Below are 144179 nucleotides of genomic sequence, written 5' to 3' on the forward strand. Positions count from 1 at the left end.
TTTTATTTAGGATTTATAGGCTTTTTAATGTATTTTGACACGCCCATTTTATAAATTACCCTATTACAGCCATCCAAATGCAAAAGTTCAACTTTTTTTTGATAATTATTGATCTAGAGAGTCCAGAGAATTGTCATAGACTGGTCTGATTCCGATCGGGCAAAAAACCTAGGACTAGTTCGCAAAAGTAGGTTATTAACATATTAATGAATAATTAATGAACAGTTTGATTGACAGCAATGGTTCTTGAGGCAAAGTTGTTCAGGATGAGGAGATCTATCAAATGATATGCATATTGTGTGGATATTTGTAACACCACGTGATTACAGAGCCGTAAAACTCGTTAGCGCCAACTAGTGGCCGATTTCTTTCAAAATTCTTACAGACCTTTAGGGCCATGAGCCGAACATGCCCATTGAGTTTCGTTCCGATCGGCCTCCGTTAACCTTGTCTAATAGGTGCTCAAACTTCGTTGGCCAATGGCGGCCATGTTTTTTGAGATACGCCAATGTCCTCATAGACATACATGGCACCTTGGACCAAGACACTGCATACCAATTTTCAAGTCAATCGGACTAACGGTCAGGTGGTTATAGCCTGTTTTATGTTTTTTTCATTTTATAGCGCCACCATGAGGCCAATCGTCGCGATTTTTTTACTGTGACCCCAGAGTAAGCTCATACACATGTGTACCAAGTTTGGTGAAGATACCTCATTTACATCGGGAGTTATAGCCATTTTAGTAAAATAGGCCCCTCCCACAACGTACGTTTTGGCGCCCCTTAGCGACCATGAATCGAAATTTCCACTTTTTTTCGATAATTATTGATAATCAGTCTCCAGAGAACATTTCTGCACTAGTTTGGTTCCAATCGGGCAAAAAACCAGGGACTAGTTCGCAAAAGTAGATTTTTAACAAAATTTAAAATGGCGGAAAATCTATCATGGCGGAAATGAAATCGGAGATATACGTTTTGTTCGTCAGGCGTCCAGCTTTCCAATGATATAAGACACTTGAGTCTACGACATACGGTCTAGGAGTTATGAGCAGTTTCGCGCTTTTGGTTGTTATAGCGCCACCTATGGGCCAATCGGGGTCATAATCTCTGAACCTTTCCTCGATTTTTGTACTACCATCTGTCAAAGTTTCAAAGTTCCAGCTCTTACGGTTTGGGCTGCACGATGCGTTTTACGGCGGAATAATAATAATAATTAAAGCTGCAAGCAGCATTTATCGGGGTTCAAGCATTTAAGGCCTTTAGGCACATAAGCATTTAAGACATTAAGATTTATTTAGAAAGCTTTTAACCACTGAAATAATAGATGGAAAAGTCCATTTACAGCCAATACAGGCAATTTACCATAGGAAATATGTGTTTTTTAAAGCTTTTTAACAGTTATAGCACCATCTATAGTCCGATCTCCATGAAATTTTGCATGCTTGTTAATGATGTTATGGCACATAAGCTCACCAATTTTCGTGAAGTTCTGAGTTTTCGTTTAGGATTTATAGGCTTTTGAGTGCATTTTGCCACGCCCATTTTCTTTATGACCCAATATACCCATGCGAAAAATGCAAAAGTTCAACTTTTTTTTGATAATTATTGATCTTGAGAGTCCATAGAATTGTCCTAGACTCGTTTGGTTCTGATCGGGCGAAAAACCTAGGACTAGTTCGCAAAAGTAGGTTTTTAACATAATTACGAATATTTAATGAACGGTTTGATTGACAGCAATGGTTCTTGAGGCAAAGTTGTTCAACAAGAGGAGATCTATCAAATGGTATGCATTTTGTGACAATAAGTGTAACACCACGTGATTACAGAGCCATAAAACTCGTTAGCGCCAACTAGTGGCCGATTTCTTTTAAAATTCTTACAGACCTCTAGGGCCATGAGTCGAACATGCCCACCGAGTTTCGTTCCGATAGGCCTCCGTTAACCTTGTCTAATAGGTGCTCAAACTTCATTGGCCGATGGCGGCCATGTTTTTTGAGATACACCAATGTCCTCATAGACATACATGGCACCTTGGACCAAGACACTGCATACCAATTTTCAAGTCAATCGGACTAACGGTCAGGTGGTTATAGCCTGTTTTATGTTTTTTTCATGTTATAGCGCCACCATGTGACCAATCGCCGCGATTTTTTTACCGTGACCTCATATTGACGTCTTACACATGTGTACCAGGTTTGGTTAAAATACCTCTTTTACTTCTGGAGTTATAGCCATTTTAGTAAAATAGGCTCCTCCCACAACGTTAATTTTGCACCCCCTAGCGACCGTGAATCGAAATTTCAACTTTTTTTTGATAATTATTGATATTCAGACTCCAGAGAACAATTCTGCACTGGTTTGGTTCCGATCGGGCAAAAAACCAGGGACTAGTTCGCAAAAGTAGATTTTCGACAAAATTCAAAATGGCGGAAAATCTATCATGGCGGAAATAAAATCGGAGATATACGTTTTGTTCGTCAGGCGTCCAGCTTTCCAATGATATAAGACACTTGAGTCTATGACTTACGGTCTAGGAGTTATGAGCAGTTTCGCGCTTTTGGTTGCTATAGCGCCACCTATGGGCCAATCGGGGTCATAATTTGATAACCTCTCCTCGATTTTTGTACTACCATATGGCAAAGTTTCAAAGCTCTAGCCCTTACGGTTTGGGCTGCACGATGCGTTTTACGGCAGAATAATAATAATAATAATAATAATTAAAGCTGCAAGCAGCGTTTATCGGGGTTCAAGCAATTAAGGCCTTTAAGGCCTTTAAGCATAAAAGCATCAAAAGTTATTAAGATTTATTTAGCAAGCATGTAACTACTGACATAATAGATGAAAAAGACCATTTACCATAGGAAATATATGGTTTTAAAGCTTTTAACAGTTATAGCGCCACCTTTGGTCCGATCTCCATAAAATTTGGCATGCTTGTTAATGATGTTATTTCACATATGTTCACCAATTTTTGTGAAGTTCTGAGTTTTTATTTATGATTTATAGGCTTTTTTATTTATTTTGCCCCGCCCATTTTATAAATGACCCTATTACAGCCATCCAAATGCAAAAGTTCAACTTTTTTTGATAATTATTGATCTAGAGAGTCCAGAGAATTGTCCTAGACTGGTTTGGTTCCGATCGGGCGAAAAACCAGGGACTAGTTCGCAAAAGTAGGTTTTTAACATATTCATGAATATTTAATTAACTGTTTGATTGACAGAAATGGTTCTTGAGGCAAAGTTGTTCAGCATGAGCAGATATATCAAATGATATGCTTTTTGTGACGATAAGTGTAACACCACGTGATTACAGAGCCAAAAAACTCGTTAGCGCCAACTAGTGGCCGATTTCTTTCAAAATTCTTACAGACCTCTAGGGCCATGAGTCGAACATGCCCATCGAGTTTCGTTCCGATCGGCCTCCGTTAACCTTGTCTAATAGGTGCTCAACTTCATTGGCCAATGGCGGCCATGTTTTTTGAGATACGCCAATGTCCTCATAGACATACATGGCACCTTGGACCAAGACACTGCATACCAATTTTCAAGTCAATCGGACTAATGGTCAGGTGGTTATAGCCCTTTTCATGTTTTTTTCATGTTATAGCGCCACCTAGTGTTCAATCGTCGCGATTTTTTTACTGTGACCCCAGAATGAACCCATACACATGTGTACCGAGTTTGGTGAAGCTATCTTATTTACTTTTTAAGTTATAGCCATTTTAGTAAAATAGGCTCCTCCCACAACGATTATTTTGCGCCCCCTAGCGTCCATGAATCGAAATTTCAACATTTTTTCGATAATTATTGATCTTCAGACTCCAGAGAACATTTCTGCACTGGTTTGGTTCCGATCGGGCGAAAAACCAGGGACTAGTTCGCAAAAGTAGATTTTCGACAAAATTCAAAATGGCGGAAAATCTATCATGACGGAAATGAAATCGGAGATATACGTTTTGTTCGTCAGGCGTCCAGCTTTCCAATGATATAAGACACTTGAGTCTGCGACATACGGTCTAGGAGTTATGAGCAGTTTCGCGCTTTTGGTTGCTATAGCGCCACCTATGGGCCAATCGGGGTCATAATCTCTGAACCTCTCCTCGATTTTTGTACTACCATCTGGCAAAGTTTCAATGCTCTAGCCCTTACGGTTTGGGCTGCACGATGCGTTTTACGGCAGAATAATAATAATAATAATAATAATAAAAATCAGTACAATTACAATAGGGTTTCAGCACTTCGTGCTTGAACCCCTAATAAAAATCAGCACAATTACAATAGGGTTTCAGCACTTCGTGCTTGAACCCCTAATAATAATAATAATAATAATAAAAATCAGCACAATTACAATAGGGTTTCAGCACTTCGTGCTTGAACCCCTAATAATAATAAAAATCAGCACAATTACAATAGGGTTTCAGCACTTCGTGCTTGAACCCCTAATAATAAAAATCAGCACAATTACAATAGGGTTTCAGCATTTCATGCTTGAACCCCTAATTAAAGCTGCAAGCAGCATTTATCGGGGTTCAAGCAGTTATGCATTTTGTTACGATAAGTGTAACACCACGTGATTACAGAGCCGTAAAACTCGTTAGCGCCAACTAGTGGCCGACTTCTTTCAAAACTCTTACAGACCTCTACGGCCATGAGTTGAACATGCCCATCGAGTTTTGTTCCGATCGGCCTCCATTAACCTTGTCTAATAGGTGCTCAAATTTCATTGGTCGATGGCGGCCATGTTTTTTTGAGATACATGAGATACGTTAATATCTAACGGTCAGGTAGTCATAGCCCTTTTCAAGTTTTTTTCATGTTATAGCGCCACCTAGTGTTCAATCATCGCGATGTCTTTACTGTGACCCCAGACTGAACTCATACACATGTGTACCAAGTTTGGTGAAGATATCTCATTTACTTCTCGAGTTATAGCTATTTTAGTAAAATAGGCTCCTCCCACAACATGAATTTAGCAAACCTCTAGTGACCAGGAACCGAAATTTCAACTTTTTTTTTATAATTATTGACATTCAGACTCCAGGGAACATTTCTGTACTGGTTTGGTTACAATCGGACACAAATCCAGGGACTAGTTCGCAAAAGTAGGTTTTTAATATATTCGTGAATATTTAATGAACTGTTTGATTGACAGCAATTGTTCTTGAGGCAAAGTTGTTCAGAATGAGGAGACCTATCAAATGATATGCATTTTATGACAATAAGTGTAACACCACGTGATTACAGAGCCATAAAACTTGTTAGCGCCAACTAGTGGCCGATTTCTTTCAAAATTCTTACAGACCTCTAGGGCCATGAGTCGAACATGCCCATCGAGTTTCGTTCCGATCGGCCTCCGTTAACCTTGTCTAATAGGTGCTCAAACTTCATTGGCTGACGGCGGCCATGTTTTTTGAGATACGGCAATGTCCTCATAAACATACATGGCACCTTGGACCAAGACACTGCATACCAATTTTCAAGTCAATCGGACTAACGGTCAGGTAGTTATAGCCCTTTTCATGTTTTTTTCATGTTATAGCGCCACCTAGTGTTCAATCGTCGTGACTTTGTTACCGTGACCCCAAATTGAACTCATACACATATGTACCAAGTTTGGTGAAGATATCTAATTTACTTCTCGAGTTATAGCCATTTTAGTAAAATAGGCTCTTTCCACAACGATCAATTAGCGCCCCCTAGAAACCATGAATCGAAATTTCAACTTTTTTTTGATAATTATTGATATTCAGACTCCAGAGAACATTTCTGCACTGGTTTGGGTCCGATCGGACACAAAACCAGGGACTAGTTCGCAAAAGTAGGTTTTTGACATAATTCAAAATGGCGGAAAAATTTACATACTGTAAATGAAATCGGAGATATACGTTTTGACCTTCAGGCGTCCATCTTTCCAATGATATAAGACACTTGAGTCTACGACATAGGGTCTAGGAGTTATGAGCAGTTTCGCGCTTTTGGTTGCTATAGCGCCACCTATGGGCCAATCGGGGTCATACTTTGATAGTTTCTCCCCAAATTGAGGACTACCATTTGGCCAAGTTTCAAGGTTCCAGCTCTTACGGTTTGGTCTGCACGATGCGTTTTAGCGGAAAATAATAATAATAATTAAAGCTGCAAGCAGCATTTATCGGGGTTCAAGCAGTTAAGGCCTTTAAGGCATTTAAGCACAAAAGCATCAAAAGTTATTAAGATTTATTTAGCAAGCATGTAACCACTGACATAATAGATGGAAAAGACCATTTACAGCCAATACAGGCAATTTGCCATGGGATATATATGGTTTTAAAGCTTTTTAACAGTTATAGCGCCACCTATGCTCCGATCTCCATAGAATTGTTTACTGTGACCTCAAATTGAACCCATACACATGTGTACTGAGTTTGGTGAAGATATCTCATTTACTTCTTGAGTTATAGCCATTTGAGTAAAATAGGCTCCTCCCACAACGATTTGCCACATTCTAGAATTATTTAATATGATTCTAGCATGATTTACTATCATATACCATGTTCCAGAATGATTTATTAGGATTCTAGCATGATTTACCTTGATACACCTCATTTCAGTATTATTTACTATGATTTACAATGTTTCTAGCATGATTAACCACATTACTAGCAAATATGTGAAGTGTCAGTGCAAATGAGGTGATGAACACTGACAAAATATTATTGTGTTATAATAGTTAGTTATATACGTGATTTTTAGTGTGTGTCCAAGTATGAATGCAAAAGCACATGTAAAATATTTCATTATTAAGTAGAATGGCCAGCAGAGGGCAGTAGAAGACCACTTATTGGCTCACTTTCACTTTAAACCAGTTTTCTGCACTAAAGCAAACCAGTTTTTCCATGTTAACTCAATGCATGCTTACACACACACACACACACACACACACACACACAAACACACACACACACACACACACACACACACACACACACACACACACACACACACACACACACACACACACACACACACACACATACACACACACACACACACACATACACACACAGCATAGTTAACCATGATTTACCATGATATACCACGTTCTAGTATTATTTACCAGGAGATAAACGACAATCTAGTATTATTTACTTTGATTTACCATGTTTCTAGCCTGATTTATCACATTACTAGCAATTATTTGAAGTGTCAGTGCAAATAAAGTGATTAACACTGACAAAATATGATTGTGTTATAATAGTTATTGCTATATAAGTGATTTTTTTTTGTGTGTATTCAAGTATGAATGCAAGCACATGTTGAAATATTTCATTAATAAGTAGAATGGCCAGCAGAGGGCAGTAGAAGACCACTTATTGGCTCACTTTCACTTTAAACCAGTTTTCTGCACTAAAGCAAACCAGTTTATCCATGTTAACTCAATGCATGCTTACACACACACACACACACACACACACACACACACACACACACACACACACACACACACACACACACACACACACACACAGAGCATAGTTAACCATGATTTACCATGATTTACCACATTACTAGCAATTATTTGAAGTGTCAGTGCAAATAAAGTGATTAACACTGACAAAATATGATTGTGTTATAATAGTTATTGCTATATAAGTGATTTTTAGTGTGTATTCAAGTATAAATGCAAGCACATGTGGAAAAATTTAATTAATAAGTAGAATGGCCAGCAGAGGGCAGTAGAAGACCACTTATTGGCTCACTTTCACTTTAAACCTCATGATTTTGACCAGTTTTCTGCACTAAAGCAAACCAGTGTTTCCATGTTAACTCAATAATGCATAATTGCTACATATGCTACACACAATAATGCTACACACACACACACACACACACACACACACACACACACACACACACACACACACACACACACACACACACACACAATGTTTCAGTGATATTGGTGTCACATTCACCTTCATCACATTCACCTTCTGTCTTCATCACATTCACCATCTGTCGTCATCACCTGCACCTGCTCCTCATCACCCTCCTCATCATCACCTGCTCCTCATCATCATAACCGTCACCTGTTGTCCTTGTCTTGATCTGTGTATTTAAGTTCCCCTCTCATCCATTATCATTGTCGGTTATTGTTTGTGCACTAGCACTCTGTTATGTTTGTTTTCATGTTGGAAAATAAAACCTTTGTTATATTTGTACCACACACACACACACACACACACACACACACACACACACACACACACACACACACACCATCATTTATCATGATTTACCATGGCTGATACCAATACCAATATGAGAAAATGACTATTTTAAACAGCCGGGGGCAGTAAAATACCACTTATTGGCTTAACATGCCATTAAATCATATCATTTTCACCTTTTTAACTGTTATAGAGGCAAATTTTGTCCGATCTGTCTGAAAATTTTCATGCTTGTTCAGGGTGATATTTCACACGTTCTGACTTGTTTTTAAGAAGGTCTGAGCATTGATTAAAGAGATATAGGCTTTCGGGGACACTTGGTAAAGGCCAGATTTTGAAGTGAACCTATTATAGCTATCCAAATGAAGTAGTTCAACTTTTTCTGACAATTATTGATCTAGTGAGTCCAGAGAATTGTATTGCACTAGTTTTGAACATTATGATATGAAAATTACATGATCAGACATGGAAAAGACCATTTACAGCCAATACAGGCAGTTTACCATAGGAAATATATGGTTTTAAAGCTTTTTAACAGTTATAGCGCCAACTATTGTCCAATCTCCATAAAATTTTGCAAGCTTGTTTGTGATGTTATGACACATATGCTCACCAATTTTTGTGAAGTTCTGAGTTTTCATTTAGGATTTATAGGCTTTTGAGTGTATTTTGCCACACCCATTTTATAAATGACCCTATTACAGCCATACAAATACAAAAGTTCAACTTTTTTTTGATAATTATTGATCTAGAGAGTCCATATAATTGTCCTAGACTGGTCTGGTTCCGATCGGGCAAAAAACCAGGGACTAGTTCGCAAAAGTAGGTTTTTAACATATTCATGAATATTTAATGAACGGTTTGATTGACAGCAATGGTTCTAGAGGCAAAGTTGTTCAGCATGAGCAGATCTATCAAATGATATGCATTTTGTGACAATATATCTAACACCACGTGATTACAGAGCCATAAAACTCGTTAGCGCCAACTAGTGGCCGATTTCTTTCAAAATTCTTACAGACCTCTAGGGCCATGAGTCGAACATGCCCACCGAGTTTCGTTCCGATCGGCCTCCGTTAACCTTGTCTAATAGGTGCTCAACTTCATTGGCCAATGGCGGCCATGTTTTTTGAGATACACCAATGTCCTCATAGACATACATGGCACCTTGGACCAAGACACTGCATACCAATTTTCAAGTCAATCGGACTAACGGTCAGGTGGTTATAGCCTGTTTTATGTTTTTTTCATGTTATAGCGCCACCATGTGGCCAATCGCCGCGATTTTTTTACCGTGTCCTCAGATTGACCTCTTACATATGTGTACCAAGTTTGTTGAAAATACCTCATTTACTTCTGGAGTTAAAGCCATTTTAGTAAAATAGGCTCCGCCCACAACGTTAATTTTGCGCCCCCTAGCGACCCTGAATCGAAATTTCAACTTTTTTTCGATAATTATTGATCTTCAGTCTCCAGAGAACAATTCTGCACTGGTTTGGTTCCGATCGAGCAAAAAACCAGGGACTAGTTCGCAAAAGTAGGTTTTCAACAAAATTCAAAATGGCGGAAAATCTATCATGACGGAAATGAAATCGGAGATATACGTTTTGTTCGTCAGACGACCAGCTTTCCAATGATATAAGACACTTGTGTCTACGACATACGGTCCAGGAGTTATGACCACTTTCGCGCTTTTGGTTGTTATAGCGCCACCTATGGGCCAATCGAGGTCATAATTTGATAACCTCTCCTCGATTTTTGTACTACCATCTGGCAAAGTTTCAAAGCTCTAGCCCTTACGGTTTGGGCTGCACGATGCGTTTTACGGCAGAATAATAATAATAATTAAAGCTGCAAGCAGCATTTATCGGGGTTCAAGCAGTTAAGGCCTTTAAGGCATTTAAGCACAAAAGCATCAAAAGTTATTAAGATTTATTTAGCAAGCATGTAACCACGGACATAATAGATGGAAAAGACCATTTACAGCCAATACAGGCAGTTTACCATGGGATATATATGGTTTTAAAGCTTTTTAACAGTTATAGCGCCACCTATGGTCCGATCTCCATAGAATTGTTTACTGTGACCTCAAATTGAACCCATACACATGTGTACTGAGTTTGGTGAAGATATCTCATTTACTTCTTGAGTTATAGCCATTTGAGTAAAATAGGCTCCTCCCACAACGATTTGCCACATTCTAGAATTATTTAATATGATTCTAGCATGATTTACTATCATATACCATGTTCCAGAATGATTTATTAGGATTCTAGCATGATTTACCTTGATACACCTCATTTCAGTATTATTTACTATGATTTACAATGTTTCTAGCATGATTAACCACATTACTAGCAATTATGTGAAGTGTCAGTGCAAATGAGGTGATGAACACTGACAAAATATTATTGTGTTATAATAGTTAGTTATATACGTGATTTTTAGTGTGTGTCCAAGTATGAATGCAAAAGCACATGTAAAATATTTCATTATTAAGTAGAATGGCCAGCAGAGGGCACTAGAAGACCACTTATTGGCTCACTTTCACTTTAAACCAGTTTTCTGCACTAAAGCAAACCAGTTTTTCCATGTTAACTCAATGCATGCTTACACACACACACACACACACACACACACACACACACACACACACACACACACACACACACACACACACACACACACACACACACAGCATAGTTAACCATGATTTACCATGATATACCATGTTCTAGTATTATTTACCAGGAGATAAACGACAATCTAGTATTATTTACTTTGATTTACCATGTTTCTAGCCTGATTTATCACATTACTAGCAATTATTTGAAGTGTCAGTGCAAATAAAGTGATTAACACTGACAAAATATGATTGTGTTATAATAGTTATTGCTATATAAGTGATTTTTTTAGTGTGTATTCAAGTATGAATGCAAGCACATGTTGAAATATTTCATTAATAAGTAGAATGGCCAGCAGAGGGCAGTAGAAGACCACTTATTGGCTCACTTTCACTTTAAACCAGTTTTCTGCACTAAAGCAAACCAGTTTATCCATGTTAACTCAATGCATGCTTACACACACACACACACACACACACACACACACACACACACACACACACACAGGCGCGCTGGAAGCGGTTTCATGCGGGGGGGCTGAGTGCTGGGTTGGAAAATATGTGACGTCATTATGTTGTGGCTGACGACAAGACATGAAATTTCTTTGTACTGTATAGCCTGTGTTGTAGCCATTAAATTAAAACATTTTTAGTTTCATATTTATGTTTAAATATTAATGTTATTTTTTTTATTTAATAAATGTTGATTATGAAAGTGAGCATATGCAGCATGAGAAAGATAATGATGGTCTCCATTGAGTGGGTAAGACATGATTTTGACCACTTAATTGAGTTTAGTTTTGTAGAAAGACTATTTTTAAAAGATTTTCGTTTTGTATAAATTGTATCTTAATTTTGATCAATGTTTTATCAACCAATTGCCTGTATTTAATAATAGGAAACAAATATCAGACAATGTAATAAGACGCCGGCACGATCACTTGCATTGCACGTGAACCAAAGGGCGCCGAAACTCAGCTTGTGCATCACAGATTTGAGAAATATGGGTTATCTATTATAAAAAGCTTGAAATGTCTACTTTTAAACAAACCTATTCAAAACGAAAAAAAAAAAATAGGCTACCCTCTTATTATATAGGCTAATCCATAAGAAATGTGCATTTCACATGCATTTCTCTCTGGCGTTCATGGCGAGTCCACGTTGTCAACATCTTTGCAGCGTCACAGAAAACACCAGTTTATTAATAAACAATTAAATGTCTCCTTGCTATTTTTGACACATTCGTACTTTTGCCAGTTCTTTGCGGCAAGCTTTATGCATGCGGTCGTGCGCTTGAGTGCGGCTATATTATGTAACCACACGCTCATTATCCTGTATAGCCTATTTAAGTTATAAAATTAATATAAAGGGGCGATTTGTCCATCCGGAGGCAGCCCTTGTTCCACATATTTTGGTACCAGCAGGCCATTCTGTGTTGAGCGAGCGACCCTGAGCGGAATGTGCGAGCGGAGCGGAATATTCAGAAATGCGCTCTCCGCTCACGTGCTCTGATCGGAACAAAGCATGACAAATTCAAACTTTATTTCATTTTCTCCGTAGCTTGAACACTCACTACATTAGGCATAAGAGAGTTAGTTAACGCTGTCAATTTATTTATTTTTATTTCACGTTTTTAAAGTACAATGTTATGTTAGTCCACAGCCCCCCATCAGGGGGTGCTGATGCTATGACGAGGGGGCTGTAGCCCCCGCAGCACCCCCCTTCCCGCGCTACTGCACACACACACACACACACACAGCATAGTTAACCATGATTTACCATGATTTACCACATTACTAGCAATTATTTGAAGTGTCAGTGCAAATAAAGTGATTAACACTGACAAAATATGATTGTGTTATAATAGTTATTGCTATATAAGTTATTTTTAGTGTGTATTCAAGTATAAATGCAAGCACATGTGGAAAAATTTAATTAATAAGTAGAATGGCCAGCAGAGGGCAGTAGAAGACCACTTATTGGCTCACTTTCACTTTAAACCTCATGATTTTGACCAGTTTTCTGCACTAAAGCAAACCAGTGTTTCCATGTTAACTCAATAATGCATACTTGCTACATATGCTACACACAATAATGCTACACACACACACACACACACACAAATGTTTCAGTGATATTGGTGTCACATTCACCTTCATCACATTCACCTTCTGTCTTCATCACATTCACCATCTGTCGTCATCACCTGCACCTGCTCCTCATCACCCTCCTCATCATCACCTGCTCCTCATCATCATAACCGTCACCTGTTGTCCTTGTCTTGATCTGTGTATTTAAGTTCCCCTCTCATCCATTATCATTGTCGGTTATTGTTTGTGCACTAGCACTCTGTTATGTTTGTTTTCATGTTGGAAAATAAAACCTTTGTTATATTTGTACCACACACACACACACACACACACACACACACACACACCATCATTTATCATGATTTACCATGGCTGATACCAATACCAATATGAGAAAATGATTATTTTAAACAGCAGGGGGCAGTAAAATACCACTTATTGGCTTAACATGCCATTAATTCATATCATTTTCACCTTTTTAACTGTTATAGAGGCAAATTTTGTCCGATCTGTCTGAAAATTTTCATGCTTGTTCAGGGTGATATTTCACACGTTCTGACTTGTTTTTAAGAAGGTCTGAGCATTGATTAAAGAGATATAGGCTTTCGGGGACACTTGGTAAAGGCCAGATTTTGAAGTGAACCTATTATAGCTATCCAAATGAAGTAGTTCAACTTTTTCTGACAATTATTGATCTAGTGAGTCCAGAGAATTGTATTGCACTAGTTTTGAACATTATGATATGAAAATTATATGATCAGAGATGGAAAAGACCATTTACAGCCAATACAGGCAGTTTACCATAGGAAATATATGATTTTAAAGCTTTTTAACAGTTATAGCGCCACCTATCGTCCGATCTCCATAGAATTTTTCATGCTTGTTAATGATGTTATGTCACATATGCTGACCAATTTTTGTGAAGTTCTGAGTTTTTATTTAGGATTTATAGGCTTTTTAATGTATTTTGACACGCCCATTTTATAAATGACCCTATTACAGCCATCCAAATGCAAAAGTTCAACTTTTTTTTGATAATTATTGATCTAGAGAGTCCAGAGAATTGTCCTAGACTCGTTTGGTTCCGATCGGGCAAAAAACCAGGGACTAGTTCGCAAAAGTAGGTTTTTAACATATTCGTGAATAATTAATAAACTGTTTGATTGACAGCAATGGTTCTAGAGGCAAAGTTGTTCAGCATAAGCAGATCTATCAAATGATATGCATTTTGTGATGATAAGTGTAACACCACGTGATTACAGAGCCATAAAACTCATTAGCGCCAACTAGTGGCCGATTTCTTTCAAAATTCTTACAGACCTCTAGGGCCATGAGCCGAACATGCCCATTGAGTTTCGTTCCGATCGGCCTCCGTTAACCTTGTCTAATAGGTGCTCAAACTTCATTGGCCGATGGCGGCCATGTTTTTTGAGATACGCCAATGTCCTCATACACATACATGGCACCTTGGACCAAGACACTGCATACCAATTTTCAAGTCAATCGGACTAACGGTCAGGTGGTTATAGCCTGTTTTATGTTTTTTTCATTTTATAGCGCCACCATGAGGCCAATCGTCGCGATTTTTTTACTGTGACCCCAGATTGAACTCGTACACATGTGTACCAAGTTTGGTGAAGATACCTCATTTACATCGGGAGTTATAGCCATTGTAGTAAAATAGGCCCCTCCCACAACGTACGTTTTGGCGCCCCTTAGCGACCGTGAATCGAAATTTCCACTTTTTTTCGATAATTATTGATAATCAGACTCCAGAGAACATTTCTGCACTGGTTTGGTTCCAATCGGGCAAAAAACCAGGGACTAGTTCGCAAAAGTAGGTTTTTGACAAAATTCAAAATGGCGGAAAATTTATCATGGCGGAAATGAAATCGGAGATATACGTTTTGTTCGTCAGGCATCCAGCTTTCCTATGATATAAGACACTTGAGTCTACGACATACGGTCTAGGAGTTATGAACAGTTTCGCGCTTTTGGTTGCTATAGCGCCACCTATGGGCCAATCGGGGTCATAATCTCTGAACCTTTCCTCGATTTTTGTACTACCATCTGTCAAAGTTTCAAAGTTCCAGCTCTTACGGTTTGGGCTGCACGATGCGTTTTACGGCGGAATAATAATAATAATAATAATAATTAAAGCTGCAAGCAGCATTTATCGGGGTTCAAGCATTTAAGGCCTTTAAGCACATAAGCATTTAAGACATTAAGATTTATTTAGAAAGCTTTTAACCACTGAAATAATAGATGGAAAAGTCCATTTACAGCCAATACAGGCAAGCTTTTTAACAGTTATAGCGCCACCTATAGTCCGATCTCCATGATATTTTGCATGCTTGTTAATGATGTTGTGGCACATATGCTCACCAATTTTCGTGAAGTTCTGAGTTTTCGTTTAGGATTTATAGGCTTTTGAGTGCATTTTGCCACGCCCATTTTCTTTATGACCCAATATACCCATGCGCAAAATGCAAAAGTTCAACTTTTTTTTGATAATTATTGATCTAGAGTGTCCAGAGAATTGTCCTAGACTGGTCTGGTTTCGATCGGGCGAAAAACCTAGGACTAGTTCGTAAAAGTAGGTTTTTAACATAATTACGAATATTTAATAAACGGTTTAATTGACAGCATTAGTTCTTGAGGCAAAGTTGTTCAGCATGAGCAGATCTATCAGATGATATGCATTTTGTGACAATAAGTGTAACACCACGTGATTACAGAGCCATAAAACTCGTTAGCGCCAACTAGTGGCCGATTTCTTTCAAAACTCTTACAGACCTCTAGGGCCATGAGTCGAACATGCCCATCGAGTTTCGTTCCGATCGGCCTCCGTTAACCTTGTTTAATAGGTGCTCAAACCTCATTGGCCAATGGCGGCCATGTTTTTCGAGATATGCCAATATCCTTTTAGACATACATGGCCCCTTGGGCCAAGACACTGCATACCAAATTTCAAGTCAATCGGACTAACGGTCAGGTGTCTACATGTTTTTTTTGTTTTATAGCGCCACCATGTGGCCAATCGACGCAATTTTTTTACTGTGACCTCAGATTGACCTTCTACACATGTTTACCAAGTTTGGTGAAGTTTACTGAATTACTTCTTGAGTTATAGCCATTTTAGTAAAATAGGCTCCTCCCACAACGTTAATTTTGCACCCCCTAGCGACCGTGAATTGAAATTTCAACTTTTTTTCGATAATTATTGATCTTCAGACTCCAGAGAACAATTCTGCACTGGTTTGGTTCCAATCGGGCGAAAAACCAGGGACTAGTTCGCAAAAGTAGATTTTCGACAAAATTCAAAATGGCGGAAAATCTATCATGGCGGAAATAAAATCGGAGATATACGTTTTGTTCGTCAGGCGTCCAGCTTTCCAATGATATAAGACACTTGAGTCTATGACTTACGGTCTAGGAGTTATGAGCAGTTTCGCGCTTTTGGTTGCTATAGCGCCACCTATGGGCCAATCGGGGTCATAATTTGATAACCTCTCCTCGATTTTTGTACTACCATATGGCAAAGTTTCAAAGCTCTAGCCCTTACGGTTTGGGCTGCACGATGCGTTTTATGGCAGAATAATAATAATAATAATAATAATAAAAATCAGCACAATTACAATAGGGTTTCAGCACTTCGTGCTTGAACCCCTAATTAAAGCTGCAAGCAGCATTTATCGGGGTTCAAGCAGTTAAGGCCTTTAAGGCCTTAAAGCACAAAAGCTTTAAAATCTATTAAGTTTTATTTAGCAAGCATGTAACCACTGACATAATAGATGGAAAAGACCATTTACAGCCAATACAGGCAATGTAACAGGAAATACATGGTTTTAAAGCTGTTTAACATTTATAGGATTTCTATACATTTCTGCACTGGTTTGGGGCGAAAAACCTAGGACTAGTTAGTAAAAGTACGTTGTTGACAAAATTCAAAATGGTGGAAAATTTATCATGGCGGAAATTAACATTATCTAAATCTCGAAGATCGGATCAGATCGGATCGAATAATGATAATCGATTCAAGATCTTGAGAATCGGAATCGAATCGATTCTTGAAATTTGAATCGAAACCCAGCCCTACACAACACTGTGTAGCATGTAGTGCGCAACTTGACTTGATGTGCTACACCTAGATATAGTATTCGGTAGGGCATAATTAAATCAGAAGCAAGGATCATCTACTGGAGGGAGGATATGGTGCAACAGGAGAGCAAATAGTTGACAATTTTGTTCTGATTCAAAGAGAAAATGATATTGATAAATTAAAAAGTTCTCTTTGTAGTTTGTTTCAGAAAGATGAGTGACAAATAAGAACAATAGAGAGTTAGTAAATGAAAACAGACATCACCGACTTGTTTCTTTTTAATGATTCAACAGCCTAAAAGCTTCGATTAAATTAGGTGAAGTTCGAAAGTGGAGCTTAAAGTTAAAAATAATTACCACCTAGTTTCATCACATCTATCTTTTTAACGAATCAGTGTTTTTGAACATGTTTGTACATGTACGGTTTAATGACTCAAAGACAATCCGTTGCTGTAACAATGTGACTGTGCACTGAGTGACAGCCTTTCAATGCGCAGAGACGCTGTTTAGTTTTCGCTACATTCGTTACAAAAAATGTCCTTGATTTTTGTGCATGCTATACACATCGTAACACTTATTTATATAGCAACACATAAATATAAAAAACAAAAACAAACAAAAGAAAATTGTAGTTATCCTACCAGTTGATGGTTTCAAATTACAGTTCAAATGGGAAACAGGTCCATGGGCACTGGTTAGCATTTGTGCATGTAATTGCATCCACTAGGCAGACGATTCACCTTCACAGGATTATTTATGGCACAAAACAGGATACACTTGACGATCACGTTCACATAGGGAAAAAAAATAGAGAACAAGAAAACGCAGCCTTGGAAAACACAAGGCAAACGTACAATAATTAATTTCTGACTCAACATTTCAGTAACAAATGACATGCACAGCTCAAATGACACATTAATCCAAATTTATTTAACACATCGATTCGACACTCATAAAACAGTCACTGTCACAACTCATGATACAAAGATGTTAGCTACACGCGGTAGCTTTAGCCCACGGCTAACTAGTTCAGCTCGCGCTGTGACTGCGGCCTAGTCAACTCAGCTCAAATCAAATCATTTCTGAAATAGATATCTGTCATAAGATAACATATGACAAAAAAAAGTCACTCACCAAAACGAGACTGCATCACATATTCAATTTAAGAAGATTGTTCAATAAAGATTATCACACTATAAATCTTACTCCGATTTCACCTTTTACATCTTTCTCTGACGACAAGTTGATGCATCCAAAGTTTCCAAGTGCACACAATCACAGTTCCCGATAGATTATGATGATCATTTAGTACAAGGAGTTTCTGAAGAAAGTTTCCGTGCTGCTGTCTCATCTGATCTATTCTGTTCTCTCATCATGCTGACAGCGGCAGCGCCTGCGCGAACAGTGGGCGGGCCTTAAGAATATGCCGCTACTGTTGGCTCTCAGGGGTGTCAGTCACTGCAGCACAATCAGTGATTGGACGACTCGCGTGTTTTTGCCCAGTGGTTTTTACCAGTGCATCAAGTAAATAAAAAAAATGGATGTAATTGAAAAAAAAAATTTGTCCAGAACAGAGCGACAGGACTGAATTTAAACTGTTATAGAAGAGCTAATATACTGAGAATGAACTGGTGAAGGATTGTCTCTCTGCTTTATTTTATAAGAAATATTTCTGTGTCTAGAGTTCCTAATGCGCTGTACTCTCAACTTTTGTATAATAGTACTAGTCATATTTTTTTACACCAGGCATGAATAAAAGGAATGTTTTTTATTTCCTGTTTCGAAAACCACTGGAAACCAACGGACTGTAATGTATAGAGGAATGAAAATATGGAATCATTTACCATTGATATCACACATTTTTACAAGAAAAATTAGTTTTAAAAAATATTTAAAGGAATATTTAATGGCAAAATATATTAAATTGTTGATTTTGATATTTGGAATGGATGATGGGTTAGTGCGTTTCATTGACTTGACTTTTTATTGTTGTTGATTAAATGTAGTTTTGTATGATTTACTTTTTGGGACCCCAGGAAGAGTAGCCACTGCCTAGAAAGAGGCTAATGGGGATCCAAATAAACAAATAAACTTATATCATTGATGGAAAATACCATTTACAGCCAATACAGGCAATTTACTGAGGAAAGTTTTTTTGACAGTTATAGCACCACATCTTGCCTGATCTCCACCACTTTTGTTAAGTGTCCTCAAAGTGTGCCCATGCAGGTCTGTCAAATTTGTTGTAAATATCTCATTTTGTTTTGAAGTTTAGACACTTCTGTTTATGAGAGAATAAAAATGATCCATGGGTGACAATGATTTAAAAATTTTATTTGTTTATTTATTTTTGTCAGTTCCTATCTTAATTGTGACATTTGGGCGTTATTGTTTAGCTATTGATCTATGTTTTCAAATTTCACGAAATTTGGACTAACGGTTTCGAAGATAATTGCAAGTTTTTTAAGTGCTTAATGACAATGATACACAAACTATAAGGAGAAACCTGGAATATTTGGTATTGTTGGACTCGGGAAGGATTGAGGATTTCAAAGGACTAACGGTTGGGTGCGTTTATAGCCCTTTTCATAAAGTTTTTTCCATGTTGTAGCGCCACCAAGTGGCCAATCGTCACGATTTTTTTCAAGTAATCTCAGATTGATCTCATAAACACGTTTCCCAAGATTAGCGAAAATATCTCTTTCCGTTCACGAGTTATAATTGTTTTAGTAAAAGTGGCCCTGGTGCCATCAAACTTTTTGATTTCCCTTAGCGACCGTGAATTTAAATTAAGAATTTTTTTGATGATTATTGATAGTATCTGTCCAGAGAATATTTCTGCATTGGTTTGGTTTCGATCGGGCGAAAAATCTTGGAGTAGTTCGCAAAAGTAGGTTTTTGGAAAAACCCCAAATACCCGAAGATTTTCCGGGGTGACGAGCAAATCCGAGGCATGCATCTGGTCTGCCTCGAGCCAAGGATTCCAGCGATATAAGACACTTGAGCCTACGCCTCACGGTTGATGAGTTATGAGCCGTTTCGTACTTTTTCCCGCTGTAGCGCCCCCGTCAGGCCGATCGGGGCGGGCCTTGGTGACGCTGTAGGCGGTGTGAGTACTATCAGCCCCCAAAGTTTCAAGTCTCCACGACTTACGGTTTGGTCTGCCCGATCAGTTTTATGTCTGAATGTTGCATCATGGGAAAATTAACAATTACAATAGGTGTTCAGCACTGAAGTGCTTGAACCCCTAATAAGTGGCTAAAAAAGGGCCACAAAAAGGCCTCTAAAAAAAAAAACTATAGGGTCTAGGCGCTTGCCGTCTGCGCTGCTGCGTTCCAAAAACTTTATCCAGCCTTCTAACATGTGCCTCGGAGAGGAAAAAGAACGTTTGTTGCCCTTTTAGCTCATTTATCATGGAAATGTGGTGCATTTTTTTTTTTACCTTTTAAACTGTGACACCCCCACTGATGGCCCGATCTCCATAAAAGTTTGCACGCTTCTTTAGAATAATATGGCGCATGTGCTCAGCTAATTTGGTGAAGCTCTGCTCTTTTCCCCCCATTTTTCAGTCATTTAAATGTCATTTTGCATAGGGTAATACAGAGGCCTTCTCACCTTTATGACAGTTAAAGCGCCACCAATGGCCCGACGTCCATGAAAGTTTTCAAGCTTCTTCAGGATCACGTGACGCATGCGCATGCCCGATTTTGTGAGCTTGTATGCAAATCAGACAGCAAGATGGCCGCTTTCAGCCATTTCATGTGTTTTTTCCATAGAAATACATCATTTTGACACCCTTTTAACAGTTATAGCGCCACCAAGTGGCCAGTCGCTGCGCCCTTTTTCACGTGACCACAGAATGAGCTCGTACATGCGTGTGCTGAGTTTGGTGCAAAAATCTCGTTCCGTTCACGAGTTATAGCCAATTAAGCAAAATGGGCTCCTCCCACTTCGAACATTTTGGCGGCCCTTAGGGACCGTGAAGCGAAATTTACACTTTTTTTTGATAATTATTGACAATCAGACTCCAGAGAATCTTGCCGCACTGGTTTGGTTCCGGTCGGGCCAAAAACCTAGGACTAGTTCGCGAAAGTAGGTTTTTGGAAAAACCCCAAATACCCTAAAATTTTCCAAGGGTGACGAGCAAATCCGAGGCATGCATCTGGTCCGCCTCGAGCCAAGGATTCCAGCGATATAAGACACTTGAGCCTACGCCTCACGGTTGATGAGTTATGAGCCGTTTCGTACTTTTGCCCGCTGTAGCGCCCCCGTCAGGCCGATCGGGGCGGGCCTTGGTGACGCTGTAGGCGGTGTGAGTACTATCAGCCCCCAAAGTTGCAAGTCTCCACGACTTACGGTTTGGTCTGCCCGATCAGTTTTATGTCTGAATGTTGCATCATGGGAAAATTAACAATTACAATAGGTGTTCAGCACTGAAGTGCTTGAACCCCTAATAAGTGGCTAAAAAAGGGCCACAAAAAGGCCTCTAAAAAAAAAACTATAGGGTCTAGGCGCTTGCCGTCTGCGCTGCTGCGTTCCAAAAACTTTATCCAGCCTTCTAACATGTGCCTCGGAGAGGAAAAAGAACGTTTGTTGCCCTTTTAGCTCATTTATCATGGAAATGTGGTGCATTTTTTTTTTTACCTTTTAAACTGTGACACCCCCACTGATGGCCCGATCTCCATAAAAGTTTGCACGCTTCTTTAGAATAATATGGCGCATGTGCTCAGCTAATTTGGTGAAGCTCTGCTCTTTTCCCCCCATTTTTCAGTCATTTAAATGTCATTTTGCATAGGGTAATACAGAGGCCTTCTCACCTTTATGACAGTTAAAGCGCCACCAATGGCCCGACGTCCATGAAAGTTTTCAAGCTTCTTCAGGATCACGTGACGCATGCGCATGCCCGATTTTGTGAGCTTGTATGCAAATCAGACAGCAAGATGGCCGCTTTCAGCCATTTCATGTGTTTTTTCCATAGAAATACATCATTTTGACACCCTTTTAACAGTTATAGCGCCACCAAGTGGCCAGTCGCTGCGCCCTTTTTCACGTGACCACAGAATGAGCTCGTACATGCGTGTGCTGAGTTTGGTGCAAAAATCTCGTTCCGTTCACGAGTTATAGCCAATTAAGCAAAATGGGCTCCTCCCACTTCGAACATTTTGGCGGCCCTTAGGGACCGTGAAGCGAAATTTACACTTTTTTTTGATAATTATTGACAATCAGACTCCAGAGAATCTTGCCGCACTGGTTTGGTTCCGGTCGGGCCAAAAACCTAGGACTAGTTCGCGAAAGTAGGTTTTTGGAAAAACCCCAAATACCCTAAAATTTTCCCAGGGTGACGAGCAAATCCGAGGCATGCATCTGGTCCGCCTCGAGCCAAGGATTCCAGCGATATAAGACACTTGAGCCTACGCCTCACGGTTGATGAGTTATGAGCCGTTTCGTACTTTTGCCCGCTGTAGCGCCCCCGTCAGGCCGATCGGGGCGGGCCTTGGTGACGCTGTAGGCGGTGTGAGTACTATCAGCCCCCAAAGTTTCAAGTCTCCACGACTTACGGTTTGGTCTGCCCGATCAGTTTTATGTCTGAATGTTGCATCATGGGAAAATTAACAATTACAATAGGTGTTCAGCACTGAAGTGCTTGAACCCCTAATAAGTGGCTAAAAAAGGGCCACAAAAAGGCCTCTAAAAAAAAACAAAAAAAAAAACTATAGGGTCTAGGCACTTGCCGTCTGCGCTGCTGCGTTCCAAAAACTTTATCCAGCCTTCTAACATGTGCCTCGGAGAGGAAAAAGAACGTTTGTTGCCCTTTTAGCTCATTTATCATGGAAATGTGGTGCATTTTTTGTTTTACCTTTTAAACTGTGACACCTCCACTGATGGCCCGATCTCCATAAAAGTTTGCACGCTTCTTTAGAATAATATGGCGCATGTGCTCAGCTAATTTGGTGAAGCTCTGCTCTTTTCCCCCCATTTTTCAGTCATTTAAATGTCATTTTGCATAGGGTAATACAGAGGCCTTCTCACCTTTATGACAGTTAAAGCGCCACCAATGGCCCGACGTCCATGAAAGTTTTCAAGCTTCTTCAGGATCACGTGACGCATGCGCATGCCCGATTTTGTGAGGTTGTATGCAAATCAGACAGCAAGATGGCCGCTTTCAGCCATTTCATGTGTTTTTTCCATAGAAATACATCATTTTGACACCCTTTTAACAGTTATAGCGCCACCAAGTGGCCAGTCGCTGCGCCCTTTTTCACGTGACCACAGAATGAGCTCGTACATGCGTGTGCTGAGTTTGGTGCAAAAATCTCGTTCCGTTCACGAGTTATAGCCAATTAAGCAAAATGGGCTCCTCCCACTTCGAACATTTTGGCGGCCCTTAGGGACCGTGATGCGAAATTTACACTTTTTTTTGATAATTATTGACAGTCAGACTCCAGAGAATCTTGCCGCACTGGTTTGGTTCCGGTCGGGCCAAAAGCCTAGGACTAGTTCGCGAAAGTAGGTTATTGGAAAAACCCCAAATACCCGAAGATTTTCCTGGGTGACGAGCAAATCCGAGGCATGCATCTGGTCCGCCTCGAGCCAAGGATTCCAGCGATATAAGACACTTGAGCCTACGCCTCACGGTTGATGAGTTATGAGCCGTTTCGTACTTTTGCCCGCTGTAGCGCCCCCGTCAGGCCGATCGGGGCGGGCCTTGGTGACGCTGTAGGCGGTGTGAGTACTATCAGCCCCCAAAGTTTCAAGTCTCCACGACTTACGGTTTGGTCTGCCCGATCAGTTTTATGTCTGAATGTTGCATCATGGGAAAATTAACAATTACAATAGGTGTTCAGCACTGAAGTGCTTGAACCCCTAATAAGTGGCTAAAAAAGGGCCACAAAAAGGCCTCTAAAAAAAAAACTATAGGGTCTAGGCACTTGCCGTCTGCGCTGCTGCGTTCCAAAAACTTTATCCAGCCTTCTAACATGTGCCTCGGAGAGGAAAAAGAACGTTTGTTGCCCTTTTAGCTCATTTATCATGGAAATGTGGTGCATTTTTTGTTTTACCTTTTAAACTGTGACACCTCCACTGATGGCCCGATCTCCATAAAAGTTTGCACGCTTCTTTAGAATAATATGGCGCATGTGCTCAGCTAATTTGGTGAAGCTCTGCTCTTTTCCCCCCATTTTTCAGTCATTTAAATGTCATTTTGCATAGGGTAATACAGAGGCCTTCTCACCTTTATGACAGTTAAAGCGCCACCAATGGCCCGACGTCCATGAAAGTTTTCAAGCTTCTTCAGGATCACGTGACGCATGCGCATGCCCGATTTTGTGAGGTTGTATGCAAATCAGACAGCAAGATGGCCGCTTTCAGCCATTTCATGTGTTTTTTCCATAGAAATACATCATTTTGACACCCTTTTAACAGTTATAGCGCCACCAAGTGGCCAGTCGCTGCGCCCTTTTTCACGTGACCACAGAATGAGCTCGTACATGCGTGTGCTGAGTTTGGTGCAAAAATCTCGTTCCGTTCACGAGTTATAGCCAATTAAGCAAAATGGGCTCCTCCCACTTCGAACATTTTGGCGGCCCTTAGGGACCGTGAAGCGAAATTTACACTTTTTTTTGATAATTATTGACAGTCAGACTCCAGAGAATCTTGCCGCACTGGTTTGGTTCCGGTCGGGCCAAAAGCCTAGGACTAGTTCGCGAAAGTAGGTTTTTGGAAAAACCCCAAATACCCGAAGATTTTCCTGGGTGACGAGCAAATCCGAGGCATGCATCTGGTCCGCCTCGAGCCAAGGATTCCAGCGATATAAGACACTTGAGCCTACGCCTCACGGTTGATGAGTTATGAGCCGTTTCGTACTTTTGCCCGCTGTAGCGCCCCCGTCAGGCCGATCGGGGCGGGCCTTGGTGACGCTGTAGGCGGTGTGAGTACTATCAGCCCCCAAAGTTTCAAGTCTCCACGACTTACGGTTTGGTCTGCCCGATCAGTTTTATGTCTGAATGTTGCATCATGGGAAAATTAACAATTACAATAGGTGTTCAGCACTGAAGTGCTTGAACCCCTAATAAGTGGCTAAAAAAGGGCCACAAAAAGGCCTCTAAAAAAAAACTATAGGGTCTAGGCACTTGCCGTCTGCGCTGCTGCGTTCCAAAAACTTTATCCAGCCTTCTAACATGTGCCTCGGAGAGGAAAAAGAACGTTTGTTGCCCTTTTAGCTCATTTATCATGGAAATGTGGTGCATTTTTTGTTTTAACTTTTAAACTGTGACACCTCCACTGATGGCCCGATCTCCATAAAAGTTTGCACGCTTCTTTAGAATAATATATCGCATGTGCTCAGCTAATTTGGTGAAGCTCTGCTCTTTTCCCCCCATTTTTCAGTCATTTAAATGTCAGTTTGCATAGGGTAATACAGAGGCCTTCTCACCTTTATGACAGTTAAAGCGCCACCAATGGCCCGACGTCCATGAAAGTTTTCAAGCTTCTTCAGGATCACGTGACGCATGCGCATGCCCGATTTTGTGAGGTTGTATGCAAATCAGACAGCAAGATGGCCGCTTTCAGCCATTTCATGTGTTTTTTCCATAGAAATACATCATTTTGACACCCTTTTAACAGTTATAGCGCCACCAAGTGGCCAGTCGCTGCGCCCTTTTTCACGTGACCACAGAATGAGCTCGTACATGCGTGTGCTGAGTTTGGTGCAAAAATCTCGTTCCGTTCACGAGTTATAGCCAATTAAGCAAAATGGGCTCCTCCCACTTCGAACATTTTGGCGGCCCTTAGGGACCGTGAAGCGAAATTTACACTTTTTTTTGATAATTATTGACAGTCAGACTCCAGAGAATCTTGCCGCACTGGTTTGGTTCCGGTCGGGCCAAAAGCCTAGGACTAGTTCGCGAAAGTAGGTTTTTGGAAAAACCCCAAATACCCGAAGATTTTCCTGGGTGACGAGCAAATCCGAGGCATGCATCTGGTCCGCCTCGAGCCAAGGATTCCAGCGATATAAGACACTTGAGCCTACGCCTCACGGTTGATGAGTTATGAGCCGTTTCGTACTTTTGCCCGCTGTAGCGCCCCCGTCAGGCCGATCGGGGCGGGCCTTGGTGACGCTGTAGGCGGTGTGAGTACTATCAGCCCCCAAAGTTTCAAGTCTCCACGACTTACGGTTTGGTCTGCCCGATCAGTTTTATGCCTGAATGTTGCATCATGGGAAAATTAACAATTACAATAGGTGTTCAGCACTGAAGTGCTTGAACCCCTAATAAGTGGCTAAAAAAGGGCCACAAAAAGGCCTCTAAAAAAAAAACTATAGGGTCTAGGCACTTGCCGTCTGCGCTGCTGCGTTCCAAAAACTTTATCCAGCCTTCTAACATGTGCCTCGGAGAGGAAAAAGAACGTTTGTTGCCCTTTTAGCTCATTTATCATGGAAATGTGGTGCATTTTTTGTTTTACCTTTTAAACTAGCAGCAGCCATATCACCCTGTAGCCCAAGACTGGTTGCCCACTGAAGCTAAGCAGGGCTGAGCCTGGTCAGTACCTGGATGGGAGACCTCCTGGGAAAAACCAGGTTGCTGCTGGAAGAGGTGTTAGTGAGGCCAGCAGGGGGTGCTCACCCTGTGGTCTGTGTGGGACCTAACGCCCCAGTGTAGTGATCGGGACACTATACTGTCAAAAGAGCACCGTCCTTCGGATGAGACGTTAAACCGAGGTCCTGACTCTCTGTGGTCATTAAAAATCCCAGGATGTCCTTCGAAAAAGAGTAGGGGTGTAACCCCGGCATCCTGGCCAAATTTGCCCCTTGGCCTCTGTCCATCATGGCCTCCTAATCATCCCTATATACTGATTGGCTTCATCACTCTCCTCTCCACCAGTAAGCTGGTGTGAGGTGGGCGTTCTGGCGCAATATGGCTGCCGTCGCATCATCCAGGTGGATGCTGCACATTGGTGGTGGTTGAGGAGATTCCCGCTTCCTTGTAAAGCGCTTTGAGTGCCTAGAAAAGCGCTATATAAATGTAACGAATTATTATTATTATTATTATTAAACTGTGACACCTCCACTGATGGCCCGATCTCCATAAAAGTTTGCACGCTTCTTTAGAATAATATGGCGCATGTGCTCAGCTAATTTGGTGAAGCTCTGCTCTTTTCCCCCCATTTTTCAGTCATTTAAATGTCATTTTGCATAGGGTAATACAGAGGCCTTCTCACCTTTATGACAGTTAAAGCGCCACCAATGACCCGACGTCCATGAAAGTTTTCAAGCTTCTTCAGGATCACGTGACGCATGCGCATGCCCGATTTTGTGAGGTTGTATGCAAATCAGACAGCAAGATGGCCGCTTTCAGCCATTTCATGTGTTTTTTCCATAGAAATACATCATTTTGACACCCTTTTAACAGTTATAGCGCCACCAAGTGGCCAGTCGCTGCGCCCTTTTTCACGTGACCACAGAATGAGCTCGTACATGCGTGTGCTGAGTTTGGTGCAAAAATCTCGTTCCGTTCACGAGTTATAGCCAATTAAGCAAAATGGGCTCCTCCCACTTCGAACATTTTGGCGGCCCTTAGGGACCGTGAAGCGAAATTTACACTTTTTTTTGATAATTATTGACAGTCAGACTCCAGAGAATCTTGCCGCACTGGTTTGGTTCCGGTCGGGCCAAAAGCCTAGGACTAGTTCGCGAAAGTAGGTTTTTGGAAAAACCCCAAATACCCGAAGATTTTCCTGGGTGACGAGCAAATCCGAGGCATGCATCTGGTCCGCCTCGAGCCAAGGATTCCAGCGATATAAGACACTTGAGCCTACGCCTCACGGTTGATGAGTTATGAGCCGTTTCGTACTTTTGCCCGCTGTAGCGCCCCCGTCAGGCCGATCGGGGCGGGCCTTGGTGACGCTGTAGGCGGTGTGAGTACTATCAGCCCCCAAAGTTTCAAGTCTCCACGACTTACGGTTTGGTCTGCCCGATCAGTTTTATGTCTGAATGTTGCATCATGGGAAAATTAACAATTACAATAGGTGTTCAGCACTGAAGTGCTTGAACCCCTAATAAGTGGCTAAAAAAGGGCCACAAAAAGGCCTCTAAAAAAAAACTATAGGGTCTAGGCACTTGCCGTCTGCGCTGCTGCGTTCCAAAAACTTTATCCAGCCTTCTAACATGTGCCTCGGAGAGGAAAAAGAACGTTTGTTGCCCTTTTAGCTCATTTATCATGGAAATGTGGTGCATTTTTTGTTTTAACTTTTAAACTGTGACACCTCCACTGATGGCCCGATCTCCATAAAAGTTTGCACGCTTCTTTAGAATAATATATCGCATGTGCTCAGCTAATTTGGTGAAGCTCTGCTCTTTTCCCCCCATTTTTCAGTCATTTAAATGTCAGTTTGCATAGGGTAATACAGAGGCCTTCTCACCTTTATGACAGTTAAAGCGCCACCAATGGCCCGACGTCCATGAAAGTTTTCAAGCTTCTTCAGGATCACGTGACGCATGCGCATGCCCGATTTTGTGAGGTTGTATGCAAATCAGACAGCAAGATGGCCGCTTTCAGCCATTTCATGTGTTTTTTCCATAGAAATACATCATTTTGACACCCTTTTAACAGTTATAGCGCCACCAAGTGGCCAGTCGCTGCGCCCTTTTTCACGTGACCACAGAATGAGCTCGTACATGCGTGTGCTGAGTTTGGTGCAAAAATCTCGTTCCGTTCACGAGTTATAGCCAATTAAGCAAAATGGGCTCCTCCCACTTCGAACATTTTGGCGGCCCTTAGGGACCGTGAAGCGAAATTTACACTTTTTTTTGATAATTATTGACAGTCAGACTCCAGAGAATCTTGCCGCACTGGTTTGGTTCCGGTCGGGCCAAAAGCCTAGGACTAGTTCGCGAAAGTAGGTTTTTGGAAAAACCCCAAATACCCGAAGATTTTCCTGGGTGACGAGCAAATCCGAGGCATGCATCTGGTCCGCCTCGAGCCAAGGATTCCAGCGATATAAGACACTTGAGCCTACGCCTCACGGTTGATGAGTTATGAGCCGTTTCGTACTTTTGCCCGCTGTAGCGCCCCCGTCAGGCCGATCGGGGCGGGCCTTGGTGACGCTGTAGGCGGTGTGAGTACTATCAGCCCCCAAAGTTTCAAGTCTCCACGACTTACGGTTTGGTCTGCCCGATCAGTTTTATGCTTGAATGTTGCATCATGGGAAAATTAACAATTACAATAGGTGTTCAGCACTGAAGTGCTTGAACCCCTAATAAGTGGCTAAAAAAGGGCCACAAAAAGGCCTCTAAAAAAAAAACTATAGGGTCTAGGCACTTGCCGTCTGCGCTGCTGCGTTCCAAAAACTTTATCCAGCCTTCTAACATGTGCCTCGGAGAGGAAAAAGAACGTTTGTTGCCCTTTTAGCTCATTTATCATGGAAATGTGGTGCATTTTTTGTTTTACCTTTTAAACTAGCAGCAGCCATATCACCCTGTAGCCCAAGACTGGTTGCCCACTGAAGCTAAGCAGGGCTGAGCCTGGTCAGTACCTGGATGGGAGACCTCCTGGGAAAAACCAGGTTGCTGCTGGAAGAGGTGTTAGTGAGGCCAGCAGGGGGTGCTCACCCTGTGGTCTGTGTGGGACCTAACGCCCCAGTGTAGTGATCGGGACACTATACTGTCAAAAGAGCACCGTCCTTCGGATGAGACGTTAAACCGAGGTCCTGACTCTCTGTGGTCATTAAAAATCCCAGGATGTCCTTCGAAAAAGAGTAGGGGTGTAACCCCGGCATCCTGGCCAAATTTGCCCCTTGGCCTCTGTCCATCATGGCCTCCTAATCATCCCTATATACTGATTGGCTTCATCACTCTCCTCTCCACCAGTAAGCTGGTGTGAGGTGGGCGTTCTGGCGCAATATGGCTGCCGTCGCATCATCCAGGTGGATGCTGCACATTGGTGGTGGTTGAGGAGATTCCCGCTTCCTTGTAAAGCGCTTTGAGTGCCTAGAAAAGCGCTATATAAATGTAACGAATTATTATTATTATTATTATTAAACTGTGACACCTCCACTGATGGCCCGATCTCCATAAAAGTTTGCACGCTTCTTTAGAATAATATGGCGCATGTGCTCAGCTAATTTGGTGAAGCTCTGCTCTTTTCCCCCCATTTTTCAGTCATTTAAATGTCATTTTGCATAGGGTAATACAGAGGCCTTCTCACCTTTATGACAGTTAAAGCGCCACCAATGACCCGACGTCCATGAAAGTTTTCAAGCTTCTTCAGGATCACGTGACGCATGCGCATGCCCGATTTTGTGAGGTTGTATGCAAATCAGACAGCAAGATGGCCGCTTTCAGCCATTTCATGTGTTTTTTCCATAGAAATACATCATTTTGACACCCTTTTAACAGTTATAGCGCCACCAAGTGGCCAGTCGCTGCGCCCTTTTTCACGTGACCACAGAATGAGCTCGTACATGCGTGTGCTGAGTTTGGTGCAAAAATCTCGTTCCGTTCACGAGTTATAGCCAATTAAGCAAAATGGGCTCCTCCCACTTCGAACATTTTGGCGGCCCTTAGGGACCGTGAAGCGAAATTTACACTTTTTTTTGATAATTATTGACAGTCAGACTCCAGAGAATCTTGCCGCACTGGTTTGGTTCCGGTCGGGCCAAAAGCCTAGGACTAGTTCGCGAAAGTAGGTTTTTGGAAAAACCCCAAATACCCGAAGATTTTCCTGGGTGACGAGCAAATCCGAGGCATGCATCTGGTCCGCCTCGAGCCAAGGATTCCAGCGATATAAGACACTTGAGCCTACGCCTCACGGTTGATGAGTTATGAGCCGTTTCGTACTTTTGCCCGCTGTAGCGCCCCCGTCAGGCCGATCGGGGCGGGCCTTGGTGACGCTGTAGGCGGTGTGAGTACTATCAGCCCCCAAAGTTTCAAGTCTCCACGACTTACGGTTTGGTCTGCCCGATCAGTTTTATGCCTGAATGTTGCATCATGGGAAAATTAACAATTACAATAGGTGTTCAGCACTGAAGTGCTTGAACCCCTAATAAGTGGCTAAAAAAGGGCCACAAAAAGGCCTCTAAAAAAAAAACTATAGGGTCTAGGCACTTGCCGTCTGCGCTGCTGCGTTCCAAAAACTTTATCCAGCCTTCTAACATGTGCCTCGGAGAGGAAAAAGAACGTTTGTTGCCCTTTTAGCTCATTTATCATGGAAATGTGGTGCATTTTTTGTTTTACCTTTTAAACTAGCAGCAGCCATATCACCCTGTAGCCCAAGACTGGTTGCCCACTGAAGCTAAGCAGGGCTGAGCCTGGTCAGTACCTGGATGGGAGACCTCCTGGGAAAAACCAGGTTGCTGCTGGAAGAGGTGTTAGTGAGGCCAGCAGGGGGTGCTCACCCTGTGGTCTGTGTGGGACCTAACGCCCCAGTGTAGTGATCGGGACACTATACTGTCAAAAGAGCACCGTCCTTCGGATGAGACGTTAAACCGAGGTCCTGACTCTCTGTGGTCATTAAAAATCCCAGGATGTCCTTCGAAAAAGAGTAGGGGTGTAACCCCGGCATCCTGGCCAAATTTGCCCCTTGGCCTCTGTCCATCATGGCCTCCTAATCATCCCTATATACTGATTGGCTTCATCACTCTCCTCTCCACCAGTAAGCTGGTGTGAGGTGGGCGTTCTGGCGCAATATGGCTGCCGTCGCATCATCCAGGTGGATGCTGCACATTGGTGGTGGTTGAGGAGATTCCCGCTTCCTTGTAAAGCGCTTTGAGTGCCTAGAAAAGCGCTATATAAATGTAACGAATTATTATTATTATTATTATTAAACTGTGACACCTCCACTGATGGCCCGATCTCCATAAAAGTTTGCACGCTTCTTTAGAATAATATGGCGCATGTGCTCAGCTAATTTGGTGAAGCTCTGCTCTTTTCCCCCCATTTTTCAGTCATTTAAATGTCATTTTGCATAGGGTAATACAGAGGCCTTCTCACCTTTATGACAGTTAAAGCGCCACCAATGACCCGACGTCCATGAAAGTTTTCAAGCTTCTTCAGGATCACGTGACGCATGCGCATGCCCGATTTTGTGAGGTTGTATGCAAATCAGACAGCAAGATGGCCGCTTTCAGCCATTTCATGTGTTTTTTCCATAGAAATACATCATTTTGACACCCTTTTAACAGTTATAGCGCCACCAAGTGGCCAGTCGCTGCGCCCTTTTTCACGTGACCACAGAATGAGCTCGTACATGCGTGTGCTGAGTTTGGTGCAAAAATCTCGTTCCGTTCACGAGTTATAGCCAATTAAGCAAAATGGGCTCCTCCCACTTCGAACATTTTGGCGGCCCTTAGGGACCGTGAAGCGAAATTTACACTTTTTTTTGATAATTATTGACAGTCAGACTCCAGAGAATCTTGCCGCACTGGTTTGGTTCCGGTCGGGCCAAAAGCCTAGGACTAGTTCGCGAAAGTAGGTTTTTGGAAAAACCCCAAATACCCGAAGATTTTCCTGGGTGACGAGCAAATCCGAGGCATGCATCTGGTCCGCCTCGAGCCAAGGATTCCAGCGATATAAGACACTTGAGCCTACGCCTCACGGTTGATGAGTTATGAGCCGTTTCGTACTTTTGCCCGCTGTAGCGCCCCCGTCAGGCCGATCGGGGCGGGCCTTGGTGACGCTGTAGGCGGTGTGAGTACTATCAGCCCCCAAAGTTTCAAGTCTCCACGACTTACGGTTTGGTCTGCCCGATCAGTTTTATGTCTGAATGTTGCATCATGGGAAAATTAACAATTACAATAGGTGTTCAGCACTGAAGTGCTTGAACCCCTAATAAGTGGCTAAAAAAGGGCCACAAAAAGGCCTCTAAAAAAAAAACTATAGGGTCTAGGCACTTGCCGTCTGCGCTGCTGCGTTCCAAAAACTTTATCCAGCCTTCTAACATGTGCCTCGGAGAGGAAAAAGAACGTTTGTTGCCCTTTTAGCTCATTTATCATGGAAATGTGGTGCATTTTTTGTTTTACCTTTTAAACTGTGACACCTCCACTGATGGCCCGATCTCCATAAAAGTTTGCACGCTTCTTTAGAATAATATGGCGCATGTGCTCAGCTAATTTGGTGAAGCTCTGCTCTTTTCCCCCCATTTTTCAGTCATTTAAATGTCATTTTGCATAGGGTAATACAGAGGCCTTCTCACCTTTATGACAGTTAAAGCGCCACCAATGGCCCGACGTCCATGAAAGTTTTCAAGCTTCTTCAGGATCACGTGACGCATGCGCATGCCCGATTTTGTGAGGTTGTATGCAAATCAGACAGCAAGATGGCCGCTTTCAGCCATTTCATGTGTTTTTTCCATAGAAATACATCATTTTGACACCCTTTTAACAGTTATAGCGCCACCAAGTGGCCAGTCGCTGCGCCCTTTTTCACGTGACCACAGAATGAGCTCGTACATGCGTGTGCTGAGTTTGGTGCAAAAATCTCGTTCCGTTCACGAGTTATAGCCAATTAAGCAAAATGGGCTCCTCCCACTTCGAACATTTTGGCGGCCCTTAGGGACCGTGAAGCGAAATTTACACTTTTTTTTGATAATTATTGACAGTCAGACTCCAGAGAATCTTGCCGCACTGGTTTGGTTCCGGTCGGGCCAAAAGCCTAGGACTAGTTCGCGAAAGTAGGTTTTTGGAAAAACCCCAAATACCCGAAGATTTTCCTGGGTGACGAGCAAATCCGAGGCATGCATCTGGTCCGCCTCGAGCCAAGGATTCCAGCGATATAAGACACTTGAGCCTACGCCTCACGGTTGATGAGTTATGAGCCGTTTCGTACTTTTGCCCGCTGTAGCGCCCCCGTCAGGCCGATCGGGGCGGGCCTTGGTGACGCTGTAGGCGGTGTGAGTAATATCAGCCCCCAAAGTTTCAAGTCTCCACGACTTACGGTTTGGTCTGCCCGATCAGTTTTATGTCTGAATGTTGCATCATGGGAAAATTAACAATTACAATAGGTGTTCAGCACTGAAGTGCTTGAACCCCTAATAAGTGGCTAAAAAAGGGCCACAAAAAGGCCTCTAAAAAAAAAACTATAGGGTCTAGGCACTTGCCGTCTGCGCTGCTGCGTTCCAAAAACTTTATCCAGCCTTCTAACATGTGCCTCGGAGAGGAAAAAGAACGTTTGTTGCCCTTTTAGCTCATTTATCATGGAAATGTGGTGCATTTTTTGTTTTACCTTTTAAACTGTGACACCTCCACTGATGGCCCGATCTCCATAAAAGTTTGCACGCTTCTTTAGAATAATATGGCGCATGTGCTCAGCTAATTTGGTGAAGCTCTGCTCTTTTCCCCCCATTTTTCAGTCATTTAAATGTCATTTTGCATAGGGTAATACAGAGGCCTTCTCACCTTTATGACAGTTAAAGCGCCACCAATGGCCCGACGTCCATGAAAGTTTTCAAGCTTCTTCAGGATCACGTGACGCATGCGCATGCCCGATTTTGTGAGGTTGTATGCAAATCAGAGAGCAAGATGGCCGCTTTCAGCCATTTCATGTGTTTTTTCCATAGAAATACATCATTTTGACACCCTTTTAACAGTTATAGCGCCACCAAGTGGCCAGTCGCTGCGCCCTTTTTCACGTGACCACAGAATGAGCTCGTACATGCGTGTGCTGAGTTTGGTGCAAAAATCTCGTTCCGTTCACGAGTTATAGCCAATTAAGCAAAATGGGCTCCTCCCACTTCGAACATTTTGGCGGCCCTTAGGGACCGTGATGCGAAATTTACACTTTTTTTTGATAATTATTGACAGTCAGACTCCAGAGAATCTTGCCGCACTGGTTTGGTTCCGGTCGGGCCAAAAGCCTAGGACTAGTTCGCGAAAGTAGGTTTTTGGAAAAACCCCAAATACCCGAAGATTTTCCTGGGTGACGAGCAAATCCGAGGCATGCATCTGGTCCGCCTCAAGCCAAGGATTCCAGCGATATAAGACACTTGAGCCTACGCCTCACGGTTGATGAGTTATGAGCCGTTTCGTACTTTTGCCCGCTGTAGCGCCCCCGTCAGGCCGATCGGGGCGGGCCTTGGTGACGCTGTAGGCGGTGTGAGTACTATCAGCCCCCAAAGTTTCAAGTCTCCACGACTTACGGTTTGGTCTGCCCGATCAGTTTTATGTCTGAATGTTGCATCATGGGAAAATTAACAATTACAATAGGTGTTCAGCACTGAAGTGCTTGAACCCCTAAAAATCAGCACAATTACAATAGGGTTTCAGCACTTCGTGCTTGAACCCCTAATTAAAGCTGCAAGCAGCATTATTCGGGGTTCAAGCAGTTAAGGCCTTTAAGGCATTTAAGCACAAAAGCATCAAAAGTTATTAAGATTTATTTAATAAGCATGTAACCACTGACATTATAGATGGAAAAGACCATTTACAGCCAATGCAGGCAATTTACCATGTGATATATATGGTTTTAAAGCTTTTTAACAGTTATAGCGCCACCTATGGTCCGATCTCCATAGAATTGTTTACTGTGACCTCAAATTGAACCCATACACATGTGTACTGAGTTTGGTGAAGATATCTCATTTACTTCTTGAGTTATAGCCCTTTTAGTAAAATAGGCTCCTCCCACAAATATTTAGCACATTCTAGTATTATTTACTATGATTCTAGCATGATTTGCCATATTCTAGCATAATTTACCATGATATACTACATTCTAGTATGATTTACCATTGTTTACTGTGATTCTAGCATGGATTACCATAGTTTATCATGATTTATCATAGTTTACCATGATTTATCATAGTTTACCATGATTTACCCTGATCTAGCATAGTTTACCATGATTTACCATGTTCTAGCATGATTTACCATGATATACCACATTCTAACATGATTTACCATAGTTTATTATGATTTATCATGGCTTACCATGATTTACCCTGTTCTAGCATAGTTTACCATGATTTACCATGTTCTAGCATGATGTACCATGATATACCATGTTCTAGAATGATGTACCAGGATTGTAGTATGATTTACCTTGATACACCACATTCTAGTATTATTTATTATGATTTACCATGTTTTTAGTGTGATTTACCATGATTTACCACATTGCTAGCAATTATGTGAAGTATCAGTAAAAATGAAGTGATAAACTCTGACAAAATATGATTGTGCTACAATAGTAATTGTTATATAAGTGATTTTATAGTGTTTTATTGTTATATAAGTGATTTTTAGTGTCTAATGAATACAAAAGCATATGTGAGTAGACTTCATTAATAAGTAGAATGGCCAGCAGAGGGCAGTAGAAGACCACATATTGGCTCACTTTGACTTTAAACTTCTTGATTTTCACCATTTTTCTGCACTAAAGCAAACCAGTTTTTCCATTTTTACTCCATAATGCATGTTTACACACACACACACACACACACACACACACACACACACAAATGTTTTTATTTTTTCAATGCTATTGGGATATGTCATTATGAAAATATATTTGAATGGTCTATAAACAGTTCACAAAGACTTTGTAAGCTATTAATCAGATGATTCAGAATTTATTTAGAAACCTAAGACTACACACACACATTATGTTGTAGATGCAGACATTTGAAATGTATGATGTGATCAAACTGTCAATACTAATACTTTAACAGATGGATTTTGACTAAATGTAATTGTAAATGTTAAAATAGTGATTTTATAAAGTCTAAATATAAATTATAGAACAATATGACAAAATGACTATTTTAAACAGCAGGGGGCAGTAAAATACCACTTATTGGCTTAACATGCCATTATAATCATATCATTTTCACCTTTTTAACTGTTATAGAGGCAAATTTTGTCTGATCTGTCTGAAAATTTTCATGCATGTTCAGAGTGATATTTCACATGTTCTGACTTGTTTTTAAGAAGGTCTGAGTCATTCATTAAAGAGATATAGGCTTTCGGGGACACTTGGTAAAGGCTACATTTTGAAGTGAACCTATTATAGCTATCCAAATGAAGTAGTTCAACTTTTTCTGACAATTATTGATCTAGTGAGTCCAGAGAATTATATTGTACTAGTTTTTAACATTATGATATGAAAATTATATGATCAGAGATGGAAAAGACCATTTACAGCCAATACAGGCAGTTTACCATAGGAAATATATGGTTTTAAAGCTTTTTAACTGTTATAGCACCACCTTTGGTCCGATCTCCATAAAATTTTGCATGCTTGTTTGTGATGTTATGTCACATATGCTGACCAATTTTTGTGAAGTTCTGAGTTTTCATTTAGGATTTATAGGCTTTTTAGTGTATTTTGCCACACCCATTTTATAAATGACCCTATTACAGCCATACAAATGCAAAAGTTCAACTTTTTTTTGATAATTATTGATCTAGAGAGTCCAGAGAATTGTCCTAGACTGGTCTGGTTCCGATCGGGCAAAAAACCTAGGACTAGTTCGCAAAAGTAGGTTTTTAACATATTAATGAATAATTAATGAACAGTTTGATTGACAGCAATGGTTCTTGAGGCAAAGTTGTTCAGGATGAGGAGATCTATCAAATGATATGCATATTGTGTGGATATTTGTAACACCACGTGATTACAGAGCCGTAAAACTCGTTAGCGCCAACTAGTGGCCGATTTCTTTCAAAATTCTTTCAGACCTTTAGGGCCATGAGCCGAACATGCCCATTGAGTTTCGTTCCGATTGGCCTCCGTTAACCTTGTCTAATAGGTGCTCAAACTTCGTTGGCCGATGGCGGCCATGTTTTTTGAGATACGCCAATGTCCTCATACACATACATGGCACCTTGGACCAAGACACTGCATACCAATTTTCAAGTCAATCGGACTAACGGTCAGGTGGTTATAGCCTGTTTTATGTTTTTTTCATTTTATAGCGCCACCATGAGGCCAATCGTCGCGATTTTTTTACTGTGACCCCAGAGTAAGCTCATACACACGTGTACCAAGTTTGGTGAAGATACCTCATTTACATCGGGAGTTATAGCCATTTTAGTAAAATAGGCCCCTCCCACAACGTACGTTTCGGCGCCCCTTAGCGACCGTGAATCGAAATTTCCACTTTTTTTCGATAATTATTGATATTCAGTCTCCAGAGAACATTTCTGCACTAGTTTGGTTCCAATCGGGCAAAAAACCAGGGACTAGTTCGCAAAAGTAGATTTTTGACAAAATTCAAAATGGCGGAAAATCTATCATGGCGGAAATGAAATCGGAGATATACGTTTTGTTCGTCAGGCGTCCAGCTTTCCAATGATATAAGACACTTGAGTCTACGACATACGGTCTATGAGTTATGAGCAGTTTCGCGCTTTTGGTTGTTATAGCGCCACCTATGGGCCAATCGGGGTCATAATCTCTGAACCTTTCCTCGATTTTTGTACTACCATCTGTCAAAGTTTCAAAGTTCCAGCTCTTACGGTTTGGGCTGCACGATGCGTTTTACGGCGGAATAATAATAATAATAATAATAATAATAATTAAAGCTGCAAGCAGCATTTATCGGGGTTCAAGCAGTTAAGGCCTTTAAGGCATTTAAGCACAAAAGCATCAAAAGTTATTAAGATTTATTTAGCAAGCATGTAACCACTGACATAATAGATGGAAAATACCATTTACAGCCAATACAGGCAATTTGCCATGGGATATATATGGTTTTAAAGCTTTTTAACAGTTATAGCGCCACCTATGGTCCGATCTCCATAAAATTGTTTATTGTGACCTCAAACATACACATGTGTACTGAGTTTGGTGAAGATATCTCATTTACTTCTTGAGTTATAGCCATTTGAGTAAAATAGGCTCCTCCCACAACGATTTGCCACATTCTAGAATTATTTAATATGATTCTAGCATGATTTACTATCATATACCATGTTCCAGAATGATTTATTAGGATTCTAGCATGATTTACCTTGATACACCTCATTTCAGTATTGACTGAACACTGACAAAATATTATTGTGTTATAATAGTTAGTTATATACGTGATTTTTAGTGTGTGTCCAAGTATGAATGCAAAAGCACATGTAAAATATTTCATTATTAAGTAGAATGGCCAGCAGAGGGCAGTAGAAGACCACTTATTGGCTCACTTTCACTTTAAACCAGTTTTCTGCACTAAAGCAAACCAGTTTTTCCATGTTAACTCAATGCATGCTTACACACACACACACACACACACACACACACACACACACACACACAAACACACACACACACACACACACACACACACACACACACACACACACACACACACACACACACACATACACACACAGCATAGTTAACCATGATTTACCATGATATACCACGTTCTAGTATTATTTACCAGGAGATAAACGACAATCTAGTATTATTTACTTTGATTTACCATGTTTCTAGCCTGATTTATCACATTACTAGCAATTATTTGAAGTGTCAGTGCAAATAAAGTGGTTAACACTGACAAAATATGATTGTGTTATAATAGTTATTGCTATATAAGTGATTTTTTTAGTGTGTATTCAAGTATGAATGCAAGCACATGTTGAAATATTTCATTAATAAGTAGAATGGCCAGCAGAGGGCAGTAGAAGACCACTTATTGGCTCACTTTCACTTTAAACCAGTTTTCTGCACTAAAGCAAACCAGTTTATCCATGTTAACTCAATGCATGCTTACACACACACACACACACACACACACACACACACACACACACACACACACACACACACACACACAGCATAGTTAACCATGATTTACCATGATTTACCACATTACTAGCAATTATTTGAAGTGTCAGTGCAAATAAAGTGATTAACACTGACAAAATATGATTATGTTATAATAGTTATTGCTATATAAGTGATTTTTAGTGTGTATTCAAGTATAAATGCAAGCACATGTGGAAAAATTTAATTAATAAGTAGAATGGCCAGCAGAGGGCAGTAGAAGACCACTTATTGGCTCACTTTCACTTTAAACCTCATGATTTTGACCAGTTTTCTGCACTAAAGCAAACCAGTGTTTCCATGTTAACTCAATAATGCATACTTGCTACATATGCTACACACAATAATGCTACACACACACACACACACACACACAAATGTTTCAGTGATATTGGTGTCACATTCACCTTCATCACATTCACCTTCTGTCTTCATCACATTCACCATCTGTCGTCATCACCTGCACCTGCTCCTCCTAAGGGTTTTCCCTTAGGTTGTATAGGCTTTTGAGTGTTTTTTTGTCCCGCCCCTTCCCTAAATGACCCTGTTACAGCCAGGCCAATGCAAAAGTTCAACTTTCTTTCAATAATTATTGATCTAGAGACTCCAGAGAATTGTGCTAGACTGGTCTGGTCTGGATTGGGCCAAAAACCTAGGACTAGTTCGCAAAAGTAGGTTTTGGACAAAATTGCCCATAACAAATTTTTTTTTTGCTCGGATCGGGATTTGGAGATAGCCATTTTGTCCGTCTGGAGCCAGGGATCACAGTGATGCTAAAATTGAGACTCTAGGACAAACTGTCTAGGAGTTATGAGCAATTTAGTAAATTTGGTCATTATAGCGCCACCTATAGGCCAATCGGGGTCATATTTTGATAGGTTCTCCCCAAATTGAGGACTACCATTTGGCCAAGTTTCAAGGTTCCAGCTCTTACGGTTTGGGCTGCACAATGCGTTTTAGGGCGGAATAATAATAATAATAATAATAAAAATCAGCACAATTACAATAGGGTTTCAGCACTTCGTGCTTGAACCCCTAATAAGAAGAGACGTTTTGGACAGTTATAGCGCCACCTATGGTCCGATCTTCACGAAACTTGGCATGCTTCTTCACCATGGTCTGACACACCTGCTCATCGATTTTTGTGAAGTTTGGGGTTTTCCCTTAGGTTGTATAGGCTTTTGAGTGTTTTTTTGTCCCGCCCCTTCCCTAAATGACCCTGTTACAGCCAGGCCAATGCAAAAGTTCAACTTTCTTTCAATAATTATTGATCTAGAGACTCCAGAGAATTGTGCTAGACTGGTCTGGTCTGGATTGGGCCAAAAACCTAGGACTAGTTCGCAAAAGTAGGTTTTGGACAAAATTGCCCATAACAAATTTTTTTTTTGCTCGGATCGGGATTTGGAGATAGCCATTTTGTCCGTCTGGAGCCAGGGATCACAGTGATGCTAAAATTGAGACTCTAGGACAAACTGTCTAGGAGTTATGAGCAATTTAGTAAATTTGGTCATTATAGCGCCACCTATAGGCCAATCGGGGTCATATTTTGATAGGTTCTCCCCAAATTGAGGACTACCATTTGGCCAAGTTTCAAGGTTCCAGCTCTTACGGTTTGGGCTGCACAATGCGTTTTAGGGCGGAATAATAATAATAATAATAATAATTAAAGCTGCAAGCAGCATTTAGCGGGGTTCAAGCATTTAGGGTCTTTAAGCACATAAGGCAGTTTAGTGAGTTGTCTGAGTTTTTGTTTAGGATTTACAGGCTTTTGAGTGTTTTTTGCCATACCCATTTTCTAAATGATCCTGTTATGGCTACCCAATGGGTAAAGTTAAAGTTTTTTATATAATTAATAATCTAGAGCTTCCAGAGAATTGTACTGCACTGGTATATTTCCGATCGGGCGAAAAACCTAGGACTAGTTCGCAAAAGTAGGTTTTTAACATAATAGCAAGTATTTAATGAACAAATTGATTGACAGCAGTAGTTCTTGAGGCAAAGTTGTTCAGTATGAGGAGATCTATCAAATGATATGCATCACGTGATTACATAGCCGTAAAACCTGTTAGCGTCAACTAGTGGCTGATTTTTCAAAATTCTTACAGACCTCTAGGGCCACGAGTCGAACATGCCCATCGAGTTTCGTTCTGATCGGCCTCCGTTAAGAGCAAACTAACAGCTTTGAATTAAAATGGTGAGGTATCCTGTTGTAAACATCAACCATGCCTGTTGACAGTTTTGTGGGAAGGGAATGAAAAGTTCTCAAATCCACAGCACAGCCTCAGACATAACATTTATATCCATGATCTGCCATTTTCACTATTGTCCTTGCTTGCTTCTTCACAATACCTGCAGATCTTCTGATGATTCGGCTGTGCAGGTCCACATTAACACTGCCTGGCCTAGAACATGGACTGGAAAATGCAAATTTGGGGGGTATAAATATTAATGATCCTGACTCCAACGTCACAGTCGGTGTTATGGTGGGATTCAGTCATTTTTCAGCGGTCTTTTGCAAACAGGAGATTTACACAAGAAGGAGGAAACAATGGTGTTTGAGGCTCACGGTATGTCAGTTCCATGTCCAGAACTCTTATCATTCAACTATGCCAAGATAAATACAGTTTTCAATTGTATGGCACCTTTAAAATAGATGATTAGTAATATAATGCTTACTTGGAGTCTGAAATGGCTTTAACAAAAGAAGAAAAATATTCTTAGATTTCTGTTCATTCTAATCATGTACAAATAAAGTAGCACAGTAAGATTACATTTATTTGAATGCATTAGTGAGTGTGTGATTGTGCTGTGTGTGCAGCGTGTCAATACTAAAAGTGAAGGTGTAGTTGATATCTTTGGTGATAATATCTGTAGTAATCATAAAAAAAAACACTTAAGAAATAAAGAATTAAAATTACAAATAATATTCTATTAAGATATGAGTTACAATAACATGATTTGCAATAGTAATAATATCAATAATATATGCACAATACACACAGATTAGACTATCAGGTCTGTGTTTTACAAAAACATTAGTATTGCAGCCAGTGTGAGTCTGTGGGATTTATAAACAGACAAAATATGATTTGAAATGTTATTTTAATGATTTTATTAAGTTTAAACAATATTTCAAATGGAAAAAAAAATTAAAAATAATATTTTAGTGAGCAGAATGAACCAATGAGTGTTCTTCTTCTGGTGGTTAAAATGTAAATGAAAACAATAATACTTAAACAATAATACTTAATACACTAACCATGCTTGAACACACACATGCACACACATTTTGTTGTAGATGGAGATATTTAAAATAAAAGATAGGTAACAAAATGATAATTGCAAATCTCCTCTGTATAACACCATTTTCAGATTTCAAATTAATCACTGAGAGGCAGAATTGTTCAAACTGAGAGCTCAGTAAAAATGAAGTGATAAACTTTGACAAAACATGACTGTGTTATAATAGGTGATTTTCATGCAAGTAATTTGATATAGTCCAAAAACTAATGCAAAAGCACAGATGAAAATATTTTAAGTAGAATGTCCTGCAGAGGGCAGTAGAAGACCACTAATTGACTCACTTTCATTTGAAAGACTTTTTTATCCACCAGTAAAACAAAGCAGTTTCTTCATGTTCTTTCCATTAAGCATGCTTACACACACACACAGACACACACACAAACCCACACACACACACACACACACACACACACACACACACACACACACACACAAAGACAAATATGTTTTCAATGTTTTTAGGATGTGATATTGTGAAAATATCTTCATCTCCTCATCTTGAACAACTTTGCCTCAAGAATCACTAATGTCAATCAAACTGTTCATAATCATAATAAAAAAAATAAAATATATACAAATATCATAATAATAAAAAAAACATCATAATAAAAAAGATTGCTTCTTAAAGCATTTGTTTATTTCCAATACTGAAGCGAATTAAAAGATCATGCGTAATCCTGCTGCTCCCTCTAGTGGACAACAGTGGTATTATAGCTTACATTTTACAGTTGAAGTGTTTGAATGAATGGGAATTTGTTTTTTTACTTATATCTCAGGAACCAAAAGGCGAAAAATTCTGAAACTCAGAGCATAGATAGTGCTTGAGGAGCCCTGTTGAATGAGACCATCAATGTGTTTTTGGGCGATTGGGGCTGGGAGTTATGACTGTTATAAGGCATATCTGTTCGGGCTATTATCTCTGGAATGCCCAGGGCAAATAACACCACGTTTGAATCGAAGCTAGCCAAGGACGCGCCCTTTCCAACGAGCTCTCACACAATGTTCGGGGTGGTCTGGGTCGGGAGTAATGGCCGTTCAAAATCGGGGGTCCCGCGGATTCGCGATGCGCGGGGGGCGCGCTCCCGAGGCCCGCGACGACACGTTTCGATCAAGAGCCCGGAGAGGTCCTCACCATCAAAATTTGAGCGCGCAACGACTTTCCGTTTTCGAGTTATGAATGGATTTGTATTCGGGGGCGTGGCTTAAATGCCGTTATACTTTCGTTTCATTTCATTCATTTACTTTCGTCCATTTCCATATCTCAGTGTAACACAATTGTCAATAGTAATACTCAATAGATGAGTTTTGACAAAATGTGATTGTAAATGTTAAAATAATGATTTTAAAAAGTCTAAATATGAATTTTATAACAATATTAGGGAGTAGTATGATGAAATGACAGCAGGGGGCAGTAAAATACCACTTATTGGCTTAATATGTCATTATATTCATATAAAATCACCTTTTGAAGAAGTTAAACTTTTTTTCTGATAATTATTGATCTAGAGAGTTCAGAGAATTGTGCTGCACTGGTTTTGAACATTATGATATGAACATTATATGATAAAAGATAGAAGACATCATTTACAGCAAATACAGGCAATTTACCATAGGAAATATATGGTTTTAAAGCGTTTTAACAGTTATAGCGCCAACTATCGTCCGATCTCCATAGAATTTTTCATGCTTGTTAATGATGTTATGTCACATATGCTGACCAATTTTTGTGAAGTTCTGAGTTTTTATTTAGGATTTATAGGCTTTTTAATGTATTTTGACACGCCCGTTTTATAAATGACCCTATTACAGCCATCCAAATGCAAAAGTTCAACTTTTTTTTGATAATTATTGATCTAGAGAGTCCAGAGAATTGTCCTACACTGGTCTGGTTCCGATCGGGCAAAAAACCTAGGACTAGTTCGCAAAAGTAGGTTTTTAACATATTAATGAATAATTAATGAACAGTTTGATTGACAGCAATGGTTCTTGAGGCAAAGTTGTTCAGGATGAGGAGATCTATCAAATGATATGCATATTGTGTGGATATTTGTAACACCACGTGATTACAGAGCCGTAAAACTCGTTAGCGCCAACTAGTGGCCGATTTCTTTCAAAATTCTTACAGACCTTTAGGGCCATGAGCCGAACATGCCCATTGAGTTTCGTTCCGATCGGCCTCCGTTAACCTTGTCTAATAGGTGCTCAAACTTCGTTGGCCGATGGCGGCCATGTTTTTTGAGATACGCCAATGTCCTCATACACATACATGGCACCTTGGACCAAGACACTGCATACCAATTTTCAAGTCAATCGGACTAACGGTCAGGTGGTTATAGCCTGTTTTATGTTTTTTTCATTTTATAGCGCCACCATGAGGCCAATCGTCGCGATTTTTTTACTGTGACCCCAGAGTAAGCTCATACACATGTGTACCAAGTTTGGTGAAGATACCTCATTTACATCGGGAGTTATAGCCATTTTAGTAAAATAGGCCCCTCCCACAACGTACGTTTTGGCGCCCCTTAGCGACCGTGAATCGAAATTTCCACTTTTTTTCGATAATTATTGATAATCAGTCTCCAGAGAACATTTCTGCACTAGTTTGGTTCCAATCGGGCAAAAAACCAGGGACTAGTTCGCAAAAGTAGATTTTTGACAAAATTCAAAATGGCGGAAAATCTATCATGGCGGAAATGAAATCGGAGATATACGTTTTGTTCGTCAGGCGTCCAGCTTTCCAATGATATAAGACACTTGAGTCTACGCCATACGGTCTAGGAGTTATGAGCAGTTTCGCGCTTTTGGTTGTTATAGCGCCACCTATGGGCCAATCGGGGTCATAATCTCTGAACCTTTCCTCGATTTTTGTACTACCATCTGTCAAAGTTTCAAAGTTCCAGCTCTTACGGTTTGGGCTGCACGATGCGTTTTACGGCAGAATAATAATAATAATAATAATAATAATAATCAGCACAATTACAATAGGGTTTCAGCACTTCGTGCTTGAACCCCTAAAAATCAGCACAATTACAATAGGGTTTCAGCACTTCGTGCTTGAACCCCTAATAAGAAGAGACGTTTTGGACAGTTATAGCGCCACCTATGGTCCGATCTTCACGAAACTTGGCATGCTTCTTCACCATGGTCTGACACACCTGCTCATCGATTTTTGTGAAGTTTGGGGTTTTCCCTTAGGTTGTATAGGCTTTTGAGTGTTTTTTTGTCCCGCCCCTTCCCTAAATGACCCTGTTACAGCCAGGCCAATGCAAAAGTTCAACTTTCTTTCAATAATTATTGATCTAGAGACTCCAGAGAATTGTGCTAGACTGGTCTGGTCTGGATTGGGCCAAAAACCTAGGACTAGTTCGCAAAAGTAGGTTTTGGACAAAATTGCCCATAACAAATTTTTTTTTTGCTCGGATCGGGATTTGGAGATAGCCATTTTGTCCGTCTGGAGCCAGGGATCACAGTGATGCTAAAATTGAGACTCTAGGACAAACTGTCTAGGAGTTATGAGCAATTTAGTAAATTTGGTCATTATAGCGCCACCTATAGGCCAATCGGGGTCATATTTTGATAGGTTCTCCCCAAATTGAGGACTACCATTTGGCCAAGTTTCAAGGTTCCAGCTCTTACGGTTTGGGCTGCACAATGCGTTTTAGGGCGGAATAATAATAATAATAATAATAATTAAAGCTGCAAGCAGCATTTATCGGGGTTCAAGCAGTTAAAGCCTTTTAGGCATTTAAGCACAAAAGCATCAAAAGTTATTAAGATTTATTTAGCAAGCATGTAATCACGGACATAATAGATGGAAAAGACCATTTACAGCCAATACAGGCAGTTTACATAGGAAATATATGGTTTTAAAGCTTTTTAACAGTTATAGCGCCACCTATCGTCCGATCTCCATAAAATTTTGCATGCTTGTTAATGATGTTATGTCACATATGCTGACCAATTTTTGTGAAGTTCTGCATTTTCATTTATGATTTATAGGCTTTTGACTGTATTTTGCCACGCCCATTTTATAAATGACCCTATTACAGCCATCCAAATGCAAAAGTTCAACTTTTTTTTGATAATTATTGATCTAGAGAGTCCAGAGAATTGTCCTAGACTGGTCTGGTTCCGATCGGGTGAAAAACCTAGGACTAGTTCGCAAAAGTAGGTTTTAGACATATTCGTGAATATTTAATGAACGGTTTGATTGACAGCAATGGTTCTTGAGGCAAAGTTGTTCAGCATGAGCAGATCTATCAAATGATATGCATATTGTGTGGATGAGTGTAACACCACGTGATTACAGAGCCATAAAACTCGTTAGCGCCAACTAGTGGCCGATTTCTTTCAAAATTCTTACAGACCTCTAGGGCCATAAGACGAACATGCCCATCGAGTTTCGTTCTGATCGGCCTCCGTTAACCTTGTCTAATCGGTGCTCAAACTTCATTGGCCGATAGCGGCCATGTTTTTTGAGATACGCCAATGTCCTCATATACATACATAGCACCTTGGACCAAGACACTGCATACCAATTTTCAAGTCAATCGGACTAACGGTCAGGTGGTTATAGCCTGTTTTATGTTTTTTTCATGTTATAGCGCCACCATGTGGCCAATCGCCGCGATTTTTTTACCGTGACCTCAGATTGACCTCTTACACATGTGTACCAAGTTTGGTTAAAATACCTCTTTTACTTCTGGAGTTATAGCCATTTTAGTAAAATAGGCTCCTCCCACAACGTTAATTTTGCATCCCCTAGCGACCATGAATCGAAATTTCAACTTTTTTTCGATAATTATTGATCTTCAGACTCCATAGAACAATTCTGCACTGGTTTGGTTCCGATCGGGCGAAAAACCAGGGACTAGTTTGCAAAAGTAGATTTTAGACAAAATTCAAAATGGCGGAAAATCTATCATGGCGGAAATAAAATCGGAGATATACGTTTTGTTCGTCAGGCGTCCAGCTTTCCAATGATATAAGACACTTGAGTCTATGACTTACGGTCTAGGAGTTATGAGCAGTTTCGCGCTTTTGGTTGCTATAGCGCCACCTATGGGCCAATCGGGGTCATAATTTGATAACCTCTCCTCGATTTTTGTACTACCATATGGCAAAGTTTCAAAGCTCTAGCCCTTACGGTTTGGGCTGCACGATGCGTTTTACGGCAGAATAATAATAATAATAATAATAATAAAAATCAGCACAATTACAATAGGGTTTCAGCACTTCGTGCTTGAACCCCTAAAAATCAGCACAATTACAATAGGGTTTCAGCACTTCGTGCTTGAACCCCTAATAAGAAGAGACGTTTTGGACAGTTATAGCGCCACCTATGGTCCGATCTTCACGAAACTTGGCATGCTTCTTCACCATGGTCTGACACACCTGCTCATCGATTTTTGTGAAGTTTGGGGTTTTCCCTTAGGTTGTATAGGCTTTTGAGTGTTTTTTTGTCCCGCCCCTTCCCTAAATGACCCTGTTACAGCCAGGCCAATGCAAAAGTTCAACTTTCTTTCAATAATTATTGATCTAGAGACTCCAGAGAATTGTGCTAGACTGGTCTGGTCTGGATTGGGCCAAAAACCTAGGACTAGTTCGCAAAAGTAGGTTTTGGACAAAATTGCCCATAACAAATTTTTTTTTGCTCGGATCGGGATTTGGAGATAGCCATTTTGTCCGTCTGGAGCCAGGGATCACAGTGATGCTAAAATTGAGACTCTAGGACAAACTGTCTAGGAGTTATGAGCAATTTAGTAAATTTGGTCATTATAGCGCCACCTATAGGCCAATCGGGGTCATATTTTGATAGGTTCTCCCCAAATTGAGGACTACCATTTGGCCAAGTTTCAAGGTTCCAGCTCTTACGGTTTGGGCTGCACAATGCGTTTTAGGGCGGAATAATAATAATAATAATAATAAAAATCAGCACAATTACAATAGGGTTTCAGCACTTCGTGCTTGAACCCCTAATAAGAAGAGACGTTTTGGACAGTTATAGCGCCACCTATGGTCCGATCTTCACGAAACTTGGCATGCTTCTTCACCATGGTCTGACACACCTGCTCATCGATTTTTGTGAAGTTTGGGGTTTTCCCTTAGGTTGTATAGGCTTTTGAGTGTTTTTTTGTCCCGCCCCTTCCCTAAATGACCCTGTTACAGCCAGGCCAATGCAAAAGTTCAACTTTCTTTCAATAATTATTGATCTAGAGACTCCAGAGAATTGTGCTAGACTGGTCTGGTCTGGATTGGGCCAAAAACCTAGGACTAGTTCGCAAAAGTAGGTTTTGGACAAAATTGCCCATAACAAATTTTTTTTTTGCTCGGATCGGGATTTGGAGATAGCCATTTTGTCCGTCTGGAGCCAGGGATCACAGTGATGCTAAAATTGAGACTCTAGGACAAACTGTCTAGGAGTTATGAGCAATTTAGTAAATTTGGTCATTATAGCGCCACCTATAGGCCAATCGGGGTCATATTTTGATAGGTTCTCCCCAAATTGAGGACTACCATTTGGCCAAGTTTCAAGGTTCCAGCTCTTACGGTTTGGGCTGCACAATGCGTTTTAGGGCGGAATAATAATAATAATAATAATAATTAAAGCTGCAAGCAGCATTTATCGGGGTTCAAGCATTTAAGGCCTTTAAGCACATAAGCATTTAAGACATTAAGATTTATTTAGAAAGCTTTTAACCACTGAAATAATAGATGGAAAAGTCCATTTACAGCCAATACAGGCAATTTACCATAGGAAATATGTGTTTTTTAAAGCTTTTTAACAGTTATAGCACCATCTATAGTCCGATCTCCATGAAATTTTGCATGCTTGTTAATGATGTTATGGCACATAAGCTCACCAATTTTCGTGAAGTTCTGAGTTTTCGTTTAGGATTTATAGGCTTTTGAGTGCATTTTGCCACGCCCATTTTCTTTATGACCCAATATACCCATGCGAAAAATGCAAAAGTTCAACTTTTTTTTGATAATTATTGATCTTGAGAGTCCATAGAATTGTCCTAGACTCGTTTGGTTCTGATCGGGCGAAAAACCTAGGACTAGTTCGCAAAAGTAGGTTTTTAACATAATTACGAATATTTAATGAACGGTTTGATTGACAGCAATGGTTCTTGAGGCAAAGTTGTTCAACAAGAGGAGATCTATCAAATGGTATGCATTTTGTGACAATAAGTGTAACACCACGTGATTACAGAGCCATAAAACTCGTTAGCGCCAACTAGTGGCCGATTTCTTTTAAAATTCTTACAGACCTCTAGGGCCATGAGTCGAACATGCCCACCGAGTTTCGTTCCGATAGGCCTCCGTTAACCTTGTCTAATAGGTGCTCAAACTTCATTGGCCGATGGCGGCCATGTTTTTTGAGATACACCAATGTCCTCATAGACATACATGGCACCTTGGACCAAGACACTGCATACCAATTTTCAAGTCAATCGGACTAACGGTCAGGTGGTTATAGCCTGTTTTATGTTTTTTTCATGTTATAGCGCCACCATGTGGCCAATCGCCGCGATTTTTTTACCGTGACCTCATATTGACGTCTTACACATGTGTACCAGGTTTGGTTAAAATACCTCTTTTACTTCTGGAGTTATAGCCATTTTAGTAAAATAGGCTCCTCCCACAACGTTAATTTTGCACCCCCTAGCGACCGTGAATCGAAATTTCAACTTTTTTTTGATAATTATTGATATTCAGACTCCAGAGAACAATTCTGCACTGGTTTGGTTCCGATCGGGCAAAAAACCAGGGACTAGTTCGCAAAAGTAGATTTTCAACAAAATTCAAAATGGCGGAAAATCTATCATGGCGGAAATAAAATCGGAGATAAACGTTTTGTTCGTCAGGCGTCCAGCTTTCCAATGATATAAGACACTTGAGTCTATGACTTACGGTCTAGGAGTTATGAGCAGTTTCGCGCTTTTGGTTGCTATAGCGCCACCTATGGGCCAATCGGGGTCATAATTTGATAACCTCTCCTCGATTTTTGTACTACCATATGGCAAAGTTTCAAAGCTCTAGCCCTTACGGTTTGGGCTGCACGATGCGTTTTACGGCAGAATAATAATAATAATAATAATTAAAGCTGCAAGCAGCATTTATCGGGGTTCAAGCAGTTAAGGCCTTTAAGGCATTTAAGCACAAAAGCATCAAAAGTCATTAAGATTTATTTAGCAAGCATGTAACCACTGACATAATAGATGGAAAAGACCATTTACAGCCAATACAGGCAAATTGCCATGGGATATATATGGTTTTAAAGCTTTTTAACAGTTATAGCGCCACCTATGGTCCGATCTCCATAAAATTGTTTACTGTGACCTCAAATTGAACCCATACACATGTGTACTGAGTTTGGTGAAGATATCTCATTTACTTCTTGAGTTATAGCCATTTGAGTAAAATAGGCTCCTCCCACAACGATTTGCCACATTCTAGAATTATTTAATATGATTCTAGCATGATTTACTATCATATACCATGTTCCAGAATGATTTATTAGGATTCTAGCATGATTTACCTTGATACACCTCATTTCAGTATTATTTACTATGATTTACAATGTTTCTAGCATGATTAACCACATTACTAGCAATTATGTGAAGTGTCAGTGCAAATGAGGTGATGAACACTGACAAAATATTATTGTGTTATAATAGTTAGTTATATACGTGATTTTTAGTGTGTCCAAGTATGAATGCAAAAGCACATGTAAAATATTTCATTATTAAGTAGAATGGCCAGCAGAGGGCACTAGAAGACCACTTATTGGCTCACTTTCACTTTAAACCAGTTTTCTGCACTAAAGCAAACCAGTTTTTCCATGTTAACTCAATGCATGCTTACACACACACACACACACACACACACACACACACACACACACACACACACACACACACACACACACACACACACAGCATAGTTAACCATGATTTACCATGATATACCACGTTCTAGTATTATTTACCAGGAGATAAACGACAATCTAGTATTATTTACTTTGATTTACCATGTTTCTAGCCTGATTTATCACATTACTAGCAATTATTTGAAGTGTCAGTGCAAATAAAGTGATTAACACTGACAAAATATGATTGTGTTATAATAGTTATTGCTATATAAGTGATTTTTTTAGTGTGTATTCAAGTATGAATGCAAGCACATGTTGAAATATTTCATTAATAAGTAGAATGGCCAGCAGAGGGCAGTAGAAGACCACTTATTGGCTCACTTTCACTTTAAACCAGTTTTCTGCACTAAAGCAAACCAGTTTATCCATGTTAACTCAATGCATGCTTACACACACACACACACACACACACACACACACACACACACACACACACACACAGCATAGTTAACCATGATTTACCATGATATACCACGTTCTAGTATTATTTACCAGGAGATAAACGACAATCTAGTATTATTTACTTTGATTTACCATGTTTCTAGCCTGATTTATCACATTACTAGCAATTATTTGAAGTGTCAGTGCAAATAAAGTGATTAACACTGACAAAATATGATTGTGTTATAATAGTTATTGCTATATAAGTGATTTTTAGTGTGTATTCAAGTATAAATGCAAGCACATGTGGAAAAATTTAATTAATAAGTAGAATGGCCAGCAGAGGGCAGTAGAAGACCACTTATTGGCTCACTTTCACTTTAAACCTCATGATTTTGACCAGTTTTCTGCACTAAAGCAAACCAGTGTTTCCATGTTAACTCAATAATGCATACTTGCTACATATGCTACACACAATAATGCTACACACACACACACACACACACACACACACACACACACACACACACAAATGTTTCAGTGATATTGGTGTCTCATTCACCTTCATCACATTCACCTTCTGTCTTCATCACATTCACCATCTGTCGTCATCACCTGCACCTGCTCCTCATCACCCTCCTCATCATCACCTGCTCCTCATCATCATAACCGTCACCTGTTGTCCTCGTCTTGATCTGTGTATTTAAGTTCCCCTCTCATCCATTATCATTGTCGGTTATTGTTTGTGCACTAGCACTCTGTTATGTTTGTTTTCATGTTGGAAAATAAAACCTTTGTTATATTTGTACCACACACACACACACACACACACACACACACACACACACACACACACACACACACACACACACCATCATTTATCATGATTTACCATGGCTGATACCAATACCAATATGAGACAATGACTATTTTAAACAGCAGGGGGCAGTAAAATACCACTTATTGGCTTAACATGCCATTAATTCATATCATTTTCACCTTTTTAACTGTTATAGAGGCAAATTTTGTCCGATCTGTCTGAAAATTTTCATGCTTGTTCAGGGTGATATTTCACACGTTCTGACTTGTTTTTAAGAAGGTCTGAGCATTGATTAAAGAGATATAGGCTTTCGGGGACACTTGGTAAAGGCCAGATTTTGAAGTGAACCTATTATAGCTATCCAAATGAAGTAGTTCAACTTTTTCTGACAATTATTGATCTAGTGAGTCCAGAGAATTGTATTGCACTAGTTTTGAACATTATGATGTGAAAATTATATGATCAGAGATGGAAAAGACCATTTACAGCCAATACAGGCAGTTTACCATAGGAAATATATGATTTTAAAGCTTTTTAACAGTTATAGCGCCACCTATCGTCCGATCTCCATAGAATTTTTCATGCTTGTTAATGATGTTATGTCACATATGCTGACCAATTTTTGTGAAGTTCTGAGTTTTTATTTAGGATTTATAGGCTTTTTAATGTATTTTGACACGCCCATTTTATAAATTACCCTATTACAGCCATCCAAATGCAAAAGTTCAACTTTTTTTTGATAATTATTGATCTAGAGAGTCCAGAGAATTGTCCTAGACTGGTCTGGTTCCAATCGGGCAAAAAACCTAGGACTAGTTCGCAAAAGTAGGTTTTTAACATATTAATGAATAATTAATGAACAGTTTGATTGACAGCAATGGTTCTTGAGGCAAAGTTGTTCAGGATGAGGAGATCTATCAAATGATATGCATATTGTGTGGATATTTGTAACACCACGTGATTACAGAGCCGTAAAACTCGTTAGCGCCAACTAGTGGCCGATTTCTTTCAAAATTCTTACAGACCTTTAGGGCCATGAGCCGAACATGCCCATTGAGTTTCGTTCCGATCGGCCTCCGTTAACCTTGTCTAATAGGTGCTCAAACTTCGTTGGCCGATGGCGGCCATGTTTTTTGAGATACGCCAATGTCCTCATACACATACATGGCACCTTGGACCAAGACACTGCATACCAATTTTCAAGTCAATCGGACTAACGGTCAGGTGGTTATAGCCTGTTTTATGTTTTTTTCATTTTATAGCGCCACCATGAGGCCAATCGTCGCGATTTTTTTACTGTGACCCCAGATTGAACTCATACACATGTGTACCAAGTTTGGTGAAGATACCTCATTTACATCGGGAGTTATAGCCATTTTAGTAAAATAGGCCCCTCCCACAACGTACGTTTTGGCGCCCCTTAGCGACCGTGAATCGAAATTTCCACTTTTTTTCGATAATTATTGATATTCAGACTCCAGAGAACATTTCTGCACTGGTTTGGTTCCAATCGGGCAAAAAACCAGGGACTAGTTCGCAAAAGTAGGTTTTTGACAAAATTCAAAATGGCGGAAAATCTATCATGGCGGAAATGAAATCGGAGATATACGTTTTGTTCGTCAGACATCCAGCTTTCCAATGATATAAGACACTTGAGTCTACGACATACGGTCTAGGAGTTATGAACAGTTTCGCGCTTTTGGTTGCTATAGCGCCACCTATGGGCCAATCGGGGTCATAATCTCTGAACCTTTCCTCGATTTTTGTACTACCATCTGTCAAAGTTTCAAAGTTCCAGCTCTTACGGTTTGGGCTGCACGATGCGTTTTACGGCGGAATAATAATAATAATAATAATAAAAATCAGCACAATTACAATAGGGTTTCAGCACTTCGTGCTTGAACCCCTAAAAATCAGCACAATTACAATAGGGTTTCAGCACTTCGTGCTTGAACCCCTAATAAGAAGAGACGTTTTGGACAGTTATAGCGCCACCTATGGTCCGATCTTCACGAAACTTGGCATGCTTCTTCACCATGGTCTGACACACCTGCTCATCGATTTTTGTGAAGTTTGGGGTTTTCCCTTAGGTTGTATAGGCTTTTGAGTGTTTTTTTGTCCCGCCCCTTCCCTAAATGACCCTGTTACAGCCAGGCCAATGCAAAAGTTCAACTTTCTTTCAATAATTATTGATCTAGAGACTCCAGAGAATTGTGCTAGACTGGTCTGGTCTGGATTGGGCCAAAAACCTAGGACTAGTTCGCAAAAGTAGGTTTTGGACAAAATTGCCCATAACAAATTTTTTTTTTGCTCGGATCGGGATTTGGAGATAGCCATTTTGTCCGTCTGGAGCCAGGGATCACAGTGATGCTAAAATTGAGACTCTAGGACAAACTGTCTAGGAGTTATGAGCAATTTAGTAAATTTGGTCATTATAGCGCCACCTATAGGCCAATCGGGGTCATATTTTGATAGGTTCTCCCCAAATTGAGGACTACCATTTGGCCAAGTTTCAAGGTTCCAGCTCTTACGGTTTGGGCTGCACAATGCGTTTTAGGGCGGAATAATAATAATAATAATAATTAAAGCTGCAAGCAGCATTTATCGGGGTTCAAGCATTTAAGGCCTTTAGGCACATAAGCATTTAAGACATTAAGATTTATTTAGAAAGCTTTTAACCACTGAAATAATAGATGGAAAAGTCCATTTACAGCCAATACAGGCAATTTACCATAGGAAATATGTGTTTTTTAAAGCTTTTTAACAGTTATAGCACCATCTATAGTCCGATCTCCATGAAATTTTGCATGCTTGTTAATGATGTTATGGCACATAAGCTCACCAATTTTCGTGAAGTTCTGAGTTTTTGTTTAGGATTTATAGGCTTTTGAGTGCATTTTGCCACGCCCATTTTCTTTATGACCCAATATACCCATGCGAAAAATGCAAAAGTTCAACTTTTTTTTGATAATTATTGATCTTGAGAGTCCATAGAATTGTCCTAGACTCGTTTGGTTCTGATCGGGCGAAAAACCTAGGACTAGTTCGCAAAAGTAGGTTTTTAACATAATTACGAATATTTAATGAACGGTTTGATTGACAGCAATGGTTCTTGAGGCAAAGTTGTTCAACAAGAGGAGATCTATCAAATGGTATGCATTTTGTGACAATAAGTGTAACACCACGTGATTACAGAGCCATAAAACTCGTTAGCGCCAACTAGTGGCCGATTTCTTTTAAAATTCTTACAGACCTCTAGGGCCATGAGTCGAACATGCCCACCGAGTTTCGTTCCGATAGGCCTCCGTTAACCTTGTCTAATAGGTGCTCAAACTTCATTGGCCGATGGCGGCCATGTTTTTTGAGATACACCAATGTCCTCATAGACATACATGGCACCTTGGACCAAGACACTGCATACCAATTTTCAAGTCAATCGGACTAACGGTCAGGTGGTTATAGCCTGTTTTATGTTTTTTTCATGTTATAGCGCCACCATGTGACCAATCGCCGCGATTTTTTTACCGTGACCTCATATTGACGTCTTACACATGTGTACCAGGTTTGGTTAAAATACCTCTTTTACTTCTGGAGTTATAGCCATTTTAGTAAAATAGGCTCCTCCCACAACGTTAATTTTGCACCCCCTAGCGACCGTGAATCGAAATTTCAACTTTTTTTTGATAATTATTGATATTCAGACTCCAGAGAACAATTCTGCACTGGTTTGGTTCCGATCGGGCAAAAAACCAGGGACTAGTTCGCAAAAGTAGATTTTCGACAAAATTCAAAATGGCGGAAAATCTATCATGGCGGAAATAAAATCGGAGATATACGTTTTGTTCGTCAGGCGTCCAGCTTTCCAATGATATAAGACACTTGAGTCTATGACTTACGGTCTAGGAGTTATGAGCAGTTTCGCGCTTTTGGTTGCTATAGCGCCACCTATGGGCCAATCGGGGTCATAATTTGATAACCTCTCCTCGATTTTTGTACTACCATATGGCAAAGTTTCAAAGCTCTAGCCCTTACGGTTTGGGCTGCACGATGCGTTTTACGGCAGAATAATAATAATAATAATAATAATAAAAATCAGCACAATTACAATAGGGTTTCAGCACTTCGTGCTTGAACCCCTAATAAAAATCAGCACAATTACAATAGGGTTTCAGCACTTCGTGCTTGAACCCCTAATAAGAAGAGACGTTTTGGACAGTTATAGCGCCACCTATGGTCCGATCTTCACGAAACTTGGCATGCTTCTTCACCATGGTCTGACACACCTGCTCATCGATTTTTGTGAAGTTTGGGGTTTTCCCTTAGGTTGTATAGGCTTTTGAGTGTTTTTTTGTCCCGCCCCTTCCCTAAATGACCCTGTTACAGCCAGGCCAATGCAAAAGTTCAACTTTCTTTCAATAATTATTGATCTAGAGACTCCAGAGAATTGTGCTAGACTGGTCTGGTCTGGATTGGGCCAAAAACCTAGGACTAGTTCGCAAAAGTAGGTTTTGGACAAAATTGCCCATAACAAATTTTTTTTTGCTCGGATCGGGATTTGGAGATAGCCATTTTGTCCGTCTGGAGCCAGGGATCACAGTGATGCTAAAATTGAGACTCTAGGACAAACTGTCTAGGAGTTATGAGCAATTTAGTAAATTTGGTCATTATAGCGCCACCTATAGGCCAATCGGGGTCATATTTTGATAGGTTCTCCCCAAATTGAGGACTACCATTTGGCCAAGTTTCAAGGTTCCAGCTCTTACGGTTTGGGCTGCACAATGCGTTTTAGGGCGGAATAATAATAATAATAATAATAAAAATCAGCACAATTACAATAGGGTTTCAGCACTTCGTGCTTGAACCCCTAATAAGAAGAGACGTTTTGGACAGTTATAGCGCCACCTATGGTCCGATCTTCACGAAACTTGGCATGCTTCTTCACCATGGTCTGACACACCTGCTCATCGATTTTTGTGAAGTTTGGGGTTTTCCCTTAGGTTGTATAGGCTTTTGAGTGTTTTTTTGTCCCGCCCCTTCCCTAAATGACCCTGTTACAGCCAGGCCAATGCAAAAGTTCAACTTTCTTTCAATAATTATTGATCTAGAGACTCCAGAGAATTGTGCTAGACTGGTCTGGTCTGGATTGGGCCAAAAACCTAGGACTAGTTCGCAAAAGTAGGTTTTGGACAAAATTGCCCATAACAAATTTTTTTTTTGCTCGGATCGGGATTTGGAGATAGCCATTTTGTCCGTCTGGAGCCAGGGATCACAGTGATGCTAAAATTGAGACTCTAGGACAAACTGTCTAGGAGTTATGAGCAATTTAGTAAATTTGGTCATTATAGCGCCACCTATAGGCCAATCGGGGTCATATTTTGATAGGTTCTCCCCAAATTGAGGACTACCATTTGGCCAAGTTTCAAGGTTCCAGCTCTTACGGTTTGGGCTGCACAATGCGTTTTAGGGCGGAATAATAATAATAATAATAATAAAAATCAGCACAATTACAATAGGGTTTCAGCACTTCGTGCTTGAACCCCTAATAAGAAGAGACGTTTTGGACAGTTATAGCGCCACCTATGGTCCGATCTTCACGAAACTTGGCATGCTTCTTCACCATGGTCTGACACACCTGCTCATCGATTTTTGTGAAGTTTGGGGTTTTCCCTTAGGTTGTATAGGCTTTTGAGTGTTTTTTTGTCCCGCCCCTTCCCTAAATGACCCTGTTACAGCCAGGCCAATGCAAAAGTTCAACTTTCTTTCAATAATTATTGATCTAGAGACTCCAGAGAATTGTGCTAGACTGGTCTGGTCTGGATTGGGCCAAAAACCTAGGACTAGTTCGCAAAAGTAGGTTTTGGACAAAATTGCCCATAACAAATTTTTTTTTGCTCGGATCGGGATTTGGAGATAGCCATTTTGTCCGTCTGGATCCAGGGATCACAGTGATGCTAAAATTGAGACTCTAGGACAAACTGTCTAGGAGTTATGAGCAATTTAGTAAATTTGGTCATTATAGCGCCACCTATAGGCCAATCGGGGTCATATTTTGATAGGTTCTCCCCAAATTGAGGACTACCATTTGGCCAAGTTTCAAGGTTCCAGCTCTTACGGTTTGGGCTGCACAATGCGTTTTAGGGCGGAATAATAATAATAATAATAATAATTAAAGCTGCAAGCAGCATTTATCGGGGTTCAAGCATTTAAGGCCTTTAAGCACATAAGCATTTAAGACATTAAGATTTATTTAGAAAGCTTTTAACCACTGAAATAATAGATGGAAAAGTCCATTTACAGCCAATACAGGCAATTTACCATAGGAAATATGTGTTTTTTAAAGCTTTTTAACAGTTATAGCACCATCTATAGTCCGATCTCCATGAAATTTTGCATGCTTGTTAATGATGTTATGGCACATAAGCTCACCAATTTTCGTGAAGTTCTGAGTTTTCGTTTAGGATTTATAGGCTTTTGAGTGCATTTTGCCACGCCCATTTTCTTTATGACCCAATATACCCATGCGAAAAATGCAAAAGTTCAACTTTTTTTTGATAATTATTGATCTTGAGAGTCCATAGAATTGTCCTAGACTCGTTTGGTTCTGATCGGGCGAAAAACCTAGGACTAGTTCGCAAAAGTAGGTTTTTAACATAATTACGAATATTTAATGAACGGTTTGATTGACAGCAATGGTTCTTGAGGCAAAGTTGTTCAACAAGAGGAGATCTATCAAATGGTATGCATTTTGTGACAATAAGTGTAACACCACGTGATTACAGAGCCATAAAACTCGTTAGCGCCAACTAGTGGCCGATTTCTTTTAAAATTCTTACAGACCTCTAGGGCCATGAGTCGAACATGCCCACCGAGTTTCGTTCCGATAGGCCTCCGTTAACCTTGTCTAATAGGTGCTCAAACTTCATTGGCCGATGGCGGCCATGTTTTTTGAGATACACCAATGTCCTCATAGACATACATGGCACCTTGGACCAAGACACTGCATACCAATTTTCAAGTCAATCGGACTAACGGTCAGGTGGTTATAGCCTGTTTTATGTTTTTTTCATGTTATAGCGCCACCATGTGGCCAATCGCCGCGATTTTTTTACCGTGACCTCATATTGACGTCTTACACATGTGTACCAGGTTTGGTTAAAATACCTCTTTTACTTCTGGAGTTATAGCCATTTTAGTAAAATAGGCTCCTCCCACAACGTTAATTTTGCACCCCCTAGCGACCGTGAATCGAAATTTCAACTTTTTTTTGATAATTATTGATATTCAGACTCCAGAGAACAATTCTGCACTGGTTTGGTTCCGATCGGGCAAAAAACCAGGGACTAGTTCGCAAAAGTAGATTTTCAACAAAATTCAAAATGGCGGAAAATCTATCATGGCGGAAATAAAATCGGAGATAAACGTTTTGTTCGTCAGGCGTCCAGCTTTCCAATGATATAAGACACTTGAGTCTATGACTTACGGTCTAGGAGTTATGAGCAGTTTCGCGCTTTTGGTTGCTATAGCGCCACCTATGGGCCAATCGGGGTCATAATTTGATAACCTCTCCTCGATTTTTGTACTACCATATGGCAAAGTTTCAAAGCTCTAGCCCTTACGGTTTGGGCTGCACGATGCGTTTTACGGCAGAATAATAATAATAATAATAATTAAAGCTGCAAGCAGCATTTATCGGGGTTCAAGCAGTTAAGGCCTTTAAGGCATTTAAGCACAAAAGCATCAAAAGTCATTAAGATTTATTTAGCAAGCATGTAACCACTGACATAATAGATGGAAAAGACCATTTACAGCCAATACAGGCAAATTGCCATGGGATATATATGGTTTTAAAGCTTTTTAACAGTTATAGCGCCACCTATGGTCCGATCTCCATAAAATTGTTTACTGTGACCTCAAATTGAACCCATACACATGTGTACTGAGTTTGGTGAAGATATCTCATTTACTTCTTGAGTTATAGCCATTTGAGTAAAATAGGCTCCTCCCACAACGATTTGCCACATTCTAGAATTATTTAATATGATTCTAGCATGATTTACTATCATATACCATGTTCCAGAATGATTTATTAGGATTCTAGCATGATTTACCTTGATACACCTCATTTCAGTATTATTTACTATGATTTACAATGTTTCTAGCATGATTAACCACATTACTAGCAATTATGTGAAGTGTCAGTGCAAATGAGGTGATGAACACTGACAAAATATTATTGTGTTATAATAGTTAGTTATATACGTGATTTTTAGTGTGTCCAAGTATGAATGCAAAAGCACATGTAAAATATTTCATTATTAAGTAGAATGGCCAGCAGAGGGCACTAGAAGACCACTTATTGGCTCACTTTCACTTTAAACCAGTTTTCTGCACTAAAGCAAACCAGTTTTTCCATGTTAACTCAATGCATGCTTACACACACACACACACACACACACACACACACACACACACACACACACACACACACACACACACACACACACAGCATAGTTAACCATGATTTACCATGATATACCACGTTCTAGTATTATTTACCAGGAGATAAACGACAATCTAGTATTATTTACTTTGATTTACCATGTTTCTAGCCTGATTTATCACATTACTAGCAATTATTTGAAGTGTCAGTGCAAATAAAGTGATTAACACTGACAAAATATGATTGTGTTATAATAGTTATTGCTATATAAGTGATTTTTTTAGTGTGTATTCAAGTATGAATGCAAGCACATGTTGAAATATTTCATTAATAAGTAGAATGGCCAGCAGAGGGCAGTAGAAGACCACTTATTGGCTCACTTTCACTTTAAACCAGTTTTCTGCACTAAAGCAAACCAGTTTATCCATGTTAACTCAATGCATGCTTACACACACACACACACACACACACACACACACACACACACACACACACACACAGCATAGTTAACCATGATTTACCATGATATACCACGTTCTAGTATTATTTACCAGGAGATAAACGACAATCTAGTATTATTTACTTTGATTTACCATGTTTCTAGCCTGATTTATCACATTACTAGCAATTATTTGAAGTGTCAGTGCAAATAAAGTGATTAACACTGACAAAATATGATTGTGTTATAATAGTTATTGCTATATAAGTGATTTTTAGTGTGTATTCAAGTATAAATGCAAGCACATGTGGAAAAATTTAATTAATAAGTAGAATGGCCAGCAGAGGGCAGTAGAAGACCACTTATTGGCTCACTTTCACTTTAAACCTCATGATTTTGACCAGTTTTCTGCACTAAAGCAAACCAGTGTTTCCATGTTAACTCAATAATGCATACTTGCTACATATGCTACACACAATAATGCTACACACACACACACACACACACACACACACACACACACACACAAATGTTTCAGTGATATTGGTGTCTCATTCACCTTCATCACATTCACCTTCTGTCTTCATCACATTCACCATCTGTCGTCATCACCTGCACCTGCTCCTCATCACCCTCCTCATCATCACCTGCTCCTCATCATCATAACCGTCACCTGTTGTCCTCGTCTTGATCTGTGTATTTAAGTTCCCCTCTCATCCATTATCATTGTCGGTTATTGTTTGTGCACTAGCACTCTGTTATGTTTGTTTTCATGTTGGAAAATAAAACCTTTGTTATATTTGTACCACACACACACACACACACACACACACACACACACACACACACACACACACACACACACACCATCATTTATCATGATTTACCATGGCTGATACCAATACCAATATGAGACAATGACTATTTTAAACAGCAGGGGGCAGTAAAATACCACTTATTGGCTTAACATGCCATTAATTCATATCATTTTCACCTTTTTAACTGTTATAGAGGCAAATTTTGTCCGATCTGTCTGAAAATTTTCATGCTTGTTCAGGGTGATATTTCACACGTTCTGACTTGTTTTTAAGAAGGTCTGAGCATTGATTAAAGAGATATAGGCTTTCGGGGACACTTGGTAAAGGCCAGATTTTGAAGTGAACCTATTATAGCTATCCAAATGAAGTAGTTCAACTTTTTCTGACAATTATTGATCTAGTGAGTCCAGAGAATTGTATTGCACTAGTTTTGAACATTATGATGTGAAAATTATATGATCAGAGATGGAAAAGACCATTTACAGCCAATACAGGCAGTTTACCATAGGAAATATATGATTTTAAAGCTTTTTAACAGTTATAGCGCCACCTATCGTCCGATCTCCATAGAATTTTTCATGCTTGTTAATGATGTTATGTCACATATGCTGACCAATTTTTGTGAAGTTCTGAGTTTTTATTTAGGATTTATAGGCTTTTTAATGTATTTTGACACGCCCATTTTATAAATTACCCTATTACAGCCATCCAAATGCAAAAGTTCAACTTTTTTTTGATAATTATTGATCTAGAGAGTCCAGAGAATTGTCCTAGACTGGTCTGGTTCCAATCGGGCAAAAAACCTAGGACTAGTTCGCAAAAGTAGGTTTTTAACATATTAATGAATAATTAATGAACAGTTTGATTGACAGCAATGGTTCTTGAGGCAAAGTTGTTCAGGATGAGGAGATCTATCAAATGATATGCATATTGTGTGGATATTTGTAACACCACGTGATTACAGAGCCGTAAAACTCGTTAGCGCCAACTAGTGGCCGATTTCTTTCAAAATTCTTACAGACCTTTAGGGCCATGAGCCGAACATGCCCATTGAGTTTCGTTCCGATCGGCCTCCGTTAACCTTGTCTAATAGGTGCTCAAACTTCGTTGGCCGATGGCGGCCATGTTTTTTGAGATACGCCAATGTCCTCATACACATACATGGCACCTTGGACCAAGACACTGCATACCAATTTTCAAGTCAATCGGACTAACGGTCAGGTGGTTATAGCCTGTTTTATGTTTTTTTCATTTTATAGCGCCACCATGAGGCCAATCGTCGCGATTTTTTTACTGTGACCCCAGATTGAACTCATACACATGTGTACCAAGTTTGGTGAAGATACCTCATTTACATCGGGAGTTATAGCCATTTTAGTAAAATAGGCCCCTCCCACAACGTACGTTTTGGCGCCCCTTAGCGACCGTGAATCGAAATTTCCACTTTTTTTCGATAATTATTGATATTCAGACTCCAGAGAACATTTCTGCACTGGTTTGGTTCCAATCGGGCAAAAAACCAGGGACTAGTTCGCAAAAGTAGGTTTTTGACAAAATTCAAAATGGCGGAAAATCTATCATGGCGGAAATGAAATCGGAGATATACGTTTTGTTCGTCAGACATCCAGCTTTCCAATGATATAAGACACTTGAGTCTACGACATACGGTCTAGGAGTTATGAACAGTTTCGCGCTTTTGGTTGCTATAGCGCCACCTATGGGCCAATCGGGGTCATAATCTCTGAACCTTTCCTCGATTTTTGTACTACCATCTGTCAAAGTTTCAAAGTTCCAGCTCTTACGGTTTGGGCTGCACGATGCGTTTTACGGCGGAATAATAATAATAATAATAATAAAAATCAGCACAATTACAATAGGGTTTCAGCACTTCGTGCTTGAACCCCTAAAAATCAGCACAATTACAATAGGGTTTCAGCACTTCGTGCTTGAACCCCTAATAAGAAGAGACGTTTTGGACAGTTATAGCGCCACCTATGGTCCGATCTTCACGAAACTTGGCATGCTTCTTCACCATGGTCTGACACACCTGCTCATCGATTTTTGTGAAGTTTGGGGTTTTCCCTTAGGTTGTATAGGCTTTTGAGTGTTTTTTTGTCCCGCCCCTTCCCTAAATGACCCTGTTACAGCCAGGCCAATGCAAAAGTTCAACTTTCTTTCAATAATTATTGATCTAGAGACTCCAGAGAATTGTGCTAGACTGGTCTGGTCTGGATTGGGCCAAAAACCTAGGACTAGTTCGCAAAAGTAGGTTTTGGACAAAATTGCCCATAACAAATTTTTTTTTTGCTCGGATCGGGATTTGGAGATAGCCATTTTGTCCGTCTGGAGCCAGGGATCACAGTGATGCTAAAATTGAGACTCTAGGACAAACTGTCTAGGAGTTATGAGCAATTTAGTAAATTTGGTCATTATAGCGCCACCTATAGGCCAATCGGGGTCATATTTTGATAGGTTCTCCCCAAATTGAGGACTACCATTTGGCCAAGTTTCAAGGTTCCAGCTCTTACGGTTTGGGCTGCACAATGCGTTTTAGGGCGGAATAATAATAATAATAATAATTAAAGCTGCAAGCAGCATTTATCGGGGTTCAAGCAGTTAAGGCCTTTAAGGCATTTAAGCACAAAAGCATCAAAAGTTATTAAGATTTATTTAGCAAGCATGTAACCACTGACATAATAGATGGAAAAGACCATTTACAGCCAATACAGGCAATTTGCCATGGGATATATATGGTTTTAAAGCTTTTTAACAGTTATAGCGCCACCTATGGTCCGATCTCCATAAAATTGTTTACTGTGACCTCAAATTGAACCCATACACATGTGTACTGAGTTTGGTGAAGATATCTCATTTACTTCTTGAGTTATAGCCATTTGAGTAAAATAGGCTCCTCCCACGACGATTTGCCACATTCTAGAATTATTTAATATGATTCTAGCATGATTTACTATCATATACCATGTTCCAGAATGATTTATTAGGATTCTAGCATGATTTACCTTGATACACCTCACTTCAGTATTATTTACTATGATTTACAATGTTTCTAGCATGATTAACCACATTACTAGCTATTATGTGAAGTGTCAGTGCAAATGAGGTGATGAACACTGACAAAATATTATTGTGTTATAATAGTTAGTTATATACGTGATTTTTAGTGTGTGTCCAAGTATGAATGCAAAAGCACATGTAAAATATTTCATTATTAAGTAGAATGGCCAGCAGAGGGCACTAGAAGACCACTTATTGGCTCACTTTCACTTTAAACCAGTTTTCTGCACTAAAGCAAACCAGTTTTTCCATGTTAACTCAATGCATGCTTACACACACACACACACACACACACACACACACACACACACACACACAGCATAGTTAATCATGATTTACCATGATATACCACGTTCTAGTATTATTTACCAGGAGATAAACGACAATCTAGTATTATTTACTTTGATTTACCATGTTTCTAGCCTGATTTATCACATTACTAGCAATTATTTGAAGTGTCAGTGCAAATAAAGTGATTAACACTGACAAAATATGATTATGTTATAATAGTTATTGCTATATAAGTGATTTTTAGTGTGTATTCAAGTATAAATGCAAGCACATGTGGAAAAATTTAATTAAGTAGAATGGCCAGCAGAGGGCAGTAGAAGACCACTTATTGGCTCACTTTCACTTTAAACCTCATGATTTTGACCAGTTTTCTGCACTAAAGCAAACCAGTGTTTCCATGTTAACTCAATAATGCATACTTGCTACATATGCTACACACAATAATGCTACACACACACACACACACACACACACACACACACACACACACACACACACACACACACACAAATGTTTCAGTGATATTGGTGTCACATTCACCTTCATCACATTCACCTTCTGTCTTCATCACATTCACCATCTGTCGTCATCACCTGCACCTGCTCCTCATCACCCTCCTCATCATCACCTGCTCCTCATCATCATAACCGTCACCTGTTGTCCTTGTCTTGATCTGTGTATTTAAGTTCCCCTCTCATCCATTATCATTGTCGGTTATTGTTTGTGCACTAGCACTCTGTTATGTTTGTTTTCATGTTGGAAAATAAAACCTTTGTTATATTTGTACCACACACACACACACACACACACACACACACACACACACACACACACACACACACACACACACACACACCATCATTTATCATGATTTACCATGGCTGATACCAATACCAATATGAGAAAATGACTATTTTAAACAGCAGGGGGCAGTAAAATACCACTTATTGGCTTAACATGCCATTAAATCATATCATTTTCACCTTTTTAACTGTTATAGAGGCAAATTTTGTCCGATCTGTCTGAAAATTTTCATGCTTGTTCAGGGTGATATTTCACACGTTCTGACTTGTTTTTAAGAAGGTCTGAGCATTGATTAAAGAGATATAGGCTTTCGGGGACACTTGGTAAAGGCCAGATTTTGAAGTGAACCTATTATAGCTATCCAAATGAAGTAGTTCAACTTTTTCTGACAATTATTGATCTAGTGAGTCCAGAGAATTGTATTGCACTAGTTTTGAACATTATGATATGAAAATTATATGATCAGACATGGAAAAGACCATTTACAGCCAATACAGGCAGTTTACCATAGGAAATATATGGTTTTAAAGCTTTTTAACAGTTATAGCGCCAACTATTGTCCAATCTCCATAAAATTTTGCAAGCTTGTTTGTGATGTTATGACACATATGCTCACCAATTTTTGTGAAGTTCTGAGTTTTCATTTAGGATTTATAGGCTTTTGAGTGTATTTTGCCACACCCATTTTATAAATGACCCTATTACAGCCATACAAATACAAAAGTTCAACTTTTTTTTGATAATTATTGATCTAGAGAGTCCATAGAATTGTCCTAGACTGGTCTGGTTCCGATCGGGCAAAAAACCAGGGACTAGTTCGCAAAAGTAGGTTTTTAACATATTCATGAATATTTAATGAACGGTTTGATTGACAGCAATGGTTCTAGAGGCAAAGTTGTTCAGCATGAGCAGATCTATCAAATGATATGCATTTTGTGACAATATATCTAACACCACGTGATTACAGAGCCATAAAACTCGTTAGCGCCAACTAGTGGCCGATTTCTTTCAAAATTCTTACAGACCTCTAGGGCCATGAGTCGAACATGCCCACCGAGTTTCGTTCCGATCGGCCTCCGTTAACCTTGTCTAATAGGTGCTCAAATTCATTGGCCAATGGCGGCCATGTTTTTTGAGATACACCAATGTCCTCATAGACATACATGGCACCTTGGACCAAGACACTGCATACCAATTTTCAAGTCAATCGGACTAACGGTCAGGTGGTTATAGCCTGTTTTATGTTTTTTTCATGTTATAGCGCCACCATGTGGCCAATCGCCGCGATTTTTTTACCGTGTCCTCAGATTGACCTCTTACATATGTGTACCAAGTTTGTTGAAAATACCTCATTTACTTCTGGAGTTATAGCCATTTTAGTAAAATAGGCTCCGCCCACAACGTTAATTTTGCGCCCCCTAGCGACCCTGAATCGAAATTTCAACTTTTTTTCGATAATTATTGATCTTCAGTCTCCAGAGAACAATTCTGCACTGGTTTGGTTCCGATCGAGCAAAAAACCAGGGACTAGTTCGCAAAAGTAGGTTTTCGACAAAATTCAAAATGGCGGAAAATCTATCATGACGGAAATGAAATCGGAGATATACGTTTTGTTCGTCAGACGACCAGCTTTCCAATGATATAAGACACTTGTGTCTACGACATACGGTCCAGGAGTTATGACCACTTTCGCGCTTTTGGTTGTTATAGCGCCACCTATGGGCCAATCGAGGTCATAATTTGATAACCTCTCCTCGATTTTTGTACTACCATCTGGCAAAGTTTCAAAGCTCTAGCCCTTACGGTTTGGGCTGCACGATGCGTTTTACGGCAGAATAATAATAATAATAATAATAATAAAAATCAGCACAATTACAATAGGGTTTCAGCACTTCGTGCTTGAACCCCTAATAAAAATCAGCACAATTACAATAGGGTTTCAGCACTTCGTGCTTGAACCCCTAATAAGAAGAGACGTTTTGGACAGTTATAGCGCCACCTATGGTCCGATCTTCACGAAACTTGGCATGCTTCTTCACCATGGTCTGACACACCTGCTCATCGATTTTTGTGAAGTTTGGGGTTTTCCCTTAGGTTGTATAGGCTTTTGAGTGTTTTTTTGTCCCGCCCCTTCCCTAAATGACCCTGTTACAGCCAGGCCAATGCAAAAGTTCAACTTTCTTTCAATAATTATTGATCTAGAGACTCCAGAGAATTGTGCTAGACTGGTCTGGTCTGGATTGGGCCAAAAACCTAGGACTAGTTCGCAAAAGTAGGTTTTGGACAAAATTGCCCATAACAAATTTTTTTTTTGCTCGGATCGGGATTTGGAGATAGCCATTTTGTCCGTCTGGAGCCAGGGATCACAGTGATGCTAAAATTGAGACTCTAGGACAAACTGTCTAGGAGTTATGAGCAATTTAGTAAATTTGGTCATTATAGCGCCACCTATAGGCCAATCGGGGTCATATTTTGATAGGTTCTCCCCAAATTGAGGACTACCATTTGGCCAAGTTTCAAGGTTCCAGCTCTTACGGTTTGGGCTGCACAATGCGTTTTAGGGCGGAATAATAATAATAATAATAATAAAAATCAGCACAATTACAATAGGGTTTCAGCACTTCGTGCTTGAACCCCTAATAAGAAGAGACGTTTTGGACAGTTATAGCGCCACCTATGGTCCGATCTTCACGAAACTTGGCATGCTTCTTCACCATGGTCTGACACACCTGCTCATCGATTTTTGTGAAGTTTGGGGTTTTCCCTTAGGTTGTATAGGCTTTTGAGTGTTTTTTTGTCCCGCCCCTTCCCTAAATGACCCTGTTACAGCCAGGCCAATGCAAAAGTTCAACTTTCTTTCAATAATTATTGATCTAGAGACTCCAGAGAATTGTGCTAGACTGGTCTGGTCTGGATTGGGCCAAAAACCTAGGACTAGTTCGCAAAAGTAGGTTTTGGACAAAATTGCCCATAACAAATTTTTTTTTGCTCGGATCGGGATTTGGAGATAGCCATTTTGTCCGTCTGGAGCCAGGGATCACAGTGATGCTAAAATTGAGACTCTAGGACAAACTGTCTAGGAGTTATGAGCAATTTAGTAAATTTGGTCATTATAGCGCCACCTATAGGCCAATCGGGGTCATATTTTGATAGGTTCTCCCCAAATTGAGGACTACCATTTGGCCAAGTTTCAAGGTTCCAGCTCTTACGGTTTGGGCTGCACAATGCGTTTTAGGGCGGAATAATAATAATAATAATAATAAAAATCAGCACAATTACAATAGGGTTTCAGCACTTCGTGCTTGAACCCCTAATAAGAAGAGACGTTTTGGACAGTTATAGCGCCACCTATGGTCCGATCTTCACGAAACTTGGCATGCTTCTTCACCATGGTCTGACACACCTGCTCATCGATTTTTGTGAAGTTTGGGGTTTTCCCTTAGGTTGTATAGGCTTTTGAGTGTTTTTTTGTCCCGCCCCTTCCCTAAATGACCCTGTTACAGCCAGGCCAATGCAAAAGTTCAACTTTCTTTCAATAATTATTGATCTAGAGACTCCAGAGAATTGTGCTAGACTGGTCTGGTCTGGATTGGGCCAAAAACCTAGGACTAGTTCGCAAAAGTAGGTTTTGGACAAAATTGCCCATAACAAATTTTTTTTTGCTCGGATCGGGATTTGGAGATAGCCATTTTGTCCGTCTGGATCCAGGGATCACAGTGATGCTAAAATTGAGACTCTAGGACAAACTGTCTAGGAGTTATGAGCAATTTAGTAAATTTGGTCATTATAGCGCCACCTATAGGCCAATCGGGGTCATATTTTGATAGGTTCTCCCCAAATTGAGGACTACCATTTGGCCAAGTTTCAAGGTTCCAGCTCTTACGGTTTGGGCTGCACAATGCGTTTTAGGGCGGAATAATAATAATAATAATAATAATTAAAGCTGCAAGCAGCATTTATCGGGGTTCAAGCATTTAAGGCCTTTAAGCACATAAGCATTTAAGACATTAAGATTTATTTAGAAAGCTTTTAACCACTGAAATAATAGATGGAAAAGTCCATTTACAGCCAATACAGGCAATTTACCATAGGAAATATGTGTTTTTTAAAGCTTTTTAACAGTTATAGCACCATCTATAGTCCGATCTCCATGAAATTTTGCATGCTTGTTAATGATGTTATGGCACATAAGCTCACCAATTTTCGTGAAGTTCTGAGTTTTCGTTTAGGATTTATAGGCTTTTGAGTGCATTTTGCCACGCCCATTTTCTTTATGACCCAATATACCCATGCGAAAAATGCAAAAGTTCAACTTTTTTTTGATAATTATTGATCTTGAGAGTCCATAGAATTGTCCTAGACTCGTTTGGTTCTGATCGGGCGAAAAACCTAGGACTAGTTCGCAAAAGTAGGTTTTTAACATAATTACGAATATTTAATGAACGGTTTGATTGACAGCAATGGTTCTTGAGGCAAAGTTGTTCAACAAGAGGAGATCTATCAAATGGTATGCATTTTGTGACAATAAGTGTAACACCACGTGATTACAGAGCCATAAAACTCGTTAGCGCCAACTAGTGGCCGATTTCTTTTAAAATTCTTACAGACCTCTAGGGCCATGAGTCGAACATGCCCACCGAGTTTCGTTCCGATAGGCCTCCGTTAACCTTGTCTAATAGGTGCTCAAACTTCATTGGCCGATGGCGGCCATGTTTTTTGAGATACACCAATGTCCTCATAGACATACATGGCACCTTGGACCAAGACACTGCATACCAATTTTCAAGTCAATCGGACTAACGGTCAGGTGGTTATAGCCTGTTTTATGTTTTTTTCATGTTATAGCGCCACCATGTGGCCAATCGCCGCGATTTTTTTACCGTGACCTCATATTGACGTCTTACACATGTGTACCAGGTTTGGTTAAAATACCTCTTTTACTTCTGGAGTTATAGCCATTTTAGTAAAATAGGCTCCTCCCACAACGTTAATTTTGCACCCCCTAGCGACCGTGAATCGAAATTTCAACTTTTTTTTGATAATTATTGATATTCAGACTCCAGAGAACAATTCTGCACTGGTTTGGTTCCGATCGGGCAAAAAACCAGGGACTAGTTCGCAAAAGTAGATTTTCAACAAAATTCAAAATGGCGGAAAATCTATCATGGCGGAAATAAAATCGGAGATAAACGTTTTGTTCGTCAGGCGTCCAGCTTTCCAATGATATAAGACACTTGAGTCTATGACTTACGGTCTAGGAGTTATGAGCAGTTTCGCGCTTTTGGTTGCTATAGCGCCACCTATGGGCCAATCGGGGTCATAATTTGATAACCTCTCCTCGATTTTTGTACTACCATATGGCAAAGTTTCAAAGCTCTAGCCCTTACGGTTTGGGCTGCACGATGCGTTTTACGGCAGAATAATAATAATAATAATAATTAAAGCTGCAAGCAGCATTTATCGGGGTTCAAGCAGTTAAGGCCTTTAAGGCATTTAAGCACAAAAGCATCAAAAGTCATTAAGATTTATTTAGCAAGCATGTAACCACTGACATAATAGATGGAAAAGACCATTTACAGCCAATACAGGCAAATTGCCATGGGATATATATGGTTTTAAAGCTTTTTAACAGTTATAGCGCCACCTATGGTCCGATCTCCATAAAATTGTTTACTGTGACCTCAAATTGAACCCATACACATGTGTACTGAGTTTGGTGAAGATATCTCATTTACTTCTTGAGTTATAGCCATTTGAGTAAAATAGGCTCCTCCCACAACGATTTGCCACATTCTAGAATTATTTAATATGATTCTAGCATGATTTACTATCATATACCATGTTCCAGAATGATTTATTAGGATTCTAGCATGATTTACCTTGATACACCTCATTTCAGTATTATTTACTATGATTTACAATGTTTCTAGCATGATTAACCACATTACTAGCAATTATGTGAAGTGTCAGTGCAAATGAGGTGATGAACACTGACAAAATATTATTGTGTTATAATAGTTAGTTATATACGTGATTTTTAGTGTGTCCAAGTATGAATGCAAAAGCACATGTAAAATATTTCATTATTAAGTAGAATGGCCAGCAGAGGGCACTAGAAGACCACTTATTGGCTCACTTTCACTTTAAACCAGTTTTCTGCACTAAAGCAAACCAGTTTTTCCATGTTAACTCAATGCATGCTTACACACACACACACACACACACACACACACACACACACACACACACACACACACACACACACACACACACACAGCATAGTTAACCATGATTTACCATGATATACCACGTTCTAGTATTATTTACCAGGAGATAAACGACAATCTAGTATTATTTACTTTGATTTACCATGTTTCTAGCCTGATTTATCACATTACTAGCAATTATTTGAAGTGTCAGTGCAAATAAAGTGATTAACACTGACAAAATATGATTGTGTTATAATAGTTATTGCTATATAAGTGATTTTTTTAGTGTGTATTCAAGTATGAATGCAAGCACATGTTGAAATATTTCATTAATAAGTAGAATGGCCAGCAGAGGGCAGTAGAAGACCACTTATTGGCTCACTTTCACTTTAAACCAGTTTTCTGCACTAAAGCAAACCAGTTTATCCATGTTAACTCAATGCATGCTTACACACACACACACACACACACACACACACACACACACACACACACACACACAGCATAGTTAACCATGATTTACCATGATATACCACGTTCTAGTATTATTTACCAGGAGATAAACGACAATCTAGTATTATTTACTTTGATTTACCATGTTTCTAGCCTGATTTATCACATTACTAGCAATTATTTGAAGTGTCAGTGCAAATAAAGTGATTAACACTGACAAAATATGATTGTGTTATAATAGTTATTGCTATATAAGTGATTTTTAGTGTGTATTCAAGTATAAATGCAAGCACATGTGGAAAAATTTAATTAATAAGTAGAATGGCCAGCAGAGGGCAGTAGAAGACCACTTATTGGCTCACTTTCACTTTAAACCTCATGATTTTGACCAGTTTTCTGCACTAAAGCAAACCAGTGTTTCCATGTTAACTCAATAATGCATACTTGCTACATATGCTACACACAATAATGCTACACACACACACACACACACACACACACACACACACACACACACACACACAAATGTTTCAGTGATATTGGTGTCTCATTCACCTTCATCACATTCACCTTCTGTCTTCATCACATTCACCATCTGTCGTCATCACCTGCACCTGCTCCTCATCACCCTCCTCATCATCACCTGCTCCTCATCATCATAACCGTCACCTGTTGTCCTCGTCTTGATCTGTGTATTTAAGTTCCCCTCTCATCCATTATCATTGTCGGTTATTGTTTGTGCACTAGCACTCTGTTATGTTTGTTTTCATGTTGGAAAATAAAACCTTTGTTATATTTGTACCACACACACACACACACACACACACACACACACACACACACACACACACACACACACACACCATCATTTATCATGATTTACCATGGCTGATACCAATACCAATATGAGAAAATGACTATTTTAAACAGCAGGGGGCAGTAAAATACCACTTATTGGCTTAACATGCCATTAATTCATATCATTTTCACCTTTTTAACTGTTATAGAGGCAAATTTTGTCCGATCTGTCTGAAAATTTTCATGCTTGTTCAGGGTGATATTTCACACGTTCTGACTTGTTTTTAAGAAGGTCTGAGCATTGATTAAAGAGATATAGGCTTTCGGGGACACTTGGTAAAGGCCAGATTTTGAAGTGAACCTATTATAGCTATCCAAATGAAGTAGTTCAACTTTTTCTGACAATTATTGATCTAGTGAGTCCAGAGAATTGTATTGCACTAGTTTTGAACATTATGATATGAAAATTATATGATCAGACATGGAAAAGACCATTTACAGCCAATACAGGCAGTTTACCATAGGAAATATATGGTTTTAAAGCTTTTTAACAGTTATAGCGCCAACTATTGTCCAATCTCCATAAAATTTTGCAAGCTTGTTTGTGATGTTATGACACATATGCTCACCAATTTTTGTGAAGTTCTGAGTTTTCATTTAGGATTTATAGGCTTTTGAGTGTATTTTGCCACACCCATTTTATAAATGACCCTATTACAGCCATACAAATACAAAAGTTCAACTTTTTTTTGATAATTATTGATCTAGAGAGTCCATAGAATTGTCCTAGACTGGTCTGGTTCCGATCGGGCAAAAAACCAGGGACTAGTTCGCAAAAGTAGGTTTTTAACATATTCATGAATATTTAATGAACGGTTTGATTGACAGCAATGGTTCTAGAGGCAAAGTTGTTCAGCATGAGCAGATCTATCAAATGATATGCATTTTGTGACAATATATCTAACACCACGTGATTACAGAGCCATAAAACTCGTTAGCGCCAACTAGTGGCCGATTTCTTTCAAAATTCTTACAGACCTCTAGGGCCATGAGTCGAACATGCCCACCGAGTTTCGTTCCGATCGGCCTCCGTTAACCTTGTCTAATAGGTGCTCAAATTCATTGGCCAATGGCGGCCATGTTTTTTGAGATACACCAATGTCCTCATAGACATACATGGCACCTTGGACCAAGACACTGCATACCAATTTTCAAGTCAATCGGACTAACGGTCAGGTGGTTATAGCCTGTTTTATGTTTTTTTCATGTTATAGCGCCACCATGTGGCCAATCGCCGCAATTTTTTTACCGTGTCCTCAGATTGACCTCTTACATATGTGTACCAAGTTTGTTGAAAATACCTCATTTACTTCTGGAGTTATAGCCATTTTAGTAAAATAGGCTCCGCCCACAACGTTAATTTTGCGCCCCCTAGCGACCCTGAATCGAAATTTCAACTTTTTTTCGATAATTATTGATCTTCAGTCTCCAGAGAACAATTCTGCACTGGTTTGGTTCCGATCGAGCAAAAAACCAGGGACTAGTTCGCAAAAGTAGGTTTTCGACAAAATTCAAAATGGCGGAAAATCTATCATGACGGAAATGAAATCGGAGATATACGTTTTGTTCGTCAGACGACCAGCTTTCCAATGATATAAGACACTTGTGTCTACGACATACGGTCCAGGAGTTATGACCACTTTCGCGCTTTTGGTTGTTATAGCGCCACCTATGGGCCAATCGAGGTCATAATTTGATAACCTCTCCTCGATTTTTGTACTACCATCTGGCAAAGTTTCAAAGCTCTAGCCCTTACGGTTTGGGCTGCACGATGCGTTTTACGGCAGAATAATAATAATAATAATAATAATAAAAATCAGCACAATTACAATAGGGTTTCAGCACTTCGTGCTTGAACCCCTAATAAAAATCAGCACAATTACAATAGGGTTTCAGCACTTCGTGCTTGAACCCCTAATAAGAAGAGACGTTTTGGACAGTTATAGCGCCACCTATGGTCCGATCTTCACGAAACTTGGCATGCTTCTTCACCATGGTCTGACACACCTGCTCATCGATTTTTGTGAAGTTTGGGGTTTTCCCTTAGGTTGTATAGGCTTTTGAGTGTTTTTTTGTCCCGCCCCTTCCCTAAATGACCCTGTTACAGCCAGGCCAATGCAAAAGTTCAACTTTCTTTCAATAATTATTGATCTAGAGACTCCAGAGAATTGTGCTAGACTGGTCTGGTCTGGATTGGGCCAAAAACCTAGGACTAGTTCGCAAAAGTAGGTTTTGGACAAAATTGCCCATAACAAATTTTTTTTTTGCTCGGATCGGGATTTGGAGATAGCCATTTTGTCCGTCTGGAGCCAGGGATCACAGTGATGCTAAAATTGAGACTCTAGGACAAACTGTCTAGGAGTTATGAGCAATTTAGTAAATTTGGTCATTATAGCGCCACCTATAGGCCAATCGGGGTCATATTTTGATAGGTTCTCCCCAAATTGAGGACTACCATTTGGCCAAGTTTCAAGGTTCCAGCTCTTACGGTTTGGGCTGCACAATGCGTTTTAGGGCGGAATAATAATAATAATAATAATAAAAATCAGCACAATTACAATAGGGTTTCAGCACTTCGTGCTTGAACCCCTAATAAGAAGAGACGTTTTGGACAGTTATAGCGCCACCTATGGTCCGATCTTCACGAAACTTGGCATGCTTCTTCACCATGGTCTGACACACCTGCTCATCGATTTTTGTGAAGTTTGGGGTTTTCCCTTAGGTTGTATAGGCTTTTGAGTGTTTTTTTGTCCCGCCCCTTCCCTAAATGACCCTGTTACAGCCAGGCCAATGCAAAAGTTCAACTTTCTTTCAATAATTATTGATCTAGAGACTCCAGAGAATTGTGCTAGACTGGTCTGGTCTGGATTGGGCCAAAAACCTAGGACTAGTTCGCAAAAGTAGGTTTTGGACAAAATTGCCCATAACAAATTTTTTTTTTGCTCGGATCGGGATTTGGAGATAGCCATTTTGTCCGTCTGGAGCCAGGGATCACAGTGATGCTAAAATTGAGACTCTAGGACAAACTGTCTAGGAGTTATGAGCAATTTAGTAAATTTGGTCATTATAGCGCCACCTATAGGCCAATCGGGGTCATATTTTGATAGGTTCTCCCCAAATTGAGGACTACCATTTGGCCAAGTTTCAAGGTTCCAGCTCTTACGGTTTGGGCTGCACAATGCGTTTTAGGGCGGAATAATAATAATAATAATAATTAAAGCTGCAAGCAGCATTTATCGGGGTTCAAGCAGTTAAGGCCTTTAAGGCATTTAAGCACAAAAGCATCAAAAGTTATTAAGATTTATTTAGCAAGCATGTAACCACTGACATAATAGATGGAAAAGACCATTTACAGCCAATACAGGCAATTTGCCATGGGATATATATGGTTTTAAAGCTTTTTAACAGTTATAGCGCCACCTATGGTCCGATCTCCATAAAATTGTTTACTGTGACCTCAAATTGAACCCATACACATGTGTACTGAGTTTGGTGAAGATATCTCATTTACTTCTTGAGTTATAGCCATTTGAGTAAAATAGGCTCCTCCCACGACGATTTGCCACATTCTAGAATTATTTAATATGATTCTAGCATGATTTACTATCATATACCATGTTCCAGAATGATTTATTAGGATTCTAGCATGATTTACCTTGATACACCTCACTTCAGTATTATTTACTATGATTTACAATGTTTCTAGCATGATTAACCACATTACTAGCTATTATGTGAAGTGTCAGTGCAAATGAGGTGATGAACACTGACAAAATATTATTGTGTTATAATAGTTAGTTATATACGTGATTTTTAGTGTGTGTCCAAGTATGAATGCAAAAGCACATGTAAAATATTTCATTATTAAGTAGAATGGCCAGCAGAGGGCACTAGAAGACCACTTATTGGCTCACTTTCACTTTAAACCAGTTTTCTGCACTAAAGCAAACCAGTTTTTCCATGTTAACTCAATGCATGCTTACACACACACACACACACACACACACACACACACACACACACACACAGCATAGTTAATCATGATTTACCATGATATACCACGTTCTAGTATTATTTACCAGGAGATAAACGACAATCTAGTATTATTTACTTTGATTTACCATGTTTCTAGCCTGATTTATCACATTACTAGCAATTATTTGAAGTGTCAGTGCAAATAAAGTGATTAACACTGACAAAATATGATTATGTTATAATAGTTATTGCTATATAAGTGATTTTTAGTGTGTATTCAAGTATAAATGCAAGCACATGTGGAAAAATTTAATTAAGTAGAATGGCCAGCAGAGGGCAGTAGAAGACCACTTATTGGCTCACTTTCACTTTAAACCTCATGATTTTGACCAGTTTTCTGCACTAAAGCAAACCAGTGTTTCCATGTTAACTCAATAATGCATACTTGCTACATATGCTACACACAATAATGCTACACACACACACACACACACACACACACACACACACACACACACACACACACACACACACAAATGTTTCAGTGATATTGGTGTCACATTCACCTTCATCACATTCACCTTCTGTCTTCATCACATTCACCATCTGTCGTCATCACCTGCACCTGCTCCTCATCACCCTCCTCATCATCACCTGCTCCTCATCATCATAACCGTCACCTGTTGTCCTTGTCTTGATCTGTGTATTTAAGTTCCCCTCTCATCCATTATCATTGTCGGTTATTGTTTGTGCACTAGCACTCTGTTATGTTTGTTTTCATGTTGGAAAATAAAACCTTTGTTATATTTGTACCACACACACACACACACACACACACACACACACACACACACACACACACACACACACACACACACACACCATCATTTATCATGATTTACCATGGCTGATACCAATACCAATATGAGAAAATGACTATTTTAAACAGCAGGGGGCAGTAAAATACCACTTATTGGCTTAACATGCCATTAAATCATATCATTTTCACCTTTTTAACTGTTATAGAGGCAAATTTTGTCCGATCTGTCTGAAAATTTTCATGCTTGTTCAGGGTGATATTTCACACGTTCTGACTTGTTTTTAAGAAGGTCTGAGCATTGATTAAAGAGATATAGGCTTTCGGGGACACTTGGTAAAGGCCAGATTTTGAAGTGAACCTATTATAGCTATCCAAATGAAGTAGTTCAACTTTTTCTGACAATTATTGATCTAGTGAGTCCAGAGAATTGTATTGCACTAGTTTTGAACATTATGATATGAAAATTATATGATCAGACATGGAAAAGACCATTTACAGCCAATACAGGCAGTTTACCATAGGAAATATATGGTTTTAAAGCTTTTTAACAGTTATAGCGCCAACTATTGTCCAATCTCCATAAAATTTTGCAAGCTTGTTTGTGATGTTATGACACATATGCTCACCAATTTTTGTGAAGTTCTGAGTTTTCATTTAGGATTTATAGGCTTTTGAGTGTATTTTGCCACACCCATTTTATAAATGACCCTATTACAGCCATACAAATACAAAAGTTCAACTTTTTTTTGATAATTATTGATCTAGAGAGTCCATAGAATTGTCCTAGACTGGTCTGGTTCCGATCGGGCAAAAAACCAGGGACTAGTTCGCAAAAGTAGGTTTTTAACATATTCATGAATATTTAATGAACGGTTTGATTGACAGCAATGGTTCTAGAGGCAAAGTTGTTCAGCATGAGCAGATCTATCAAATGATATGCATTTTGTGACAATATATCTAACACCACGTGATTACAGAGCCATAAAACTCGTTAGCGCCAACTAGTGGCCGATTTCTTTCAAAATTCTTACAGACCTCTAGGGCCATGAGTCGAACATGCCCACCGAGTTTCGTTCCGATCGGCCTCCGTTAACCTTGTCTAATAGGTGCTCAAATTCATTGGCCAATGGCGGCCATGTTTTTTGAGATACACCAATGTCCTCATAGACATACATGGCACCTTGGACCAAGACACTGCATACCAATTTTCAAGTCAATCGGACTAACGGTCAGGTGGTTATAGCCTGTTTTATGTTTTTTTCATGTTATAGCGCCACCATGTGGCCAATCGCCGCGATTTTTTTACCGTGTCCTCAGATTGACCTCTTACATATGTGTACCAAGTTTGTTGAAAATACCTCATTTACTTCTGGAGTTATAGCCATTTTAGTAAAATAGGCTCCGCCCACAACGTTAATTTTGCGCCCCCTAGCGACCCTGAATCGAAATTTCAACTTTTTTTCGATAATTATTGATCTTCAGTCTCCAGAGAACAATTCTGCACTGGTTTGGTTCCGATCGAGCAAAAAACCAGGGACTAGTTCGCAAAAGTAGGTTTTCGACAAAATTCAAAATGGCGGAAAATCTATCATGACGGAAATGAAATCGGAGATATACGTTTTGTTCGTCAGACGACCAGCTTTCCAATGATATAAGACACTTGTGTCTACGACATACGGTCCAGGAGTTATGACCACTTTCGCGCTTTTGGTTGTTATAGCGCCACCTATGGGCCAATCGAGGTCATAATTTGATAACCTCTCCTCGATTTTTGTACTACCATCTGGCAAAGTTTCAAAGCTCTAGCCCTTACGGTTTGGGCTGCACGATGCGTTTTACGGCAGAATAATAATAATAATAATAATAATAAAAATCAGCACAATTACAATAGGGTTTCAGCACTTCGTGCTTGAACCCCTAATAAAAATCAGCACAATTACAATAGGGTTTCAGCACTTCGTGCTTGAACCCCTAATAAGAAGAGACGTTTTGGACAGTTATAGCGCCACCTATGGTCCGATCTTCACGAAACTTGGCATGCTTCTTCACCATGGTCTGACACACCTGCTCATCGATTTTTGTGAAGTTTGGGGTTTTCCCTTAGGTTGTATAGGCTTTTGAGTGTTTTTTTGTCCCGCCCCTTCCCTAAATGACCCTGTTACAGCCAGGCCAATGCAAAAGTTCAACTTTCTTTCAATAATTATTGATCTAGAGACTCCAGAGAATTGTGCTAGACTGGTCTGGTCTGGATTGGGCCAAAAACCTAGGACTAGTTCGCAAAAGTAGGTTTTGGACAAAATTGCCCATAACAAATTTTTTTTTTGCTCGGATCGGGATTTGGAGATAGCCATTTTGTCCGTCTGGAGCCAGGGATCACAGTGATGCTAAAATTGAGACTCTAGGACAAACTGTCTAGGAGTTATGAGCAATTTAGTAAATTTGGTCATTATAGCGCCACCTATAGGCCAATCGGGGTCATATTTTGATAGGTTCTCCCCAAATTGAGGACTACCATTTGGCCAAGTTTCAAGGTTCCAGCTCTTACGGTTTGGGCTGCACAATGCGTTTTAGGGCGGAATAATAATAATAATAATAATAAAAATCAGCACAATTACAATAGGGTTTCAGCACTTCGTGCTTGAACCCCTAATAAGAAGAGACGTTTTGGACAGTTATAGCGCCACCTATGGTCCGATCTTCACGAAACTTGGCATGCTTCTTCACCATGGTCTGACACACCTGCTCATCGATTTTTGTGAAGTTTGGGGTTTTCCCTTAGGTTGTATAGGCTTTTGAGTGTTTTTTTGTCCCGCCCCTTCCCTAAATGACCCTGTTACAGCCAGGCCAATGCAAAAGTTCAACTTTCTTTCAATAATTATTGATCTAGAGACTCCAGAGAATTGTGCTAGACTGGTCTGGTCTGGATTGGGCCAAAAACCTAGGACTAGTTAGCAAAAGTAGGTTTTGGACAAAATTGCCCATAACAAATTTTTTTTTTGCTCGGATCGGGATTTGGAGATAGCCATTTTGTCCGTCTGGAGCCAGGGATCACAGTGATGCTAAAATTGAGACTCTAGGACAAACTGTCTAGGAGTTATGAGCAATTTAGTAAATTTGGTCATTATAGCGCCACCTATAGGCCAATCGGGGTCATATTTTGATAGGTTCTCCCCAAATTGAGGACTACCATTTGGCCAAGTTTCAAGGTTCCAGCTCTTACGGTTTGGGCTGCACAATGCGTTTTAGGGCGGAATAATAATAATAATAATAATAAAAATCAGCACAATTACAATAGGGTTTCAGCACTTCGTGCTTGAACCCCTAATAAGAAGAGACGTTTTGGACAGTTATAGCGCCACCTATGGTCCGATCTTCACGAAACTTGGCATGCTTCTTCACCATGGTCTGACACACCTGCTCATCGATTTTTGTGAAGTTTGGGGTTTTCCCTTAGGTTGTATAGGCTTTTGAGTGTTTTTTTGTCCCGCCCCTTCCCTAAATGACCCTGTTACAGCCAGGCCAATGCAAAAGTTCAACTTTCTTTCAATAATTATTGATCTAGAGACTCCAGAGAATTGTGCTAGACTGGTCTGGTCTGGATTGGGCCAAAAACCTAGGACTAGTTCGCAAAAGTAGGTTTTGGACAAAATTGCCCATAACAAATTTTTTTTTTGCTCGGATCGGGATTTGGAGATAGCCATTTTGTCCGTCTGGAGCCAGGGATCACAGTGATGCTAAAATTGAGACTCTAGGACAAACTGTCTAGGAGTTATGAGCAATTTAGTAAATTTGGTCATTATAGCGCCACCTATAGGCCAATCGGGGTCATATTTTGATAGGTTCTCCCCAAATTGAGGACTACCATTTGGCCAAGTTTCAAGGTTCCAGCTCTTACGGTTTGGGCTGCACAATGCGTTTTAGGGCGGAATAATAATAATAATAATAATAAAAATCAGCACAATTACAATAGGGTTTCAGCACTTCGTGCTTGAACCCCTAATAAGAAGAGACGTTTTGGACAGTTATAGCGCCACCTATGGTCCGATCTTCACGAAACTTGGCATGCTTCTTCACCATGGTCTGACACACCTGCTCATCGATTTTTGTGAAGTTTGGGGTTTTCCCTTAGGTTGTATAGGCTTTTGAGTGTTTTTTTGTCCCGCCCCTTCCCTAAATGACCCTGTTACAGCCAGGCCAATGCAAAAGTTCAACTTTCTTTCAATAATTATTGATCTAGAGACTCCAGAGAATTGTGCTAGACTGGTCTGGTCTGGATTGGGCCAAAAACCTAGGACTAGTTAGCAAAAGTAGGTTTTGGACAAAATTGCCCATAACAAATTTTTTTTTTGCTCGGATCGGGATTTGGAGATAGCCATTTTGTCCGTCTGGAGCCAGGGATCACAGTGATGCTAAAATTGAGACTCTAGGACAAACTGTCTAGGAGTTATGAGCAATTTAGTAAATTTGGTCATTATAGCGCCACCTATAGGCCAATCGGGGTCATATTTTGATAGGTTCTCCCCAAATTGAGGACTACCATTTGGCCAAGTTTCAAGGTTCCAGCTCTTACGGTTTGGGCTGCACAATGCGTTTTAGGGCGGAATAATAATAATAATAATAATAAAAATCAGCACAATTACAATAGGGTTTCAGCACTTCGTGCTTGAACCCCTAATAAGAAGAGACGTTTTGGACAGTTATAGCGCCACCTATGGTCCGATCTTCACGAAACTTGGCATGCTTCTTCACCATGGTCTGACACACCTGCTCATCGATTTTTGTGAAGTTTGGGGTTTTCCCTTAGGTTGTATAGGCTTTTGAGTGTTTTTTTGTCCCGCCCCTTCCCTAAATGACCCTGTTACAGCCAGGCCAATGCAAAAGTTCAACTTTCTTTCAATAATTATTGATCTAGAGACTCCAGAGAATTGTGCTAGACTGGTCTGGTCTGGATTGGGCCAAAAACCTAGGACTAGTTCGCAAAAGTAGGTTTTGGACAAAATTGCCCATAACAAATTTTTTTTTTGCTCGGATCGGGATTTGGAGATAGCCATTTTGTCCGTCTGGAGCCAGGGATCACAGTGATGCTAAAATTGAGACTCTAGGACAAACTGTCTAGGAGTTATGAGCAATTTAGTAAATTTGGTCATTATAGCGCCACCTATAGGCCAATCGGGGTCATATTTTGATAGGTTCTCCCCAAATTGAGGACTACCATTTGGCCAAGTTTCAAGGTTCCAGCTCTTACGGTTTGGGCTGCACAATGCGTTTTAGGGCGGAATAATAATAATAATAATAATAAAAATCAGCACAATTACAATAGGGTTTCAGCACTTCGTGCTTGAACCCCTAATAAGAAGAGACGTTTTGGACAGTTATAGCGCCACCTATGGTCCGATCTTCACGAAACTTGGCATGCTTCTTCACCATGGTCTGACACACCTGCTCATCGATTTTTGTGAAGTTTGGGGTTTTCCCTTAGGTTGTATAGGCTTTTGAGTGTTTTTTTGTCCCGCCCCTTCCCTAAATGACCCTGTTACAGCCAGGCCAATGCAAAAGTTCAACTTTCTTTCAATAATTATTGATCTAGAGACTCCAGAGAATTGTGCTAGACTGGTCTGGTCTGGATTGGGCCAAAAACCTAGGACTAGTTCGCAAAAGTAGGTTTTGGACAAAATTGCCCATAACAAATTTTTTTTTTGCTCGGATCGGGATTTGGAGATAGCCATTTTGTCCGTCTGGAGCCAGGGATCACAGTGATGCTAAAATTGAGACTCTAGGACAAACTGTCTAGGAGTTATGAGCAATTTAGTAAATTTGGTCATTATAGCGCCACCTATAGGCCAATCGGGGTCATATTTTGATAGGTTCTCCCCAAATTGAGGACTACCATTTGGCCAAGTTTCAAGGTTCCAGCTCTTACGGTTTGGGCTGCACAATGCGTTTTAGGGCGGAATAATAATAATAATAATAATAAAAATCAGCACAATTACAATAGGGTTTCAGCACTTCGTGCTTGAACCCCTAATAAGAAGAGACGTTTTGGACAGTTATAGCGCCACCTATGGTCCGATCTTCACGAAACTTGGCATGCTTCTTCACCATGGTCTGACACACCTGCTCATCGATTTTTGTGAAGTTTGGGGTTTTCCCTTAGGTTGTATAGGCTTTTGAGTGTTTTTTTGTCCCGCCCCTTCCCTAAATGACCCTGTTACAGCCAGGCCAATGCAAAAGTTCAACTTTCTTTCAATAATTATTGATCTAGAGACTCCAGAGAATTGTGCTAGACTGGTCTGGTCTGGATTGGGCCAAAAACCTAGGACTAGTTCGCAAAAGTAGGTTTTGGACAAAATTGCCCATAACAAATTTTTTTTTTGCTCGGATCGGGATTTGGAGATAGCCATTTTGTCCGTCTGGAGCCAGGGATCACAGTGATGCTAAAATTGAGACTCTAGGACAAACTGTCTAGGAGTTATGAGCAATTTAGTAAATTTGGTCATTATAGCGCCACCTATAGGCCAATCGGGGTCATATTTTGATAGGTTCTCCCCAAATTGAGGACTACCATTTGGCCAAGTTTCAAGGTTCCAGCTCTTACGGTTTGGGCTGCACAATGCGTTTTAGGGCGGAATAATAATAATAATAATAATAAAAATCAGCACAATTACAATAGGGTTTCAGCACTTCGTGCTTGAACCCCTAATAAGAAGAGACGTTTTGGACAGTTATAGCGCCACCTATGGTCCGATCTTCACGAAACTTGGCATGCTTCTTCACCATGGTCTGACACACCTGCTCATCGATTTTTGTGAAGTTTGGGGTTTTCCCTTAGGTTGTATAGGCTTTTGAGTGTTTTTTTGTCCCGCCCCTTCCCTAAATGACCCTGTTACAGCCAGGCCAATGCAAAAGTTCAACTTTCTTTCAATAATTATTGATCTAGAGACTCCAGAGAATTGTGCTAGACTGGTCTGGTCTGGATTGGGCCAAAAACCTAGGACTAGTTCGCAAAAGTAGGTTTTGGACAAAATTGCCCATAACAAATTTTTTTTTTGCTCGGATCGGGATTTGGAGATAGCCATTTTGTCCGTCTGGAGCCAGGGATCACAGTGATGCTAAAATTGAGACTCTAGGACAAACTGTCTAGGAGTTATGAGCAATTTAGTAAATTTGGTCATTATAGCGCCACCTATAGGCCAATCGGGGTCATATTTTGATAGGTTCTCCCCAAATTGAGGACTACCATTTGGCCAAGTTTCAAGGTTCCAGCTCTTACGGTTTGGGCTGCACAATGCGTTTTAGGGCGGAATAATAATAATAATAATAATAAAAATCAGCACAATTACAATAGGGTTTCAGCACTTCGTGCTTGAACCCCTAATAAGAAGAGACGTTTTGGACAGTTATAGCGCCACCTATGGTCCGATCTTCACGAAACTTGGCATGCTTCTTCACCATGGTCTGACACACCTGCTCATCGATTTTTGTGAAGTTTGGGGTTTTCCCTTAGGTTGTATAGGCTTTTGAGTGTTTTTTTGTCCCGCCCCTTCCCTAAATGACCCTGTTACAGCCAGGCCAATGCAAAAGTTCAACTTTCTTTCAATAATTATTGATCTAGAGACTCCAGAGAATTGTGCTAGACTGGTCTGGTCTGGATTGGGCCAAAAACCTAGGACTAGTTCGCAAAAGTAGGTTTTGGACAAAATTGCCCATAACAAATTTTTTTTTTGCTCGGATCGGGATTTGGAGATAGCCATTTTGTCCGTCTGGAGCCAGGGATCACAGTGATGCTAAAATTGAGACTCTAGGACAAACTGTCTAGGAGTTATGAGCAATTTAGTAAATTTGGTCATTATAGCGCCACCTATAGGCCAATCGGGGTCATATTTTGATAGGTTCTCCCCAAATTGAGGACTACCATTTGGCCAAGTTTCAAGGTTCCAGCTCTTACGGTTTGGGCTGCACAATGCGTTTTAGGGCGGAATAATAATAATAATAATAATAAAAATCAGCACAATTACAATAGGGTTTCAGCACTTCGTGCTTGAACCCCTAATAAGAAGAGACGTTTTGGACAGTTATAGCGCCACCTATGGTCCGATCTTCACGAAACTTGGCATGCTTCTTCACCATGGTCTGACACACCTGCTCATCGATTTTTGTGAAGTTTGGGGTTTTCCCTTAGGTTGTATAGGCTTTTGAGTGTTTTTTTGTCCCGCCCCTTCCCTAAATGACCCTGTTACAGCCAGGCCAATGCAAAAGTTCAACTTTCTTTCAATAATTATTGATCTAGAGACTCCAGAGAATTGTGCTAGACTGGTCTGGTCTGGATTGGGCCAAAAACCTAGGACTAGTTCGCAAAAGTAGGTTTTGGACAAAATTGCCCATAACAAATTTTTTTTTTGCTCGGATCGGGATTTGGAGATAGCCATTTTGTCCGTCTGGAGCCAGGGATCACAGTGATGCTAAAATTGAGACTCTAGGACAAACTGTCTAGGAGTTATGAGCAATTTAGTAAATTTGGTCATTATAGCGCCACCTATAGGCCAATCGGGGTCATATTTTGATAGGTTCTCCCCAAATTGAGGACTACCATTTGGCCAAGTTTCAAGGTTCCAGCTCTTACGGTTTGGGCTGCACAATGCGTTTTAGGGCGGAATAATAATAATAATAATAATAAAAATCAGCACAATTACAATAGGGTTTCAGCACTTCGTGCTTGAACCCCTAATAAGAAGAGACGTTTTGGACAGTTATAGCGCCACCTATGGTCCGATCTTCACGAAACTTGGCATGCTTCTTCACCATGGTCTGACACACCTGCTCATCGATTTTTGTGAAGTTTGGGGTTTTCCCTTAGGTTGTATAGGCTTTTGAGTGTTTTTTTGTCCCGCCCCTTCCCTAAATGACCCTGTTACAGCCAGGCCAATGCAAAAGTTCAACTTTCTTTCAATAATTATTGATCTAGAGACTCCAGAGAATTGTGCTAGACTGGTCTGGTCTGGATTGGGCCAAAAACCTAGGACTAGTTCGCAAAAGTAGGTTTTGGACAAAATTGCCCATAACAAATTTTTTTTTTGCTCGGATCGGGATTTGGAGATAGCCATTTTGTCCGTCTGGAGCCAGGGATCACAGTGATGCTAAAATTGAGACTCTAGGACAAACTGTCTAGGAGTTATGAGCAATTTAGTAAATTTGGTCATTATAGCGCCACCTATAGGCCAATCGGGGTCATATTTTGATAGGTTCTCCCCAAATTGAGGACTACCATTTGGCCAAGTTTCAAGGTTCCAGCTCTTACGGTTTGGGCTGCACAATGCGTTTTAGGGCGGAATAATAATAATAATAATAATAAAAATCAGCACAATTACAATAGGGTTTCAGCACTTCGTGCTTGAACCCCTAATAAGAAGAGACGTTTTGGACAGTTATAGCGCCACCTATGGTCCGATCTTCACGAAACTTGGCATGCTTCTTCACCATGGTCTGACACACCTGCTCATCGATTTTTGTGAAGTTTGGGGTTTTCCCTTAGGTTGTATAGGCTTTTGAGTGTTTTTTTGTCCCGCCCCTTCCCTAAATGACCCTGTTACAGCCAGGCCAATGCAAAAGTTCAACTTTCTTTCAATAATTATTGATCTAGAGACTCCAGAGAATTGTGCTAGACTGGTCTGGTCTGGATTGGGCCAAAAACCTAGGACTAGTTCGCAAAAGTAGGTTTTGGACAAAATTGCCCATAACAAATTTTTTTTTTGCTCGGATCGGGATTTGGAGATAGCCATTTTGTCCGTCTGGAGCCAGGGATCACAGTGATGCTAAAATTGAGACTCTAGGACAAACTGTCTAGGAGTTATGAGCAATTTAGTAAATTTGGTCATTATAGCGCCACCTATAGGCCAATCGGGGTCATATTTTGATAGGTTCTCCCCAAATTGAGGACTACCATTTGGCCAAGTTTCAAGGTTCCAGCTCTTACGGTTTGGGCTGCACAATGCGTTTTAGGGCGGAATAATAATAATAATAATAATAAAAATCAGCACAATTACAATAGGGTTTCAGCACTTCGTGCTTGAACCCCTAATAAGAAGAGACGTTTTGGACAGTTATAGCGCCACCTATGGTCCGATCTTCACGAAACTTGGCATGCTTCTTCACCATGGTCTGACACACCTGCTCATCGATTTTTGTGAAGTTTGGGGTTTTCCCTTAGGTTGTATAGGCTTTTGAGTGTTTTTTTGTCCCGCCCCTTCCCTAAATGACCCTGTTACAGCCAGGCCAATGCAAAAGTTCAACTTTCTTTCAATAATTATTGATCTAGAGACTCCAGAGAATTGTGCTAGACTGGTCTGGTCTGGATTGGGCCAAAAACCTAGGACTAGTTCGCAAAAGTAGGTTTTGGACAAAATTGCCCATAACAAATTTTTTTTTGCTCGGATCGGGATTTGGAGATAGCCATTTTGTCCGTCTGGATCCAGGGATCACAGTGATGCTAAAATTGAGACTCTAGGACAAACTGTCTAGGAGTTATGAGCAATTTAGTAAATTTGGTCATTATAGCGCCACCTATAGGCCAATCGGGGTCATATTTTGATAGGTTCTCCCCAAATTGAGGACTACCATTTGGCCAAGTTTCAAGGTTCCAGCTCTTACGGTTTGGGCTGCACAATGCGTTTTAGGGCGGAATAATAATAATAATAATAATTAAAGCTGCAAGCAGCATTTAGCGGGGTTCAAGCATTTAGGGTCTTTAAGCACATAAGGCAGTTTAGTGAGTTGTCTGAGTTTTTGTTTAGGATTTACAGGCTTTTGAGTGTTTTTTGCCATACCCATTTTCTAAATGATCCTGTTATGGCTACCCAATGGGTAAAGTTAAAGTTTTTTATATAATTAATAATCTAGAGCTTCCAGAGAATTGTACTGCACTGGTATATTTCCGATCGGGCGAAAAACCTAGGACTAGTTCGCAAAAGTAGGTTTTTAACATAATAGCAAGTATTTAATGAACAAATTGATTGACAGCAGTAGTTCTTGAGGCAAAGTTGTTCAGTATGAGGAGATCTATCAAATGATATGCATCACGTGATTACATAGCCGTAAAACCTGTTAGCGTCAACTAGTGGCTGATTTTTCAAAATTCTTACAGACCTCTAGGGCCACGAGTCGAACATGCCCATCGAGTTTCGTTCTGATCGGCCTCCGTTAAGAGCAAACTAACAGCTTTGAATTAAAATGGTGAGGTATCCTGTTGTAAACATCAACCATGCCTGTTGACAGTTTTGTGGGAAGGGAATGAAAAGTTCTCAAATCCACAGCACAGCCTCAGACATAACATTTATATCCATGATCTGCCATTTTCACTATTGTCCTTGCTTGCTTCTTCACAATACCTGCAGATCTTCTGATGATTCGGCTGTGCAGGTCCACATTAACACTGCCTGGCCTAGAACATGGACTGGAAAATGCAAATTTGGGGGGTATAAATATTAATGATCCTGACTCCAACGTCACAGTCGGTGTTATGGTGGGATTCACTCATTTTTCAGCGGTCTTTTGCAAACAGGAGATTTACACAAGAAGGAGGAAACAATGGTGTTTGAGGCTCACGGTATGTCAGTTCCATGTCCAGAACTCTTATCATTCAACTATGCCAAGATAAATACAGTTTTCAATTGTATGGCACCTTTAAAATAGATGATTAGTAATATAATGCTTACTTGGAGTCTGAAATGGCTTTAACAAAAGAAGAAAAATATTCTTAGATTTCTGTTCATTCTAATCATGTACAAATAAAGTAGCACAGTAATGTAAAAACAATGGGTCGTACATTAATATTAATATTAGCTCAAATGATCTATAGGGAATTTTAATAATTAATCATGAATATGATTAATATTTTGTATGTTACAGTTACATTAATTTATCGCAGCTGTACTAGATTGATATATGAACGATTACCATAACGGGTTATGGTTCGTCATTAATACATCAATTGTTCTTATTTCAGCTCGAAGTTATGGGATAACTTTAATGGAATTAATTTAGTTATCAAACAATCTGTTTGTCCAGCGAACAGATTGTACGTAAGATTAAATTAACTCTCAAGGAAAATTATCCTTCTTACAAACACGAGAAAGAGTATCTTTTCCAGGCCTTGAAAAGACACTCTCGGTGTTTGTAGACTAAAATTAGGTTACTTAAATCGTAGCCAAGGTAAAGCATATAGCTAAGATCGAACATTTCAGGGACTAAGTAACATGGGCAATTAAATCAGAGTCAGTCAAGGGCATATGGAATTTAATAATTGGACTAATACATCGACCTAAGGAATATATCAAACTACACAATACACACGGATTATATGTCTATGTACATAAAATACAGTTAAACAATACAAGATAACGAATAACAGTGAGAGAGAATAAAATGATCAGAATTAGAAAAAGATAGAATGACAGAAAAGGATGAGAGAGAGAGAAGGATGGGAGACGCGATCGGAAGTGAAAGCAAAAATCTGTGATCAGAGATCGCAGTTGGCTATGGCAAAATCACAGACAGTAACCCTTAAGACACAACAAAGAAATCACATCATAAGTTCAATTCAATAATCGATACTTGCATGGCATGGTTCTCTTTGTATGAGGTGTGTAGGACCGCAGGGTTCTGCGTGTCTTTAAAAGCAGCGCGAGTCGTCTGAGGGGAGGCGTGCGCGTGCTGTCTTTCGGCGCGCGTGCGAGCGCGGGAGCTTCAAAGAATCTTCCTTTGTGGTGAAGTTGCCGGGAATGATTCAGGCTAAGTTCATTCAGCTCGTGAATGAACAGAGGCGAAGAGGAAAACGAAACTAGACTATAGAAAAACATAAAAGAAATAAATAAAAAGAAAAGAGAAGCAGGCCGAAGCCGGTCCGGACTTGGGTTTTGGAGGAGGAAGGAGAGAGCGTAGGCATGAGAGAGAGAAGGGTTTTTTCTGAGTCGGTCTTTTATGGACAATATGGGTTGACGCCTCTGTTCGCGCGAACAACCAATGAACGTCCAAAGGTCTGAAGCGGGAAAAATGTCTTTGTCTTAGTTCCCAGTTTAATTTGCATGTTTTATGGCAGCGTTATTATGTGATCAGTTATAATCTAACGAGGGTAAAAAATAGTATCATACATTTTACCAGATCCTGATGCATACATTTGGTTCCAGTACAAGGAGAGCTTTACGTGGATACCGAATTAGATATGTTTCGAAGGTACACGTCGAGATAGATTATTATTCTGTAAAAATAAGCTTAAAAGTTAAACTAACAACCTAGGAATAAAATGAACCCAACATGTGGTGTACATTGATAAGTGGGCATTGAAGATTGGACTTTAGAAAGATCCACATGGCATATCTATGATTGAAAAAGGGTGCACATCTGAAACATTATTCCTTTACGGTTTACAAGAATACAAAAACCCATCACAGAGAAGAACAATCATGAAAAAGAGAAATTACATTCAGGCTTACATATTTCTTCAATGGTTATACATATAAAATATCTAGGATGAACACCTAATTCTGCTCTTCTGGCTAACATTCCGTTAGGTAATAAAACACAGTTCCACACAGGGGGGAAGGGATTGCCAGAGAATGTTAGTGAACCCTCTCTAACTAAAACACTATTGATTAAAGAATACATTTCAAAACCACACCTCTAGAAAATCATAATTATATGGTCAAACGAATTAATAAAACATGCGTACAGGAAGATCAAACCCAAATCTGAGTTACATACATTAAAACTATATTTCTATAGGAGGATGTTTGTGTGTGTGTGTGTGTAGAAGGTTTCAAGTTTCGTTATCTCTCTGTGGTCCAGAGAGGGGAAAGGGGGGGTTTGGAATGTCTCTGAGGTGACATTAGTGTCGTAAAAGTCAATTGGTTCCAATCTTTATGGAGCCAAAGCCTGATTTGCACTCACGAGTTCAAAGTGCACCAGCTTTTGTATTCAGGAAGAAATGTTTTTAGCAACACAGAGTATTTGAATTTGTTAATTCAAACCAACGACGAATGATTCGATAGCCAATGTTGTTACATTCCCCCTTTTCGTCCGGTGAAGTCCGTGTGGACATCGTCGGACGACAATCATCACAATGGTCACATGGCAGGTGAATCATGACAGTCGTGTAGCAGGTGGATCATGACGGTAGGAAGGCAGGTGGTGCTTGGAGCTGAGGATTCAGCTCGATGAGGTTCGGCGTGGTCTCTGACTTGACACCCCCTTTCTGGGGATTCCGTCTGAAACCTTTGGACACAGCTTTCGTGAGCTTGGCTGTATCGCATCTCGTTGAGTCTTCTGTACAGGATGGAAACCAACCTAGTGTTAGGGTCTGGCTGATTACCTGCAAAGGTGCACAGCCCAATGTCGGCGGCGTTCCAGCCTCGGATCGCAGATGAAGTGTTCAGAACGGGCCGTCGAGCCGGTGCTCGGAGGGCTTTGTTGGCAGAAGCAATGTCCATGAGTTGGGACCCCCTTTTCTCACTACGGAGTTCCAGTCCTGGATTCAAGGTGACGTTGAAGTTTTTGGAGGATGGTAGTTTCAGTGCTGTCTGGCACTCTTTGCTGGGAAGCTGGTACCATGTTAGGCCATCAAGGTGTAAGATGACACCTTTCAATACTTGAAGTCCCATTTTCTGGTTGAGCATGTTGACACGGCTGGTTGTGTCATGCTGGTCGTGAGTGACAGTGGCGGTGTGCACAGGTGCGTTAGCACTCCACCTTTCACCTGCTATCTCTGCTTGTGTGTGGGTGACTTTGCTGACCAGGGGGTGCAACCCGCAGATTTCTTCAGCGTTGTCTCTGAGTAAGGGTTTGCTAAGGCAGAGATAACAAATGTCTTTGGTCATAGTACACAGGTGTAGGTTTGGAGCTGAGTACCGTTGTGTGTCGCCATCGTGGTAGGCCACCACGTCTGGAGGGCTTATCTTGAGGTGGGTGTTGTTTTCCCAAAATCTGACCTTGCAAATGCCTGTAAGTCTGTAGACTTGGCTTGACTCGATGATAGGTGGATTTAGGAGAAGGCCCACTTCCCTCTGCTCGGGATCGAAGCAGAGTGAGATGGCGCTACCCAGAGAGTAGGCCAGGTGTTTTTGTAGAAAGTCAGCTGGCATGTTGATGGCGGAAACCAGCACAGTTAGCATCAGGCTTAGTATCAGGTATGGTGGGATTACACCTGTGGCTATGCTGTCATTGGAGGAGCTAACCTCCCACAGCATGTCTGTCGTTGGCACTGTAACCAGCTGAGTCTGGACAAAGTCACTCTGTAAGACAGTAAACTGCGGCTTCATGGAGTTTGCGGTCTGGTTCGCTGCATTTACACTGGACACACCAATGTTAAACAGAGTTCTGGCAGCAGCTCCGGTTCTGAGCAATGCTCCCAGGAACTGGCTGGAGTGGTGGTTGGTGCTTAGGAGTCCCGATTGTGCGACAGTCACTTTCTCCAGTTGGTTGAGCATGTGTTCGACCTTGGCCTCGGCTTGAGAGAGGGAGTCCTCTGTCCGTCGGACACTTGTCCAGATGTATTGGGCTACGGAGCTGGGGTAGTGTGCTCTGTAGACCGGGCGGGGCTGAATGAGTCGAACATGCACTTGCTGGGTGTAGGTCCTGCCGTCAGTGATCTGGGGTCTCGGTCGTTCCCTCGGTGGCAGCTGTCCTCTGGTTGGCTGACAGTACAGCATGGCGAACCACAGCAGCAACCTGGTACAGACAACAGGGTGAGAGAGAGAGAAAGGGGAGGAAGAGGCCAGCAAGGGTTGTCTTTGATTGGACAGGGCAGTCTTTTTACTTTGTGGGCGGCGACTGGTTTTAGTTCGCCTTGGCCCATGTTTTGCCACATCTTGCTGTCGGCTTGTCGCTTGCTTCAGTGTCTCGTTAGTGTCTCTGTTGTTGTGTTGTGCAGCACATGATGCGTTATAGACGAACATTAGCCGTTTATCCCCCTTTGTGCGCCGTGGCATTACATGCCTTGGCATAGTGATGTCAATCGGTGCACAACTCATAATGTTGTTCTGTACGCGCAGCATGTGCGTTGTGTCATGCACTGGTCTGAGGCACTGGTTGTCAGTGAGGTCAGACGGCGTGTGAGGGTGGATAAGGAAAGTCTTTATGTTGCTGACAAAAGCCCGCATGTCCATTATGGTTGTCTTTTCAAATAGCGGAGCCAGCGTAAGCGGCTTTGAAGTAGGCAGTTGAGCTTTTAAAGTTCTCATGCTGTGTGTAAGCTTTTCAACCTCTAGGGTGGGTGGGTGGGTTGAAAGTGACCACAGCTTGTTGTTTAATGCACCAGGCTTGGCAATGGCTTGAATGAGGTCATGTCGCTGCAGGTCAGTCATGACATTGAGGCAGCAAGTGTCAAAGTCTTTGGTGGGCTGTAAGGTGCAGGTTAGCGGATTCGAACCTTCAGTTGGTGCTGAGTCTGTGTCTTTTTGGCTGGCTGTGGGAGTTCCCATGAACTCTGTGACCTTTGTGACCTGACCGTCTGGCTGTGACTGGAGGGGGCAAAGTTCTCGTACTTGGGCCCAGACTTTGAGCTGTTTCAAGTCCAGTAACGGTTCAAAACGATCTAGAAGGTCTCTGCCGATGAGGAACGGAAAAGTGTCCATTTTTGAGATGAACACGGGATGGACTAGACTCAAAGGACCAATCGTCAGGTGAATGTGGGCTACCTGTTCGAGCCGGATGTCATGTTGACTGTATGACTGTACGTTCAGTTCACAAGTTTGAGGTGTAAGAGTTTGATCTTGTCTCTTAGCTTTAAATTGGAGTCTTTGGAACAGTTGATTTGAGATCACCGTAATGTCTGATCCTGTGTCGATCAGGGCTTCCATGCTCACTTCCTCTTCCAACGTGATGTTCAGGTAGAGTTTTTGGGCCACCCCCTTTTTGATTAGGTTGCCCAGGAATGTTGGCATGGCAGGTGTGACGGTCGTTGGGTGGTTAGGACCGGTCTCGTGTAGCTTGCTGTGGAGGCAGTTAGACAGAACAGCGTTTTCTGGTACCTTGGTATTTTGGTACCTGGTGTGAGGAGGTGTGCTGTTTCGTTCATGGTGTGCAGCTGTCAGCTGTGGAGCTTGGGTGATGCTGTCACGTTGTGATGTGACAGTTAGCTCTGTGGTCTGTGGATGATGAGCAGTGTTCGAGGTGCTTGGCTCAGTCAGATGGCGGACAGACGGTTTGGTTTCAGTTCTTATGCTTAGGCATAAGATGTCTGGCTCGTCCTTCTTGTCTTTCTTGCAACGTTTCTGGTGAAGAAGCTCTTTTAGCACCTTTAGGATCTCTGCTGTCTCAGACGTGGATGCACTGTGGTTATCTGATGTGAGCTCAGGCTTGAGCTTACCAGTGTCGTGTCGAGAGTGGTTCCACTCTCTGTCGGGGCTTGTCTGAAGGGGTCCTCCCCCTTTTGCTGCTGACAGGTGTTCTTGAAAGCTGGCTGGTGATGTCTTGAGCCGTGGGCTTACATCTACCTTTTCAGCTCTGGGTTCTTGGCTGAAAGAATTGGAGTGGCGGGCCGGGAGAAACTCTGTGATGTGTGTTTTTCCGTTCCAGCTACTCTGCAGTCTGTAAGAATGTTTCAGCTCTCTGTGAACAATGTCAAGTTCGTCTTTGAGATCGTGTTTCTGCAGAGTAAGCTCATGGATCTCAGCTCGGGCCGCTTGCAAGTGTTTCTCGCAGGCCCTGGCTTTAGCGTCTCTGTCTTTTATTTCAGTCTCTGCTCTTGCAAGGAGAGCTTCACCTTGTTGGAGTTTTTCGTCGAGTTCTCTTCTGGTTTCTTTCGCCGACTGTTTTCTTTGGTCTGTGTCAAGGCGAAGATCTTGCAAGGTATATTGAAGTCTTTCTACTTCTTTCTGTAGCTCTGGATCTGTGGCGTCCTCTTTCTCGCGCTGGTACTGGGTCTCGAGGAGGAGCTGATCTAGACGACTCTGGGTTCGAGCCTGGTCTTTCCGGGCCTCCTTCACTTGAAGCTGTAACGCTGCTGCTTTCTGCTCCAGGTCGATGTTGCGCCGTTCACTGAGCCTCGCCTGGACGACGAAGTTGTGGGTGACGCTGCTGACGATCCTGGCCCAGTCTTTGTAGTTGTAGCTTTGGGTAGGATCGTGTGTTATCAGCTCGTCTAGCTTGGTGTCCAGTTGCGTTTGGCTCAGATGCTGCAGGTCACTGGCGTCCTTGGGCAGGAAGGGGGTAGTCATTGCTTTCAAGCATGTCGAGAGATTGCCCCCGTGGACTGCTGGACTGGATGAATGGGACATCCTGGCTCACTGTAGGTGAGAGAAGCACAGCACACACAAAAAGAGACCAATGCAAGTTCGTTCTAAGGTTAACGAGCTATACTCATACGGGCTATGCCGTTTATGAGAATTTTGGGGCTAACTGATGCACAGTTAGACAGTTCCAATTAACTTGGGTCGACAAAGGACCTGAACTATAGATTTTGGCAGGCAGTAGCCTGGTGGGTCACGTGGTGACACCGGCTCTTATTCAGCTTTACTTGGTGGCTCTTAAAGGTTACTGTCTCTAAGTGAAATGAAAGAAACAAATCACAACAGAACAAGGGATAGAAAAGACTAAGGTAAACAAAACACTAGTGATGACTAGGTCTGAAATTAAATAAACAGTATAGTAACACAGAATGTGTTCAAGAGGATAAAGAGACCTAAGCTATTACCACTGCTAGGGTTTAAGATAGGCCAACAGGTGAGTGGGGGCTTTTGGGGGGTAGGAAACCTACGAAGATGGTATGGCTTAGAGAAGAGATGAAGGTGGGCCATACATCTAGAATATACCCAGGGGGATATCTAATATTCTGTGGCTTATAGTAAGTGGAATGGGTTTTACTAAATTTAGTTTACCTGCGGTGAATTGAGGCCACTCAGGTGGAAACCAGTGGCTCGGTCAACCTCTCCGACGGTTCTCCAACACTTGACCGCAGTGCCCTCGGACAACCTCGTCTCTCGGTACCACGGTGTGCCCACTCAAACCACTTGCGACTTTTTGCACAAAGTGGCAAGCCAAGGTGTCAATCATCAGACGGCACGGAAAGATTGAGTTTTCCTCGGAACTCTCCTTTCGGAGTGGTCCTTTCAGCAGACCCCAGTTCGAGTGATTGTCTCAAAATTGCCTTGTGTGTCGCTGACGTTGACTTAACCTTTTGGCGGGCCAAATTGCTGATGTCGGGGTGGCGTGCCACAACCGGAGGTACGAGATTCGGAAGAGTCCGAGACACACAGCCAGTGCCAGGTAGCGTCGGACAGATGACCTCACTCGCGGAAACCAACCCGAGATGACTGCAACTTCCCACAGTGCTCTAGTGAATGCCACCTATAAATACACAAAGGATAAACAAGTGAAACTTAAAGTGAATTAAAGCTAGTTTGTTTAAACCAAATGGATTAGTTATTTATGTGGCGATAAGAGTCAAAGGTTTTACTAAATAATAATAAACAAAAGGAGATTATGATAATGTTACTTATCAAAATGACCTAACCCAAAAGAGAGAAGGAAAAGAATAACAGTAGAAATAAAATAATAGAATAAAAAAATAAAAATTTAAAAATAAAAATAGAAAGGGACAGGATTGAAACACGGGAGAAGAAACAGGCCACAGTAGCTGGTTTTCACCACAAGGGGGCGTGCTCCCTCTCTGTGCTTAACCTGGCAAACAGAAAACTTAATTCAAATCAAAAATTCAAAACTTGTTTAAATTAATATTTAAAATAAGCATGTAAGGAAATGTAAAAATCAGAATATCTTATAATAATCCAGATACACTAAAGTATCAGTCCTATTTATAAAAATAATCAGGAGAGAAAGCCGATATAAAAGTGAAAGGAGGAAAATAGTGATGCCGACTTAGTATCGACAAGGCCACACGATGGTGCTGTTTCCTCCAAGTGGATATCAGTGGGTGAATACACAACTCAATTTAAATTTAAAATTCAAACTAGTTCAAATCAAATTTAAATGAGCATGTAAAGAAACGGAGAACTCAGAATAATATCCCATAAAAATTAATGTTAACAGTGAAGTCTCATCAATAATTTATTAAGATAACCAAAAGAGAAAAGTAGAAGTAAACAATTCACGAAAGGATTTGAAAAGAGAGGAAAGAGAGCTGAGTGAACCGACCTCGCGGGTGGCGGCCACTAGGTGCCGTTGTTTCCTCTAAGAGAATGGCTGAGATTTAATCTGAGTTTTAATCCAAATCTTGTTTGAACCAAACTCAGAGTAAATGTATCAGTCCAAAAGCAGGAAAATTGTCTAACACAAAATAATAAACGCACGAGCAAGGCTATAAATGCGAATAGTTATTTAGAGTTTAAACATTAATTCACAGGGAAATGAATTCAGCCGTAAAGAGAGCGTTATCTGATAACTGGCCACGAGATGGCATTGTTGCGCTCATGCAGGCGGAAATCAGGGGGCAAAAGGGGTAATTTGAGGCTGCTAAACACTTACGCCCTCTGGCGTTTAGTAAATGGAATTACACAACTTCAATGTGATTCAAACGCTAAGAGCTTTTCAGCTCGCGTCACGCGCTGATTTCTGCAACACTCACAAATAGGACAGAGGTCTCGGCGGACCTTTTGGTGCTATTAATACTGCACAGGAAAGTATGCGGGGTTTCTTCACCGCAAATACTCAAATGTGGGCAACAGGAATTTTCCGTCTGTTGCTAGACTCCCATATTACACATTTATCAAAATAGCACTTGATTTGTGTATTTAGGTTTTCGATTGATTAGCTAGGTCAATGTTAACCAGGAGTTTTACCGTTTTGTTGAATATCACTGGACTAACCACGAATTCAATAACGATATTGCATGCATGCAAGGCCTATGTTTAATAAGGACTCTCGCTTAGAAAACATATTTATTAATACCGGTAGTACGCACGTGAGAATTCTTCGTTCACAGCGATTTAAAACAAATATTAGAAATGTATCAACTGCAGAGATATTTCTTCATCTCTTAACAGGACATTTGTAATATTAAATACTGCAGTGTACGTAGCATTTAACAGTGCTAAAATCGTCTAGGCATATTTTAGCAATTTGTTAAAATGTACGTTAGGCCTACTGACTTCGGCTTTTTGCCTTGGACAGTTAGGAGTGAGTTCGCGTTAGCGACTTAACTCACAAATTCATAATTTCATAATGCGCAAAAATTATTAATAACCATATAAACAGACTGAAACTGAATATTGCCCATAAACAAAGTTTGAAATGCGTCGCGTTCTCCACCAAAACTGTAAAAACAATGGGTCGTACATTAATATTAATATTAGCTCAAATGATCTATAGGGAATTTTAATAATTAATCATGAATATGATTAATATTTTGTATGTTACAGTTACATTAATTTATCGCAGCTGTACTAGATTGATATATGAACGATTACCATAACGGGTTATGGTTCGTCATTAATACATCAATTGTTCTTATTTCAGCTCGAAGTTATGGGATAACTTTAATGGAATTAATTTAGTTATCAAACAATCTGTTTGTCCAGCGAACAGATTGTACGTAAGATTAAATTAACTCTCAAGGAAAATTATCCTTCTTACAAACACGAGAAAGAGTATCTTTTCCAGGCCTTGAAAAGACACTCTCGGTGTTTGTAGACTAAAATTAGGTTACTTAAATCGTAGCCAAGGTAAAGCATATAGCTAAGATCGAACATTTCAGGGACTAAGTAACATGGGCAATTAAATCAGAGTCAGTCAAGGGCATATGGAATTTAATAATTGGACTAATACATCGACCTAAGGAATATATCAAACTACACAATACACACGGATTATATGTCTATGTACATAAAATACAGTTAAACAATACAAGATAACGAATAACAGTGAGAGAGAATAAAATGATCAGAATTAGAAAAAGATAGAATGACAGAAAAGGATGAGAGAGAGAGAAGGATGGGAGACGCGATCGGAAGTGAAAGCAAAAATCTGTGATCAGAGATCGCAGTTGGCTATGGCAAAATCACAGACAGTAACCCTTAAGACACAACAAAGAAATCACATCATAAGTTCAATTCAATAATCGATACTTGCATGGCATGGTTCTCTTTGTATGAGGTGTGTAGGACCGCAGGGTTCTGCGTGTCTTTAAAAGCAGCGCGAGTCGTCTGAGGGGAGGCGTGCGCGTGCTGTCTTTCGGCGCGCGTGCGAGCGCGGGAGCTTCAAAGAATCTTCCTTTGTGGTGAAGTTGCCGGGAATGATTCAGGCTAAGTTCATTCAGCTCGTGAATGAACAGAGGCGAAGAGGAAAACGAAACTAGACTATAGAAAAACATAAAAGAAATAAATAAAAAGAAAAGAGAAGCAGGCCGAAGCCGGTCCGGACTTGGGTTTTGGAGGAGGAAGGAGAGAGCGTAGGCATGAGAGAGAGAAGGGTTTTTTCTGAGTCGGTCTTTTATGGACAATATGGGTTGACGCCTCTGTTCGCGCGAACAACCAATGAACGTCCAAAGGTCTGAAGCGGGAAAAATGTCTTTGTCTTAGTTCCCAGTTTAATTTGCATGTTTTATGGCAGCGTTATTATGTGATCAGTTATAATCTAACGAGGGTAAAAAATAGTATCATACATTTTACCAGATCCTGATGCATACATTTGGTTCCAGTACAAGGAGAGCTTTACGTGGATACCGAATTAGATATGTTTCGAAGGTACACGTCGAGATAGATTATTATTCTGTAAAAATAAGCTTAAAAGTTAAACTAACAACCTAGGAATAAAATGAACCCAACATGTGGTGTACATTGATAAGTGGGCATTGAAGATTGGACTTTAGAAAGATCCACATGGCATATCTATGATTGAAAAAGGGTGCACATCTGAAACATTATTCCTTTACGGTTTACAAGAATACAAAAACCCATCACAGAGAAGAACAATCATGAAAAAGAGAAATTACATTCAGGCTTACATATTTCTTCAATGGTTATACATATAAAATATCTAGGATGAACACCTAATTCTGCTCTTCTGGCTAACATTCCGTTAGGTAATAAAACACAGTTCCACACAGGGGGGAAGGGATTGCCAGAGAATGTTAGTGAACCCTCTCTAACTAAAACACTATTGATTAAAGAATACATTTCAAAACCACACCTCTAGAAAATCATAATTATATGGTCAAACGAATTAATAAAACATGCGTACAGGAAGATCAAACCCAAATCTGAGTTACATACATTAAAACTATATTTCTATAGGAGGATGTTTGTGTGTGTGTGTGTGTAGAAGGTTTCAAGTTTCGTTATCTCTCTGTGGTCCAGAGAGGGGAAAGGGGGGGTTTGGAATGTCTCTGAGGTGACATTAGTGTCGTAAAAGTCAATTGGTTCCAATCTTTATGGAGCCAAAGCCTGATTTGCACTCACGAGTTCAAAGTGCACCAGCTTTTGTATTCAGGAAGAAATGTTTTTAGCAACACAGAGTATTTGAATTTGTTAATTCAAACCAACGACGAATGATTCGATAGCCAATGTTGTTACAGTAAGATTACATTTATTTGAATGCATTAGTGAGTGTGTGATTGTGCTGTGTGTGCAGCGTGTCAATACTAAAAGTGAAGGTGTAGTTGATATCTTTGGTGATAATATCTGTAGTAATCATAAAAAAAAAACACTTAAGAAATAAAGAATTAAAATTACAAATAATATTCTATTAAGATATGAGTTACAATAACATGATTTGCAATAGTAATAATATCAATAATATATGCACAATACACACAGATTAGACTATCAGGTCTGTGTTTTACAAAAACATTAGTATTGCAGCCAATGTGAGTCTGTGGGATTTATAAACAGACAAAATATGATTTGAAATGTTATTTTAATGATTTTATTAAGTTTAAACACTATTTCAAATGGAAAAAAAATTTAAAAATAATATTTTAGTGAGCAGAATGAACCAATGAGTGTTCTTCTTCTGGTGGTTAAAATGTAAATGAAAACAATAATACTTAAACAATAATACTTAATACACTAACCATGCTTGAACACACACATGCACACACATTTTGTTGTAGATGGAGATATTTAAAATAAAAGATAGGTAACAAAATGATAATTGCAAATCTCCTCTGTATAACACCATTTTCAGATTTCAAATTAATCACTGAGAGGCAGAATTGTTCAAACTGAGAGCTCAGTAAAAATGAAGTGATAAACTTTGACAAAACATGACTGTGTTATAATAGGTGATTTTCATGCAAGTAATTTGATATAGTCCAAAAACTAATGCAAAAGCACAGATGAAAATATTTTATTAAGTAGAATGTCCTGCAGAGGACAGTAGAAGACCACTAATTGACTCACTTTCATTTGAAAGACTTTTTTATCCACCAGTAAAACAAAGCAGTTTCTTCATGTTCTTTCCATTAAGCATGCTTACACACACACACAGACACACACACAACCCCCCCCCCCCCCCCCACACACACACACACACACACACACAAAGACAAATATGTTTTCAATGTTTTTAGGATGTGATATTGTGAAAATATCTTCATCTCCTCATCTTGAACAACTTTGCCTCAAGAATCACTAATGTCAATCAAACCGTTCATAATCATAATAAAAAAAAATATATATATATATACAAATATCATAATAAAAAAAAACATCATAATAAAAAAGATTGCTTCTTAAAGCATTTGTTTATTTCCAATACTGAAGCGAATTAAAAGATCATGCGTAATCCTGCTGCTCCCTCTAGTGGACAACAGTGGTATTATAGCTTACATTTTACAGTTGAAGTGTTTGAATGAATGGGAATTTGTTTTTTTACTTATATCTCAGGAACCAAAAGGCGAAAAATTCTGAAACTCAGAGCATAGATAGTGCTTGAGGAGCCCTGTTGAATGAGACCATCAATGTGTTTTTGGGCGATTGGGGCTGGGAGTTATGACTGTTATAAGGCATATCTGTTCGGGCTATTATCTCTGGAATGCCCAGGGCAAATAACACCACATTTGAATCGAAGCTAGCCAAGGACGCGCCCTTTCCAACGAGCTCTCACACAATGTTCGGGGTGGTCTGGGTCGGGAGCAATGGCCGTTCAAAATCGGGGGTCCCGCGGATTCGCGATGCGCGGGGGGCGCGCTCCCGAGGCCCGCGACGACACGTTTCGATCAAGAGCCCGGAGAGGTCCTCACCATCAAAATTTGAGCGCGCAACGACTTTCCGTTTTCGAGTTATGAATGGATTTGTATTCGGGGGCGTGGCTTAAATGCCATTATACTTTCGTTTCATTTCATTCATTTACTTTCGTCCATTTCCATATCTCAGTGTAACACAATTGTCAATAGTAATACTCAATAGATGAGTTTTGACAAAATGTGATTGTAAATGTTAAAATAATGATTTTAAAAAGTCTAAATATGAATTTTATAACAATATTAGGGAGTAGTATGATGAAATGACAGCAGGGGGCAGTAAAATACCACTTATTGGCTTAATATGTCATTATATTCATATAAAATCACCTTTTGAAGAAGTTAAACTTTTTTTCTGATAATTATTGATCTAGAGAGTTCAGAGAATTGTGCTGCACTGGTTTTGAACATTATGATATGAACATTATATGATAAAAGATAGAAGACATCATTTACAGCAAATACAGGCAATTTACCATAGGAAATATATGGTTTTAAAGCGTTTTAACAGTTATAGCGCCAACTATCGTCCGATCTCCATAGAATTTTTCATGCTTGTTAATGATGTTATGTCACATATGCTGACCAATTTTTGTGAAGTTCTGAGTTTTTATTTAGGATTTATAGGCTTTTTAATGTATTTTGACACGCCCGTTTTATAAATTACCCTATTACAGCCATCCAAATGCAAAAGTTCAACTTTTTTTTGATAATTATTGATCTAGAGAGTCCAGAGAATTGTCCTACACTGGTCTGGTTCCGATCGGGCAAAAAACCTAGGACTAGTTCGCAAAAGTAGGTTTTTAACATATTAATGAATAATTAATGAACAGTTTGATTGACAGCAATGGTTCTTGAGGCAAAGTTGTTCAGGATGAGGAGATCTATCAAATGATATGCATATTGTGTGGATATTTGTAACACCACGTGATTACAGAGCCGTAAAACTCGTTAGCGCCAACTAGTGGCCGATTTCTTTCAAAATTCTTACAGACCTTTAGGGCCATGAGCCGAACATGCCCATTGAGTTTCGTTCCGATCGGCCTCCGTTAACCTTGTCTAATAGGTGCTCAAACTTCGTTGGCCGATGGCGGCCATGTTTTTTGAGATACGCCAATGTCCTCATACACATACATGGCACCTTGGACCAAGACACTGCATACCAATTTTCAAGTCAATCGGACTAACGGTCAGGTGGTTATAGCCTGTTTTATGTTTTTTTCATTTTATAGCGCCACCATGAGGCCAATCGTCGCGATTTTTTTACTGTGACCCCAGAGTAAGCTCATACACATGTGTACCAAGTTTGGTGAAGATACCTCATTTACATCGGGAGTTATAGCCATTTTAGTAAAATAGGCCCCTCCCACAACGTACGTTTTGGCGCCCCTTAGCGACCGTGAATCGAAATTTCCACTTTTTTTCGATAATTATTGATATTCAGTCTCCAGAGAACATTTCTGCACTAGTTTGGTTCCAATCGGGCAAAAAACCAGGGACTAGTTCGCAAAAGTAGATTTTTGACAAAATTCAAAATGGCGGAAAATCTATCATGGCGGAAATGAAATCGGAGATATACGTTTTGTTCGTCAGGCATCCAGCTTTCCAATGATATAAGACACTTGAGTCTACGCCATACGGTCTAGGAGTTATGAGCAGTTTCGCGCTTTTGGTTGTTATAGCGCCACCTATGGGCCAATCGGGGTCATAATCTCTGAACCTTTCCTCGATTTTTGTACTACCATCTGTCAAAGTTTCAAAGTTCCAGCTCTTACGGTTTGGGCTGCACGATGCGTTTTACGGCAGAATAATAATAATAATAATAATAATAAAAATCAGCACAATTACAATAGGGTTTCAGCACTTCGTGCTTGAACCCCTAATAATTAAAGCTGCAAGCAGCATTTATCGGGGTTCAAGCATTTAAGGCCTTTAAGCACATAAGCATTTAAGACATTAAGATTTATTTAGAAAGCTTTTAACCACTGAAATAATAGATGGAAAAGTCCATTTACAGCCAATACAGGCAATTTACCATAGGAAATATGTGTTTTTTAAAGCTTTTTAACAGTTATAGCACCATCTATAGTCCGATCTCCATGAAATTTTGCATGCTTGTTAATGATGTTATGGCACATAAGCTCACCAATTTTCGTGAAGTTCTGAGTTTTCGTTTAGGATTTATAGGCTTTTGAGTGCATTTTGCCACGCCCATTTTCTTTATGACCCAATATACCCATGCGAAAAATGCAAAAGTTCAACTTTTTTTTGATAATTATTGATCTTGAGAGTCCATAGAATTGTCCTAGACTCGTTTGGTTCTGATCGGGCGAAAAACCTAGGACTAGTTCGCAAAAGTAGGTTTTTAACATAATTACGAATATTTAATGAACGGTTTGATTGACAGCAATGGTTCTTGAGGCAAAGTTGTTCAACAAGAGGAGATCTATCAAATGGTATGCATTTTGTGACAATAAGTGTAACACCACGTGATTACAGAGCCATAAAACTCGTTAGCGCCAACTAGTGGCCGATTTCTTTTAAAATTCTTACAGACCTCTAGGGCCATGAGTCGAACATGCCCACCGAGTTTCGTTCCGATAGGCCTCCGTTAACCTTGTCTAATAGGTGCTCAAACTTCATTGGCCGATGGCGGCCATGTTTTTTGAGATACACCAATGTCCTCATAGACATACATGGCACCTTGGACCAAGACACTGCATACCAATTTTCAAGTCAATCGGACTAACGGTCAGGTGGTTATAGCCTGTTTTATGTTTTTTTCATGTTATAGCGCCACCATGTGGCCAATCGCCGCGATTTTTTTACCGTGACCTCATATTGACGTCTTACACATGTGTACCAGGTTTGGTTAAAATACCTCTTTTACTTCTGGAGTTATAGCCATTTTAGTAAAATAGGCTCCTCCCACAACGTTAATTTTGCACCCCCTAGCGACCGTGAATCGAAATTTCAACTTTTTTTTGATAATTATTGATATTCAGACTCCAGAGAACAATTCTGCACTGGTTTGGTTCCGATCGGGCAAAAAACCAGGGACTAGTTCGCAAAAGTAGATTTTCAACAAAATTCAAAATGGCGGAAAATCTATCATGGCGGAAATAAAATCGGAGATAAACGTTTTGTTCGTCAGGCGTCCAGCTTTCCAATGATATAAGACACTTGAGTCTATGACTTACGGTCTAGGAGTTATGAGCAGTTTCGCGCTTTTGGTTGCTATAGCGCCACCTATGGGCCAATCGGGGTCATAATTTGATAACCTCTCCTCGATTTTTGTACTACCATATGGCAAAGTTTCAAAGCTCTAGCCCTTACGGTTTGGGCTGCACGATGCGTTTTACGGCAGAATAATAATAATAATAATAATTAAAGCTGCAAGCAGCATTTATCGGGGTTCAAGCAGTTAAGGCCTTTAAGGCATTTAAGCACAAAAGCATCAAAAGTCATTAAGATTTATTTAGCAAGCATGTAACCACTGACATAATAGATGGAAAAGACCATTTACAGCCAATACAGGCAAATTGCCATGGGATATATATGGTTTTAAAGCTTTTTAACAGTTATAGCGCCACCTATGGTCCGATCTCCATAAAATTGTTTACTGTGACCTCAAATTGAACCCATACACATGTGTACTGAGTTTGGTGAAGATATCTCATTTACTTCTTGAGTTATAGCCATTTGAGTAAAATAGGCTCCTCCCACAACGATTTGCCACATTCTAGAATTATTTAATATGATTCTAGCATGATTTACTATCATATACCATGTTCCAGAATGATTTATTAGGATTCTAGCATGATTTACCTTGATACACCTCATTTCAGTATTATTTACTATGATTTACAATGTTTCTAGCATGATTAACCACATTACTAGCAATTATGTGAAGTGTCAGTGCAAATGAGGTGATGAACACTGACAAAATATTATTGTGTTATAATAGTTAGTTATATACGTGATTTTTAGTGTGTCCAAGTATGAATGCAAAAGCACATGTAAAATATTTCATTATTAAGTAGAATGGCCAGCAGAGGGCACTAGAAGACCACTTATTGGCTCACTTTCACTTTAAACCAGTTTTCTGCACTAAAGCAAACCAGTTTTTCCATGTTAACTCAATGCATGCTTACACACACACACACACACACACACACACACACACACACACACACACACACACACACACACACACACACAGCATAGTTAACCATGATTTACCATGATATACCACGTTCTAGTATTATTTACCAGGAGATAAACGACAATCTAGTATTATTTACTTTGATTTACCATGTTTCTAGCCTGATTTATCACATTACTAGCAATTATTTGAAGTGTCAGTGCAAATAAAGTGATTAACACTGACAAAATATGATTGTGTTATAATAGTTATTGCTATATAAGTGATTTTTTTAGTGTGTATTCAAGTATGAATGCAAGCACATGTTGAAATATTTCATTAATAAGTAGAATGGCCAGCAGAGGGCAGTAGAAGACCACTTATTGGCTCACTTTCACTTTAAACCAGTTTTCTGCACTAAAGCAAACCAGTTTATCCATGTTAACTCAATGCATGCTTACACACACACACACACACACACACACACACACACACACACACACACACACACACACAGCATAGTTAACCATGATTTACCATGATATACCACGTTCTAGTATTATTTACCAGGAGATAAACGACAATCTAGTATTATTTACTTTGATTTACCATGTTTCTAGCCTGATTTATCACATTACTAGCAATTATTTGAAGTGTCAGTGCAAATAAAGTGATTAACACTGACAAAATATGATTGTGTTATAATAGTTATTGCTATATAAGTGATTTTTTTTTGTGTGTATTCAAGTATGAATGCAAGCACATGTTGAAATATTTCATTAATAAGTAGAATGGCCAGCAGAGGGCAGTAGAAGACCACTTATTGGCTCACTTTCACTTTAAACCAGTTTTCTGCACTAAAGCAAACCAGTTTATCCATGTTAACTCAATGCATGCTTACACACACACACACACACACACACACACACACACACACACACACACACACACACACACACACACACACAGCATAGTTAACCATGATTTACCATGATTTACCACATTACTAGCAATTATTTGAAGTGTCAGTGCAAATAAAGTGATTAACACTGACAAAATATGATTATGTTATAATAGTTATTGCTATATAAGTGATTTTTAGTGTGTATTCAAGTATAAATGCAAGCACATGTGGAAAAATTTAATTAATAAGTAGAATGGCCAGCAGAGGGCAGTAGAAGACCACTTATTGGCTCACTTTCACTTTAAACCTCATGATTTTGACCAGTTTTCTGCACTAAAGCAAACCAGTGTTTCCATGTTAACTCAATAATGCATACTTGCTACATATGCTACACACAATAATGCTACACACACACACACACACACACACAAATGTTTCAGTGATATTGGTGTCACATTCACCTTCATCACATTCACCTTCTGTCTTCATCACATTCACCATCTGTCGTCATCACCTGCACCTGCTCCTCCTAAGGGTTTTCCCTTAGGTTGTATAGGCTTTTGAGTGTTTTTTTGTCCCGCCCCTTCCCTAAATGACCCTGTTACAGCCAGGCCAATGCAAAAGTTCAACTTTCTTTCAATAATTATTGATCTAGAGACTCCAGAGAATTGTGCTAGACTGGTCTGGTCTGGATTGGGCCAAAAACCTAGGACTAGTTCGCAAAAGTAGGTTTTGGACAAAATTGCCCATAACAAATTTTTTTTTTGCTCGGATCGGGATTTGGAGATAGCCATTTTGTCCGTCTGGAGCCAGGGATCACAGTGATGCTAAAATTGAGACTCTAGGACAAACTGTCTAGGAGTTATGAGCAATTTAGTAAATTTGGTCATTATAGCGCCACCTATAGGCCAATCGGGGTCATATTTTGATAGGTTCTCCCCAAATTGAGGACTACCATTTGGCCAAGTTTCAAGGTTCCAGCTCTTACGGTTTGGGCTGCACAATGCGTTTTAGGGCGGAATAATAATAATAATAATAATAAAAATCAGCACAATTACAATAGGGTTTCAGCACTTCGTGCTTGAACCCCTAATAAGAAGAGACGTTTTGGACAGTTATAGCGCCACCTATGGTCCGATCTTCACGAAACTTGGCATGCTTCTTCACCATGGTCTGACACACCTGCTCATCGATTTTTGTGAAGTTTGGGGTTTTCCCTTAGGTTGTATAGGCTTTTGAGTGTTTTTTTGTCCCGCCCCTTCCCTAAATGACCCTGTTACAGCCAGGCCAATGCAAAAGTTCAACTTTCTTTCAATAATTATTGATCTAGAGACTCCAGAGAATTGTGCTAGACTGGTCTGGTCTGGATTGGGCCAAAAACCTAGGACTAGTTCGCAAAAGTAGGTTTTGGACAAAATTGCCCATAACAAATTTTTTTTTTGCTCGGATCGGGATTTGGAGATAGCCATTTTGTCCGTCTGGAGCCAGGGATCACAGTGATGCTAAAATTGAGACTCTAGGACAAACTGTCTAGGAGTTATGAGCAATTTAGTAAATTTGGTCATTATAGCGCCACCTATAGGCCAATCGGGGTCATATTTTGATAGGTTCTCCCCAAATTGAGGACTACCATTTGGCCAAGTTTCAAGGTTCCAGCTCTTACGGTTTGGGCTGCACAATGCGTTTTAGGGCGGAATAATAATAATAATAATAATAAAAATCAGCACAATTACAATAGGGTTTCAGCACTTCGTGCTTGAACCCCTAATAAGAAGAGACGTTTTGGACAGTTATAGCGCCACCTATGGTCCGATCTTCACGAAACTTGGCATGCTTCTTCACCATGGTCTGACACACCTGCTCATCGATTTTTGTGAAGTTTGGGGTTTTCCCTTAGGTTGTATAGGCTTTTGAGTGTTTTTTTGTCCCGCCCCTTCCCTAAATGACCCTGTTACAGCCAGGCCAATGCAAAAGTTCAACTTTCTTTCAATAATTATTGATCTAGAGACTCCAGAGAATTGTGCTAGACTGGTCTGGTCTGGATTGGGCCAAAAACCTAGGACTAGTTCGCAAAAGTAGGTTTTGGACAAAATTGCCCATAACAAATTTTTTTTTTGCTCGGATCGGGATTTGGAGATAGCCATTTTGTCCGTCTGGAGCCAGGGATCACAGTGATGCTAAAATTGAGACTCTAGGACAAACTGTCTAGGAGTTATGAGCAATTTAGTAAATTTGGTCATTATAGCGCCACCTATAGGCCAATCGGGGTCATATTTTGATAGGTTCTCCCCAAATTGAGGACTACCATTTGGCCAAGTTTCAAGGTTCCAGCTCTTACGGTTTGGGCTGCACAATGCGTTTTAGGGCGGAATAATAATAATAATAATAATAAAAATCAGCACAATTACAATAGGGTTTCAGCACTTCGTGCTTGAACCCCTAATAAGAAGAGACGTTTTGGACAGTTATAGCGCCACCTATGGTCCGATCTTCACGAAACTTGGCATGCTTCTTCACCATGGTCTGACACACCTGCTCATCGATTTTTGTGAAGTTTGGGGTTTTCCCTTAGGTTGTATAGGCTTTTGAGTGTTTTTTTGTCCCGCCCCTTCCCTAAATGACCCTGTTACAGCCAGGCCAATGCAAAAGTTCAACTTTCTTTCAATAATTATTGATCTAGAGACTCCAGAGAATTGTGCTAGACTGGTCTGGTCTGGATTGGGCCAAAAACCTAGGACTAGTTCGCAAAAGTAGGTTTTGGACAAAATTGCCCATAACAAATTTTTTTTTTGCTCGGATCGGGATTTGGAGATAGCCATTTTGTCCGTCTGGAGCCAGGGATCACAGTGATGCTAAAATTGAGACTCTAGGACAAACTGTCTAGGAGTTATGAGCAATTTAGTAAATTTGGTCATTATAGCGCCACCTATAGGCCAATCGGGGTCATATTTTGATAGGTTCTCCCCAAATTGAGGACTACCATTTGGCCAAGTTTCAAGGTTCCAGCTCTTACGGTTTGGGCTGCACAATGCGTTTTAGGGCGGAATAATAATAATAATAATAATAAAAATCAGCACAATTACAATAGGGTTTCAGCACTTCGTGCTTGAACCCCTAATAAGAAGAGACGTTTTGGACAGTTATAGCGCCACCTATGGTCCGATCTTCACGAAACTTGGCATGCTTCTTCACCATGGTCTGACACACCTGCTCATCGATTTTTGTGAAGTTTGGGGTTTTCCCTTAGGTTGTATAGGCTTTTGAGTGTTTTTTTGTCCCGCCCCTTCCCTAAATGACCCTGTTACAGCCAGGCCAATGCAAAAGTTCAACTTTCTTTCAATAATTATTGATCTAGAGACTCCAGAGAATTGTGCTAGACTGGTCTGGTCTGGATTGGGCCAAAAACCTAGGACTAGTTCGCAAAAGTAGGTTTTGGACAAAATTGCCCATAACAAATTTTTTTTTTGCTCGGATCGGGATTTGGAGATAGCCATTTTGTCCGTCTGGAGCCAGGGATCACAGTGATGCTAAAATTGAGACTCTAGGACAAACTGTCTAGGAGTTATGAGCAATTTAGTAAATTTGGTCATTATAGCGCCACCTATAGGCCAATCGGGGTCATATTTTGATAGGTTCTCCCCAAATTGAGGACTACCATTTGGCCAAGTTTCAAGGTTCCAGCTCTTACGGTTTGGGCTGCACAATGCGTTTTAGGGCGGAATAATAATAATAATAATTAAAGCTGCAAGCAGCATTTATCGGGGTTCAAGCATTTAAGGCCTTTAGGCACATAAGCATTTAAGACATTAAGATTTATTTAGAAAGCTTTTAACCACTGAAATAATAGATGGAAAAGTCCATTTACAGCCAATACAGGCAATTTACCATAGGAAATATGTGTTTTTTAAAGCTTTTTAACAGTTATAGCACCATCTATAGTCCGATCTCCATGAAATTTTGCATGCTTGTTAATGATGTTATGGCACATAAGCTCACCAATTTTCGTGAAGTTCTGAGTTTTTGTTTAGGATTTATAGGCTTTTGAGTGCATTTTGCCACGCCCATTTTCTTTATGACCCAATATACCCATGCGAAAAATGCAAAAGTTCAACTTTTTTTTGATAATTATTGATCTTGAGAGTCCATAGAATTGTCCTAGACTCGTTTGGTTCTGATCGGGCGAAAAACCTAGGACTAGTTCGCAAAAGTAGGTTTTTAACATAATTACGAATATTTAATGAACGGTTTGATTGACAGCAATGGTTCTTGAGGCAAAGTTGTTCAACAAGAGGAGATCTATCAAATGGTATGCATTTTGTGACAATAAGTGTAACACCACGTGATTACAGAGCCATAAAACTCGTTAGCGCCAACTAGTGGCCGATTTCTTTTAAAATTCTTACAGACCTCTAGGGCCATGAGTCGAACATGCCCACCGAGTTTCGTTCCGATAGGCCTCCGTTAACCTTGTCTAATAGGTGCTCAAACTTCATTGGCCGATGGCGGCCATGTTTTTTGAGATACACCAATGTCCTCATAGACATACATGGCACCTTGGACCAAGACACTGCATACCAATTTTCAAGTCAATCGGACTAACGGTCAGGTGGTTATAGCCTGTTTTATGTTTTTTTCATGTTATAGCGCCACCATGTGACCAATCGCCGCGATTTTTTTACCGTGACCTCATATTGACGTCTTACACATGTGTACCAGGTTTGGTTAAAATACCTCTTTTACTTCTGGAGTTATAGCCATTTTAGTAAAATAGGCTCCTCCCACAACGTTAATTTTGCACCCCCTAGCGACCGTGAATCGAAATTTCAACTTTTTTTTGATAATTATTGATATTCAGACTCCAGAGAACAATTCTGCACTGGTTTGGTTCCGATCGGGCAAAAAACCAGGGACTAGTTCGCAAAAGTAGATTTTCGACAAAATTCAAAATGGCGGAAAATCTATCATGGCGGAAATAAAATCGGAGATATACGTTTTGTTCGTCAGGCGTCCAGCTTTCCAATGATATAAGACACTTGAGTCTATGACTTACGGTCTAGGAGTTATGAGCAGTTTCGCGCTTTTGGTTGCTATAGCGCCACCTATGGGCCAATCGGGGTCATAATTTGATAACCTCTCCTCGATTTTTGTACTACCATATGGCAAAGTTTCAAAGCTCTAGCCCTTACGGTTTGGGCTGCACGATGCGTTTTACGGCAGAATAATAATAATAATAATAATAATAAAAATCAGCACAATTACAATAGGGTTTCAGCACTTCGTGCTTGAACCCCTAATAATAAAAATCAGCACAATTACAATAGGGTTTCAGCACTTCGTGCTTGAACCCCTAATAAGAAGAGACGTTTTGGACAGTTATAGCGCCACCTATGGTCCGATCTTCACGAAACTTGGCATGCTTCTTCACCATGGTCTGACACACCTGCTCATCGATTTTTGTGAAGTTTGGGGTTTTCCCTTAGGTTGTATAGGCTTTTGAGTGTTTTTTTGTCCCGCCCCTTCCCTAAATGACCCTGTTACAGCCAGGCCAATGCAAAAGTTCAACTTTCTTTCAATAATTATTGATCTAGAGACTCCAGAGAATTGTGCTAGACTGGTCTGGTCTGGATTGGGCCAAAAACCTAGGACTAGTTCGCAAAAGTAGGTTTTGGACAAAATTGCCCATAACAAATTTTTTTTTTGCTCGGATCGGGATTTGGAGATAGCCATTTTGTCCGTCTGGAGCCAGGGATCACAGTGATGCTAAAATTGAGACTCTAGGACAAACTGTCTAGGAGTTATGAGCAATTTAGTAAATTTGGTCATTATAGCGCCACCTATAGGCCAATCGGGGTCATATTTTGATAGGTTCTCCCCAAATTGAGGACTACCATTTGGCCAAGTTTCAAGGTTCCAGCTCTTACGGTTTGGGCTGCACAATGCGTTTTAGGGCGGAATAATAATAATAATAATAATAAAAATCAGCACAATTACAATAGGGTTTCAGCACTTCGTGCTTGAACCCCTAATAAGAAGAGACGTTTTGGACAGTTATAGCGCCACCTATGGTCCGATCTTCACGAAACTTGGCATGCTTCTTCACCATGGTCTGACACACCTGCTCATCGATTTTTGTGAAGTTTGGGGTTTTCCCTTAGGTTGTATAGGCTTTTGAGTGTTTTTTTGTCCCGCCCCTTCCCTAAATGACCCTGTTACAGCCAGGCCAATGCAAAAGTTCAACTTTCTTTCAATAATTATTGATCTAGAGACTCCAGAGAATTGTGCTAGACTGGTCTGGTCTGGATTGGGCCAAAAACCTAGGACTAGTTCGCAAAAGTAGGTTTTGGACAAAATTGCCCATAACAAATTTTTTTTTTGCTCGGATCGGGATTTGGAGATAGCCATTTTGTCCGTCTGGAGCCAGGGATCACAGTGATGCTAAAATTGAGACTCTAGGACAAACTGTCTAGGAGTTATGAGCAATTTAGTAAATTTGGTCATTATAGCGCCACCTATAGGCCAATCGGGGTCATATTTTGATAGGTTCTCCCCAAATTGAGGACTACCATTTGGCCAAGTTTCAAGGTTCCAGCTCTTACGGTTTGGGCTGCACAATGCGTTTTAGGGCGGAATAATAATAATAATAATAATAAAAATCAGCACAATTACAATAGGGTTTCAGCACTTCGTGCTTGAACCCCTAATAAGAAGAGACGTTTTGGACAGTTATAGCGCCACCTATGGTCCGATCTTCACGAAACTTGGCATGCTTCTTCACCATGGTCTGACACACCTGCTCATCGATTTTTGTGAAGTTTGGGGTTTTCCCTTAGGTTGTATAGGCTTTTGAGTGTTTTTTTGTCCCGCCCCTTCCCTAAATGACCCTGTTACAGCCAGGCCAATGCAAAAGTTCAACTTTCTTTCAATAATTATTGATCTAGAGACTCCAGAGAATTGTGCTAGACTGGTCTGGTCTGGATTGGGCCAAAAACCTAGGACTAGTTCGCAAAAGTAGGTTTTGGACAAAATTGCCCATAACAAATTTTTTTTTTGCTCGGATCGGGATTTGGAGATAGCCATTTTGTCCGTCTGGAGCCAGGGATCACAGTGATGCTAAAATTGAGACTCTAGGACAAACTGTCTAGGAGTTATGAGCAATTTAGTAAATTTGGTCATTATAGCGCCACCTATAGGCCAATCGGGGTCATATTTTGATAGGTTCTCCCCAAATTGAGGACTACCATTTGGCCAAGTTTCAAGGTTCCAGCTCTTACGGTTTGGGCTGCACAATGCGTTTTAGGGCGGAATAATAATAATAATAATAATAAAAATCAGCACAATTACAATAGGGTTTCAGCACTTCGTGCTTGAACCCCTAATAAGAAGAGACGTTTTGGACAGTTATAGCGCCACCTATGGTCCGATCTTCACGAAACTTGGCATGCTTCTTCACCATGGTCTGACACACCTGCTCATCGATTTTTGTGAAGTTTGGGGTTTTCCCTTAGGTTGTATAGGCTTTTGAGTGTTTTTTTGTCCCCCTAATAAGAAGAGACGTTTTGGACAGTTATAGCGCCACCTATGGTCCGATCTTCACGAAACTTGGCATGCTTCTTCACCATGGTCTGACACACCTGCTCATCGATTTTTGTGAAGTTTGGGGTTTTCCCTTAGGTTGTATAGGCTTTTGAGTGTTTTTTTGTCCCGCCCCTTCCCTAAATGACCCTGTTACAGCCAGGCCAATGCAAAAGTTCAACTTTCTTTCAATAATTATTGATCTAGAGACTCCAGAGAATTGTGCTAGACTGGTCTGGTCTGGATTGGGCCAAAAACCTAGGACTAGTTCGCAAAAGTAGGTTTTGGACAAAATTGCCCATAACAAATTTTTTTTTTGCTCGGATCGGGATTTGGAGATAGCCATTTTGTCCGTCTGGAGCCAGGGATCACAGTGATGCTAAAATTGAGACTCTAGGACAAACTGTCTAGGAGTTATGAGCAATTTAGTAAATTTGGTCATTATAGCGCCACCTATAGGCCAATCGGGGTCATATTTTGATAGGTTCTCCCCAAATTGAGGACTACCATTTGGCCAAGTTTCAAGGTTCCAGCTCTTACGGTTTGGGCTGCACAATGCGTTTTAGGGCGGAATAATAATAATAATAATAATAAAAATCAGCACAATTACAATAGGGTTTCAGCACTTCGTGCTTGAACCCCTAATAAGAAGAGACGTTTTGGACAGTTATAGCGCCACCTATGGTCCGATCTTCACGAAACTTGGCATGCTTCTTCACCATGGTCTGACACACCTGCTCATCGATTTTTGTGAAGTTTGGGGTTTTCCCTTAGGTTGTATAGGCTTTTGAGTGTTTTTTTGTCCCGCCCCTTCCCTAAATGACCCTGTTACAGCCAGGCCAATGCAAAAGTTCAACTTTCTTTCAATAATTATTGATCTAGAGACTCCAGAGAATTGTGCTAGACTGGTCTGGTCTGGATTGGGCCAAAAACCTAGGACTAGTTCGCAAAAGTAGGTTTTGGACAAAATTGCCCATAACAAATTTTTTTTTGCTCGGATCGGGATTTGGAGATAGCCATTTTGTCCGTCTGGATCCAGGGATCACAGTGATGCTAAAATTGAGACTCTAGGACAAACTGTCTAGGAGTTATGAGCAATTTAGTAAATTTGGTCATTATAGCGCCACCTATAGGCCAATCGGGGTCATATTTTGATAGGTTCTCCCCAAATTGAGGACTACCATTTGGCCAAGTTTCAAGGTTCCAGCTCTTACGGTTTGGGCTGCACAATGCGTTTTAGGGCGGAATAATAATAATAATAATAATTAAAGCTGCAAGCAGCATTTAGCGGGGTTCAAGCATTTAGGGTCTTTAAGCACATAAGGCAGTTTAGTGAGTTGTCTGAGTTTTTGTTTAGGATTTACAGGCTTTTGAGTGTTTTTTGCCATACCCATTTTCTAAATGATCCTGTTATGGCTACCCAATGGGTAAAGTTAAAGTTTTTTATATAATTAATAATCTAGAGCTTCCAGAGAATTGTACTGCACTGGTATATTTCCGATCGGGCGAAAAACCTAGGACTAGTTCGCAAAAGTAGGTTTTTAACATAATAGCAAGTATTTAATGAACAAATTGATTGACAGCAGTAGTTCTTGAGGCAAAGTTGTTCAGTATGAGGAGATCTATCAAATGATATGCATCACGTGATTACATAGCCGTAAAACCTGTTAGCGTCAACTAGTGGCTGATTTTTCAAAATTCTTACAGACCTCTAGGGCCACGAGTCGAACATGCCCATCGAGTTTCGTTCTGATCGGCCTCCGTTAAGAGCAAACTAACAGCTTTGAATTAAAATGGTGAGGTATCCTGTTGTAAACATCAACCATGCCTGTTGACAGTTTTGTGGGAAGGGAATGAAAAGTTCTCAAATCCACAGCACAGCCTCAGACATAACATTTATATCCATGATCTGCCATTTTCACTATTGTCCTTGCTTGCTTCTTCACAATACCTGCAGATCTTCTGATGATTCGGCTGTGCAGGTCCACATTAACACTGCCTGGCCTAGAACATGGACTGGAAAATGCAAATTTGGGGGGTATAAATATTAATGATCCTGACTCCAACGTCACAGTCGGTGTTATGGTGGGATTCACTCATTTTTCAGCGGTCTTTTGCAAACAGGAGATTTACACAAGAAGGAGGAAACAATGGTGTTTGAGGCTCACGGTATGTCAGTTCCATGTCCAGAACTCTTATCATTCAACTATGCCAAGATAAATACAGTTTTCAATTGTATGGCACCTTTAAAATAGATGATTAGTAATATAATGCTTACTTGGAGTCTGAAATGGCTTTAACAAAAGAAGAAAAATATTCTTAGATTTCTGTTCATTCTAATCATGTACAAATAAAGTAGCACAGTAAGATTACATTTATTTGAATGCATTAGTGAGTGTGTGATTGTGCTGTGTGTGCAGCGTGTCAATACTAAAAGTGAAGGTGTAGTTGATATCTTTGGTGATAATATCTGTAGTAATCATAAAAAAAAAACACTTAAGAAATAAAGAATTAAAATTACAAATAATATTCTATTAAGATATGAGTTACAATAACATGATTTGCAATAGTAATAATATCAATAATATATGCACAATACACACAGATTAGACTATCAGGTCTGTGTTTTACAAAAACATTAGTATTGCAGCCAATGTGAGTCTGTGGGATTTATAAACAGACAAAATATGATTTGAAATGTTATTTTAATGATTTTATTAAGTTTAAACACTATTTCAAATGGAAAAAAAATTTAAAAATAATATTTTAGTGAGCAGAATGAACCAATGAGTGTTCTTCTTCTGGTGGTTAAAATGTAAATGAAAACAATAATACTTAAACAATAATACTTAATACACTAACCATGCTTGAACACACACATGCACACACATTTTGTTGTAGATGGAGATATTTAAAATAAAAGATAGGTAACAAAATGATAATTGCAAATCTCCTCTGTATAACACCATTTTCAGATTTCAAATTAATCACTGAGAGGCAGAATTGTTCAAACTGAGAGCTCAGTAAAAATGAAGTGATAAACTTTGACAAAACATGACTGTGTTATAATAGGTGATTTTCATGCAAGTAATTTGATATAGTCCAAAAACTAATGCAAAAGCACAGATGAAAATATTTTATTAAGTAGAATGTCCTGCAGAGGACAGTAGAAGACCACTAATTGACTCACTTTCATTTGAAAGACTTTTTTATCCACCAGTAAAACAAAGCAGTTTCTTCATGTTCTTTCCATTAAGCATGCTTACACACACACACAGACACACACACAACCCCCCCCCCCCCCCCCACACACACACACACACACACACACAAAGACAAATATGTTTTCAATGTTTTTAGGATGTGATATTGTGAAAATATCTTCATCTCCTCATCTTGAACAACTTTGCCTCAAGAATCACTAATGTCAATCAAACCGTTCATAATCATAATAAAAAAAAATATATATATATATACAAATATCATAATAAAAAAAAACATCATAATAAAAAAGATTGCTTCTTAAAGCATTTGTTTATTTCCAATACTGAAGCGAATTAAAAGATCATGCGTAATCCTGCTGCTCCCTCTAGTGGACAACAGTGGTATTATAGCTTACATTTTACAGTTGAAGTGTTTGAATGAATGGGAATTTGTTTTTTTACTTATATCTCAGGAACCAAAAGGCGAAAAATTCTGAAACTCAGAGCATAGATAGTGCTTGAGGAGCCCTGTTGAATGAGACCATCAATGTGTTTTTGGGCGATTGGGGCTGGGAGTTATGACTGTTATAAGGCATATCTGTTCGGGCTATTATCTCTGGAATGCCCAGGGCAAATAACACCACATTTGAATCGAAGCTAGCCAAGGACGCGCCCTTTCCAACGAGCTCTCACACAATGTTCGGGGTGGTCTGGGTCGGGAGCAATGGCCGTTCAAAATCGGGGGTCCCGCGGATTCGCGATGCGCGGGGGGCGCGCTCCCGAGGCCCGCGACGACACGTTTCGATCAAGAGCCCGGAGAGGTCCTCACCATCAAAATTTGAGCGCGCAACGACTTTCCGTTTTCGAGTTATGAATGGATTTGTATTCGGGGGCGTGGCTTAAATGCCATTATACTTTCGTTTCATTTCATTCATTTACTTTCGTCCATTTCCATATCTCAGTGTAACACAATTGTCAATAGTAATACTCAATAGATGAGTTTTGACAAAATGTGATTGTAAATGTTAAAATAATGATTTTAAAAAGTCTAAATATGAATTTTATAACAATATTAGGGAGTAGTATGATGAAATGACAGCAGGGGGCAGTAAAATACCACTTATTGGCTTAATATGTCATTATATTCATATAAAATCACCTTTTGAAGAAGTTAAACTTTTTTTCTGATAATTATTGATCTAGAGAGTTCAGAGAATTGTGCTGCACTGGTTTTGAACATTATGATATGAACATTATATGATAAAAGATAGAAGACATCATTTACAGCAAATACAGGCAATTTACCATAGGAAATATATGGTTTTAAAGCGTTTTAACAGTTATAGCGCCAACTATCGTCCGATCTCCATAGAATTTTTCATGCTTGTTAATGATGTTATGTCACATATGCTGACCAATTTTTGTGAAGTTCTGAGTTTTTATTTAGGATTTATAGGCTTTTTAATGTATTTTGACACGCCCGTTTTATAAATTACCCTATTACAGCCATCCAAATGCAAAAGTTCAACTTTTTTTTGATAATTATTGATCTAGAGAGTCCAGAGAATTGTCCTACACTGGTCTGGTTCCGATCGGGCAAAAAACCTAGGACTAGTTCGCAAAAGTAGGTTTTTAACATATTAATGAATAATTAATGAACAGTTTGATTGACAGCAATGGTTCTTGAGGCAAAGTTGTTCAGGATGAGGAGATCTATCAAATGATATGCATATTGTGTGGATATTTGTAACACCACGTGATTACAGAGCCGTAAAACTCGTTAGCGCCAACTAGTGGCCGATTTCTTTCAAAATTCTTACAGACCTTTAGGGCCATGAGCCGAACATGCCCATTGAGTTTCGTTCCGATCGGCCTCCGTTAACCTTGTCTAATAGGTGCTCAAACTTCGTTGGCCGATGGCGGCCATGTTTTTTGAGATACGCCAATGTCCTCATACACATACATGGCACCTTGGACCAAGACACTGCATACCAATTTTCAAGTCAATCGGACTAACGGTCAGGTGGTTATAGCCTGTTTTATGTTTTTTTCATTTTATAGCGCCACCATGAGGCCAATCGTCGCGATTTTTTTACTGTGACCCCAGAGTAAGCTCATACACATGTGTACCAAGTTTGGTGAAGATACCTCATTTACATCGGGAGTTATAGCCATTTTAGTAAAATAGGCCCCTCCCACAACGTACGTTTTGGCGCCCCTTAGCGACCGTGAATCGAAATTTCCACTTTTTTTCGATAATTATTGATATTCAGTCTCCAGAGAACATTTCTGCACTAGTTTGGTTCCAATCGGGCAAAAAACCAGGGACTAGTTCGCAAAAGTAGATTTTTGACAAAATTCAAAATGGCGGAAAATCTATCATGGCGGAAATGAAATCGGAGATATACGTTTTGTTCGTCAGGCATCCAGCTTTCCAATGATATAAGACACTTGAGTCTACGCCATACGGTCTAGGAGTTATGAGCAGTTTCGCGCTTTTGGTTGTTATAGCGCCACCTATGGGCCAATCGGGGTCATAATCTCTGAACCTTTCCTCGATTTTTGTACTACCATCTGTCAAAGTTTCAAAGTTCCAGCTCTTACGGTTTGGGCTGCACGATGCGTTTTACGGCAGAATAATAATAATAATAATAATAATAAAAATCAGCACAATTACAATAGGGTTTCAGCACTTCGTGCTTGAACCCCTAATAATTAAAGCTGCAAGCAGCATTTATCGGGGTTCAAGCATTTAAGGCCTTTAAGCACATAAGCATTTAAGACATTAAGATTTATTTAGAAAGCTTTTAACCACTGAAATAATAGATGGAAAAGTCCATTTACAGCCAATACAGGCAATTTACCATAGGAAATATGTGTTTTTTAAAGCTTTTTAACAGTTATAGCACCATCTATAGTCCGATCTCCATGAAATTTTGCATGCTTGTTAATGATGTTATGGCACATAAGCTCACCAATTTTCGTGAAGTTCTGAGTTTTCGTTTAGGATTTATAGGCTTTTGAGTGCATTTTGCCACGCCCATTTTCTTTATGACCCAATATACCCATGCGAAAAATGCAAAAGTTCAACTTTTTTTTGATAATTATTGATCTTGAGAGTCCATAGAATTGTCCTAGACTCGTTTGGTTCTGATCGGGCGAAAAACCTAGGACTAGTTCGCAAAAGTAGGTTTTTAACATAATTACGAATATTTAATGAACGGTTTGATTGACAGCAATGGTTCTTGAGGCAAAGTTGTTCAACAAGAGGAGATCTATCAAATGGTATGCATTTTGTGACAATAAGTGTAACACCACGTGATTACAGAGCCATAAAACTCGTTAGCGCCAACTAGTGGCCGATTTCTTTTAAAATTCTTACAGACCTCTAGGGCCATGAGTCGAACATGCCCACCGAGTTTCGTTCCGATAGGCCTCCGTTAACCTTGTCTAATAGGTGCTCAAACTTCATTGGCCGATGGCGGCCATGTTTTTTGAGATACACCAATGTCCTCATAGACATACATGGCACCTTGGACCAAGACACTGCATACCAATTTTCAAGTCAATCGGACTAACGGTCAGGTGGTTATAGCCTGTTTTATGTTTTTTTCATGTTATAGCGCCACCATGTGGCCAATCGCCGCGATTTTTTTACCGTGACCTCATATTGACGTCTTACACATGTGTACCAGGTTTGGTTAAAATACCTCTTTTACTTCTGGAGTTATAGCCATTTTAGTAAAATAGGCTCCTCCCACAACGTTAATTTTGCACCCCCTAGCGACCGTGAATCGAAATTTCAACTTTTTTTTGATAATTATTGATATTCAGACTCCAGAGAACAATTCTGCACTGGTTTGGTTCCGATCGGGCAAAAAACCAGGGACTAGTTCGCAAAAGTAGATTTTCAACAAAATTCAAAATGGCGGAAAATCTATCATGGCGGAAATAAAATCGGAGATAAACGTTTTGTTCGTCAGGCGTCCAGCTTTCCAATGATATAAGACACTTGAGTCTATGACTTACGGTCTAGGAGTTATGAGCAGTTTCGCGCTTTTGGTTGCTATAGCGCCACCTATGGGCCAATCGGGGTCATAATTTGATAACCTCTCCTCGATTTTTGTACTACCATATGGCAAAGTTTCAAAGCTCTAGCCCTTACGGTTTGGGCTGCACGATGCGTTTTACGGCAGAATAATAATAATAATAATAATTAAAGCTGCAAGCAGCATTTATCGGGGTTCAAGCAGTTAAGGCCTTTAAGGCATTTAAGCACAAAAGCATCAAAAGTCATTAAGATTTATTTAGCAAGCATGTAACCACTGACATAATAGATGGAAAAGACCATTTACAGCCAATACAGGCAAATTGCCATGGGATATATATGGTTTTAAAGCTTTTTAACAGTTATAGCGCCACCTATGGTCCGATCTCCATAAAATTGTTTACTGTGACCTCAAATTGAACCCATACACATGTGTACTGAGTTTGGTGAAGATATCTCATTTACTTCTTGAGTTATAGCCATTTGAGTAAAATAGGCTCCTCCCACAACGATTTGCCACATTCTAGAATTATTTAATATGATTCTAGCATGATTTACTATCATATACCATGTTCCAGAATGATTTATTAGGATTCTAGCATGATTTACCTTGATACACCTCATTTCAGTATTATTTACTATGATTTACAATGTTTCTAGCATGATTAACCACATTACTAGCAATTATGTGAAGTGTCAGTGCAAATGAGGTGATGAACACTGACAAAATATTATTGTGTTATAATAGTTAGTTATATACGTGATTTTTAGTGTGTCCAAGTATGAATGCAAAAGCACATGTAAAATATTTCATTATTAAGTAGAATGGCCAGCAGAGGGCACTAGAAGACCACTTATTGGCTCACTTTCACTTTAAACCAGTTTTCTGCACTAAAGCAAACCAGTTTTTCCATGTTAACTCAATGCATGCTTACACACACACACACACACACACACACACACACACACACACACACACACACACACACACACACACACACACACAGCATAGTTAACCATGATTTACCATGATATACCACGTTCTAGTATTATTTACCAGGAGATAAACGACAATCTAGTATTATTTACTTTGATTTACCATGTTTCTAGCCTGATTTATCACATTACTAGCAATTATTTGAAGTGTCAGTGCAAATAAAGTGATTAACACTGACAAAATATGATTGTGTTATAATAGTTATTGCTATATAAGTGATTTTTTTAGTGTGTATTCAAGTATGAATGCAAGCACATGTTGAAATATTTCATTAATAAGTAGAATGGCCAGCAGAGGGCAGTAGAAGACCACTTATTGGCTCACTTTCACTTTAAACCAGTTTTCTGCACTAAAGCAAACCAGTTTATCCATGTTAACTCAATGCATGCTTACACACACACACACACACACACACACACACACACACACACACACACACACACACACAGCATAGTTAACCATGATTTACCATGATATACCACGTTCTAGTATTATTTACCAGGAGATAAACGACAATCTAGTATTATTTACTTTGATTTACCATGTTTCTAGCCTGATTTATCACATTACTAGCAATTATTTGAAGTGTCAGTGCAAATAAAGTGATTAACACTGACAAAATATGATTGTGTTATAATAGTTATTGCTATATAAGTGATTTTTTTTTGTGTGTATTCAAGTATGAATGCAAGCACATGTTGAAATATTTCATTAATAAGTAGAATGGCCAGCAGAGGGCAGTAGAAGACCACTTATTGGCTCACTTTCACTTTAAACCAGTTTTCTGCACTAAAGCAAACCAGTTTATCCATGTTAACTCAATGCATGCTTACACACACACACACACACACACACACACACACACACACACACACACACACACACACACACACACACACAGCATAGTTAACCATGATTTACCATGATTTACCACATTACTAGCAATTATTTGAAGTGTCAGTGCAAATAAAGTGATTAACACTGACAAAATATGATTATGTTATAATAGTTATTGCTATATAAGTGATTTTTAGTGTGTATTCAAGTATAAATGCAAGCACATGTGGAAAAATTTAATTAATAAGTAGAATGGCCAGCAGAGGGCAGTAGAAGACCACTTATTGGCTCACTTTCACTTTAAACCTCATGATTTTGACCAGTTTTCTGCACTAAAGCAAACCAGTGTTTCCATGTTAACTCAATAATGCATACTTGCTACATATGCTACACACAATAATGCTACACACACACACACACACACACACAAATGTTTCAGTGATATTGGTGTCACATTCACCTTCATCACATTCACCTTCTGTCTTCATCACATTCACCATCTGTCGTCATCACCTGCACCTGCTCCTCCTAAGGGTTTTCCCTTAGGTTGTATAGGCTTTTGAGTGTTTTTTTGTCCCGCCCCTTCCCTAAATGACCCTGTTACAGCCAGGCCAATGCAAAAGTTCAACTTTCTTTCAATAATTATTGATCTAGAGACTCCAGAGAATTGTGCTAGACTGGTCTGGTCTGGATTGGGCCAAAAACCTAGGACTAGTTCGCAAAAGTAGGTTTTGGACAAAATTGCCCATAACAAATTTTTTTTTTGCTCGGATCGGGATTTGGAGATAGCCATTTTGTCCGTCTGGAGCCAGGGATCACAGTGATGCTAAAATTGAGACTCTAGGACAAACTGTCTAGGAGTTATGAGCAATTTAGTAAATTTGGTCATTATAGCGCCACCTATAGGCCAATCGGGGTCATATTTTGATAGGTTCTCCCCAAATTGAGGACTACCATTTGGCCAAGTTTCAAGGTTCCAGCTCTTACGGTTTGGGCTGCACAATGCGTTTTAGGGCGGAATAATAATAATAATAATAATAAAAATCAGCACAATTACAATAGGGTTTCAGCACTTCGTGCTTGAACCCCTAATAAGAAGAGACGTTTTGGACAGTTATAGCGCCACCTATGGTCCGATCTTCACGAAACTTGGCATGCTTCTTCACCATGGTCTGACACACCTGCTCATCGATTTTTGTGAAGTTTGGGGTTTTCCCTTAGGTTGTATAGGCTTTTGAGTGTTTTTTTGTCCCGCCCCTTCCCTAAATGACCCTGTTACAGCCAGGCCAATGCAAAAGTTCAACTTTCTTTCAATAATTATTGATCTAGAGACTCCAGAGAATTGTGCTAGACTGGTCTGGTCTGGATTGGGCCAAAAACCTAGGACTAGTTCGCAAAAGTAGGTTTTGGACAAAATTGCCCATAACAAATTTTTTTTTTGCTCGGATCGGGATTTGGAGATAGCCATTTTGTCCGTCTGGAGCCAGGGATCACAGTGATGCTAAAATTGAGACTCTAGGACAAACTGTCTAGGAGTTATGAGCAATTTAGTAAATTTGGTCATTATAGCGCCACCTATAGGCCAATCGGGGTCATATTTTGATAGGTTCTCCCCAAATTGAGGACTACCATTTGGCCAAGTTTCAAGGTTCCAGCTCTTACGGTTTGGGCTGCACAATGCGTTTTAGGGCGGAATAATAATAATAATAATAATAAAAATCAGCACAATTACAATAGGGTTTCAGCACTTCGTGCTTGAACCCCTAATAAGAAGAGACGTTTTGGACAGTTATAGCGCCACCTATGGTCCGATCTTCACGAAACTTGGCATGCTTCTTCACCATGGTCTGACACACCTGCTCATCGATTTTTGTGAAGTTTGGGGTTTTCCCTTAGGTTGTATAGGCTTTTGAGTGTTTTTTTGTCCCGCCCCTTCCCTAAATGACCCTGTTACAGCCAGGCCAATGCAAAAGTTCAACTTTCTTTCAATAATTATTGATCTAGAGACTCCAGAGAATTGTGCTAGACTGGTCTGGTCTGGATTGGGCCAAAAACCTAGGACTAGTTCGCAAAAGTAGGTTTTGGACAAAATTGCCCATAACAAATTTTTTTTTTGCTCGGATCGGGATTTGGAGATAGCCATTTTGTCCGTCTGGAGCCAGGGATCACAGTGATGCTAAAATTGAGACTCTAGGACAAACTGTCTAGGAGTTATGAGCAATTTAGTAAATTTGGTCATTATAGCGCCACCTATAGGCCAATCGGGGTCATATTTTGATAGGTTCTCCCCAAATTGAGGACTACCATTTGGCCAAGTTTCAAGGTTCCAGCTCTTACGGTTTGGGCTGCACAATGCGTTTTAGGGCGGAATAATAATAATAATAATTAAAGCTGCAAGCAGCATTTATCGGGGTTCAAGCATTTAAGGCCTTTAGGCACATAAGCATTTAAGACATTAAGATTTATTTAGAAAGCTTTTAACCACTGAAATAATAGATGGAAAAGTCCATTTACAGCCAATACAGGCAATTTACCATAGGAAATATGTGTTTTTTAAAGCTTTTTAACAGTTATAGCACCATCTATAGTCCGATCTCCATGAAATTTTGCATGCTTGTTAATGATGTTATGGCACATAAGCTCACCAATTTTCGTGAAGTTCTGAGTTTTTGTTTAGGATTTATAGGCTTTTGAGTGCATTTTGCCACGCCCATTTTCTTTATGACCCAATATACCCATGCGAAAAATGCAAAAGTTCAACTTTTTTTTGATAATTATTGATCTTGAGAGTCCATAGAATTGTCCTAGACTCGTTTGGTTCTGATCGGGCGAAAAACCTAGGACTAGTTCGCAAAAGTAGGTTTTTAACATAATTACGAATATTTAATGAACGGTTTGATTGACAGCAATGGTTCTTGAGGCAAAGTTGTTCAACAAGAGGAGATCTATCAAATGGTATGCATTTTGTGACAATAAGTGTAACACCACGTGATTACAGAGCCATAAAACTCGTTAGCGCCAACTAGTGGCCGATTTCTTTTAAAATTCTTACAGACCTCTAGGGCCATGAGTCGAACATGCCCACCGAGTTTCGTTCCGATAGGCCTCCGTTAACCTTGTCTAATAGGTGCTCAAACTTCATTGGCCGATGGCGGCCATGTTTTTTGAGATACACCAATGTCCTCATAGACATACATGGCACCTTGGACCAAGACACTGCATACCAATTTTCAAGTCAATCGGACTAACGGTCAGGTGGTTATAGCCTGTTTTATGTTTTTTTCATGTTATAGCGCCACCATGTGACCAATCGCCGCGATTTTTTTACCGTGACCTCATATTGACGTCTTACACATGTGTACCAGGTTTGGTTAAAATACCTCTTTTACTTCTGGAGTTATAGCCATTTTAGTAAAATAGGCTCCTCCCACAACGTTAATTTTGCACCCCCTAGCGACCGTGAATCGAAATTTCAACTTTTTTTTGATAATTATTGATATTCAGACTCCAGAGAACAATTCTGCACTGGTTTGGTTCCGATCGGGCAAAAAACCAGGGACTAGTTCGCAAAAGTAGATTTTCGACAAAATTCAAAATGGCGGAAAATCTATCATGGCGGAAATAAAATCGGAGATATACGTTTTGTTCGTCAGGCGTCCAGCTTTCCAATGATATAAGACACTTGAGTCTATGACTTACGGTCTAGGAGTTATGAGCAGTTTCGCGCTTTTGGTTGCTATAGCGCCACCTATGGGCCAATCGGGGTCATAATTTGATAACCTCTCCTCGATTTTTGTACTACCATATGGCAAAGTTTCAAAGCTCTAGCCCTTACGGTTTGGGCTGCACGATGCGTTTTACGGCAGAATAATAATAATAATAATAATAATAAAAATCAGCACAATTACAATAGGGTTTCAGCACTTCGTGCTTGAACCCCTAATAATAAAAATCAGCACAATTACAATAGGGTTTCAGCACTTCGTGCTTGAACCCCTAATAAGAAGAGACGTTTTGGACAGTTATAGCGCCACCTATGGTCCGATCTTCACGAAACTTGGCATGCTTCTTCACCATGGTCTGACACACCTGCTCATCGATTTTTGTGAAGTTTGGGGTTTTCCCTTAGGTTGTATAGGCTTTTGAGTGTTTTTTTGTCCCGCCCCTTCCCTAAATGACCCTGTTACAGCCAGGCCAATGCAAAAGTTCAACTTTCTTTCAATAATTATTGATCTAGAGACTCCAGAGAATTGTGCTAGACTGGTCTGGTCTGGATTGGGCCAAAAACCTAGGACTAGTTCGCAAAAGTAGGTTTTGGACAAAATTGCCCATAACAAATTTTTTTTTTGCTCGGATCGGGATTTGGAGATAGCCATTTTGTCCGTCTGGAGCCAGGGATCACAGTGATGCTAAAATTGAGACTCTAGGACAAACTGTCTAGGAGTTATGAGCAATTTAGTAAATTTGGTCATTATAGCGCCACCTATAGGCCAATCGGGGTCATATTTTGATAGGTTCTCCCCAAATTGAGGACTACCATTTGGCCAAGTTTCAAGGTTCCAGCTCTTACGGTTTGGGCTGCACAATGCGTTTTAGGGCGGAATAATAATAATAATAATAATAAAAATCAGCACAATTACAATAGGGTTTCAGCACTTCGTGCTTGAACCCCTAATAAGAAGAGACGTTTTGGACAGTTATAGCGCCACCTATGGTCCGATCTTCACGAAACTTGGCATGCTTCTTCACCATGGTCTGACACACCTGCTCATCGATTTTTGTGAAGTTTGGGGTTTTCCCTTAGGTTGTATAGGCTTTTGAGTGTTTTTTTGTCCCGCCCCTTCCCTAAATGACCCTGTTACAGCCAGGCCAATGCAAAAGTTCAACTTTCTTTCAATAATTATTGATCTAGAGACTCCAGAGAATTGTGCTAGACTGGTCTGGTCTGGATTGGGCCAAAAACCTAGGACTAGTTCGCAAAAGTAGGTTTTGGACAAAATTGCCCATAACAAATTTTTTTTTTGCTCGGATCGGGATTTGGAGATAGCCATTTTGTCCGTCTGGAGCCAGGGATCACAGTGATGCTAAAATTGAGACTCTAGGACAAACTGTCTAGGAGTTATGAGCAATTTAGTAAATTTGGTCATTATAGCGCCACCTATAGGCCAATCGGGGTCATATTTTGATAGGTTCTCCCCAAATTGAGGACTACCATTTGGCCAAGTTTCAAGGTTCCAGCTCTTACGGTTTGGGCTGCACAATGCGTTTTAGGGCGGAATAATAATAATAATAATAATAAAAATCAGCACAATTACAATAGGGTTTCAGCACTTCGTGCTTGAACCCCTAATAAGAAGAGACGTTTTGGACAGTTATAGCGCCACCTATGGTCCGATCTTCACGAAACTTGGCATGCTTCTTCACCATGGTCTGACACACCTGCTCATCGATTTTTGTGAAGTTTGGGGTTTTCCCTTAGGTTGTATAGGCTTTTGAGTGTTTTTTTGTCCCGCCCCTTCCCTAAATGACCCTGTTACAGCCAGGCCAATGCAAAAGTTCAACTTTCTTTCAATAATTATTGATCTAGAGACTCCAGAGAATTGTGCTAGACTGGTCTGGTCTGGATTGGGCCAAAAACCTAGGACTAGTTCGCAAAAGTAGGTTTTGGACAAAATTGCCCATAACAAATTTTTTTTTTGCTCGGATCGGGATTTGGAGATAGCCATTTTGTCCGTCTGGAGCCAGGGATCACAGTGATGCTAAAATTGAGACTCTAGGACAAACTGTCTAGGAGTTATGAGCAATTTAGTAAATTTGGTCATTATAGCGCCACCTATAGGCCAATCGGGGTCATATTTTGATAGGTTCTCCCCAAATTGAGGACTACCATTTGGCCAAGTTTCAAGGTTCCAGCTCTTACGGTTTGGGCTGCACAATGCGTTTTAGGGCGGAATAATAATAATAATAATAATAAAAATCAGCACAATTACAATAGGGTTTCAGCACTTCGTGCTTGAACCCCTAATAAGAAGAGACGTTTTGGACAGTTATAGCGCCACCTATGGTCCGATCTTCACGAAACTTGGCATGCTTCTTCACCATGGTCTGACACACCTGCTCATCGATTTTTGTGAAGTTTGGGGTTTTCCCTTAGGTTGTATAGGCTTTTGAGTGTTTTTTTGTCCCGCCCCTTCCCTAAATGACCCTGTTACAGCCAGGCCAATGCAAAAGTTCAACTTTCTTTCAATAATTATTGATCTAGAGACTCCAGAGAATTGTGCTAGACTGGTCTGGTCTGGATTGGGCCAAAAACCTAGGACTAGTTCGCAAAAGTAGGTTTTGGACAAAATTGCCCATAACAAATTTTTTTTTGCTCGGATCGGGATTTGGAGATAGCCATTTTGTCCGTCTGGAGCCAGGGATCACAGTGATGCTAAAATTGAGACTCTAGGACAAACTGTCTAGGAGTTATGAGCAATTTAGTAAATTTGGTCATTATAGCGCCACCTATAGGCCAATCGGGGTCATATTTTGATAGGTTCTCCCCAAATTGAGGACTACCATTTGGCCAAGTTTCAAGGTTCCAGCTCTTACGGTTTGGGCTGCACAATGCGTTTTAGGGCGGAATAATAATAATAATAATAATTAAAGCTGCAAGCAGCATTTATCGGGGTTCAAGCAGTTAAGGCCTTTAAGCACAAAAGCATCAAAAGTGATTAAGTTTTATTTAGCAAGCATGTAACTACTGACACAATAGATGGAAAAGACCATTTACAGGAAATACCATAGGAAATATATGGTTTTAAAGCTTTTTAGCAGTTATAGCGCCACCTATGGTCCGATCTCCATAAAAATTGGCATGCTTGTTAATGATGTTATGTCACATATGCTCACCAATTTTTGTGAAGTTCTGAGTTTTCATTTAGGATTTATAGGCTTTTTAGTGTTTTTTTGCCACGCCCCTTTTCTAAATGACCCTATTACAGCCATCTACATGCAAAAGTTCAACTTTTTTTTGATAATTATTGATCTAGAATGTCCAGAGAATTGTCCTAGACTGGTCTGGTTTCGATCGGGCGAAAAACCTAGGACTAGTTTGCAAAAGTATGTTTTTAACATAATTACGAATATTTAATAAACGGTTTAATTGACAGCATTAGTTCTTGAGGCAAAGTTGTTCAGCATGAGCAGATCTATCAGATGATATGCATTTTGTGACGATAAGTGTAACACCACGTGATTACAGAGCCATAAAACTCGTTAGCGCCAACTAGTGGCCGATTTCTTTCAAAACTCTTACAGACCTCTAGGGCCATGAGTCGAACATGCCCATCGAGTTTCGTTCCGATCGGCCTCCGTTAACCTTGTCTAATAGGTGCTCAAATTTCATTGGTCGATGGCGGCCATGTTTTTCGAGATACGCCAATGTCCTCATAGACATACATGGCACCTTGGACCAAGACACTGCATACCAATTTTCAAGTCAATCGGACTAACGGTCACGTGGTCATAGCCGTTTTCATGTTTTTTTCATGTTATAGCGCCACCTAGTGATCAATCGTCGCGATTTTTTTACTGTGACCCCAGATTGAACTCATACACATGTGCACTAAGTTTGGTGAAGATATCTAATTTCATTCTCGAGTTATAGCCATTTTAGTAAAATAGGCTCCTCCCACAACATTAATTTATCACCCCCTGGCGATCAGGAATCGAAATTTCGACTTTTTTTCGATAATTATTGATATTCAGACTCCAGAGAACATTTCTGCACTGTTTTGGATCCAATTGGACAAAAAACCTAGGACTAGTTCGCAAAAGTAGGATTTTAACTAAATTCAAAATGGCGGACAATTTGCATACAGGAAATTAAATCGGAGATATACGTTTTGACCTTCAGGTTTCCAGCTTTCCAGTGATATAAGACACTTGAGTCTACGTCATACGGTCTAGGAGTTATGAGCAGTTTCGCGCTTTTGGTTGCTATAGCGCCACCTATGGGCCAATTGGGGTCATATTCTCTGAACCTCTCCTCGATTTTTGTACTACCATCTGGCAAAGTTTAAAAGCTCCAGCTCTTACGGTTTGGGCTGCACGATGAGTTTTACGGCAGAAGAAAAATAATAATAATAATAATAATAATAATAATAATAATAATAAAAATCAGTACAATTACAATAGGGTTTCAGCACTTCGTGCTTGAACCCCTAATAAAAATCAGCACAATTACAATAGGGTTTCAGCACTTCGTGCTTGAACCCCTAATAAGAAGAGACGTTTTGGACAGTTATAGCGCCACCTATGGTCCGATCTTCACGAAACTTGGCATGCTTCTTCACCATGGTCTGACACACCTGCTCATCGATTTTTGTGAAGTTTGGGGTTTTCCCTTAGGTTGTATAGGCTTTTGAGTGTTTTTTTGTCCCGCCCCTTCCCTAAATGACCCTGTTACAGCCAGGCCAATGCAAAAGTTCAACTTTCTTTCAATAATTATTGATCTAGAGACTCCAGAGAATTGTGCTAGACTGGTCTGGTCTGGATTGGGCCAAAAACCTAGGACTAGTTCGCAAAAGTAGGTTTTGGACAAAATTGCCCATAACAAATTTTTTTTTTGCTCGGATCGGGATTTGGAGATAGCCATTTTGTCCGTCTGGAGCCAGGGATCACAGTGATGCTAAAATTGAGACTCTAGGACAAACTGTCTAGGAGTTATGAGCAATTTAGTAAATTTGGTCATTATAGCGCCACCTATAGGCCAATCGGGGTCATATTTTGATAGGTTCTCCCCAAATTGAGGACTACCATTTGGCCAAGTTTCAAGGTTCCAGCTCTTACGGTTTGGGCTGCACAATGCGTTTTAGGGCGGAATAATAATAATAATAATAATAAAAATCAGCACAATTACAATAGGGTTTCAGCACTTCGTGCTTGAACCCCTAATAAGAAGAGACGTTTTGGACAGTTATAGCGCCACCTATGGTCCGATCTTCACGAAACTTGGCATGCTTCTTCACCATGGTCTGACACACCTGCTCATCGATTTTTGTGAAGTTTGGGGTTTTCCCTTAGGTTGTATAGGCTTTTGAGTGTTTTTTTGTCCCGCCCCTTCCCTAAATGACCCTGTTACAGCCAGGCCAATGCAAAAGTTCAACTTTCTTTCAATAATTATTGATCTAGAGACTCCAGAGAATTGTGCTAGACTGGTCTGGTCTGGATTGGGCCAAAAACCTAGGACTAGTTCGCAAAAGTAGGTTTTGGACAAAATTGCCCATAACAAATTTTTTTTTTGCTCGGATCGGGATTTGGAGATAGCCATTTTGTCCGTCTGGAGCCAGGGATCACAGTGATGCTAAAATTGAGACTCTAGGACAAACTGTCTAGGAGTTATGAGCAATTTAGTAAATTTGGTCATTATAGCGCCACCTATAGGCCAATCGGGGTCATATTTTGATAGGTTCTCCCCAAATTGAGGACTACCATTTGGCCAAGTTTCAAGGTTCCAGCTCTTACGGTTTGGGCTGCACAATGCGTTTTAGGGCGGAATAATAATAATAATAATAATAAAAATCAGCACAATTACAATAGGGTTTCAGCACTTCGTGCTTGAACCCCTAATAAGAAGAGACGTTTTGGACAGTTATAGCGCCACCTATGGTCCGATCTTCACGAAACTTGGCATGCTTCTTCACCATGGTCTGACACACCTGCTCATCGATTTTTGTGAAGTTTGGGGTTTTCCCTTAGGTTGTATAGGCTTTTGAGTGTTTTTTTGTCCCGCCCCTTCCCTAAATGACCCTGTTACAGCCAGGCCAATGCAAAAGTTCAACTTTCTTTCAATAATTATTGATCTAGAGACTCCAGAGAATTGTGCTAGACTGGTCTGGTCTGGATTGGGCCAAAAACCTAGGACTAGTTCGCAAAAGTAGGTTTTGGACAAAATTGCCCATAACAAATTTTTTTTTGCTCGGATCGGGATTTGGAGATAGCCATTTTGTCCGTCTGGATCCAGGGATCACAGTGATGCTAAAATTGAGACTCTAGGACAAACTGTCTAGGAGTTATGAGCAATTTAGTAAATTTGGTCATTATAGCGCCACCTATAGGCCAATCGGGGTCATATTTTGATAGGTTCTCCCCAAATTGAGGACTACCATTTGGCCAAGTTTCAAGGTTCCAGCTCTTACGGTTTGGGCTGCACAATGCGTTTTAGGGCGGAATAATAATAATAATAATAATTAAAGCTGCAAGCAGCATTTAGCGGGGTTCAAGCATTTAGGGTCTTTAAGCACATAAGGCAGTTTAGTGAGTTGTCTGAGTTTTTGTTTAGGATTTACAGGCTTTTGAGTGTTTTTTGCCATACCCATTTTCTAAATGATCCTGTTATGGCTACCCAATGGGTAAAGTTAAAGTTTTTTATATAATTAATAATCTAGAGCTTCCAGAGAATTGTACTGCACTGGTATATTTCCGATCGGGCGAAAAACCTAGGACTAGTTCGCAAAAGTAGGTTTTTAACATAATAGCAAGTATTTAATGAACAAATTGATTGACAGCAGTAGTTCTTGAGGCAAAGTTGTTCAGTATGAGGAGATCTATCAAATGATATGCATCACGTGATTACATAGCCGTAAAACCTGTTAGCGTCAACTAGTGGCTGATTTTTCAAAATTCTTACAGACCTCTAGGGCCACGAGTCGAACATGCCCATCGAGTTTCGTTCTGATCGGCCTCCGTTAAGAGCAAACTAACAGCTTTGAATTAAAATGGTGAGGTATCCTGTTGTAAACATCAACCATGCCTGTTGACAGTTTTGTGGGAAGGGAATGAAAAGTTCTCAAATCCACAGCACAGCCTCAGACATAACATTTATATCCATGATCTGCCATTTTCACTATTGTCCTTGCTTGCTTCTTCACAATACCTGCAGATCTTCTGATGATTCGGCTGTGCAGGTCCACATTAACACTGCCTGGCCTAGAACATGGACTGGAAAATGCAAATTTGGGGGGTATAAATATTAATGATCCTGACTCCAACGTCACAGTCGGTGTTATGGTGGGATTCACTCATTTTTCAGCGGTCTTTTGCAAACAGGAGATTTACACAAGAAGGAGGAAACAATGGTGTTTGAGGCTCACGGTATGTCAGTTCCATGTCCAGAACTCTTATCATTCAACTATGCCAAGATAAATACAGTTTTCAATTGTATGGCACCTTTAAAATAGATGATTAGTAATATAATGCTTACTTGGAGTCTGAAATGGCTTTAACAAAAGAAGAAAAATATTCTTAGATTTCTGTTCATTCTAATCATGTACAAATAAAGTAGCACAGTAAGATTACATTTATTTGAATGCATTAGTGAGTGTGTGATTGTGCTGTGTGTGCAGCGTGTCAATACTAAAAGTGAAGGTGTAGTTGATATCTTTGGTGATAATATCTGTAGTAATCATAAAAAAAAAACACTTAAGAAATAAAGAATTAAAATTACAAATAATATTCTATTAAGATATGAGTTACAATAACATGATTTGCAATAGTAATAATATCAATAATATATGCACAATACACACAGATTAGACTATCAGGTCTGTGTTTTACAAAAACATTAGTATTGCAGCCAATGTGAGTCTGTGGGATTTATAAACAGACAAAATATGATTTGAAATGTTATTTTAATGATTTTATTAAGTTTAAACACTATTTCAAATGGAAAAAAAATTTAAAAATAATATTTTAGTGAGCAGAATGAACCAATGAGTGTTCTTCTTCTGGTGGTTAAAATGTAAATGAAAACAATAATACTTAAACAATAATACTTAATACACTAACCATGCTTGAACACACACATGCACACACATTTTGTTGTAGATGGAGATATTTAAAATAAAAGATAGGTAACAAAATGATAATTGCAAATCTCCTCTGTATAACACCATTTTCAGATTTCAAATTAATCACTGAGAGGCAGAATTGTTCAAACTGAGAGCTCAGTAAAAATGAAGTGATAAACTTTGACAAAACATGACTGTGTTATAATAGGTGATTTTCATGCAAGTAATTTGATATAGTCCAAAAACTAATGCAAAAGCACAGATGAAAATATTTTATTAAGTAGAATGTCCTGCAGAGGACAGTAGAAGACCACTAATTGACTCACTTTCATTTGAAAGACTTTTTTATCCACCAGTAAAACAAAGCAGTTTCTTCATGTTCTTTCCATTAAGCATGCTTACACACACACACAGACACACACACAACCCCCCCCCCCCCCCCCACACACACACACACACACACACACAAAGACAAATATGTTTTCAATGTTTTTAGGATGTGATATTGTGAAAATATCTTCATCTCCTCATCTTGAACAACTTTGCCTCAAGAATCACTAATGTCAATCAAACCGTTCATAATCATAATAAAAAAAAATATATATATATATACAAATATCATAATAAAAAAAAACATCATAATAAAAAAGATTGCTTCTTAAAGCATTTGTTTATTTCCAATACTGAAGCGAATTAAAAGATCATGCGTAATCCTGCTGCTCCCTCTAGTGGACAACAGTGGTATTATAGCTTACATTTTACAGTTGAAGTGTTTGAATGAATGGGAATTTGTTTTTTTACTTATATCTCAGGAACCAAAAGGCGAAAAATTCTGAAACTCAGAGCATAGATAGTGCTTGAGGAGCCCTGTTGAATGAGACCATCAATGTGTTTTTGGGCGATTGGGGCTGGGAGTTATGACTGTTATAAGGCATATCTGTTCGGGCTATTATCTCTGGAATGCCCAGGGCAAATAACACCACATTTGAATCGAAGCTAGCCAAGGACGCGCCCTTTCCAACGAGCTCTCACACAATGTTCGGGGTGGTCTGGGTCGGGAGCAATGGCCGTTCAAAATCGGGGGTCCCGCGGATTCGCGATGCGCGGGGGGCGCGCTCCCGAGGCCCGCGACGACACGTTTCGATCAAGAGCCCGGAGAGGTCCTCACCATCAAAATTTGAGCGCGCAACGACTTTCCGTTTTCGAGTTATGAATGGATTTGTATTCGGGGGCGTGGCTTAAATGCCATTATACTTTCGTTTCATTTCATTCATTTACTTTCGTCCATTTCCATATCTCAGTGTAACACAATTGTCAATAGTAATACTCAATAGATGAGTTTTGACAAAATGTGATTGTAAATGTTAAAATAATGATTTTAAAAAGTCTAAATATGAATTTTATAACAATATTAGGGAGTAGTATGATGAAATGACAGCAGGGGGCAGTAAAATACCACTTATTGGCTTAATATGTCATTATATTCATATAAAATCACCTTTTGAAGAAGTTAAACTTTTTTTCTGATAATTATTGATCTAGAGAGTTCAGAGAATTGTGCTGCACTGGTTTTGAACATTATGATATGAACATTATATGATAAAAGATAGAAGACATCATTTACAGCAAATACAGGCAATTTACCATAGGAAATATATGGTTTTAAAGCGTTTTAACAGTTATAGCGCCAACTATCGTCCGATCTCCATAGAATTTTTCATGCTTGTTAATGATGTTATGTCACATATGCTGACCAATTTTTGTGAAGTTCTGAGTTTTTATTTAGGATTTATAGGCTTTTTAATGTATTTTGACACGCCCGTTTTATAAATTACCCTATTACAGCCATCCAAATGCAAAAGTTCAACTTTTTTTTGATAATTATTGATCTAGAGAGTCCAGAGAATTGTCCTACACTGGTCTGGTTCCGATCGGGCAAAAAACCTAGGACTAGTTCGCAAAAGTAGGTTTTTAACATATTAATGAATAATTAATGAACAGTTTGATTGACAGCAATGGTTCTTGAGGCAAAGTTGTTCAGGATGAGGAGATCTATCAAATGATATGCATATTGTGTGGATATTTGTAACACCACGTGATTACAGAGCCGTAAAACTCGTTAGCGCCAACTAGTGGCCGATTTCTTTCAAAATTCTTACAGACCTTTAGGGCCATGAGCCGAACATGCCCATTGAGTTTCGTTCCGATCGGCCTCCGTTAACCTTGTCTAATAGGTGCTCAAACTTCGTTGGCCGATGGCGGCCATGTTTTTTGAGATACGCCAATGTCCTCATACACATACATGGCACCTTGGACCAAGACACTGCATACCAATTTTCAAGTCAATCGGACTAACGGTCAGGTGGTTATAGCCTGTTTTATGTTTTTTTCATTTTATAGCGCCACCATGAGGCCAATCGTCGCGATTTTTTTACTGTGACCCCAGAGTAAGCTCATACACATGTGTACCAAGTTTGGTGAAGATACCTCATTTACATCGGGAGTTATAGCCATTTTAGTAAAATAGGCCCCTCCCACAACGTACGTTTTGGCGCCCCTTAGCGACCGTGAATCGAAATTTCCACTTTTTTTCGATAATTATTGATATTCAGTCTCCAGAGAACATTTCTGCACTAGTTTGGTTCCAATCGGGCAAAAAACCAGGGACTAGTTCGCAAAAGTAGATTTTTGACAAAATTCAAAATGGCGGAAAATCTATCATGGCGGAAATGAAATCGGAGATATACGTTTTGTTCGTCAGGCATCCAGCTTTCCAATGATATAAGACACTTGAGTCTACGCCATACGGTCTAGGAGTTATGAGCAGTTTCGCGCTTTTGGTTGTTATAGCGCCACCTATGGGCCAATCGGGGTCATAATCTCTGAACCTTTCCTCGATTTTTGTACTACCATCTGTCAAAGTTTCAAAGTTCCAGCTCTTACGGTTTGGGCTGCACGATGCGTTTTACGGCAGAATAATAATAATAATAATAATAATAAAAATCAGCACAATTACAATAGGGTTTCAGCACTTCGTGCTTGAACCCCTAATAATTAAAGCTGCAAGCAGCATTTATCGGGGTTCAAGCATTTAAGGCCTTTAAGCACATAAGCATTTAAGACATTAAGATTTATTTAGAAAGCTTTTAACCACTGAAATAATAGATGGAAAAGTCCATTTACAGCCAATACAGGCAATTTACCATAGGAAATATGTGTTTTTTAAAGCTTTTTAACAGTTATAGCACCATCTATAGTCCGATCTCCATGAAATTTTGCATGCTTGTTAATGATGTTATGGCACATAAGCTCACCAATTTTCGTGAAGTTCTGAGTTTTCGTTTAGGATTTATAGGCTTTTGAGTGCATTTTGCCACGCCCATTTTCTTTATGACCCAATATACCCATGCGAAAAATGCAAAAGTTCAACTTTTTTTTGATAATTATTGATCTTGAGAGTCCATAGAATTGTCCTAGACTCGTTTGGTTCTGATCGGGCGAAAAACCTAGGACTAGTTCGCAAAAGTAGGTTTTTAACATAATTACGAATATTTAATGAACGGTTTGATTGACAGCAATGGTTCTTGAGGCAAAGTTGTTCAACAAGAGGAGATCTATCAAATGGTATGCATTTTGTGACAATAAGTGTAACACCACGTGATTACAGAGCCATAAAACTCGTTAGCGCCAACTAGTGGCCGATTTCTTTTAAAATTCTTACAGACCTCTAGGGCCATGAGTCGAACATGCCCACCGAGTTTCGTTCCGATAGGCCTCCGTTAACCTTGTCTAATAGGTGCTCAAACTTCATTGGCCGATGGCGGCCATGTTTTTTGAGATACACCAATGTCCTCATAGACATACATGGCACCTTGGACCAAGACACTGCATACCAATTTTCAAGTCAATCGGACTAACGGTCAGGTGGTTATAGCCTGTTTTATGTTTTTTTCATGTTATAGCGCCACCATGTGGCCAATCGCCGCGATTTTTTTACCGTGACCTCATATTGACGTCTTACACATGTGTACCAGGTTTGGTTAAAATACCTCTTTTACTTCTGGAGTTATAGCCATTTTAGTAAAATAGGCTCCTCCCACAACGTTAATTTTGCACCCCCTAGCGACCGTGAATCGAAATTTCAACTTTTTTTTGATAATTATTGATATTCAGACTCCAGAGAACAATTCTGCACTGGTTTGGTTCCGATCGGGCAAAAAACCAGGGACTAGTTCGCAAAAGTAGATTTTCAACAAAATTCAAAATGGCGGAAAATCTATCATGGCGGAAATAAAATCGGAGATAAACGTTTTGTTCGTCAGGCGTCCAGCTTTCCAATGATATAAGACACTTGAGTCTATGACTTACGGTCTAGGAGTTATGAGCAGTTTCGCGCTTTTGGTTGCTATAGCGCCACCTATGGGCCAATCGGGGTCATAATTTGATAACCTCTCCTCGATTTTTGTACTACCATATGGCAAAGTTTCAAAGCTCTAGCCCTTACGGTTTGGGCTGCACGATGCGTTTTACGGCAGAATAATAATAATAATAATAATTAAAGCTGCAAGCAGCATTTATCGGGGTTCAAGCAGTTAAGGCCTTTAAGGCATTTAAGCACAAAAGCATCAAAAGTCATTAAGATTTATTTAGCAAGCATGTAACCACTGACATAATAGATGGAAAAGACCATTTACAGCCAATACAGGCAAATTGCCATGGGATATATATGGTTTTAAAGCTTTTTAACAGTTATAGCGCCACCTATGGTCCGATCTCCATAAAATTGTTTACTGTGACCTCAAATTGAACCCATACACATGTGTACTGAGTTTGGTGAAGATATCTCATTTACTTCTTGAGTTATAGCCATTTGAGTAAAATAGGCTCCTCCCACAACGATTTGCCACATTCTAGAATTATTTAATATGATTCTAGCATGATTTACTATCATATACCATGTTCCAGAATGATTTATTAGGATTCTAGCATGATTTACCTTGATACACCTCATTTCAGTATTATTTACTATGATTTACAATGTTTCTAGCATGATTAACCACATTACTAGCAATTATGTGAAGTGTCAGTGCAAATGAGGTGATGAACACTGACAAAATATTATTGTGTTATAATAGTTAGTTATATACGTGATTTTTAGTGTGTCCAAGTATGAATGCAAAAGCACATGTAAAATATTTCATTATTAAGTAGAATGGCCAGCAGAGGGCACTAGAAGACCACTTATTGGCTCACTTTCACTTTAAACCAGTTTTCTGCACTAAAGCAAACCAGTTTTTCCATGTTAACTCAATGCATGCTTACACACACACACACACACACACACACACACACACACACACACACACACACACACACACACACACACACAGCATAGTTAACCATGATTTACCATGATATACCACGTTCTAGTATTATTTACCAGGAGATAAACGACAATCTAGTATTATTTACTTTGATTTACCATGTTTCTAGCCTGATTTATCACATTACTAGCAATTATTTGAAGTGTCAGTGCAAATAAAGTGATTAACACTGACAAAATATGATTGTGTTATAATAGTTATTGCTATATAAGTGATTTTTTTAGTGTGTATTCAAGTATGAATGCAAGCACATGTTGAAATATTTCATTAATAAGTAGAATGGCCAGCAGAGGGCAGTAGAAGACCACTTATTGGCTCACTTTCACTTTAAACCAGTTTTCTGCACTAAAGCAAACCAGTTTATCCATGTTAACTCAATGCATGCTTACACACACACACACACACACACACACACACACACACACACACACACACACACACACAGCATAGTTAACCATGATTTACCATGATATACCACGTTCTAGTATTATTTACCAGGAGATAAACGACAATCTAGTATTATTTACTTTGATTTACCATGTTTCTAGCCTGATTTATCACATTACTAGCAATTATTTGAAGTGTCAGTGCAAATAAAGTGATTAACACTGACAAAATATGATTGTGTTATAATAGTTATTGCTATATAAGTGATTTTTTTTTGTGTGTATTCAAGTATGAAT

The sequence above is a fragment of the Scardinius erythrophthalmus genome (genome assembly GCF_964197995.2).
Source record: "Scardinius erythrophthalmus genome assembly, contig: HAP1_SCAFFOLD_38, whole genome shotgun sequence".
NCBI lineage: Eukaryota > Metazoa > Chordata > Actinopteri > Cypriniformes > Leuciscidae > Scardinius > Scardinius erythrophthalmus.